The 130,996-nt window shown below is 52.0% G+C and overlaps 1 protein-coding gene across 2 annotated transcripts; it reads left to right on the top strand.

Moving 5' to 3' along the window:
* Window positions 1–12,064: 12,064 nt before the first annotated feature.
* MDGA1 (MAM domain containing glycosylphosphatidylinositol anchor 1) lies at window positions 12,065–74,193 on the top strand. Of its 2 annotated transcripts, XM_069562616.1 has the most exons (17): window positions 12,065–13,365; window positions 46,311–46,450; window positions 50,751–50,925; window positions 52,311–52,507; window positions 53,260–53,392; window positions 53,598–53,867; window positions 56,291–56,620; window positions 59,599–59,895; window positions 60,926–61,210; window positions 62,820–62,971; window positions 63,976–64,153; window positions 64,407–64,430; window positions 65,415–65,567; window positions 67,511–67,645; window positions 72,557–72,687; window positions 72,859–72,967; window positions 73,845–74,193. In XM_069562616.1, exons 1-17 carry the CDS (start codon window positions 13,299–13,301, stop codon window positions 73,934–73,936), a joined length of 2,868 nt encoding a protein of 955 aa, XP_069418717.1. In that variant the 5' UTR covers window positions 12,065–13,298; the 3' UTR covers window positions 73,937–74,193. The 2 variants fall into 2 exon arrangements, with proteins under 2 accessions (XP_069418717.1, XP_069418718.1); XM_069562617.1 differs by lacking the exon at window positions 64,407–64,430.
* Window positions 74,194–130,996: the final 56,803 nt, after the last annotated feature.

The following is a 130,996-nucleotide window of genomic DNA, read 5'->3' as shown; positions in this document are numbered from 1 at the left end:
GTGTGCATTCAGCTGTGAGCTCGTGTGAGCTGGTTCCAGGACATGATTGCTGATTCACGACTATGTTCCAGAGATGTTGACATGAGCTAGTGCCTGGCACACAGTAGGCCCTCGGTGCATGTTTGAAAGAATGAATGAATCGCTGGATACATAAATAAATAAATGGATGAAGAGTTGGATGAGTGGGTGGATGGGAATCAGGTTGCTTGGGCAGCAGTGACTCACGGTGGCTTTGGCCGGGGGAGGTGAGAAGAGAGAAGAGGTTGCTCTGTGCTGGGCAGGGCTGCTGGCGGCCAGCACCAGGCAAATCCGAAGTACCCCAGTTCCCCATCTGAAGGGACCTCCTGCCTCCCCCCGCCCCACCAGGCCTCCCCCAGTGCTGAAGCGGCTTTGCTTTCTCTCATAAATAACCCATAATGCCGTTGAACATGGTTTTCTTGTTGGGGCTTTTGTTCTTCAACCATGACAAAAGCCACACTAATGAGTTACTGGAAAACCCAAGCCCTGCCAGAGAGGCTGGGTGAGCACAGAGGGGGAGGTGTGGATCCGCCAGCCCAGGAGGCTGAGCAATTCCCTGAAGAGAGCTTGCCAGCTCTCGAGAGGGGCCTTAAAAAGTCCTGATGGTTCATATGTGTCCAGGGCTTTACACAGACCAACCATCTCAAGGAATCCTTCTCTGTGAGCCACTGGGCAGGTGTCATTAACATCCCCAAGCTCCCAGCTGTTTCCACCAAAGGGCTTTGGTACCCACTGTTCCCTGTGCCTGGAACACCCTTGTGGCCGGATATCCCCCTCTGTTCACTCAGGTCCTTGATCTGAACATTACCTCCACAGAGGGGCTGTCCCTGACTACCCTGTCCAAAAAGACACCTCTCCTTGTTCTCCATTCCCTTGTGCCATTTGAATTTTGTTTTGCTAGCATCAATCATAATCTCATGTCTCAGACTGGATGGCAGAAGGCAGATCCCAAGATAAGGATCTGAGGGCAAGTAGTATTCAGTGACTCCAGGAAACACCCATGGGAGGATGGGGACGTGATCCAGGGGAGGGAAGACAGCCAATGAAAGCTGCAGTGATTATTAGCTGTGGGGATCTGTGCCCCAACCCCGATGGGGAACTCTGGGAGCCAATGTAGGACACACACCTCGGAGACATTCTGCCCGAAGGGTGAGGGAGCCGGGGTGTTTATGCACCAGCCCGGTGAGTCACTGGCCGAGGGCTGCTCCCGGGGAGCTGAGAGTCTCTGGTTCTTCTGGCTGCTATGGAGGCAGGCACGAAGGCCTTGGGCAAAGGCAATTAGGAGTCGGCCTGAGGGCAGTGAAGTTGGTACAGTAAGATATGGGCTGAGCACCCACAGGCTCTTCCAGACCTGATATGACATAACAATGTTATGTTGTCTTCCCCGCTAAATGAAAGGGAGGGACTTTGTTATGTTCACAGGTACAACCTCTGTGCCTGGAACACTGTCTGGTGATCATGACAACGTTGTTGAATAAATGGATGCCCATTTTACTGATAAAGATGATGAGGCTCAGAGGTGTAAAGGACTGTGGCCACATTGGATCGTCCACAACAGGAAGTATTTACTGAGCACCCACTTTGGGTCTAGTTTCTGGGCTTCCCCCTAGTCATGTCCTCTCCCAGCCTGGGTCCCAGTGAAGGGGAGGTGTGACTTCCTGGACTCCATTCCACATCCCTGGCACATGAATGCTCCTCTGTTCTCAGTCTGACCTGGCGGGGACAAGTCTGAGAAGCCTTCAGTTGAAGTTCAGATACAGCCAGGATCTATACTGAAATGTTATTTTGTTTCCCCATTTTGCTTGGAATAATGACTGACATTTCTACCTCCTTCATCCCAAGAAAGGATCCAAGGTAGGCACGGAGTCCAGGCTTTCTTGCCTCCGGGAGCTTTGGGTTTTGTTATCAATGCAGCAGGGACACCCCCACCCAGTTAGGGTAGGAGGTGGAAGTCTCTTGAGGGGGAGTGAAGAGAGAGTGGACTAGATAAGGGATGAGGAAAAAGCGAGTGACTAGGAGGGAGAAGGGCCTCTCAGCCCAGGAAGGAACAAAAATCTGGGGACTTTTGTTCGGGGCCTTGTGTCCCTCTGGCCTGCAGTGCCAGATGGGGATATTTGTGCAGGCTGGATGATAAGTGTGGAGGCCCTGAGGGTCTCCAGGGTCCACTGTGGTCACTTAGAGGGCTGCTATGGAGACCTCTCAGAGCACGTCTAGGGCAGCCAGCCGGCTGAGGCCTGGCCTAGGGTTCAGGAGCCAAGGCAACAAGAGTCAATTACCATGGCAACCACAAGGCCTGAGGCCCCTTCCTTGGGTCCTGGATTCTTCTATGACCTTGGAGACTCCCCTCAAACATAACTAAAGCAGATTTTTCAACACTCCGGCAATTGGAGGCTTGGGAGCTGAATTTATTTGACTTGAAAAAATAAAGCGATATGACATTTATTGTGTGTGGATGTTGCTGAGTAAATTCAAACCCACTCCAGTGCAGAGGGACCTGTGGGCCTGTGGACGAAGGCGACTGAGCTGAGAGGCACACCACCAGCCTCCAGTCTGTAAGTGGATCTGGCCAGGCAAAGCCAACCCCTGGGTCAGGCCTCCCAACTGCTTGGAGGGCACTGGAGACCATGGGGGAAACACTGGAGGAGCTTAATTTTTTAAAAAGTATATGAAAGTCACATTTGCTTATTTCTGATTATAAAAATAAATATACTGCTTGCAGAGATATAGGGATAATAGAAGCATACAAAGACAGACATGAAAATCACTCATAATCTCATCACCTACAATAATCATTAAAATGAACTATCTGTTCTTCTCATCTTCAGTCTGTATAACAGCTTTTACATCATTGAGACCATATTAGTATTATTTATCTAATTTATATTCTATGTATAGAATATAGATAGGCGGCAAAGGTCCCTGAACTCTGAATGGTAAGCAAATGGAAAACACAAACAGACACTCACGCGTCAACCTGCACAGACAGTGGAACACAGAGCAGGGGGCAGAATGCTGAAAAGTAATAAGTCCCCAGTCTGCTGCTAAACAGCATCATGACCCTGAAGAAGCCACCTTACCCTCTCATGCCTCAGTGTCTTAATCTGTAAAATGGGGTTGATGAAACCTCATCTAACTACCTCCCAGTATTTTGGAAAGCATCATATGTGAAAGTCCTCTGTCAACTGTAGTGGTGCCATTAGGCCATGATAAAAGAACCAGGAGCTCTAGCTTTTGGCATTAAATTTTCTGTGTGACTGTGAATCAATTCCTTTGTTTCTCTGGTTCTTAGTTACCTACTTAGTCAAATGAAGGACTGGACTAGGATTCCTAATAATAAAACTAATAATTTTTAGAATGCTCGCTATGTGTTAGGCACAGTATGGAGCACTTCATATGCATTTTCTTGTTTAATCCCCCTAATTTAGCAGTCCTATGAATTTGGCACTATTCTTATCACCATTTTTTGGATGCAGAGAGGTTAAGCAACCTCCCCACATTTGCTCAGACAGTAAGCAGTAGATATGGGGTGAAATTGGACTCCTGAGCATTGCTGTCAACGAAGCTGCTACCTCGATAGAAGAGTTCTGTATCTGCATTGGCCAGAACGGTAGCCACTGGCTCTGTGGGACTGTTGCGCACTTGACACTTGGCTAGTGTGACTGAGAAACTGAATCTGAAGTCTGACTTTATTTAAACTCAAATACTAGTATACATTGGCTATGTATTTGGCCAGCAGAGCTCTATTATGTCAGCTTTTGGTCCCTCTTCTTTGTAAGAGGGAGCATCAAGTAGTGGAGAAGAGCATAGCCTCTACAGTCTCTGGACCAAATTCTCTGACTGGAAAACCAGCTTTGCCACTTTTTAGCTGTGTGACCTTGGGGGAGTTATTGAACCTCTCTGTTCCTCAAATCCCCCTAAAACTGGGCGGATGTGAGGGCAAATAGCCTTTAGGCTGAGCATTTCACGGCTATGCTACTGTCTACATACTCCTTCAGAGAAGTCCTGGGTTAAAGGATGAAAACAAGAGTGAGGTGGGGCTAGACTGGCTTCAAAGGGTTGAGTGGGAGCCCCCCTTGGGGTCTTCTTTCCACGCTCCCTCAGGGGCCAGATGCGTCTCCTGAAGGCCCCCCGGGACGGTGGGAGTGCGGGTTCCCCGAGGAGAGCCAGAGTTAATCGAAGAGGCAGCGAGTCCCCCGGGCTCATCGTGTGTTTGGAACAAGGAGCGTGTGGGGACCAGTCCTGGGACCCCTCCCATCCTCTAGCGCATCGGAGTGGCGTGGGGCGGGGGTGGTGGCTAAGCCTGGCGTGCTGGGGGTCAGAAGGGCTGGGGGCTGGGGTGGGATGGGAAGAGAAGGACGGGGAGCGGGGGACGGGGGGCTGAAGTACAGAGTGGATGACATCAGCTTGTCCTGGGGACGGGTCAGAGCAGATGGAGCTGCGAAGGGGCCACCACGTCGCACGCTGGGGGCGGGGGGTGGGCGCCGTTCCTGCCGTATTCTATGTGAATGGCGCCCCCTGGAGTTTATGCCACACAGCGATCCTGTCTGTGTGGGGGCCTGTAATCGTCCGGTTTCCTGCTCCCCGCCCCCCGGCCCCAGTCTCCCCTACCACTTTGCAGGGCTCACAGAGAGGTGATGGTTAAAGGAGAAAGAATTTTGCTGGAGAACTTAAAACTACAAGGGACCTGGAAGAATCGCGGGTCCAGTCCCCAGGCCCAGCCTTGGCCCCCTCTCCTCCAAGTTCCATTCACCCCTCTTCTCCCTTTCCTCCTTCCCCTCACATCCCGGCCTGTCTTTTCAAGCTTGAGAACATTTGATCCTGCTTCGAGAAAAAGCTGTCCTGGAGAAGGTGAGAAAGAACCAGCTCAGTGAAATTTGACACGCCTTACACTGGCGCCCTGGGGACAAAGGACAGAGAGCCACCCCCAGCCTGGCAGACCTTCCCACCCTCCTTTCAGGAAACTCACCTGACCAACACCTCCTCCCCTAGAGGGCACCCCAGAGTGAGGCAGCAGTGGAGGGTCTCGGCACCTGCCACTTGTGTACGCAGTGATTTTCCCAGAATGCTCTGTCCCTCACTTGCCTACTTCCCTTCCCCAAGAATTTGCTTCCCCTCAGCCTCTGCATAACTCAGACATTTCTTCTTATATATTTGCTGTTTGTCTGGCTCACTTGGGTCTCCCTTATCCTGGAGACTCAGGTCTTGTCCAGGGCTTACTTTTGTTCTGGGCAGTCAGGGTAACCAGAACTAGTTCATTGTGTTTGTCTAGTTTTGGCTGCACGGAGCCTTCGTTGCTGTGTGTGGGCTTCTCTCTAGTTGCAGCGACCGGTGGCTGCTCTCCAGTTGGGGTGCGTGGACTTATTGTGGTGGCTTCTCTTGTTGCGGGACACAGGCTCCAGAGTGCGCCGGCTTCACACTGTGAAGCGGTAACTGTGGCCCCGTGGCATGTGGAATCTTCCAGGACCAGGAATGGAACCCACGTCCCCTGCATTGGCAGGTGGATTCTTAACCACTGGACCACCGGGGAAGTCCTCAGTTCATTTTAATGAGCACACGAATGGCTGCCATCTGCTCAGTCCTGCACTGGGTGCTGTGAGCGATTCACACAGTATGAGGATAGCCCATCCTGCCTTGGAGCTCACAGCACACGTGCCACTCTAAGCCTAGGGTAGGGGGTGACATCCATGAGACCCGAGTGCCGGACGGGGCCTTCCAGGGAGGAGCTGGTCTCCAGGTCCTCTGCAGCTGCCGGAGCCAGGTGTGTCTCCCTAAGGCCAGCGGAGTCAGGCAGGGATGGGACCTGGTCCCCAGAGAGGCTGGGTTTTCCTCCCGGGGGGTATTGACTTCTGCATGCCAGCTTCACAGTCTCATCTTCAAACGGGCCTGGTTCCCAGGAGCCCAGAGAGACATTTCTGTTGGGAGAAACACCCAAATAAAGCACCAAGCTGCTTCCTTTGCTCTGGGTTGAAACTCGGAAGGCTGCAGGCAACCAGGTTTAGACGCATGAAACAATCTTGCAGTAGAGCCAAGAAGTCAGAGTAACCACGCCCAAGCTGTCCTTGTTCCCCGTCCCATTAACACTTACCCTCTGTGGGTTCTTTATTGCTGTCAACAGTTATCTGTTGCTGCTTCTTTTTTATACCAGAATCTATGAACCTGTAGTAGCAGTCTCCACACTGCCTGTGAGGGGCCTGAGGGCAGGGCTGTGTCTCCCTCCAGACTGGGGCTCCCTAAGGTGGGGCTGTATCTCCCCTCAGACTGAGGCTCCCTGAGGCGGGGCTGTATCTCCCCTCAGACTGAGGCTCCCTGAGGCGGAGCTGTGTCTCCCCCCAGACTGGGGCTCCCTGAGGGCAGGGCTGTGTCTCCCCTCAGACTGGGGCTCCCTGAGGCAGGGCTGTGTCCCCCCCTCAGACTGGGGCTCCCTGAGGCAGGGCTGTGTCTCTCCTCAGTCTGGGGCTCCCTGAGGCAGGGGTGTGTCTCCCCTCAGACTAGGGCTCCCTGAGGGTCTTTTCTTGTTGGACATCTCCACCAGGATGCTCAGTATGATGTAGGCACAATGCCTAACTTAATACATATGTATTCAATTAATGAATATTCAAGAGAACCTGGCTTTTCCACCCCATTCACCTGCTTCCCAGTCCCAGCAGCCAGCTGGGGAAGCAGAGTTGGGTAAATCAGTGCTCCTTACACCTCCTCAGAGTGGGAAGATCATGTGTTTTCAAACCAAATTACTTTTGATCCACTGAACTGTCAGCTCAAAAAAGTTAAACAAAAATGTCCCCTGTTCTAACGTTAGTGTGGACATAAGGAGCTTGGGACAACCCAGGCGACCCTCAATTGGGAAATGGTAGCATCCAGGTCTCAGACACAGCTCACAAGGCTCTAGAGTCGGGGCACATCAGCTCATCGTGGAAATGAGAGAGGGACGCTCTCACAGTGGGGCAAGGTGCAGTCATGAGACAGTGGCCAGAAAGAAGGGAAGAGACTCCTGTCTCTTTTGCACCTCCCCACCCCATCATTCTAGGGCTGGTATTTTAGTAACACACTGTTAAGCCAGTCAGTGAATGGCTCTTTGCCTCAGTTTTCACGTCTGTAAAATGGAGGGGGCCACATGTCTTAACTCACCTCACATTTTAAGGACCAAGAAGGAGAGTGGATGTAGAATTTCTTGGACAATTAAAATACGAGGGCACCCTTCGAGAGGGTTTTCAAGTAATTTACAAGAGAATATGAATAAATTAGCCTTGCAAAAGCGATCACGGTTCCCAGTCGCACAGTCTAGCCTCATCAATTTTCATTGACCGGTTCATATGGCAAGCATTTATTGAGCACCCACTAAGTGCCAGGCACAGTGCCAGGTGCTAGGGATGCTGTGGAACCACTCCCCTTCAATTAATTCCTCATGTAGAGCCAGAGCAAGTCTGATACACTACATTCAAATCCTGCCCCTCCTTTGTTCATAACTCTGCTATAGCTCCCATCTTGCTTAGACTAAAATCCAACATCCTGCAGTGAATGCAGAACTAGAATGATCTGTCCCCTTAAACCTCTCTGATCTCACTCCTGCTACTCTCCCCTCACATACTCAGCTCCAACCAAATCCTCCCTGTCACCACAAGGCCTTTGCACTTTCCCCCCCTACCCCCCTGCAATGCCCTTCTGTCAGACACTGGCACAGCTTGATCCCTCTCCCCTTTAAGGTCCTCAGATGTCAGTGGGGTCTTCTGCGGACACTCACTAACATTTCAGCTTTCACATTTCCGACTCCTCCTCCTAGCTTTAGTATCTCCCTTACTATCTAAGTACTATCGGGACTTTCCTGGCAGTCCGGTGGTTAAGACTTCGCCTTCCATTGGTGTGCAGGCTTGATCCCTGGTTGTGGAGAAACCAAAACACGAAACAGAAGCAATGCTGTAACAGATTCAATGAAGACTTAAAAAATGGCCCACATCAAAAAAATCTTTAAAAATTAGAATAAATACTATTGACCGACTATATCGTCTGTCCCTTCACCAGAATGTTACTTCCAGGAGAACAGGGGTTCTTGCCTGTGTTGTTCACGTTGAATCTGTAGTGCCTAGGGTAGTGCCTGCCACACAGCAAGAACCCATTAAATATATCTTACATGAATGAACATGTGGACAGTAGACAGGGTCCCTGCTCTGAATCCTGCATTCCAGAGCAGAGAGCCTGCTGGGGGTCTGGGGGAGGGGAGTAGAGAGGTCTACAGGACCTGGTGGGTGACCAAAGTCTCTATGGTCCTTCCTTTCCAAGGGTGTCATTGCAGGATTGCAATAGTACTAGTCTCGAGCAGCACGATTTATAACAGGAGTTAACTGCTTACTAATTAGCAGCTGGAACCATTAATTGGCTATTTGTTAGAGCCGGAATTAATAAACTGGTCTTTCAGCAGGGTCATAACTCTCCTCGTTCCTCACCCCTCCCAGCCAGCCCTCTCCTACCTGACCAGAAAGTGGCTTGCCCCTAAGATTGAATCAATACCTCCCGTTGCACGATTTTCCAAGACGGTTTCCCTTGCAAGGTGATGATGCTCTCTCCCTGCAAAAACTCTTGTGCTGTCTCTCCCACTTTTTTCTTCCAGGCTCTGACTTGCTAGAAGCGAATGTTCGAATGATCAAGAGGCAGGAGGAGATGGGGGAAATTTCTAGTAATGCACTCTCACAACAAAAGCCCGAAGTGGCGCTGCTTGAGGGAGGTCTGGGGCTCCTGGTTGTCCGGCCTCTCACTCACACCCTCAGTCAGCAGCTACTTAGTCTTCCTGGAGCCCACAGGCTGGGCTTTCTCTAGGGCAAAATGATGGAGTTTTTCTTAGCATGTCATGAGTGGAACCCAAGAGTTGGCAGTGAGTGTTGACCACCAGGCCCCCAGGTGGCTTCAGTCTCAACTTGTGCCCAGTGGCCTCCTTCACTGTTGAGCTAGACCAGTGGTCTAGCTTTCATGCCCCACCCCCAAGCACCCAATCTGGGGTTCAGCAGAATTATTCTCTATTCCAGAAGAGAATAGGAACACTTCTTGTGAAAATATTTACTAAATACCTAGGAAAGAGCAAGCCTGAAGAGTCCACTTCAGCCACTTAGTAGCTGCGTCAATCACTAAATCTCTCTATGCTATTCTACGAGAATGACAGTCCTGTCTCACGTAGTTGTTGTGAGGATTAAACAGTTAATGCACATGAAGGGCTTAGAACTGTCCTTGGCATGTGGTGTCAGCCATTACTATTATTAAGCGTTTATCTCAACCGCTCTGTGAAATATGGATCCTACTCACTTTACAGCTGGGGAAACTAAGGCCTAGAGAGGTTAGGACTGGCGCTCAGGACCCATGGCTCCCAAGCTAACTGTTCCTTTCCTTATCCTGTTTGCTTCTCATTGTCAGGCCCAGGGCTTTGTCAGAGGCAGCAAAGAGGGGCACACCTAGGGGAGGAGATGACTGAATTTATAGGCACAGACAAGCAGGCTGTCAAGATATTTACACTGCATACAATTAGCTGCTGAGTATTCACAATGGATTAGCTACAGCAAATGTTCAATCTCAGCCGGGGTAGAATTTGATCCTCTGCTCTCCCCTCCTTTTTGTCCCTGCCCCGTCATGAGTCTTCTCTCTCCTCCAGGCCAGGGTAGGTGTTCAGAGACAGTAAACTCAAGAGATGGTTAGCTGAGTCAGTGGAGTTCCTTGTCCACCAATAATACATCCCAAAGCCAAAAAGGAGCAATGGGGGAGCCTGGTGGGCTGCCGTCTATGGGGTCGCACAGAGTCGGACACGACTGAAGTGACTTAGCAGCAGCAGCAACTGAAAAATAGTAAAGCAGTTTCCCATGACATGGACAAGTGCCCATTCAACTTAAAATAGGCAAAGCCAAGGAGGGCAGGAATCACTGTGATCACTCCTTGAGAGCTTCCTGGAGGAGGTGATGATTTTCAAATAATGGGAAGAGGATGATAATAAAAGAAGGTACTTATCATGGCACCCTCAGTTGGTACCACTTCCTATCAGACTGGTGGGGAAGGTGGGTGGGAAGATACAGAACCTGATAACTCTGTATGTCTGTGGGGGCAGAAAATGGATTTTTCTCTTTGGTTGGGGATGGAGGGGAATAGATAAGATAGCGGCACTGAGGGTATCCTAGGTCGGTGGTCTGTGGTCTATGATGGGAATCATTCACTGGTTCATTTAACAGATCTTCAGCTGGCATCTGCTGGGTGCCCAGCGCTAAGTGGGTCTGGTTTCCCTTATTCAGCCATAGACCCACAGGAAAGCAAGGAGAGGAAAAAAGGAGAGGAGGAAGGAGACTCAGTCAAGTGGAGGTGGGGTGCAGAATAAGATTCTTCTGATGAAAGATTATGAAAAAGAATATATGTATAACGGAATCAGTTTGCTGTCCAGTAGAAATTAACACAACACTGTAAATCAATTATATTTCAATAAAATGGGGGGGGGGGCGGGGAGAGATTCTTCCGATGGTCTCAGACTTCCTGAGATGGACAGAAGGAAACGCGGAGGTGGGCACAGCCGCCCCTCCCTTCCTAGGCTGCCTGTAATTTCCCCAGAGGCCTGAGTCCTGCCGTCACACCCCTGAAGTCAGGGGCAGGTACTCCAGTGAGAGGCAGGAGAGGAGGGACCCAGCAGGAAATGGGTCTGGTAAAGGGGGTGACTTATCCTTTATTTCAAAATTTTGTTTTAATTTACATGCTGAAAAATTAAGACTTTTATATGTTCTTTCAGTTTTGACAAATGCGTCGAGTCGTTTTAAACTCGATTATTAAACAGGTCCGGGGAGTGGCGGGGGGTGCGGGGGGAAAGGTTTGTAATCTCGCCTCTTGCTAGTTGCGGTTTTCCGCGCTCCCACGGGTTGCCCTAACACAATCCTTGCGCACACGCCGAGATAAATAACGGCGACAGGTGGAGCAGGTGAGATTAGCCAGACCCGGGGAGGGGAAAGCGATCGGAGTGCGGGGGAGGCCGCCCGCCTCGCTTGCTCGCCTTTGCCTCTCCCTGCCCGCGTTTGGGAGGCGCGCTCTCCCCACCCCTGCTCCCGGAGGGCGGGTTTGAGGTAGTGGAGTTCGGGAGCGCGGGGACCACGTAGCGGGAGCCGGCCCCTGGCTAGGCTGCCGGAAGAGAGGGCGCGCCTGGGGCGCTTGGGGGCGCCTGAGGTCCTGAGCGGAGGCAGGACGGGGAGAAGGACAAGCTGCGGAGAACGGGGGTAGCCTGGGGGAATTTCAGCTGCGGGGTCCTGCGGACAGACCTGTTGGCAACCTGTGGGCCGCGCGCGGCGAGGGCTGGAGCTCTGATCGCGCCCTCTTCGCCCCGGGGCTCAGCCAGCGGCTCCCGCGGCGGCCCCCGCGCCGGACGCGGGGAGAGGCAGCGGCTGCCTGGAAAGGGGCGGGGCTCGGCCGGGGGCGGAGGGACTCCAGGGCCACGCAGACAGCCCTGCAGACCCACACAGCGGGCGACCGGCTCGCACGCCTGCAGGACCCCGAGAGCCGCTGGCGCCCCGGTTCTTCCCCTTCGACCCCCGCTTCGGTCCCGCCCCCCAAAAGTGCAAAACATTTTACAAAGTGTGCCGTGCCCCGCGGGCTAGGTTAGAGTCCCGGGGGCGAACGGCCGTGCTTGCCCGGCGAGTGGACTGGGGTCCGTGCACCCGGCTCGAGCGGTGGGTCTGGGTGTGCGAGGGCAGGCGGAGAGCGAGCGCGAGCGCGCCGCAGAGCCCGCGCCGAAACCCGCGGCCCCTCGCCACTGTCCTCGGGATAGAGGGATCCATTTCTGCTTTCTGACATTTTCCTGCTGGGGGGATGGGGGGCGGAGAGAGGGAGAGGAGGGGGGAAGGGCAGAAAGGGGTGGGGGGAGAGAGAGGGAGAGAGAGGGAGAGAGGCAGAAAGGCAGTCAGCTTCCCCCAGCCCTGTTTTGTTTTCTCTAATTGGTCCTGGGGGAGGCGAGGAAATTGGACAGAGGCTGGGCCCGGAGAGCTGGGCTGCCTTTAATTGGCTCCTTTTTTTAACTGGAGGGGAATCAAACAGGAGAGCGAGCGACAAAGGGTGGGAGAGCGAGAGACCGAACGAGGAGCCGCGAGGAGGAGGGAGGAGGGGAGGGGGAGGAGGGAGGAGGTGGGGGCAGGCCGGGGGAGGCGAGGGGGGGGGCGCGGAATGAAAAGCTCGGGGTGGGGGGGAAAGCAGCACAGCGAAGCCCAAGTTGCCGAGCTAGGCGAGAGCTCCCACGGCCCGGAGCCCCGCGGCCGCCGCGCCCGGGAGCCCGGCTCGGCCCGGCCCCGCCTGCTTTGGGCCCCCGCCGGCAGAGGCCGCCGGGCGGGGGCGGGGACGACTAACTTGGGGCGCGGCGCAGCCCCGCTCTCCAGAGAGCTCCGACCCCGGGAGCGCCGCCGCCGCGACCAGACGGCGGGAGCGGAGCGCGGCGAGCGGAGGCGGCGAGCGGCTCCAGCGCCGCAGCCCCGGCCTCTGCGAGAGCGCGAGTATTTTTCAAACGACTCAAACTTTCCTTCTTTCTCCGCGTTCTGGGGCCTCTCTTGGATGGAATTGTTCTCCTGATTCCCGCGGGGCGCTGGGGCGCGATTCCTCCCCGGGGTTCCTCCGCGGCTCGGCTAACTTCGCGGACCCGGGGACCAGTGGCTCTCGCCCCTCGGCGGAGCCCAGCCCGCGCTTCTCCCCGGCTCTGGAGGCCCAGAGTCGGGGCTTTTCGCCTCCGAGAGGACGCCTAGCCCGGCCCCCTTGGATCGGGCCATTGAGCCCCCAGCACCGGCCGCAGAGCTGGAGACAGCGGATTAACGCGAGCCGAGCCCGGGCCTCCCCGCCCCCGCTCCACGGAGGGGCGTCCCCTGGGCGGGGAAACGGCAAGTTTGCCAGTCGTCGGTGGCCTGTTGGATCCAAAAGCCTCCGCCTCCGCGGAGGGGTCCCTGGAACCCAGAACCCCGAGCGGACAGCCCTGGGGACCCGGAGAGGCTCGGCGGCCGGGCTCCTTGGGCCGGGGCGCTGGCTGCGGCGCCGGGCGCGCCGAGGCACCCGGGGCCAGGCCAGCGCCCCCTGCGTCCCCACGCGGGCAGCGGCCCCGCCGGAGGAGAAACCCGCATCGCTGCCGCCGCCGCCGCCGCCGCCGCCGCCTCCTCAGTCTCCTGATCGCCGCCGCCGCCCCCACCGTCGCCTCTCGGAGAAGGGGAAGACGCAAGGGGCACCGAGGGGCCCCGGCGGATGCGCCCCCCACTGCCTCTCGGGCTGCGCCGCCTCGCGGGGATGAAGCACGGGCCGTGAAGATGGAGGTGACCTGCCTTCTACTTCTGGCGCTGCTCCCCTTCCACTGCCGGGGACAAGGAGTCTACGGTAAGAGCCCGCGTCCCGCTGTAAGCCCGCTCAGCCCCGCGCGGAAACTTTGCAAGAGGCGCGAAGTGCGCGCTGCGCGGGTTTGATGGGTACCCTGGCTCGGACTCTGGAGTGGATGCCCGGGTCCCCGCCCTTTTCCAGAGCGCGAGGAAATAGAGCTAGCTGCTTCAGCGCACGGAGGCAGGTCGTAGGGTCTGGCGTTAAGCCGGGGATGCCAGGGGGAGGTAGTATCCACTTTCCCAAACCTTGCCTGGGGCGGGAATGAATCGGAAGCCTTGAGAGCATCCAGTTGGCCCGGGAGACCCTGACAGACCGCACACTGGGGACTGAGAAAGCGACTTGCACCGAAATCTTGTCCCACCCTAACTCGGCCTCTGGAGTGGAAGCCAAGCGCTGCACGATCTGGAGTTGCGCGCGGCTGGCGGGTGAGCTGGCTGCCAGCTCCGCGGCCCAGCGGCGGGCTCGCCTTCCCAGCTCTCTCGCTGGGCTTCGCTTCTTGACAGCCCAAGCGGATGCAGGCATCCCCTAGATCCGGCTCCCACGACGCCAGGATCCCTTCTCGGACCTCTCCTGAGCCGGCTAGTTCTTCCTGTCCTCGGTTCTCAGCTAGAAAACCCCAGCTCCACCTTCCTTCTCCCTGCGCGCACACAGACATTCAGCCACGGTCCCCGGGAAAGCAAACACGGCACGCGCCCGTCAGGTGACGTGTCCAAACTCTGCCTCCTGCCCACGCAGCTTTCCTCCCGCGTCCGCACGCCTGGCTCTCAGGCGCCAAGGGAACTTTGGCTACCCCCTTCTTCCTTCTCTCTCATGGGTTTTTTGGGGGAAAGATCCTGCGAGCCGGCGGCATCATCCATTCAGGGTCACAAGGGCTCATCCCTCCCAGGAACCCCCCGTCTGAGTTCTAGCAGCCGGTAATGCCCTGACCCACAGCACAAAAAGTCTCTGGGGCCCGGTGGCCCTTGCCGTGCCTTCTCTTGACTGCAGGGTGGTCTGTGTGGGTCAGTTTTTTAATGCGGTGTAGCTGGAGTGGGGGCGATTCTCTTTCCTTAGGGTGGACGACCTGAGTATTCACCTCTAAATCAGGAGAGGGTTTGAGCTGTTCTGGGGAGGGGGTGGGAGCTGAGGTATTGTCCCCTCAGTTGCCGTCCTCAAGTGCAGATGCTAAAAGCCTCTTTCTGGGGATGCCTGGCAAGAGGGAGGGGTGTCCTGGGGGGGGGGTGGTATCTGTGAGATGACATCTTCCTGGCCCTACACAGCTAGCTAGCTTGGGTTTAATTCCCCGGGGAGGCTAGCTCAGGCATCTGGCCAAACTCTGCTTCTTAATTAGTTTGTGTCTCTTACTGCCTGGCCCTTTACATAGCCCAGAAAGGGAAAGAAGGGAGAGGAATGCAGCAGGGACTGAGAGAGGCTGGGCTGTGGAGAGGAGCCCACTGAGCGGGTTCCAGAGGACTCGGCCTCCCGGGGGCAGGGGAAGATATCCCGGTGTACTGAGCGGGTCCTGTTTCTTTTTTTCTCCTCGAGATTTCCCTACAGCTTCACTGCCTCCTTAAGAGGTGACCTCAGGAGGGACCAGCCAAGGCCTCTGCCTTCTCACCACACCCAGGGGCTCTGGAGAGCGATGGGGAGCCCTCTGCCTCTGCTGCTGCCTCTGCTGCTCTTCCCTCTCCGTGCCCTTGGGCAGATCTGGCAGGTTCATCTCCTGGCCATCCGTCTCCTACATCCCTTCTAGCTTCTTGATCCTTCTCCAGGGCTGCATGAGACCCATCTCGAAGAGGCTCTCATGAGCCTAGCCTGGAAACCCCAGCCACGAGGGCAAGGGGAGGGGCGGTGGTCTCTGTGGACCCTCACTCATAGGACTCTGGGGCCAGGATTTAGCCATTGCCTTATAAGTCCCCCTTTCATTGTATTTTCTCCACTCCCTCGTGTGCCTGGGTTGTAGCTGCTCTCAGAGCAAATCAAGGTGGGCTTGGTGTACTGGGGCCAACCTGGAGCTCTTGGGTGACATTCTTTCCACTTGCCCTTTGAGAGTCTACCTCCAAGGAAGTCTGGGACCTCTGGGGAATTGCAGGGTGGATAGCCTTAATCGGGGTGGATGGAGAGAATGGAAGATCTCGTGTGAGGAGAAGGATGGCAAGAGGCTATGATGCTGGAAATTTGGCCAGCTCTAGCAGAAGGGACAGCTACTCTATCACTGGGTCTGGGTTAAGAAACAGTATGGAGAGCTAGTTCTTCTGTGCCCCGCCCCCCACTCCAAAGCAGGTGAGAAAAGAGTAAGAGTGTGGGGGTGAGAGATGGTCACTCATGCCCATCCATCACTGTATGTTGGCACCCAGCGTGGTGCCTGGCACGGACAAATATTTGTTGCATGAATGAAGGGCCATTGCTGGGAGGAAGTTGAGGAAATACTTCCTGAAATTCTTTCTCCCCTAGAAGTCTGTCCAGGATGGTTTTCAGCAGGGTAGTGGGGGCTCTTTGAGAGTCTCTGCTTAGGGCGAGTCATGGAGTCCTAGGCTGGCAGCCAGAGGGCACCTTAGCTGCCGTGGCCATGAGCGGGGAGGCAGAAGCTTTTACTCAAGGCACGAAAGATGAAAGTGTGCCTGGGCAAGGGAGTCCCTGCATCTTCACAGCCTGTGTGGCTAAGGGAGTGGCAGATTAATATGGAAGCTAAACTGAGAAGAGGGAGGAAGAACAGGACGTGGAGGGTAAAGCCATCAGGATCTTGCCTGGACCGTGGCTCTCTGCTGAGGCTGGTAGGAAGAAGGTGCCTGGAGCTCTATGCCCGGCTTCCCTCTGAGTGTCCACTTGTTGGCTCTGAGGCCCGCTGTCCACAATAGGCTTGGGGAGGTGCCTTCAGTCTGGTCAGGTGGCTTTGCTCTTGGGAGCACAGATGCTATGGCAGCTGAGTCCTGGAGCAGATGGTCCATTTGGAGCTGGTCTCCTCTTCCCTTCTGCCTCCCAATCTCCTGGGCCAGTTTGTTGTGCTCCGGGGTGGATCTTGTAATCTGCTTTCTGGCATGCCAGAGGGAGGTGGGCTGGCCACAGAGACCTCGTCTTGGGGCAAAGATAGTAGCCAGGTGATAGAGGAGAAGTGTCCTGTGTGTGGTTAGCATCAGAGAACACCCTCTCCTCCACCCTGGCTTCCTCTCTTTCTCCCATAGCCGCTGGACTTCCAGCCAGCAGCAGGTCAGTGGGACTCCTCTGCCTTTCAAAAACACAACAAACCCCTGGATTATTTAATATGCAGGAGTGGGAATTGACATTATCCTTAAGACAGGTTGTTTGCAACTTACTGGTGGAAGTCAAAATATTTCACTAAAGGTGTCATCAGAAACTACTATCCTATGCTAATTTTTGTGGGAACATGAAGACAGATGTTGAATAATTTGACAAGAGCAACATAGCTTACAGAATTATCACCAAGTCAGGTTTTTTCCCCCTCCTCTGAGGGGTGCGGAAAGGGAAGTTGAGGAGGTGTGTCTCCCAGTGCCATCTTCTGGGTGTTGATCTGGGTGTGGGGACCCTTGGGAGTTGGCACTGATATTTCTACCCCATGCCTTGAAACTGGCTGCCTGCTGGTGAAGGAAGTCATAGCATATGAAAACTCTGGCCTCCCAGGACAAGCAGAAGGCTTGGGGTTTTCTAAGTATCCTTGAGAAGGTCCCTGCCTCTTGTCCCTTCTTCCTTCTCAGTTATCGAAACTACACGAGGGAGAAAGAGGACCTTGTGTTCACAAATCCAGGCTGTTTCGTTTGCTTTGTCAGCATTATCTGCACCCTCACCTCCCACCTTCCAAGTTTAAGTTGGCCCCTCAACTAGTCTGAGGGCTCCCAGGCCTCATTTCAGGCAGGAGAGTCCCCCCTTCAGGTCAAGATCCACATGACGTCCCACCCTATGCTGCAGGCTGCAGATCTGTGCTTCCTGCCTGGAAGGGGGCTCTGGGAAATGAGGGTGGTTTAGAGAGGAGGAGTTTGTTTATTAGCCGGGAAAGCACCTCTTCCAGGGGCTGGCTGCGGACATGCTGAGAGCCTCCTTGTAATTGGCCAGACCTGACTGTGAGCTGCTGGGGCCAGGGTGGCAAAGCCTCATTTAGAGCCTGGTATTAGCTCTGCTTTGCTGGAACATGGAGGGACGGGGCGGGGGGCTCCACAGGGAGAATGGAGGGAGCTAATCACAGCCGCCAAGGCCAGCAAATGAATGATGCAGGAAATCAATACCTGGGGGCGGGAGTGGAAATCCGGGCAGTGGTAGCAGCCACTGCTTCTCCCCAGCTGCCCAGGAGGCACGAGCAGGACTGGGAGGAGTGAGACAGCCAGGAGTGTGAGGCCCTTCTCTCCCCCACATCCTCCCCCATCCCCACCCCGCTCCCTTCTGTCTTCCTCTCCCCTACTCTTACCTGTTATCTCCTGGTGGCTGGGTTCACAGAGGTTGGGCCAGGAGATGCCCCATCAGGCAAAAACACGGAACCTAGGAAACAGGACCTTGGGTCGCTCAGTCCTGGATGAGCCCTCCCCGACTCTGACCTGCCTCTGGACTCTGGGGCCTGATGAGGGCTCAGGTGCCTGTGGACCCTGCCCTGTGCCACTGGCACTGCTGCTCCAGATGTGGCCAGCAGGGGGAGGGCTTGGCCATCACATTGCTTCTTGCCTTTCCTGGGCTCCCTTGGCCTCAAGCCTCCCAGTAGGATGAGAGTTGTTCTAATTACTTAGCCTCCGTAGGGCCTTCTGAAGCTCCAGACTCCCCCCATTAGCTCCCGTGTTCCCACCCTAGCATCCAGGGCATTTGCCTTTGGTCAGAGCCACACTTCCGACACCCTAGGTTGGAGGAGAGCTTCCTGGTGGGGTTTGGCTGGGTTGGTTCCTGACCCTTGGGGCTGTGTGCAGAACAGGGGCTCATGCTCTGGCAGAGCTGCCTCTTTGAGAACCTGGGTATGGCCCCTCTTCTGCATCTTCCTCCCCACAGTCAGAAGACCCTGCTGGCCACTGGTACTGGGTGTTAAAGGGCCCCTTTTGCATTTAGATGATACGGGAGGCAAGAGCAATGCCTAACTCAAAGGAATGAACCTTTTTTTCTTAATGCAATCTCCCTTTTCACACGCCTATGAGTAACCTGTGTTTTCTGCAAAAACAATCAGAAAACATAAAAGTATATGGAAGAAAGCAAAACTCACTTGACATCTTGCACTGCATTCGATGATGATTCTTTCAGGCACCTTCTTGTACAGAGAGGACTGCACTTTTTTTTTGTTTTTTCATTTAGCCTCATCAGGTCTTCGTCGTGGCGCGTGGGATCTTTTGTTGTGGTGCGTGTGCTCAGTAGTTGCAGCGTTTGAGCTTAGTTGCTTCACGGCATGTGGGATCTTAGTTTCCTGGCCAGGGATGGAACCCGTGTCCCCTGCATTGCAAGGCAGATTCTTAACCACTAGCCTACCAGGGAAGTCCTAGGAGTGAATATTTTAGGGAGAATTGTTGGTTATAACAACAACATCTTATAGGTGTGTAAACGCCACATGCATTAACAAGCATTTTCACACCTCTGTCTGCTTTGGTTCCATAACATTCTGAGAGGTCAGAACGGTGGGTCCTATGGTCCCCATTTAATAGATGACGAAACCAAGGTTGTAAGAGTGTGAGGATTTGCTCAAGGTCACACAGCTGGTAGGAAGTGGCCTGGAGACTGGATCCCAGTGGGCCTTCTGATTTGGAAGTAGGGAAACATGGTGTCTGTCTCCTGTGTGCTCACTCAGTCATGTCCAACTCTTTGTGACCCTGTGGACTGTAGCCTGCCAGGGTTCTCTGTCCATGGGGTTCCCGAGTAAGAACACTGGAGTGGGTTGCCATGCACTCCTCCAGGGGATCTTCCCCACCCAGGGATCGAAACTGCATCTCTTATGTCTCTCTCATCCATCAGCAGGTGGATTCTTAACCACTAGTGCCACCTCGAATGCCTGGTGTGCCTCTCACTATCCATTAAATTACTGAGTACCGCCCTGATTAAGGCCCTGTTCTGAGCATTGACAGGGCTACTGAGATAAATAAGATGCAGGCTCTGCCCTCAAAGAGAAGGAGAGAGGAATCACATACAAGACGGTGGTTCCTGGGAGATCTTGATAAATGCCGTGTGGCAAGGGCAGATAAAGGGCTGTGGGAATTCCAAGGGGGAGGAAATTACTTCCAAAGCCTTTTAGAGGAGGGGATATTTGAACTGGCCTTGACAAATAGAAGTAAGGAGCAAGAAGGGCATCCCTGGTGGATGGCTTATTATGGCAAAGGCAAGGAGGATGTGTATGTGTTGGTGGGGCGGGAGGGAGTAGTGAGTCGTTCATTTGGGCTGGAACGTAGGTTGAAAAGGAGTCAGGGCAGTGGGAGTTGGAGCAGTAAAAGAAAAGCAATAAAAATTGCTACCATTAACTTCCCAAGATGAGATCAGGAATATGTATTGTCTTCTTTAATCCTTATCACAATCCCTTAAGGGAGAGTCATTCATCGGCCCATTTTATCAAAGAGTAAACTGAGGGCTCAGAAGGGTGAATTTACTTGTCCAAGTGGCAGAGGTGGGCTTGAACCCAGATTTGCTGATTATAAGGCCTGTGCCTAGAGGCAGTAGGCTGGACTCTTGGGTTTGGGGGATAGTATTGGGAGAGTCTTGAGCAGGTGAATGGGTTGATATGATCCCGGGAGCTCATATTAGGCTGGGTAGTCCTGTAGCTGTGTGTTTTGAGCAGGCTGTGGTTAAGAGGAGGAAGACTGGTCAGGAGATCTGGCAGTTGTTTGGCAGGGTTGTAGTGAGAGCTTGATCCAGGGTGGTGGCTATGAGAATGGACAGGAAGGAGTCAGTATAAGAACTGCTGCCAATCGACACACATTTGAGTTTGGCTCTGTGTGGAGCACCTGTGAATTTGGTAAGAAACACGCTCTTGTTCTCCTAGAGTTTGTTCAAGTTGAAGGGAGACAGGCAGTAAAGAAGTCAGTGAATAAGTATATAATGCATTCTCTGGTGATGAGTTCTACACAAAAAGGCAAAGCAGCCAAGTTCAAGTTCATATACATTAGTTAAGAGTAGGGGTGCTACCAGAGTGGGTCTCCCCTCCCCAAGCAGAGAGTAGGGGTGCTACCAGAGTGGGTCTCCCCTCCCTGAGCAGAGACCTGAACATGCCTGAGGAAGGAAGTCCCACAGACATCTGCAGGAAGTGTGATCCAGGCAGGAGAATAGCCAGTGCAAGGGCCCTGGGGTAGAAACATGCCTGGACTGTTTAGTAACAATGGGGAGTCCAGTATGGCTGCAGTGGAGTGAGCCATGGGGAGTAGGAGGTGGGATTAGAGAGTTAATGGGGCCAGGTTGTTTGCAGCCAGGAAGGCTATAGAAGGTCTTTGGGCTTTATTCTCAGAGAAGTGGGAGCCTTGGGAGGATTTTGAACAAAGGAGGGGCATGAATTGACACCTTTTTAATAGAATCTCTCTGGCCACCATGGAGAGACTAGACTGTAGGAGGTTGGGGATGGGGGTGCGGGACGGATCCAGTAGAGACTGTTATAAAGGCGAGAAGTGAGACTGTCCAGTCGCTAGGTCCTGACAGTGTTTCAGCGCTCAGACAAGGGATAGGAGCTGTTTGGAGTTCGGAAGCTTGGCGCACAATGGCAGTGAGATAGAACAAAGACCACAGGAAGTCAGACAGGTTTGGCACAGTGGAGTAAAGTAGTTCAGCATCCGGACTTCTGGTAAGGAACCCGGGTTTGAACCAGCTGCGAGAGTCCGAGAAATTACATCTGCTTTTAAAGCTGTGGCTTCACTGCTTGTCAGATGGGTTTGTGATAAGCGTGCAATGAGCCATACCTGGGAAGCCCTGAGCACTGTGCCGGGCACTTAGCAAGTCCTCTGTGAATAGTTTTTGGTTTTTTTTTCAAGTCTTTATTGAACTTGTCACAATATTGGTTCTGTTTTACGTTTTGATGTTTTGGCCCAGAGGCATGTGGGATCTTAGCTTCCTTCCCGCACCCCCTGCGCTGGAGGGTGAAGTCTTAACCACTGGGCTCCCAGGGAAGTCCCCTGAGTGAATGGCTTTATCCGAATGGCAGTGCTGGTGCAGTTTTGAACTTCGTGCGGCTCTGGCACTGGGAAGTCTGGGAGAGATGAGGATGGAGCAGGTGGACGTGGGTGGGGGGTGCTCAGGAGGGAGACATCTGTTCTGAGAGATGGACTCGCATATCTGGACTTATGTCCACACAACAATGTGGGCTGAGACCACGAGGTGGGATGAAATTGCCAAGGAAGCGTCCAGCAGAAACTAACCCAACGCTGTACAGCAACTACGCTCCAGTAAACATTTTCTAAAGAATGGCCAACAAAGGATAGACTGAGAGGAGGCTGGGCTGAGACCAGTGCCCTGGAGGGCGGGGGAGGAGACGGTGGAGACAGACCAGGTGGCCCCAGGGAGCTAGGAGACTCCAGAGAGGACGGGGATCAGAAAGCCAGGGAAGGGATGGAGTCCAGGGGAGAAAGGGCCATCTGAGATGGGAGAGGAGCTGGAGCAGGGCCATCTGGGGACTGGGAGGTTGATGGGGAGGTGGCTGCAGCATAGAGTGGGTCTTCAAGGGTCAGTGGGAGGCCCCTGGGGATTTCTGATTCGGTGGGTCCGAGGCTGAGCAGAGACAATGCATTTCCAACAAACTCCTGGGGGATGCCGGTGCAGCTGGCCCAGGGGTTGCTCTTTGAGCAGCGAGAGTAGGCAGAAAAGAGGATTGGACTCAGATGGGACCACTTGGGTTGGCAGGCCAGGAGGGCAGCTCACTGAGGGCCCCTAACCCGGGAGTCTTGCCTCTCTGAGCTCAGCTTCCTTATCTGGAAGGCTGGTTCAGGCACGCCCACTTCTTGGGATTGCGGAGGAGCTGAGAGGGATAGCACTTTGTAAACTCTGAGGCGCACTATGAGGACTCTGTTTCACGAGAGCAGAGGGCTGGCGGGCAGATGGCAGGGAGCCCCGGGTATAGGTGGTGTACGGAAGCAGGAGGTGCGGGCCACAGGCCAGGGAGGGCTGGAACCCCAGTTTCCCTCGCCAAGCCGGGCCTTCCGCCCGTGAGAAGCTGGAGCTGCAGTGGAAGGGGGAGGTGACCTCTGGGGGGGAAGGGTGACGTGTGTGGGCCTGGAGTTGCTGCTGGGCTGGCCTCAGAGGTTCCACCCCAGGCTCTTCTTGGTTCCTTTCCAGTCCCAGAAACTCAGCCGAGATTGACTTTGATGATCTGGAGGGTTGGAAGCTGTGCAGAGAAATGGTTCTCAGCCCGGGCAGCCTGTCAGAACCACCTGGAGAGCTTTTTCAACAACAGATGCCTGGCTCCGCCCCCAGACCTCCTGAATCAGAAACTCCGCAGGTGGTATCAAGGCAGCTGTGGTCGGAAGAGCCCTCCAGTTGATTCCTGGGCACAGCTGGTGTAGGCAGCGCATCTGAATGAGTCAGGCCCAAGCAGATGCCTTCTTCCCTTGGGTTTTCTGAGGGCATCTCTGCGTTTTCCAGGTCACCGTCCAAGCTTTGTTTTTGCCATGATCATCTGGACACTTGGGTCTAAAAAAAAAAAAAATACAACCCTCACTATTTTTTAAATGATAAATCAGGGGACTTCCTAGTTTTGTGGTTCTAACTGGAGCATCTAGGTTAGGAGCCTAGGAGACTGGATTCTCTTGCCCTTCTTCTAGCCAGGGGTTTTGCAGTCTCGAACCTAGAGACCCTAAGAAACTGCTCTAGGAATATCATTTTCAGTGATTTTCAATAGGCAAATTATGTTACCTTTTGGAAATGTGGCCTTTTTGTTCATTCTCTTCTCATTTTAATTTAGAGAAAATGAAAATTTCAGAGCTGGACCACATTGCAGCAGTTCGGTGTAAAGCAAGCAGATATTGAATGAGTATCTGCTGAGTATCTGGAGGGGCAGTCAGTGCTGTGGCTGCAGAGGTGAAGGCCACCTGCCCCCAGGAGCTTGCAGTGCAGCAGGAGAATGGAGTCTTTCCCAGCGTCCTCACCTTACAGTTAGAAAAGCTGAGGCTCAGTTCAAGGGACTTGCCAAGGCCCAGCAGTTAGCAGGTCGTGGAGTCAGGATTTGAACTCAAGGCTGCCCAATGCCAAGTCTCATGCTTGGCTGAGTGTGACCTTCCTGAGGGCGAGAACTGACCGTTGTTTTGTTCCCCAGCTTGTGCTGTGGGTGATGGGATGCTGAGGAGGACCCTCAGTCCTATGTTGTTGTTGAGTCACTCAGTCATATCTGACTCTTTGCAGCCCCGTGGACTCAAACTCATGTCCATTGAGTCGGTGATGCCATCCAGCCATCTCATTCTCTGTCGTCCCCGTCTCCTCCTGCCCTCAATCTTTCCCAACATCAGGGTCTTTTCCACTGAGTCAGCTCTTCCCATCCGGCGGCCAAAGTATTGGAACTTCAGTTTCAGCAGCAGTCCTTCCAATGAATATTCAGGATTGATTTCCTTTAGGATTGACTAGTTTGATCTCCTTGCAGTCCAAGGGACTCTCCAGGGTCTTCTCTTGTCCTATACCAGTTAGGAATCGCATTCAGAAGACTTCCCTGGCGGTCCAGTGGTTAAGAGTCTGCCCTTCCAGTACAAGAGGCGCGGGTTTGATACCTGGTTGGAGAACTAAGATCCCACATGCCGTGCTGGGAGGCCAAAAAAAAAAAAAAAGGAGTCACATTTTGTTGCCAGAACCAAAGAACTGACTACAGAGTCTCAAACAAATTAAAGTGACTTTCTTAAGTCTAGAAGTAGGCTATGCACGACTGTGCTGGTGGCTCCTTGCTCCCTAGAGATCCAGGTCCCTTTCATCTTGCTCTTCTGATCTCCTTATAGTGGTGCTTCTCAAACCTCCTGCATATTAGAATTATCTGGGAGTGTTAACAAAAAAAAAGCGTTTAGGTCATATATCAAATAAATCAGAATGTCTGGGAGTGAGAACCAGGAATCAGCATTAAAAAAAAAAAATCCCCAGGTGATTCTGATGCGCCAGCAAAGTTCAGGAACCTTTGCCTTAGAGCATTTTGCCTCAAAGTCGCCAAAGCGCTGCTGGGGCTCAGCCATCATGACACATTGCGGACAGGAAGAAGGAAGGAACACTTACAAGGGTGAGTCATTTACCCAGTCAGAAAAGTTGAGTCAGCTTTTCCAGGAGCCCCCTCCCAATGATGTCTGCTTACATCTTACTGGCCCTTCTTAGATGAGGGAGGTTGAGAAATACAGCCTTTTAGATGGATTCTCACCTAAGAAAACGTCAGGGTTTATTTAGATAGAAGGGAAGAATGAAAGCTGGGTAGGTAATGAGCAGTCTTTACCACAAATCCCCACCTCGGGATCAGCTGGTGTTTCTTGAAATGAGCAGATTTAGATGGATGTGAACAGCTGTTCCTCTCCCCACCTCCCTGGACCCTGCCAGCCTAGTTCAGGTGGGTGGGTGGGTGGGTGGGGGGCTCTGGCTGCTCCAAGGACGCCCAGAGGAACCTTAGAGAAGACGAAGCCAGGGCAAGGAAGAGGCTTGCTAGCGCCCCCCGCCCGACTTTCCTATGAGGCCCAGCTGCCCATCTGCTAGAGCTCGTTTCCTCCTCCTCCCAACACACTGTTCATTCATTTATCCTTCTGTGAGGCTGTTCATTTCCCCTGGTTGGTACCTCTCTCCTCTAGCAGGTGGTTCCTCAGTCTCAGCTGCAGGAGAGCTCTGTGGACCCTTCTTATTCGAGGAGGCAAGAAACCGAGGGACTCTTCCCGAGGCCATGATCTACCCCATCTTTCTGCCCCTCAGTAGGCCCCACACCCACATGAGCCCGGGCCACCCCACTGCTGTTTGCTCAATGTCCGGTCCTTTGTAGGAAAGTTCTTCCGATTGTCTAACCTTATTTCAACTTGCTGTAGTATAACATCTTATCAGAAAGTTTCAGGTGACTGCCTTGGTGGTCCAGTGCCTTGGGAGTCCACGCTCCTGAGGCAGGGGGCCTGGGTTCGACTCCTGGGTAGGGAACTAGATCCCACATGCCACAATTAAAGATCGAGCACAGTCAAATAAATAAATGTGAAAGATTCAGGAGCTGAGGTCTTTGAGCTGAGCTTGAATATCTCCTTGGCTCTGAGACTTTCCCTCTGTAATTCTTAAGAAACTCTAAATGAAGGCACTTCTCCCACCTCTGAGAGGGACATCGGGAGGGTAGAGGTGAGGAGGGAGTTCGATTCTGGTGGCTTCCTCTACCTGGGTTTGGCTCTGGTGTTCCAGTAAAATGCAGGGGGCCTTTGATCCCCTGGAGAAGGGAACGGCAACCCACTCCAGTATTCTGGCCTGGAGAATTCCATGGACTGTATAGCCCATGGGGTGGCAAAGAGTTGGACACGACTGAGTGACTTTGACTTGGGGAGGCCAGTTTATCTCCAGCAAAATACAGAAGCTCACAAGGCAAGCTGAAGGTCTGTGCTGTCACAAGACCTGGCTTTACTTGCCTTCCTGGAATAAGGCCACACAGTAGACACAGAGAAGGCCAGCTTGAGGGTGTGGCAAGAGCTCAGCTGCCAGCCGGTGGCCTTAAGTGACCCAGAGGCACTGGAATGTCAAAGATTCAGTGCAGGAAGAGACTGAGGCCAGAGGAGGTGAGGTCAAGGTCACACAGCAATTAGGTGCCAAGACTGAAGTTAGAAGTCACGTCCAGGGACTTTCCAGCTGGGTCTTTCTCGTTCTCTATTATTCTGCAGGCTCAGGAAAAGCCAGGACATGACGGCATGGCATTTATAAGCCCAGTTCATACCCACATCTCTGATAAAGCTCCCCTCATCCCTGTAAACTGCATGTCTTATTCCTGGGCCTCACTGCCTTGGGACTACAGGATCTGGGGCTCACCCTGAGTCCAGGCCTCCTGGTTAGGTGTTAGAATCCTTTAATGAGGTGCCAGGAAGGCCCTGCTCCTTGTGGGTGGAGGAGGCAGTCATCTTGTGGGTGGAGGTAGATGAACTGGAGGTTGCTACCAGTCTCCACCAGGCCCCACATCTCTGTCACATGGCCTGAGTTCCATCTTAAAGCCATTATTCATGTTAGCTGATGGAAACACAGCCACTGTTTCCAGAAGGTTGTCCTGGGAGTACCAAGCATCTTTCAAGCCTTTTCCAGTGATCCAGGTTGGTTGATCACATGAGCTGGATCTTGAAGCGCTGGGATTCAGGAAAGGAGGTTTCCAAGGAAGAGACAGGTGAGGTAAGGGAGCGTGGTAGGGTATTTGGTGTGTGTTTGTATGTGTGTCTTAAGCAACATGAGAGCCCCAGGTACAGTCCATGTGAGAGGTTTAATAGTGGACACCTTGATGGTCATAACTGGTTTGGATTCATTGTCTTAGCTTGAGTTCCCCAGAAGCGATCCTGAGACAAGGAGCCAAGTGCGGGTGGTTTATTTGGAAGATGAGCCCGGGAAGCTCTGATGGAGGAATGGGGATGAGAGACAGGGACATAAAGCAACCAATGGAAGCTGCGTTGTCAAGCCAGTCACCACCGTGTCCCTTTGGGGCCCTCTGGGACACTGTGTAAAACATACTTAAGAGGCATCCCACCATGGGGATGTGGGAGCTGGGGCCTGAATACACTAATTCCCATCTGTTGTTGGGAGGGCTGCCCCAGGGAGTGTTAATTTCCTGGTACTCGGCCCACTGCACATGCACACGCTGGCAGCGTGAGCTCTAGTGAAGCTCACACTGAGAGAAGCAGTGCTAGCTGTTGTGCGTTGCAATGGTGAGGGGAGGGAATACGGGAGAAGAGGGGATATGGGTGACAGAGGACGAGATGGTTGGGTGGCATCACCAACTCGATGGACATGAGTTTGAGCAAACTCTGGGAGATGGTGAAGAATAGGGAAGCCTGGTGTGCTGCAGTGCATGGGGGTAGCAAAGAGTCGGACATGACTGAGCAACTGGACAACAACAATTGGCAGGGGGCACCTACAACCTGTACTACCTCCTGGCTGAGCCATCAGTCTTGCTTTTTCAGATCCAGCCTGCTTTGCTGAACTCTTTGTTCTTAGAACTTGTCTTCTGTATGAATCATCTCCGAGTCCAGTCTGAAAACTCTCTCCTGTGGCCATGAGCTCCGTGAGCTGCTCATTTGCTTCCTAGGATCCTGGGAACAGAACCTCCAGCACGTCAATTTCTCCAAGACCTTCCTGATAGAATCCAGACTCTCCCTGAAGGATTGAGGGGACCCTATAGTGAGGGAGGGCAGGGCGGAGGGTCACTGGGCACCAACTCAAGAGTCTATAGGCCCTTTGGGCATGCTACCAGAGGCATGACCATTAGCTTCCCATCTGCTGAATTCAAGACTAAGAAAGAGATAGGAATGATCTCTGAGACTAGAAGACTGCCTCTTCTTTCTGCAGGCAGGATTCTGTGTGGGTTAGAAGGCTGATTGCATTCTGTCTACTCCCCTCTCCAGGCATCATACCTTCTCCCGTGGGCCAGGCTCACCTGCTTCCCTGGATGTCCTGGGGCCTATGGGGCAGGATCAGAACAACACCTCTGTCCTATTGTGAATTTCCCTCTGTCTTTCATTACCAGCGGGAACCTGCGATTAACTAATTAATTAATCAGATGTTTACTGAGCACCTCCTGTGTGCTAGACACTGTTCTAGGTGCTAAGAACACAACACAAAGCGATGATCTAGAATCACAGCCTTGTGGAATCAGAGCCAAGAAGAAACTTAGAACATATGTCATCGTTTGTCAGAAAAGAAACTTGAGGCTGAGAGAGGGCAAGAGAAGTTCTCAAATCACACAGCAAACAGACAGCCCAGCTTGAGAAATTGTGGAAAGCCAGAGGTAACGGACGTAGAGATCACCTAGCTGAACTGGTCAGTTTTTAGAGATTGAAGCCAGTGGTCAGAGGTGAAAGGTCACTCCAAGTTCTGCCTGCCAGTGAATGCAGCCTTCTCTCCCATTCTATCTCCCAAGTCAGGTCTGGGCTCTAGGCTACTGAGAGGAGTATGTGTGTGCCTGTCATGGCTTCTCATGCCAAGGGCAGCAGGCAGGAGACACAAGAGACTTTCCCCACCTCCTTCTGGAGCATTCAGAGGCTGCAGCAAGCCCTCCCCTCCCCTCCTGCCTTTCCCCAGCTCCCTGTATAGCTGTGGCCCCTGGCGTTGCCCACTGGCACAGTGGCCTTGGGCGATGCTGGGAGAGCTCAGCACTGAGGGATGCCCTAAAGTGCTGGAAGCACTGCCACGCTGTCTGGCTCATTGCCTCCCTCACTTTCTCGGGAGCTGAGGGAGCAGGGGCTGTGGGGCTGTCTAGGCGAGGGTGGGTTGCACCCCCTAGTCTCTTCCCGCTCATTCATTGGAGCTGGGACCAGTGAAGGCAGTGGCTTCTTTGGGCTCCCCCTGCAGAATTATAGAGCCAGGCTGAGGGGTGAAAGGAGTGATTGATGGGGAGCTGTGGTTGCTGGTAGAGATCAGTGTGTGTGTCTGTCTGTCCGTCTGTCTGTCTGTCTGTATGTGGAAAACCATTGTCAGGAGATAAAATGCTCGCACTGGAAACTTCAACAGGAGCTGGAATGCACTCCCCAAGTCCTCTCGCCTCTGGGCATGTACACTTCATCAGTGTTTTTCATGAATATATAAATATACGTGGACACGCATGTGCTGAAGGTGTGCATATGTGTGGCGATACACACAAGAACATGGGTTTATGTGCAGGGAGTCCTGTATGTATGTGTGTGGAGGGCACTGCAGACCTCTTTGGGGGATTCTCTGGATCCGCCTTCATCCCACTGTTCCCCCACCCCCGGCGGCCCCTGGTTGTCCTTGCCTTGACTCCTAGGGCCGTCAGCCCAGCGCTCTGTCTGGCCTGCATTATAACTGCCTGCTACCTCTTCTAGGAGGCCTGGAGTGGGGGTAGGGACAGGCCGAGGCTGGCCTGAAGCTCCTGGCTAATTTTCCCGGCCTCCATCGATCCAGCAGCTTCTCCTGAGTCTATTAGCAGTCGGCGAGTGAAAATATCCCCCATCGCAAGCCCTGACCTGAGACAGGGAGGAATCCATAGCAATTTGTTCAAACAGAGGGAAGCATTTCCCTCTGATTTGTATTTCAATTTATTCCAAGCAGGGGTGGGGGGGTCAGGGTGGGGGTGGGGTGAGCCCTGGCATGGTGGCCAGAGTTGGGCCCCCAGGCTGTCCCCCTTGGCACCCCTGTGCCAGCTGGGGTGGCAGCTGGTACTCCCCATGGTTCCTGGGGGTGGGGGCTGCAGAGGGGAGGGTGGGGCCCAGCAAGGGGGACGGGAAGAGAGACCCGCCAGCCTTCCCAGCAGGCCCTCCTCGGCTGGAGAGCTCAGTTGTGGATTCGATTTTCACAAAATACAAAGCCGCCAGCTTGGAGCCTCTCTCCCAGGCACTGGGGCCTCTGCCAGGCGTGCGCTCACCCGTTGTGCCTGTGCCAGGGTGGGGGCTGGGCTGGGCGCATGGACCCAGTGGCCCCAGCTGGGTTGAGTGGCGGAGGGTGGGGTGGGGACTTTTATTCTCCTAAAGCCCTCCCCAGCCATCCTGCTAGGAACAGAACTGCTCAGGCTTGGAAGGGAGCTGGCACCTTGGAGAGTTCCCTGGCAGGGCGGAGAGCCCCTCACTGCGGGAGCCCTGAGCAGTGCTCACGTTTCATTCCTGGACTGAGCAGACCGGAGCTCACAGGTGTCCCAACCTAGGAAGTCTCTTTTGAGCACCTGTGATAACAATAGCTCTGGCTGACATTTATTAAGTACCAGCTGCTTGCTGGGCACCGGCAAGCACCCAGTTTTTGCAGGGTCCCAGCTTCCTCCTGGCCCTCATTCTCCTCAATCTTCTGCCACGACCCTCACCTGTCCCTGCTGACTGTTTTCAGTTTCTCCTGGGAACGTCTCCTTTCCTCCTGAGGGTGGCCCTAATGCCTGATGTCTCTGCAGCTCCCCCCGCCTGGCCCCTGCCGACCAGCTTTTCCATGGGACTCCACAAACCAGCTAGCTCCCTTTCTTCTGGGTCACTTTCTTTGGCTGCACCTTGCCTTCTCATCCCCGCCAAGGTCCAGGCCTCTGCAGAGGTGGCTCCATGGCAACCAGAGAGGAGGATTCTGGGAAGGGTCAGCCAAATGGTCCTGCAGTTCCCCGCCTCCCCCGCCAACCCCTACCCTCTACCGTCTCTTTCCCTCATTCCTCAGTGCCCCAGGGAGGAGAGTAAGTGGAGAAGTTCTTCACACCGAGGTGTCAGTGACTGGCAGCTCTGAGGTCAGCTGTCTCACATGACTCGCCAGGCTCCCTGACACCACCAAGGTCTAATTTCAGAAGTATGCAACTAAATATATCAAAGTCGATGAATAATCATCTCGCTCACTCAGGTGGGAGTGTAGGGACGCAGTGTGGCCTGAAGGCTTATAGCAGAGGGTTCTGCAGTAGAACTGGGTTCAAGTCCAGCCTCAGCCACTCACTGGCTGTGCAGTCTTGGGCACAGCAGTTATACACGGCGCCTCAGTTCTCCCCCCCCCCCCCCCCCCCCCCCCCCCCCCCGTGCACAAGCCAACGAGGATAATAGCATGCACCTCAGGGGGCTGCAGTGAAGAGCAAATGGGGAAAGGTGTGGCAAGCCATTCTGAGCCCAGTGCCTGAGGAGGCCCTGCTAAGTGAGTGACTTGCAGCGTCCCAGCCTGCTCAGGCCTGCTTGGTGAGTCACGGATCTGCCACCAGGGAGGGGACACGTGAGGCTCTACATACAGGCACGTACACAGCACTGGGGGAAAGAGGGAGCGGGACCCTGACCCTGGAGAAAGGGTGGCAGGATTCCAGCCCTCCTCCCATCTCCCTCTTGGGGATGTTGACAGCAAGGATGTTCTCTCTGAGCTACTTTGTGCCTTGGGAGACAGCTGTGTTTTGTACCTTTACCACCACCCACATGGCTGCCCATTCCAGACCTCGCTTTCCTCCTAAGAGGCAGCTTCCCCCTCCCCCTGTTCTTAGCCCCTGCTGCTGCTAAGCGCTTCAGTCATGTCTGACTCTGTGCAACCCCATAGACGGCAGCCCACCAGGCTCCGCTGTCCCTGGGATTCTCCAGGCAAGAATGCTGGAGTGGGTTGCCATTTCCTTCTCCAATGCATGAAAGTGAAAAGTCAAAGTGAAGTCGCTCAGTCGTGTCCAACTCTTTGCAACCCCATGGACCGCAGCCTACCAGGCTCCTCTGTCCATGGGATTTTCCAGGCAAGAGTACTGGAGTGGGGTGCCATTGCCTTTTCCAGTCCTTAGCCCCTGCTGCTGCTGCTGCTAAGTTGCTTCAGTCGTGTCCGACTCTGTGCGACCCCATAGATGGCAGCCCACTAGGCTCCCCCGTCCCTGGGATTCTCCAGGCAAGAACACTGGAGTGGGTTGCCATTTCCTTCTCCAATGCATGAAAGTGAAAAGCAAAAGTGAAGTCGCTCAGTCATGTCCAACTAGTAGTGACTCCATGGACTGCAGCCTACCAGGCTCCTCTGTCCATGGGATTTTCCAGGCAAGATTACTAGAGTGGGGTGCCATTGCCTTCTCCAATGCATGAAAGTGAAAAGTGAAAAGTGAAAGTGAAGTCGCTCAGTCGTGTCCGACTCTTAGTGACCCCATGGACTGCAGCCTTCCAGGCTCCTCCGTCCATTGGATTTTCCAGGCAAGAGAACTGGAGTGGGTTGCCATTGCCTTCTCCGGTCCTTAGCCCCTAGGAGCCTGCTAATGGCAATGACTTTTCTGTTCCTGGCTGTGATTGAACTTTAGGCCAATTGGCCTCCCCCATCCACAGGTCCTTTTTCCCCCCAACCGACTGGGTTTCAAGTCATTTACAAGTTGTTCAGAGGCTCAGCATTATAATCAGATCCTGCGGTGCATGCCACTTATGTGGTTTCTAAAATTTTAGCCAAAAAAGGAGAGAAACCCTTCCATGATGGAAGAAAAAATAATCAGAATACTTAAGCGTGTGTGTGTGGGGGGGAGGTATTATATTTCTTGATTTATAAATATACCTGATGTAAAGAAAATATGTTCCCAAACTTTATGCTTCTGGAATTGACTCCTGAAAAAAAAACAACACCAAGATTATTCATCCCATTGTTAAAGCAGGAATTTAACCTGCTTTCCCTCCCAGGGATGTTGTCCTTTGAAAGGGACACAAGAGAATGAACAGGGACTGATCTGCCAGTGTTGACGGGTCATATGAAGAACCCACAAAGCAGGGAAGGGGGCCGAGAGTGATGGCGGTGGGGGCAGGAATGCTGTCTTAAAAAGCGTGGTCAGGGTAGACCTCGCTCATAAAAGAGCTGAAGGAAGTGATGGAGTAGCTCTGGAAATCTAGGGAACAGCAGTCTAGTAACAGAGCTGCAAGTGCAAAGGTCGTTGAGGCAGAAGTGGGCTTGGTCTGCTGGAAGAACAGCAAAGAGCAGTGTGACTGCAGTAGTGGGCAGTAAGATACAGGGGTGGGTGGGAGCAGGCATGGGGCATAGCAGGCTACTGAAAAAGCTGTGGCTCTGACGTGAAGTGAGATGGGAGTCATGGTCGGGTTTGAGCAGAGGAGAGATGGGATCAGACTTAGTATAAAGAGATCTCTCTGGCTGCTTGTGGAGAACAGACTGTACCAGGCAAGGAAGGAAGCAGTGTCAACCTCTTTGTTACAAAAATCCAGGCAGGGGATGGTGGTGGTGGCTCAGTCCAGTTTGGTATTTCAGGGGTTGGGTTCAGCATCAGTTCTGAAGATTGAGCTGGTGGCTTGGAAGTAGGGTGTGGGAGGAGAGAAGTCAGGGATGACTCCCAGGTTTCTTTCTTTTTTTAAACTTTATATATATATATATATATTTTAAATTTACTTATTTGGCTGTGCTGGGTATTATTTGCAGCAGGCAGGATCTTCAATCTTCACTGTGGCACGTGGGATCTAGCTCCTGACCAGCAATCAAACTGGGGCCCCCTCCATTGGGAGCTTAGAGTCTTAGCCACTGGACCACCACGGTAGCCCTGAGTCTCAGGTTTCTGGTTGATGGTGTGTTTTCAAGATGGGGGTGAGAATTGGCCCCCAGGCCTTGGGGTTGCTGAGTGGCACTAAGTGCTGTCCCCCTGATGTCATTGGATGTGGAGAGAGGCATAAAGTTAATCAGGCCCTTACATCTCTGCTCCTTGGTTTCTAAGCCTTCAGAGCTAATCCTCCTCCCTCCTCCTGAGCTGGGGTGAAGATCAAGCCCAGAGGAGCTTTGCAAGGGCTGTATGAAGAGGTTTCAAGCTGTCAGGTTGTGACACCCGTAATTTCACTCCAAAGCCAGGTAGGATGATGCCCAGGAACCCACAGTGGCCTGGCGTGGGGGTGGGGGCTCAGAGTGCTAGCCCCAGCAGAGTGGAGGTGATAAGCTCTCCAGAAACACTGTCTTTCCCTCCCCCTCCCCTGCCCTCCTGTCCTGGGGTCTAACGCCCCACCTGCTCTCAAACTGCAAGATTGATTTTGCTTTCAGGGTTGTTACTGTTATTATTATCCACTTAAACAACTTCATAGGAAAAGAAAAGGAATCCAATGACTATCAAACATGAGCCATTCATTCTAAATTCCCTGCCCATACCTGTCAATATATTTTTACATAGCAGTAAACAGCGGTCCACTCTGCACTCTTGATGACTTTATCTCCTGCACACGTCTCCTGGTATTGACTGAGCCCTCAGGCCTGTCAGCTTAATGGCCGCAGGGCACCCCCTGCATCGATGTGCTGGAGTTTGGTCGCTGTTTCTCCAGTGCTGGGCATTTGGGCGGATGCCAATTTCTTCTTCTTCTAAAGAGCTCTGCCGTGAATATCCTTATGTGAGTTACTTTTTCCTTTTAAATTATTTCCTTGGGGCCTATTCCCCAAAGTGAGATTGTCTAGTAGGTCATAAGATAGGAACAGTTTTATGATTCTCCTTTTGCACTGCCAGGCTGTGTTACAAAAAGTTTGAGCTGGGCTTGTGCAGAGGCCAGCCATAGTGGATTTTATCATTTTAATTTATTTTCACCGGTGTCGTAGGTGCATTATGGCCTGCTTCTTTGGGTCTTTTCAATACCTAATAATAATAAGACCTGATCTGCACAGAACTTTACAGTTCACATGGCACTTGCTGGTATGTCGTCTCACTTAATAAGACACGATGTGTCTAATAGTATTGGCTTCTGTTTTATATGGTGAATTGGGGGGTTTAGTCATGCCAAGTGCTGGAGTGGAGCTTTCAGTCTGTCCTTGCAGGTTGGGTTGGAAAGAACTCATGCCCACTCGCCACCATCCCGTCCTTTCTGAGCATCCAGGGCCTCAGATGCCAACTTCAGCCCCCGTTCACTGCCTCAAGCCCCCTTGTCTCCCTCAGCTCCCACAGCCAGGCTTTTTGGGTCAGAGGGGGCTTTGGGGGTTCTTTGCTTTAGCAGAGCTGCTGCTCCCTCCACACCCTGACCCAGGGGTGGCCCAGGCTCTGCATTCTGGTTTGGGAGCCTGGACCTGGCAGTGCGTCTCTGGTCCCACCCAGGATGTGCTGGTCCAGGATGTGTCCCTAGTGCTGGTCATAGGAATGCTGGAGGCCTGGTGACTGAGCCTCGGGCTCCAATGAACAGGGTCCCGCAGGGGCCTGTCAGGCTCCACGACTGAAGCTGCAGCTCTCAGACTAGGGGGACCTTCTGATGCTGGACACACTCCGAGGTATGAGTATACAGGCTTAGTTTCTCTCTGGCATGTAGAACCTTCCCAGACCAGGGATCGAACCCACGTCCTCTGCATTGGCAGGCGGATTCTTAACCCCGTGCCACCAGGAAAGTCCTCAGTCCACACTGATATTCTGGTCTGTCAGGATTATGGCTCTTGGCATCCCCCCAAAGTAGGCCTTTTCATTCAGTTTTACATTTTCCTCTTGCAGGCCCTTGGAACAGGGTCCCAGGCCCTATGATCAAATGGAAAGGGAGCTGAAATTTATTGAGCAGTTACTAGATACCAGTGGTTATACTCTGTGTCCACATTGTCTTGTTTAATCCTCCCAACCTAGAAGTTACTTCTGCCAGAGCTGAGATATAGTATTATCCCCATTTTGCAGATGAAGGGACTGAGGCTTCGAGAAGTTAAATAATTTGCCCAAGGCTGTCTGTGGACAGCCCCTCAGACTTGCATTTACAGCCTCGGCTCAAGCAACGCCTGACTTGTAGCAACGCCTGACTTGTAGCGACGCCTTTCTGCCCTCTCTTCCCCAAGTGTCCTGCCTACACTGGTTAGAATTGCCCTGTGTGCTGTGCCCTGTTAACTCTCTTCAGTTGTGTCCAGATCTGTGTGACCCCATGGACTGTAGCCCACCAGGCTCTTCTGTCCTTGGGATTTCCCAGGCAACAATACTGGAGTATGTTGCCAAGCCCTCCTCCAGGGGATCTTCCTGAGCCAGGGAGTGAACCCACATCTCTTACATCTCCTGCACTGGCAGGCGGGTTCTTTACCAGTAGCACCACCTGGGAAGCCCAGAACTGCCCTAGGGCACCTCGTTGTTGAGAATTGATCTCCCTCCCCACAGAGAGAATGTCTTTTTATAGTTCCCCCAGGGGACCTCAGAGCCTCGCTTAGAGGGCTTTCCCAGTGGCCTGTCCTGACATTCCAGAGTTCGTTAGTCTTGTGCAGACTAGACTTCCACTGATACTCAGTGAAGATTCTGAGCAGAGCCCGGCACTCTCAAAACCTGTGTGCCTTCTGATGAAGCCAGGATGTAGGTGCAGTGGTGCCAAACCTTCCAAGGGATGGGGGTGTGGCTGGACTGCCCACCACTTTCAGCAGAGGAGGGTTGTCAGGAGTGCCAGGCTTTGCCAGAGGCAGCAAGCTCTGCAGACAGCATCAGGTCTTGAAAATAGAACCAGGCCTTATGCATCATAGCGGACTCTGCAAGCCATACCAGGCCCTGCCTCTGACTGTGAGAGCAGCGCTTGTCTTCACGCTCCGTCGTGGTGATAGGCTGGCAGCCTGTGCCCTGATCTTTCAGCTGTGGCTGCTTTCCACGCTCAGTGACAGTGCTCTTGGACCCGGAGGTCAGAGATATGTACAGTTGGGTTGGGGAGGGATTTTTGCAGTCAACGGGGAGGTCAGCTGAACGTGGATTTGGTTTTGATAAGCAAAAAAGCCCAGTTGCTGAGAGCAGACTTTAATAGAGTCTGTAGCAAGGGGAAGGCAGAGGTTCTTCGGGGAGGGAACCGTGCCTGATTGGTTCAGCATCCCAGAGCTGAGGGCAGGACAATAGGTGCTCAGGAAATGTTACAGAAGGGATCCAGGAATCAATGCAGATGAACGGCGATGTGTGTGTGTTTGAAGGGTTGGGAGGTCAGGGAGCAAGAAGGAAGATGGAGAGGAAAGCATCCTGGACTGATGTCTAATGCCCTGGGGGAGTGACCAGCAGTGGATAGGGTCGGGGAGATGATGCTTCCCTTCAAGATGACAGGCACTAAGGTGAGGCCAGAGGAGATGGTACTGCTTCAAACTGGTTTTCCCAGCATGGAATTGTAGCCTCCCCAGACCCCAGCACTCCTGAGAAACCAGCTGGCCTGCCCCCAGGCCCGTGGCCCAGAGGCCAGGCTTTGGCCAGCTCTGCATACAGGTCTGTGCAGAGGGCAGGGTGAACCCTCACTGGGGAGTGCACAGAGCACAAGGTTAATTTCCCCGAGAGGTCCTTGTTCGATGGCCTGTGGTCCACGGGAGAGGTGCGTGGCATCATGTAGCATCACAAGGCCCAGGCGGCACCAGCCAAGTGCCTACCCTGAGAGCCTCATTTCAGACCCCGGCCGCCATTCTCTGAGCAGCTAATTAAAAGGGAAAAGCCTGTTAATATTTCAGCACTGTTAACTCTGCTAAATTATTAAGTGTCCATTTGCATTATGTACAAAAAGGGATCGATAAACATGTGGGTACCAGGAGCTGGGAGGATGAGGGAAGAAGAGTTTCTAAGGATGCGCCCTGGGACAAGCCCAACCAGTGACGTGGAGACTCTGTCCTACGCCTGGAGACTCGGTCCTCAGCTCTGTGTCAGGCACTTAGAAACTGGAGATGCGGAGGGCTTAGCACAAATGTCAGAGAGTCAGATGGACTCCAAACCAGCAGGGTGCCCTTGGGCAAGTTACTTGCCCTTGCTAAGCCTCAGCTTCCTCATCTGATTAGTGGGAACAATAATAGGCTTGCTATGAGCAGTAAACAATAGATATAAAACACTAAGTACAGCGCTGGCCCAGAGTAACTTATTATGTGTATGTTATGATGTTATTGTTATATGATGGTGATGGGGGGACACCTGAGACATAACCCCAGCCCACAGCAGTCCTTCCCTCCATGCTCCCTGTCGGCCTCTCAGCAGGCTTTTATCGCAGCTCTTCTTGACTATCCACTTCCCCAGTTCAGGATCTGGGTGTTGTAGCTCTCACCAGCACCCAGCTCAGCACCTCACACTTATGAGGGTTTGTTGAGTGACGACCTGATAGAAGGCAGGACCAGAGCACAGATTCTATTTCCGTATTGCCTGGCCTGGAACACTTGGTGATGCTTTTAAGAAGTGGTTAGGGTGCTGGTACTTGGCCTGCCATCCAGTAACTGGGGCAGATGGAATCAGCTTCAGGTGGGGAAGTCTGTGGCCCCCACTTCTTTTCTCTCCTTTCTCCTTGTCCTCCCCTCACTCTGCTCTGTTTGGAAGTTTCCTTCAGCCTGCAGACACACTCCCCATGAAAATCAGGAGTGGGGAGCAGGACACCAGCTCCCACTCGGTCATGATTAACCTTTTAAAATTTAGGATCGGCAAGTTCATTTGTGTATATATATATATATTTTTTCAGATTCCGCATTTAAGGGATGTCATATGATATTTTTCCTTCTCTGACTTACTCCACTCAGTAGAAAATGAACTTCTGGTTGCCGGGGGGAAAGGGATAGTTAGGGACTTTGAGAAGATCATGTACACACTGCTATATTTAAAATGGGTAAATGTTTTCTATTTACACAGAGACCTATTGTGTAGCACATGGAACCCTGCTCAACATTATGTGCCAGCCTGCATGGGAGGGGGGTTTGGGGGAGAATGGATACATGTATATGTGTGGCTGAGTCCCTTCACTATTCACCTGAAACTGTTAACACAACACTGTTAATCGGCTATACCCCAATACAAAAATAAAAAGTTTAAAGTTTGGGAAAAATGCTGTTGCTGCTGCTGCTAAGTCGCTTCAGTCGTGTCCGACTCTGTGCGACCCCAGAGATGGCAGCCCACCAGGCTCCCCTGTCCCCGGGATTCCCCAGGCAAGAACACTGGAGTGGGTTGCCATTTCCTTCTCCAGTGCATGAAAGTGAAAAGTGAAAGTGAAGTCTCTCAGTCGTGTCCGACTCCTAGCAACTCCATGGGCTGCAGCCTACCAGGCTCTTCCATCCATGGGATTTTCCAGGCAAGAGTACTGGAGTGGGTTGCCATTGCCTTCTCTGAAGAATAAATAAATAAACTTTAGGATGAAGAGGAAAGCTGAAGGAAAGCGACGGATGGGGCTTTTAATCAAGGAGTTTCATTTCCACTGCTGTCTGTCAGCCTTGTTTGGCCCCCCATCCTACTGTTGACTCCTCCTGCACTTGGCCAGCATTTGCACCCCCCCACCCCACCCCACCCCACCCCCGAACCCCTTGGCTAACATCCAGGGAGAAAATCCTCCCATGGGGGATGGGGATCTTTGATGAAATTCCCCTTCCAGGTTGCAGTGAGAATTCTCTTCAGGAGCCCAGGGGGCAAGCTGGAATTTGCCTTAAAATGAGTGCTTGAGAGCTGGTGGCTTCCTCGCTGGGCCTCCTGGTGCTGGCAGTCCCTACCGCACCGGGGACTCGGGGTGTATGCTTTTGGAGGAAGGAAGGAGTGAGCTAGGAGCACCTGCCAGGGACTTGCCATTTCTGCTCAGCAGCCCTCCTTAGCACGTGGCCCCATCGGTGACAGCCCTCATGCTACTTGGCTCTTCTCAGCCAAGGGCCTGGGGAGGGGAATGTTCCTTGACTCCGTAGCCATTGTACTCTGTGAAGAAAGGGCTTTATGGTCAAATGGAAAGCACTGGAATAAACCAAGTTATGTGGATGTGTTTGCATGCGTGCCTGCGTGCTCAGTCACTTCAGTTGGGTCCGATTTGGCGACCCTGTGGACTGTAGCCCACCAGCCTCCTCTGTCCATGGGATTCTCCAGGCAAGAATACTGGAGTGGGTTGTTACGCCCTCCTCTGGGGGATCTTCCAGACTCAGGAATCAAACCCGTGTCTCCTGCAGCTCCTGCGTTGCAGGCAGGTTCTTTACACTGAGCCACTGTGTTTATTGCAGGCCTTTTCAGAGCCTTTAAGAGTATGCTCTTTTGTGCTGCGACTCAGAGGGAGAGAGAAGGTACAACATCCTTATCTGGCGATGGGCTCTGTGAGCCTTGTGTGGCACCCAGGTTAGGAGACACTGTTTTTTCTTTTCCTGGGGGGATTTGTTGATAAAGCTTAGAAAAGTGAAATATTATAGCAAAAGTCTCCTGGACCAAAAGTGGGGAAATAGTTCCAAAATCCTGTCCTAGTTTCTATCCACCAAAGTGGCACCAGAGAGAAGCAAATCCAGCAGTACCTCTGAAATTCCCAGGGAATTTGTTACAAATATGGACTCTGAAGAGTCAGGCTGGTGGTTCTGCACAGGGCCTGGGAATCTGCATTGCAAAGGGCTCGCCACCAGTCCCCTACAGGGTGACACAGGGGAGGGGGCAGGGAGTCCATGGAGGGCAGAGAACTGAATTCCATGCTAGCAGACAGAAAGCCTGGGTTTGAGCCCCAGCTCTGCTAGTACCTGTAACCCTGAGTGGAAAGAGCGCTCCCTTCTCCAGGCCTCCGTCTCTTTCGCTACCAAAGGAGGCTAAATAGGACTTTAGAAATAATGCCCTTTCTGGCTCTTAGAAATAAGGCCAGGAGCCTGCAAATATACAGTGGACCCCAGGAATGTATCAGGCCTCACCATCTGCAGTAGATAAGACAGCATCCTTTCATGCAAAGCCCTTGCAGGCCCTGGGGAGATGGTGTTTTGAGAGGAGTGCAGATCACGTACAGAATAATAACACTGGCTGGCGTGCTTGGGGGCTTACTGTGAACCAAACAGTTTTAAACACTTCACCTACATTTACTTACTTATTCCTTCCCACAACAACCCCATTTTACAAATGAGAAAACTAAGGCTTGGATAACTTGCTGAAAGTCTTACCTTTCTGAAAGTTGAGTGTATAAAAGGGCTCCATCCCGCCCCTCTGGTTTTCTGACCCCTCTAAAGTCCCTCACAGCCCTCAGTATGAATTTGGAACAAATTCGTGAGATATCCCTAACGGTTTAGTGTCTGCTTCGAGTCCCTCCACCCCTGGGATATGACGTGGGCCACAGAGGCTGGTCTCCCATCCCCATCTCTTGGTCCTGTTTAATCATCTCAAGAGCTGTCACTTCTTGGCAGAACATATACTGTTTGGGATTTCCCTGGTGGTCCAGTGGCTAAGGCTCTGCACTCCCAGTGCAGGGGCCCCAGGTTTGATCCCTGGTCAGGCAACTAGAAGTCACATGCCGCTACCAAGAGTTCACATGCTCCAACTAAAGATCCCGGATGCCACAGCAAGGATCGAAGATCCCAAGTGCTGCGGCTAAGACCAGTTGCACTCAAAAAAAAAAAAAAGAGAGAGAGAAACACATACTGTTTGGCCAGGTGTTTTACATACATTGTATTTAAGCCTCACACCAGCCCTGGGAGAAGGCATTATTGTTTGCATCTCTTGCTCCTGAGACTGAGGCTCAGAGAGGTGAAGTAACTTGCCCGGTGTCACCCAGCTAGAGGGCAGCAGAGCCAGAAATGAGCCCCAGATTGTCTGCTCTTTCCATGTCTCTCCAGCAGACCCCTCCTCCGCCCAGTTTCTTTGGTCACGACCCCCGCCCCCCCGCCCCCCACTTCAGGGTCATCCTAGCAATAACCACACTCTGAAACCATCCTGTTCACTTCTGTTTCCTTCTTTGCCGTCCGTCTCCCCAAGAGTGCTCTTTCAGAGCTGGTCCTCGTTTGCTTTTTGTGACAGTCTCTTGAGTATCCAGCGCTGCGGCCGGCTGGGAGCATTTGCCGTTCGAGAGACTGAATGAGGGGATTATGTCACAGTGCCTCTTGACTCAGGCCCCGGCCTGGCTGCCTTTGGAATGAGAAGATGCTGTTTGCTGGCAGTGCCTCCCGGGCGTGTGTGGAGCAAGAGGCTGAGACTCAGTGGGACACAACCCCTTTTGGGGGGATTGTAACTTGGTGGGGTCTCTGTTGGTTTAGGGTCAGACACATAGTTCTAGCCATCCTGTGGGTAAGTGGAGTTGGGGAGGCTGGCTCATGTTAATGAAACAGTGGGGGTGATGAGCAAATTGGAATGCCTAGGCCAAGGGGGCCTACGTACGTGTGCATGTGCTAAGTCGCTTCAGCCGTGTCCTGTGCTTTGTGACCCCATAGACTATAGCCCGCCAAGCTCCTCTGCCCATGGGATTCTCCAGGCAAGAATACTGGGGTGGGTTGTCATTTCCTCCTCCAGGAGATCTTCCCACCCAGGGATGGAACCCGTGTCTCTGACGTCTCCTGCATTGGCATTTGATTCTTTACCACTAGCACCACCAGGGAAGCCCAAAGGGCCCTGGGTGCCTTGCAACTAGCCAGCATTTGCTCCAGAAGGAACATCTACCCTGGGAAGAAGTCGGTCATGGGAAGCAGCTCGTCAAGAAGGACTTGGAATAAAGGGAGAGGGTGATTGAGGAAACTGGATAACCTCAGTGCACAGTGTCATCAAAGGGAGGTGGGTGGATGCTTTCTTTATCTAATAAAAGTGATATAGTAGAATCTTAAGCAAATACCTTGGTGCCTTTTCACATGTGCATCCACCCTTATAACAACCACTCAGATTAGGACTATGAATATTCCCATCTCATTAGATGGGATCCCATCTCCTCCCCAGAAAGCTTCTCTTGTACCTTCTTAGTAAATAATCCCTCACCTCCACCCAAGGGCAACCACGGCTTAGACCTCTGTTACTATAAGACTGGTTTTTTTTCAAGTTCTGAATTTCAAATATATGAAACCGTACAGTGTTTCCTCTTTTATGTCTGAGTTCTTTTCACTCAAATTGTGCTGTGAGATTCAACAGCATTGTTGTGTCTATCCATAGTTCTTTTTTTCACTTCTGTGTAATATTCCATTGTATGAATATGTGAGAATTAATTTACCCTTGTTGCTCTTGATGGACATGGGGATTGTTTCTTGTTTTTAGTTGTAATGAATAAACCTGTTGTGAATATTCTTGGACCTATTGTTTGGTTGTCATAGGCACGAATTTCTACTGGGTACATACCCAGAAATGGGATTACTGTGTCCTGGGGTACATACTTGTTTAACCTGAGTTGTGTTTGTTCCGTTGCTCTGTTGTGTCTGACTCGTTGCAACAGCATGTATGGCAGCACGCCAGGCTTCCCTGTCCTTCACCATCTCCCAAAGTTTGCTCAAACTCATGTCACTTAGCTGGTGATGCCATCCAACCATCTCATCCTCTCTCGCCCCCTTCTCCTCTTACCCTCAGTCTTTCCCAGCATCAGGGTCTTTTCCAATGAGTTGGCTCTTTGTATCAGGTGGCCAAAGTATTGGAGCTTCAGCTTCCACAGCAGTCTTTAGCCTGTGCAAGGGCTGCCAAAATCTCTTCCAAAGAGGTTCTACCATTTGAGAGTTGGATAGTCTTAGTGGTTAATATCATTAAAGGAAGTTGGGTAATCTTAGTGATGTCATCATCCATGATGCCAGCTCATAGCCCCATGGCCAGTGAGGAAGCGAACCTGTCAGGTAGTCAGAAGCCTTGTGTCTGCGGGTCAGGCCCCATCTTTCCCAGCTTGTGCTGTCCAGGCCCTGAGAAAGTTCAGCTCTCTAACTCACTTTCAGAATTCCTTATCAGTCACCAAAGCATCTGTCATTACAACACAGCCTGGCTATGGGCAAGCCATGCTGTCCAAAATTACAGTTTATCTTCCACTGTGGCCTGTTAAATCAATGTCTTCCTTGTTGAGAGGCACCCCGGGCCTCTTGCAGACATCCAGGCAGCCTCTGGTCTTACCAGCAACTGGCACACGCATCATACATTGGTGGGTTGTTTCCTGATGAGATTGCCTGAGGACCTTGGCCGCAGATGGCTATCTCTTCTAATGCATTTCCATTTCAGGGGGCGACAGTTTCAGACTTGTTCCCCAGATTCCAGGGTGCACCTTGCACAGGGACTGCATGCTATTGATAAAATTCATAGAAAGTATGAGTTGAAAAAAGATGTCAGAAGTTATCTAGCACACTCACCTCCTACAGGTGGGGAAACTGAGGTCCTTGAGGTCTGACTTGCCCCAGGCCACACAGCTTGTCTCCTGACCACTAGCCTAGGTTCATTGCTCCAGGGCAGCCAGACTGGACACTCAGACTCTAGGTTGGTGGCAGCTGCCACTGTTTGCAGAACCTGCTGCTGTTTGCAGAGACTCTTGTGGTTAAACCCAACCTACGTCACTCCCAATGGTTGTGCACCTGCCCCCCGCCCCCACCCTCCGCTAGCTTCTTGACCTATGGCCAGGCTGCCTCTGTGGACCTATCTCTGTCATTAGTTCATGACTGTCCTGTCACTGTTGGTTGGAGAGACTCTGTTAATTAAAGTACAACTTGTAACAACAGTAAGAACACATCAGAGTTCCACTAAGCACTTCTCATTTATCCTGTGTCATCATCACTCCTGAGGGCTTCCCAGCTGAAGCTAATGGTAAAGAGCCTAGCTGCCAGTGCAGGAGATGTAAGAGATGTGGGTTTGATCCCTGGGTCAGGAAGATCCCCTGGAGGAGGGCTTGGCAACCCATTCCAGTATTCTTGCCTGGAGAATCCCATGGGCAGAGGAGCCTGGCTGCAGTCCATAGCGTCGCAAAGAGTCGGACGTGACTGAGGCGACTTAGCATGCACGTATCATCACTTCCACCCTTGTAAGTTGTCAGGGTTGGTAGCATTCTCTCATCTAAGAGATGAGAAAGTGAAGGTCCAGAGGTCACTAGTGTTTTACCCTGGGTAATATGGAATATTAGACTGCCCTGTCAACCTGCAGGAAGACCCCTATTCCTTGAGGACTGGTTCAAAAGCCTCCTCTTCCACAGTCTTCTGTGATTCTTCCTCCAGCAGTGATGTCTCTCTCCCCTGACCTCCTAGGGCTTTCTTTACCTCTTTCACAATGCTTAGCACCTTCACCACGGAATATTCCTATACATTCATTCATTCAGTGTTCACTGAGTACCTGCTGTATTCAACGCTGGGGATACCAATGTAAGCTCATGGTTGGGTAGGCAGAAAGATGAGAATCCTGAGTTTGATAGTCACACAGACTGATGCTTTGTTGCTGTGCTGGAAAAGTGATGGATGCCGAAGTGGGGAGGATGTAAGTCAATCATGGAATGCTTGCTGGAGGACGTTACACATTGTATGAACAGGTTTTATCTCCCTGCACCTCTTTAGGGCAAGGACTCAAGTTTTCACCCTTTGTGTCCCTCGTACCCTGGATCGGCTCTCCTACCTCCACCTCGTCCACCCTTATCTGTGAACAGACATGTTTGAACTTGAGGTCTTGCCCTCTTTCCCAGAGCCCAAGTACTGGTGGGCTGGGGGCTGGTTTGCTTTCAGGACAGTGGGATTAAGACACCAAAGGAAGGCTGCGAACTTCTCTGGTTGCATCATTTTCCCTTTGGTCCCCCAGCCATATCTGAGCTTGGTCCCCCAGCCCTGGCCAGACCCCAGCCCCCAGGCACTGTGAGAGGGTCAAGGAGGGCATGTAGTCTTAGGAGAATTTCCAGGTCCCCTGGTGAAGACTTCTGTCCCTTGGAGGGGAGGCTGGCACAGGTTCCGTGAGCAATGAGGGAACGGTAACAGGCCTTTGGGTGAGGTGAGTGATGTGTGGTGTGTGGGGCTGGGGGATATCTTGGTCAGGTTCACTAAAAGTTGAGCCTGGAGTGGTTGGTGGGAGTGAGTTCAGGCAAGTGATTTGCTGAGAAAATGCCCCAGGACAAGCTGAAAGGGGACGAGGGAAACAGCTGGGTGACAATGTGGTTTAGTTGACTTAGTCTCAGCCAGTTCCCGGGGTGGGGGCAGAAGGGCTCTGGAGCGTGAACGGAACCATAGTCACCTCACTTAAGGCAACACGGCTGAGCCTTTGCATCGTGTCCATCAGGTCACTGGTGTGTGTATGTGCGTGGATGGTACCAATGGGCAAGGGATGACCTCCTAGGCATGTTTGGTCCAGGCAGTGCTCACTGTCTGAAGGCAATTCCTTGGGGCAGGTGAGCTCTGCGTGCCTCGCAGCTGACACCAAAGCTGGGAATGGAGGCACCTGCCAGATGTGGAGAGCAGCCTCCACGACTGGGGTCTAAGACATGATGCTCATTGAGTGATAACCAATTTGCACAGATTACCAAACCTCCTCACAATCCTTGGCTCATCGAAAAGCACCTCTCTCTCTCTCTCTTTTAAAAAATATTTTTATTTATTTTTTGACTGTGCCGGGCCTTAGTGCAGCACACGGGATCTTCCATCTTCGTTGCAGCATGTGGACTCTTAGCTGCGGCCTGAGGGATCAAACCCCAGTCCCCTGCATTGGGAGCATGGAGTCTTAGCCACTGGACCACCAGGGAGGCCCCAAAGAGCACAGATCTCTTGCAAGAGCAGTGGGGTGGGAAGGAGTTGCCCCTTTCCTGAGTCCTTGACCCTTCTGGTTCTGGCCTAGGGGCCCCAGGAGGAGCTCAACGGGATGAGGCCTCTGAGGGATATGCTGGGGAGTTCTGGGTGTCACACTCAGGAGGGAGCCTTAGACCTCCTCTGGCCTCCGAGCCTCCTGTCTCAACCTCCCCGTCTCCCGCCAGCTCCAGCCCAGGCTCAGATCGTGCACGCGGGCCAGGCGTGTGTGGTGAAGGAGGACAACATCAGCGAGCGCGTCTACACCATCCGGGAGGGGGACACCCTCGTGCTGCAGTGCCTTGTCACTGGGCACCCTCGGCCCCAGGTAAGCCCCCGCCCTGGCCTGTGGGTGTCCCCCTGCCCTCGCCTGCTCACTCCCCGCCCCACTCCAGGATCAGAAGAGGCAGTGGGGCCTGCGACTGGAGGCAGATGGTAGCAGGCCAGCAGAAGACAGGAGCCTGGGGCTGGGGAAATGGCTGGAAAATAGACTCTGTGGGGAAGGGCTAGACTGTGGGCTTATTCGCCTGGAAACACTGACAACTGAATGTCAGCTCCATTGCACTCCATGCCCTGTGCCTGCTGAGCGAACACTCCTGCAGATACACCTTCAGCCACTGTGAAGTCAGACCATGAGCCAAGCGCTGTGCTAGGTGCTTTCTCCAGTGTTTCCTCCTTGAAGCCTCACAGCCAGGCTGAGGAAGGCATTAGGGCCTCCATTGTGAGCTGAGGAAATCGAGGATCAGAGAGGTTGGGTAAACTCCCAAGGTCACCCAGCACTTGTGAGGGCAGAAGCAGAATTTGAATCCAGAACCAGCGTTCTCTATGGCTTAGCACACTTCCTCTTTCGGTTGGGGGACCCAGGAGTTACCAACAACATATAACACAATTGCAAACAAACAACAACAAGCAAACAAAAAAAAACACATAACCACTACTTCAGGAGGTTTCCAGTATGCAAACCCCACAGAAGATGGGTATCTGGAAAAGCCAGGTGTGAATTTTGTCCCAGACCCACTGTATGTTTCAGGCAGGAAGTGTTGGCTGGTTATCACAGAGCTGGCAGGAAGAGGTAGGAGGATGGGCTGAAGGGACGGGTGGAATTTGCTGGTGAGCTACTGTGACCTTTAAAAGCAGCAGAAAAGGTTTTGGTTGGCTCCTAGGAAGCACAGTGATTGCAAAGTTCTTTTTTGGAGGGGGGATAATATTGGAAACAGGGACAGCTTTAGTAGGTTTGACCTTAAGACAAGCAGATGGACAAGAAACGCCCAAAGGTTTTAGTCTGAAACTGCAATCATCACTGCTTGCTCCTTCTTAAGGATTTGTTTGGAAGTGAAAACAATGCTGCCAGTCTTCAGGATGCTTCCTGTCTAGGTGTGACTTTAGGGGTGGTCCTCTCTAAAGCCTAACCCTAAGAGAGAGAAGGCAATGGCACCTGACTCCAGTACTCTTGCCTGGAAAATCCCATGGATGGAGGAGCCTGGTAGGCTGCAGTCCATGGGGTCACGAAGAGTCGGACAGGACTGAGCGACTTCCCTTTCACTTTTCACTTTTGTGCATTGGAGAAGGAAATGGCAACCCACTCCAGTGTTCTTGTCTGGAGAATCCCAGGGACGGGGGAGCCTGGTGGGCTGCTGTCTGTGGAGTCTCACAGAGTCGGACACGACTGAAGCGACTTAGCAGCAGCAGCAGCAAACTCTCCCTAAGGCTGCACTGACCACCTGTGGGTGTCCCCCCTGTGCATCACATGTAAGAGTCATTCATGGGTATGACTGTGTGTCCATACACCTGTGTTATATTCCTGTTTATAGTTTCATTGTTCTTCCTGCTACCTAGGTTCAATCCCTTGGGCTCATATTTGACTCAGCCCCATATCAGTCTCCACCTGCAGCCAGGCTCTGAGGCCTATCTTTTTATGTCTCTTGCATGGATCTCCTTCTATTCCTCATTACCCATTGAGGTCAGACCTTCTGTCCTGTCCCTTGGCCTATGGCAGTAGACTCTGACTGGCCTCCCATTCTCCCATCCCCTCTCCCAATCCATTCCTGCACCCTGTTCGCAGAGTCATCACCCTCAGACCTGCTAGCTACATCGTATCACTCCCCTGCCCACATGGATCCCCATTACCTACCAGACCCAGTTCAGGCTCCTAGGGGTGGAATGGAAGATCTCCCACAGCCCAGCCCCCACCTACCTGTCCTGTCTGATCTCCCACCGCCATCCTCCTCACACCCTGTCTTCAGTAAACCTGTCCAGAAATACCCTGTTCACTCTTGCTGTAGCCACTGCTCATCTTCTCTCTTTTTTTGACTACACCATGTGGCTTATGGGATCTTAGTTCCCTGACCAGAGATCCAACCTGTGCCCCTGTACTGGAAGCATGGAGTCTTAACCACTAGGCTACCAGGGAAGCCCCTGGCCGCCACTCTTTACCTCTTCTGAAATGCCTTCCAGTGCTTTTTTTGCTCATTTCCTTGCAATAAATATTGAGCACCTGCTATGTGCCAAGTATTATGATGGGTCCTGAGGCTACAGCTGCAGTTCCCACCGCCATGAAGCATCCACATTCTCGGGGTGGAGCAAGTACCATCCATCTCATGACCTGCTCTGTGGTCTCATCGGGGAATGAGTGCGCCTGAATTCCCTACTCCCAGCTAACAGCAAGAGAGAGGGGATGTCTATGGCCAAAAGGAAGAAGAACTCTACAGCAACGACAGTGAGCAAAAGCTGAAGAACCTGGTCCTTGGAGGGACTTAACCACATACTCACTTCAGAGACAATAGTATTAATACACACGTGGGTGGTATGAGCTGAGGGCCACAGGCTCATCTATGACTAGAGCTGGAGCTGGACCCTCTACCTAAAACTGGAAGCTTAATACGAGTGATACCACCTATGAATGGGGACCAGATCTCTGCCCCACAGCCCAGAGTCACAGCAGGGAGCAGACTTTTGCTTCAGGTGTGGGTGCAAGCAGAGTCCCCTTTGAGGGAATAACCCTAATCCAGTCTGTGTCTTGCACTATCCAAGTGGTAAGGAAACCTTAAGCTGCGAAACATAAAAACTGGTTTGATTAAAAAAAAAACCAAAAAACTGGTTTGAACCTCTGTGTCTTGCACTATCCAAGTGGTAAGGAAACCTTAAGCTGCGAAACATATAAAAACTGGTTTGATTAAAAAAAACAAAACAAAAAACTGGTTTGAACCTGTGAATCCATGTATCTTGGGTGTAGGCAGCCACATAGTTACACCCCAGACGGGCATGTCAGGGCCCAAGTGGGACTTTTGAGGTAATTCCTACTGAATACAAGCCCATGGGGGTGAAATCTTAAAACACAGTGCTGGGAGAGCCAGTCCATAGACCCCCAAATAATTGAACAACTCACATCTGGGAAAACAGAGATCATAGAGCAATCTGGAGGGAATCCTTAAAATAAACATGTTTAAAATGTTTAAAGAGATAATGGAAGGAATAGAATCCACAAGGCAGGAGATTATAAAACCTGATCAGTTAAGGATATGGAAAAAAGCAAACAGAAATCCTAGAAGTAAAAAATGATGCAGTCTTTAGAAAAATTTGGCCTCAAAGCCGTAGAAGTAGCTAAAGAAGAAACTGGTGAATTGGACGATAGGTCCAGACAATGCAGTCTGGAGAAGACAGAGGGATGCCAAGTGTGAAAAGGAAGTTGGGAGAATGAGAAGCTATAACATAAATCAAGGCATTCTAGAAGGACTAGAGAAAACTTAGAGGCGGCAATCTTTAAAGAGATAGAGGCTGAGAGTTTTGTAGAACTCAAGAATGCTATAAATTCTTTGATGGATAAACCAGGCCCTAAGCAGTTTGTAAACAAACCCCATCTAGGTAAATCATGAAATGTCAAGTACAAAAAGAAAAAAGTCTTTTTCATGGTCTTGTTCTTTCTCCCAAACACCCTCTGATCAACGCCTGAATGGCCTGAAGCTGCTGTAGCCCTCCCAAAGTTTTGTAACCCCTGGGTCTATCAGAGTAGAGTGCGGGTGGTGAGATGAGAGTCTCAGAGACACCATCACTCCTGCCAAATTCTGCTGGTCACACCGAACATTCCTGGTACAAAGTGGGAGGGAACTACAGAAAGGTGTGACCATCGGGAGGTAGAGACCACTGAGGGCCATCCATGGTAGAGGCTGGCTACCACATGGACCTCTTTCATACAGGAGAAGTCTGAAACTGGGAGATGAGTAAACTACCCATGCCACTAAGCTAAAAAAAATGGGATAACAAAAATTTAATCAAAGTCTTACTCTTCCAGGCACTAACTACATACTCCTTTAGTTTTCCCAATAAGCCCAGGAAGGTAGTAATATTTCCATTTTAGAGACGCAGAAAGGAAGGCAGGAGAGGTTGGGTAACTTGTCCACAAATCGATTCTCTTAACAGCTGCCCATTCTGCCTTTATACAGACCTCCTCCCTCCGCTCCTAGATTGCCCAGGCTCTTCACTGAGAGGTCCCACCTCCAGTGTGCGTTTCTTCCAGGCTGTTTGCGTTAGCTTCCCAGGCCTGCGTATAGCCCGCGTGCACTTGAGAAAAGAACGGGAGTGGGCGGGGAGCGCGGCGCCGGGTCCGATTGTGTCCTGCCTGGCTGGCCCAGGTGCGTTGGACTAAGACAGCTGGGAGCGCTTCGGACAAGTTCCAGGAGACCTCGGTGTTCAATGAGACGCTTCGCATCGAGCGCATTGCGCGCACGCAGGGTGGCCGCTACTACTGCAAGGCTGAGAACGGCGTGGGCGTACCCGCCATCAAGTCCATCCGGGTGGACGTGCAGTGTGAGTCGGGTCTCCTCTCAGTACCCAGGGTCGGGGCCTGCTCCTGGGGGCTCAGGCTGGGAAGAAGGAGTGGGGAGGAGGGTGGAGACGTGGCAGTTCCATGGAAAACAATGGTAGAGACTCTCTGCCGGGTTAGAGAAGGGCATCTTTGATGTTCCTTCGATTTGCACTACCCTGACGCATTCCCAGAGAAGGCAATGGCACCCCACTCCAGTACTCTTGCCTGGAAAAATCCCATGGATGGAGGAGCCTGGTAGGCTGCAGTCCATGGGGTCACTAAGAGTCTGACATGACTGAGCGACTTCACTTTGACTTTTCACTTTCATGCATTGGAGAAGGAAATGGCACCCCACTCCAGTGTTCTTGCCTGGAGAATCCCAGGGATGGGGGAGCCTGGTGGGCTGCCGTCTATAGGGCCGCACAGAGTCAGATACGACTGAAGTGACTTAGCAGCAGCAGCAGCAGACCTATTCCCATCATAATCAAATATGAACCTTGGACCATCCCTGTAAAGTGGTCAGGGAGGCCAGGAGAGGTTGGATTATACCCATTCCACAGATGAAGAAACTGAGACCAAAGGCTTGTGACTTGCTCACTGCCTAGGTCTCTTGACTATGGTCCAGTGCCCTTCCCACCACACCTCATATCTCTGCTTTTGTCCCAGGGCAGCTCTAAAACTTCCCTACCCCAACATTTGCAGGACCAGGCACCCCTCAGTCCTTGCTGCTGGCTGAATGAGAAGCCTCCAATCCCTGCCTGCCCTCCATGGATTTCCCCTTGACCCCAGGAGGCTATCTGCCTGCTTACCACCCACCTCTGTGCCCGTTCAGGCTGACTAGGTACCCAGAAGCTATGGGGCCAGGCCCAATGGTCTATCTGCCACCATCTTAGTACCTACAATCAACCTACCTATTAAATACACCCCCTGCCCCCCAGATGGGACCTGATAGAGTGGTGAGCAATAGAACCCCAGGCCCTCTCTTTTATCCCCTATCAGCCACCCAGGAGTCTGCCAAGCTTTGGGGCCAAGGGTCATTTCTCAAGTTATTGCAGCGGGAAGGAGCTGGCAGGCATGGCCTGATTTCCAGTCTCAGCTGATTCCTCCATCCCGTGATAGGAGGGTGAAGACAGACAGTCCCCCCACCCCCGCCGCCCCCCAGTGCAGGTCCCTGGGGAGGGATAGCTGAAAAGCCTCCAAGTCCAGTCCCCTATCTCTGACGGGTTGGTCAAACATGCAGGGCTGGCAGAGCATGTGGTTCTCTGGAAGCATCCCATGAGGGTGGCTTAACTTTCCCTGAGGGCTGCCAGGGGCTCAAGGCAACCCCCCACCCCCCGCAACCTAGGGGTCACGCAGCGCTGACTCCACCGGGACTGTGCCCTTGCAGACCTGGACGAGCCCGTGCTGACGGTGCACCAGACAGTGAGCGATGTCCGAGGCAACTTCTACCAGGAGAAGACGGTGTTCCTGCGCTGTACAGTCAGCTCCAACCCGCCGGCCCGCTTCATCTGGAAGCGGGGCTCCGACACCCTGTCTCACAGCCAGGACAACGGGGTTGACATCTACGAGCCCCTCTACACCCAGGTCAGGATGGGCGGCAGCTGGCCTGCTCTCCTCATGGCTTACCCCACACTCTTCCTTCTGGACCCCACAAAGGAGGGGTGCAGAGGGGGCTGAGGTCTCACCACCTGGAACTCTAGGGACTGCCCTGACTCCAACAATTTTCTTCTGACATCAGAAGCAAGCATTCTGATTGGGCTTCAGACAGCCTGGGGAAGACAGAACCAAGACAGAAAGGTCAGGGAGCAGTGATGACAGGAGAGCCCTTTAAGAACATCGCCAATTAGGAAAGCATTCTTGGGGGGCAGACAAGTCACCCCCACCTGTCGCTGGCTGGCAGGGCCTTGGGAACCCATGGCAGGCACAGGAGGGGTTGGGATAAAGATGACTCACTCCCCAAGGGTCTCCTGCCATCCCAGGAGATGGTGATGAAGCCGTCCTTCAGGGGAGAGCTTTCAGAGGCAGCTGTCCTAGCTGTCAAGACTCCACACGTGGCCATGGCCTGCAGGGCCAGCCCTGTATTTGTATGGATTGTGAGACAGAGTGGGATTCTGCCTTACCCTTCCATTTCCTCAAATGGGGAAACTGAGGCCGGGTCCTGGCCATTGTGTACCAGGACACCCTCGGACCCATGCAAGCTCAGGGTATGGGGAATGTGGCATCGAGTCCAGGCTCAGTCCTGAATAGGAATTTGCTTTAGCCTCTGGTGCTTGGTGAATATGTGTGAGAGCCCTCGAGACCCAAGCAGGCCCCTCACCCTAGTGGTCGCTGCCCAGGGGGAGACCAAGGTCCTGAAGCTGAAGAACCTGCGGCCCCAGGACTATGCCAGCTACAGCTGCCAGGTATCTGTACGCAACGTGTGTGGCATCCCGGACAAGGCTGTCAGCTTCCGGCTCACCAACACCACGGGTACAGACCCCCCCCCGCCCCGCCCCTTGCCCGCCTGTGCTGTGTCCTCAACCAGGACTCTAGGCACATCACCACGAGTCTGTGCCCTCCTCCCTCCTGCCTGCTCCCTCCTCCCCCGCACCCCCGGAGGCCTTCTCTCCTTGCCTCTGCTCCCTCACATCTAGCTCTGCCTCAGTCGCCTGAGACCCCACTCTTGTCCTCCCAGCACCACCAGCCCTGAAGCTGTCTGTGAACGAAACTCTGGTGGTGAACCCTGGGGAGAATGTGACGGTACAGTGCCTGCTGACCGGTGGTGATCCCCTCCCCCAACTGCAGTGGTCCCATGGGCCAGGCCTGCTGCCCCTGGGTGCCCTGGCCCAGGGTGGCACCCTCAGCATCCCTTCAGTGCAGGCCCGAGACTCTGGCTACTACAACTGCACAGCTACCAACAATGTGGGCAACCCTGCCAAGAAGACTGTCAACCTCCTGGTGCGATGTACGTGGCTTTGGGGGTGGGGGGGCATGGGGGAGGGAACTTGGGAAGCAGACGGGGTTCCTGTTGCTCAGGAACTGGAAGGGGAAAGGGGCCTGTCTTCTTTTCCTTGGTAGGAGGGAGAGGCTGAGGAAGAAGGTTCCAGGCACTTTAGTTTCCCTGCAATTCAGGTGTCTGCCAGCAGATGGCAGGACTAAAATTTGTATAAAGTTTTTTTTTTTTTTTAACTTTTTAGTGAAAGTGAAGTCGCTCAGTCGTGTCCGACTCTTTGAGACCCCATGGACTAGTAGCCTACCAGGCTCCTCCCTCCATGGGATTCTCCAAGCAAGAGTACTGGAGTGGGTTGCCATTTCCTTCTCCAGGGGATCTTCCTGACCCAGGGATCAAACCCAGGTCTCCCGCATTCCAGGCAGACGCTTTAACCTCTGAGCCACATTGGGGTATAGCCAATTAACAATATGAGGTATAGAGTTTTATTTACAGCTTACAATCTACATTTTCAAATATAACCTCAGCAAGCCAAGATGTGGGAAGGGCTGGTATTGATCACTTTGAATTTTTTTAGATTGGGAAACTGAGGCTGCCTGAGGCTAAATTTGGACATTCTAGTCTCTAACAGAGAAGGCAGTGGCACCCTACTCCAGTACTCTTGCCTGGACAATCCCATGGACGGAGGAGCCCAGTAGGCTGCAGTCCATGGGGTCGCTAAGAGTTGGACACTACTGAGTGACTTCACTTTGACTTTTCACTTTCAAGCACTGGAGAAGGAAATGGCAACCCACTCCAGTGTTCTTGCCTGGAGAATCCCAGGCACAGAGGAGCCTGGTAGGAGGCCATCTATGGGGTCGCAGAGAGACGGACACTACTGAAGCGACTTAGCAGTCTCTAACAGAAATTTCCTGACTTCCTCCCTGTACAACGGTTTCTACAAGATTAATAGAATCAAAGTGAAAATAAAACACATTTGCACATGCTTCCTATGTAAATCTTTATTAGCAAAGCATTTCAGTAAGTATGAAGATAATTACTAAATGTAAAAATGATTAAAACTTGGAGCACAATCTAAAGAAGTACAGATACTTTCCTAACTAGATTTCAGCCTCAGTAATGATCATTAGCTGCTTGATAAGATCTTGATTTTACTGCTTTGCTATAAGGAGAAACCTTTAAATTCTTCTGCTTGTACAGCTTTAGGTTACTGTTTTAAAATTTATTTTTAAAGATTTTTTTTAAAAGATCCAGACTTGTTTCCAGCTTTTTAGCATTTGAAAGTAAAATACAGCTTTTGTCAAATTCAATTGAGAATCTTCTGATGAGATGAACACTCTTCTTCGTTCATCTCTCCCTGACCAGTCTCTCCCTGATTCTCCTCACAGAAAAGAAGCTGGCACTCTATGACTTTTTACTTAATTCTGATTAAGTAGTGAGAAAGATAATAGTCAAACTGTGGTTATCTAATGACTACTTTTCCCTTTGATGGTACTTTTCCCATCAGAAGATTGTTTTTCTCCACCTGATTCCATTTGACCTTTAAAACCTGGCTTGATAAGATTGCGATTTACATCAAATACTTGTGGTCACCTCTTGGGGTGAAATGCAGCCTGTTTCACTCAGCCCAGTTCTGATTTATAGCTGCTACAGAGTCCTTTCCAATGAGCACCTAATATTAAGCATGCTATCTCTTGGCATACATTAAACAATATTCAGATTTCTAAAAGAAGCCAGACCATTTTCTTTCTAAACTCTGTATTTTTATGTAATTGCACGTAAGATGATTGTATTAGTCTTTTTTTTTTAATGACACAAACTGTTGCAAATAACTAAATAGCATAAAAGGGCAAGTTAGAAGTCTCCCCTCAGTCCCCTTCAGTCCCACTCAGTATAACCAGTATTACATTCTAGTGCTTTCTTCCAAAATTTGAATTTTGTATATTCCAGGTTTAAAACAACAAAAAATATAAAGCAGCACAGTAGCTAACAACATAGGCTCTGAGTGTGAATTCAAGGTTGGCTATTTACTTCTTTGAGCAAGTGGATTAAACTGTCTGAGCCTCAGTTCTCTCCTTTGTAAAACAGGGACAATAAAATGCCTCCCTCACAGATTGTGGGGTGGGCTAAATGAAGAAATACATTTTAGGTGCTTAGAACAGGGCCTTCCATAGTGTATGGTCAACCGTGGCTGTATTGATTACTAGAACTGACTTTTCTACAGCCAGCTTTTTTTGAACTTTTGGAAACACATCTGAGCAAGCAGAACAATTTCCAAGCAGAAAACGTGATGGTTCCTCCTGGGAATGGGGTTGTAGACCCCGACCTCCAGGAAGGCCAGCTGGAAGCGAGGAGCCGCATCTGGATGGCGGTGGTGAGACAGGGAACCCTGGCTTTGGGCCAGCCCCAGCCACCCTTCCCTTCCCTTCCACCCATAGCCATGAAGAATGCCACATTCCAGATCACCCCAGATGTGATCAAAGAGAGCGAGAACATACAGCTGGGCCAGGATCTGAAGGTGTCGTGCCACGTGGACGCAGTGCCCCAGGAGAAGGTGACCTACCAGTGGTTCAAGAACGGCAAGCCAGCACGCATGTCTAAGAGGCTGCTGGTGACTCGCAATGACCCCGAGTTGCCTGCGGTCACCAGCAGCCTAGAGCTCATTGACCTGCACTTCAGTGACTACGGCACCTACCTGTGCGTGGCTTCCTTCCCAGGGGCACCTGTGCCCGACCTGAGTGTCGAGGTCAACATCTCCTCTGAGACAGGTGGGCAGCTGGAGGTGGGGCAACAGGGAGGATGGAAGGGGCTGGAGAGCCCCACAGAGGGGAGGGGGCAGCAGCTTGAGAAAGGGAGGCCACAGTGAGGAGGACACCATCTGTTCATGCCGCATGCATCGTATGCACATATATGCATTATATGCCAGGCACTGTGCCAGGCACTGCAGGGAAGTGGTAGGCAAAACAGGTTCTGCCCTCACTGGACTTACTAGCAAATGTGTTTCAGATTATCCCACACATAGAGATATCACTGCAAACTGTGATGCATGAGAGTCAGGAAAGGGTTTCCTAAGATAGCTTTGATCTAGATCTGAGGGAGGGGCAGGATTTTAGTAGGCACAAGAGAGCAAGAGAGGTAGAAGAGAAAAGCAGGCCAAGGAATCAGCATGTGCAAAGGCACTGAGGCAGGAAAGTCCATGAACCATTTGGAGCCCTGAAAGGAGAGTGTGGCTGGGAGAATGGAGTCAGATGAGAGTGGAGAGGTTGGCAGGGGCCAGATTTTGCAGAGAATTTGGGTCTTTATACCAATGATAAAAAAAAATGATAATGAAATAATAGCCAACATTTAGTGAGTGTTCACTGTATGTTCTGATGATTTTGTATTTATCTCATTCACGTTCAAGATTTATTATGTGGGGTAGATGGTTCATCTTCAGGTTTTAGAGATGAAGAAACTTAGGCTCAGAGAGTTTCACACATCAGCAGGTGGTGGAGCTGGGATTCAAACCCAGGCAGCCTGACTTCAGATCTTGCTCTCGGCCACCCCTGAAAGGTTTACACTTGGAAAAAGAGTTTGGAGGGAGTGACTCTGAACAAAGTCTCTGGAATTTCATCTCCAGCCCCCACTACCTTGCACTGAGTTGCTGGCTGACTTTGGCTAAACCTCTTTGACTCTCTGGGCCTCAGTCTCTCGTCTATGAGACACTGGACCAGATGGCCTTGGAGGCCCTTCCCATGCTGATACCTGAACAGGGAGGAGCCAGGTGAAGCTGGAGGCATCAGGAAAGGCTTCCAGAAGGAGATAGACCTGAGCTGGGCTTGGGAGTGAACTAGGCTCCATGGATTCCACAAATCCATTTCTTAAATCCTGAGCCATGTCCTGAGTGAGGAGCTGGGGAACCGAGCCATGAACACCACAGCCCCATTCTCAGAGCTCACTGCCTAGCCAGGGAGATAGGCCTGTTGTGGAGGGGTCAGGCAAGGTGCAGGAAAAGGAAGAACAAACCTTAGATAAGACTCAGGAGCTAAACGTGGGGCCTGCAGAGCATCCTGGGGACATGAGAGAAGGACCAGGCTGCCTGGGGTCATCAGGGGAGACGACTTCTTAGAGGAGCCAAGTTCCATGTGAGCATTTGCTAGGTGTAGGGAACAAGCCCAGGAGAGGAGGGACAGGGAGCCCCCAAGGTATATGAGACTTGCTGTATCCAGGAAGTATGTTCCTTACAAGTGGATCCCACAGCTGGGACTCAGGATGGGAAAGGGAAGATGAAGCTGAGGGTTGAGAGAGGTAAGAGCCTTGTTTCAGAGCCAAGGGGTTTGAGTTTTAAACTCAACAGTTTGAGGACAGTATGGCCTCAAAAAGGGGGTACAGCCCTTTAGCTTGTGGGGCATAACAGGGTTGGGAGCTGGGATATTTTAGAAACGGAAATCAATGAGGGTACAGGGCCATTTCCTTCGTTTGGCTTATAAGCTTGATGCCTAGGGGATGGAAGCTTTTAAAGAACCTACAGAAATGGAGTAGAATTGGAAAAATAAATTAATTGGCTCCAAAATACAAAAAGAAAACTACAGAATTAAAGTCAATAAATGTATAAATGTTTATAGAGCATAAATTATGCCAACTAGATAACTGGACCTCAACTTGCTTTGTAGAGTTATTTACAATTTATATTTAATGAAGACATTTTAACTTGTTTGATGTGATATGAGATGGGACCCATGGAAGTCTTTTTAATTGGAGTATAATTGTTTTACAATGTTGTGTTAGTTTCTGCTGCACAGCAAAGTGAACACACAGTGTATACACAGGTATATGTATACAAATATCCTCTCTCTGGAAGTCTTTAAAGACTCTTCATTTGGGCAGCGTGTTGAGTTGGATTAGGTTTGGCTGTGAATGACAGAAAAAGTCTAAATAATAGTGGCTTTAAATGAGCTATATATGTATTTCTTCTTCTTGTAAAAGTGAGCAGTCCAGGCTGGAATAGTAGCTCTGCTCCATCAAGTCCTCAGAGCCCCAGGCTCCATCTCATCTTGCTATTCTGTTCTCCTTAGCATGTGCCACCTCTTCCACAATGGCAGTGCCAGCTGCAGCCATCAGTCTGCATTCCAGCCTGCAGGAAGGAGGAAGAGAGGCACAGCCTCTCCCTTAAAGACCCCACCGCCTTGGCCAGAATTTAGTCACATGACCACAGCCAGCCATAAGGCAGGCTGGGAAGTAGTCTTCATTCTGGCTGTGTGCCCTGCAAAAGCCCAGATAGTCTATCACTTTGGAAGGAAGGGTGAGGATGCTGGGGGACCGACTATGGATCTGTGATAACACTCCAGAAAGAGAAGATGGAAGCTTTCACTAGAGCAGGGCGGGTGGGCTGGAGAGAGGGGATTAAGGGAGAAGCTATTCAGCAGAACTATTTAAAAAGTGGAACCCCCCCACCCCCCAAATAAATGAATAAAAAATGGAATCCCCCAAACTTGGTAATGCTGGGGTTAGGAGATAAAAGGAATCGGCCTGGACGACTTCAGTACTCTTTCTGAGTTGGGAGACCTTGAGAGGCCCAGGAAGTGGAGAGGGTTTGGGGGAAGGGAGTTCTACTTTGGAGAAACTGCAGGGTCTGTAGGTGCTCTGGGATGGGACAGGGAGGTTCGAACGTAGCGGGAGGGAAGCAGACGCCCCAGAGCAGAGGTCTGGGTTGGGGTGGGGTCGGGGGAAGCTCTAACCTGGTTCCTATCTCTCCCCGGCCCCACAGTGCCGCCCACCATCAGCGTGCCCAAGGGCAGGGCCGTGGTGACTGTGCGCGAGGGCTCGCCAGCTGAGCTGCAGTGTGAAGTGCGGGGCAAGCCTCGGCCGCCTGTGCTGTGGTCCCGCGTGGACAAGGAGGCCGCGTTGCTGCCATCGGGGCTGCCCCTGGAGGAGACCCCTGACGGGAAGCTGCGGCTGGAGCGCGTGAGCCGCGACATGAGTGGGACCTACCGCTGCCAGACCGCTCGCTATAATGGTTTCAACGTGCGCCCGCGCGAGGCCCAGGTGCAGCTGAACGTCCAGTGTGAGTCCCACCGCCCCACCCAGACTACCGTCCGAGCTGTCCCTCCCGGTCTCCTTCACCCCCACCCTCCACGTCCGACCAAACCCCTCCGCCTACTGCTGGTACCCCAACCCCTCCTTGACCCCCGTGCTGTAGGACATGGAGGCCCATGACCCTTGCGGCACTTGTACCCCATCTTCATTCCCGGGGACACAGTGAGCAAAGAACTGATTTTGACAAGGGGAAATGAGAGTTTGAAGGAAGAAGGACCTTCAAGGGAACACACTGCCTCAGTGTGATGATGGGAGTTGACCTGCGCTGTGTGCTTAGTCGCTCAGTCGTGTCCAACTCTTTGCGACCCCATGGACTGTAGCCCGCCAGGCTCCTCTGTCCATAGGGATTCTCCAGGCAGGAATACTGGAGTGGGTTGCCACACCCTCCTCCAGGGGATCTTCCCAACCCAGGGATGGAAGCCAGGTCTCCTGTATTGAAGGCGGATTCTTTATTCTCCGAGCCACCAGGGAAGCCCTAGAGTTAACCTGCCATGTGTCAAGCACTGTTCTGAGTATCTTAATGCACTAACTCATCTAGTCCTTCACAGCTCTCTGTATAGATTCCATTATTCACCCATTTTTACAAATAGGGAAACTGGGTCACACAGACATTAAGATACTTTCCTAAGATCTCACAGCTGTTTAGAGGCAGAGCTGGGCTTTGAACCTAAGCCATCTTGCTCCGGGGATCATGCTCTAAACCCTGACGTTGTGTTGCTTTTCATCAAACGGGGTGAGGGGACCATTTGAGGCACGAATAGAGGCCCCGTCTGGGAAGCTCGGCTGGAAGTTATGGCAGGGAGTAGTAGGCATCTGCAGGTCGGGAGGTGTGGCTGTTGGGTACGCTGTGCGTGTCCGCCCTGAGACCCTTCCAGGCTGGGGGTGGGGGGGTGGGGAGGGCGCGGGCGTAGGGGTGAATGCGTCGCCTCCCCGTGGGGCAGCTCCTCAGATCTTACCCGGTGGGGAGAGGCCCCGCTGACCGCCGCCCCCGCCCCCAGTCCCACCGGAGGTGGAGCCCGGCTCCCAGGACGTGCGCCAGGCGCTGGGCCGGCCGGTGCTCCTGCGCTGCTCGCTGCTTCGAGGCAGCCCCCAGCGCATCGCCTCGGCTGTGTGGCGCTTCAAGGGGCAGCTGCTGCCTCCGCCGCCCGCCGTCCCCGTCGCCGCCGAAGCCCCCGACCACTCCGAGCTACGCCTGGACGCCGTCACCCGCGAGAGCAGTGGCAGCTACGAGTGCAGCGTCTCCAACGACGTGGGCTCGGCCGCCTGCCTCTTCCAGGTCTCGGGTGAGCGTCCCGGCGGCCCCGCCCACCTGGACCCAGACTCCGCCCACCTGGGGTCTAGACCCCGCCTACCTCCAGCCCCGCCCACACTGACTTGGAGCCCCGCCCCTTCCGCCCACGTGCACCCGGTTTGTGCACCGGGTTTAGGCCCCGCGCCTTGCCAGGACCCACCCATGCCTGGTGTAGCCTTCGCGCAGGCCTCTCGGATCTAACAGGGACCTCTTCTCGCAGCCTTCCCCACTCCGCACGTCCATGCTAGCCTTCCCGTTTCAAGGCCCATTCAGACCTGGCCTCTGACAGCCCCATCCCTTCTCAAGCCTTCACCAGGCCTAGGCTTCGTGCCTCCAGAGCCCTTGGGTACTAGCCCTTGCCGGTTCTCACCACGCTCACGCCCAGCCTGTATGAGGCATACGCTTCACCCCTTCCAGCTCTCTGCTTACGCTTGTTCGGGTAGCAGGCAGCGCGGTCTTTCCAGCTGGGTCCACAATTAGGTTTAGACTCACCCACTCAAGCCCTGGGTACCACCCCATCTCAGCCATCACTCTTCAAGGCCCTCTTCCTTTGTCCTTGGCCCCCAAAGCTGCATATAGGGAATCTGTTCCGGACTGCAGGCCTGGTGTGAGGGGCCTGAGCCGTAGCTTGGGGGGAATGGAGAAGACGTGCCCCCCTCGACAGCTTCCCTGGAACATGGAGGGTGGCGCTGGGCCAGCCAGCACACAGTTCCTGAACTGTCACTCTAGATGTTCCAGCCTCCGGCGCCCAGAAATCCCTTTCAGTCCTATGTCTTCAAGTCATTGGAGAGGGCACTTTGAGGCTGCAGCTGGGCAGAAAGGGGTGGGGGTCATGGTGAGAGCAGAGGGTAAAGGAAGGGAGCTGATAGGATTGCCGAATCACCCCATCTCCACCTCCTGTGGGAAAGCCAGCTCCCTGCCAGAAGCAGCGCCCCGAGGAGAGCCCGGATGTTCCTGTCCCCGATTTTACCGCACCCTGGTTCTCCCCACAGCCCCTTACTGGCCTGGTATCCCTTTAGCTCTTTTCTGGATCTCCTCACCCAACAGTGGGGGCTAGGACCGCAGGTCACCGGCCCCCTCCCCAGTCCTTCCCCACCCCGCCCAGCCCTGCCAGCCAGAGGCCCCTGTGACATCTCCCACCTCCCTCCCCCTCTCTCCTGTTCTCCCACACTTTCCTTGTCTCCCCACCTCTTGGTCTCTATCTCTCTTGCCTTCCTTCTGCCTCAAAATCTTTGACCCTTCTTGGCGTCTTCTCCCCATTGCTCGTCCCCTGTGTCTTCTCTAACATCTCTTCTCTGTGTCTCTGCATATCTCTTTTCTGGCCTTTCCTTGGCCTTTCCACTCCATCCTCACCGACACCACCTCTTGGATTCCCAACCTCCCTTTCCTCCTTCTGCAACCTTCCCTCCCGCCCTCATTCTCCCCAATCTCCTCTTCTCCCACCGCCTCCTCTCCTCACAATATTCCTTGTTTTTGTCTCCCCCCATCCTGCTCTCTGTTACACCCATCCTCTCCTGACTCCCTCTCCCATACCTCCTCTCTCTGTGTCTCTCCCCAACCCCACCCTTCATGGCCCCGTGCCCCGCTCCCCACCCTCTCAGCCAAAGCCTACAGCCCGGAGTTTTACTTCGACACCCCCAACCCCACCCGCAGCCACAAGCTGTCCAAGAACTACTCCTACGTGCTGCAGTGGACCCAGAGGGAGCCTGATGCTGTCGACCCCGTGCTCAACTACAGACTCAGTGTCCGCCAGGTGGGCCAAGGGGGACAGGAGCCCAGGTGCAGGCTGGCCCTGGGAGTGCTTGTCAAGCCAGGGGAAGGGGTTGAAGACACATTGACCCTCTTATAGAAGGCTCTTCTGAGCCAGAGCCACAGTGTTCTGGACACAGCAGCAGGAGCTGGGAGGCTCTAGGGACCTATCCCCACTGAACCCGTGCTGTGCGCACAGCCCTGGGAATTAGGCAGGAGTCTGCTGGGTTCATGTAGGGGAAGGGAGCAGAGCCGTTTCTGCTCACAAAACACAGAGTCTGCTCTTACATCAGAAGCTTAAAGTAGGAGCTTAAGTCTCACCTGCAGGGTCTCTAGGATGCAGGGCCAGAGCCACCCTGCTGGTCTCGTTCCATGTGGTTCTACCCAGCTAAGGGGGAGTTGGGTGGAGGGTAAGAGTGTGACCCCGGGGCAGACTGCCTAAGCTAAACATCAGTTCTGTTTTAATTTGAGCAGCCTATATCTGTTTGGCCTCAGTTTCTTCCCTTGTGAAATGGGGTTAGTTATAATATTCCACCTGATAGGGCTGTTATCTTGAGGATTAAACAAGTTAAAAATCACATCGTATTTGGAGCAGTGCCTAGCACACATTTGTTGTTCAATACTTGTTCATGTGTGTGCTCAGTTGTGTCTGACTCCTGCGACCCCATGGACTGTGGCCCACCAGGCTCCTCTGTCCATGGGATTCTCCAGGCAAGAATACTGGAGTGGGTTGCCATTTCTTCCTCCCGACCCAGGGATTGAACATCTCTTATATCTCCTGCATTGGCAGGTGCATTCTTTACCATTGCCCCAGCACAGCCCGGGAGGGGGGCCATGGAAGGGGCGATTGCTCTGTCTTACAGATGAGGAAACTGAGGGCCTGGCTTCCTAGTCCTTTGCTCTTTCTGCCTCTCAAATGCTGCCCCTGCAAAGTCACACCAGGGTCTGGGCAGGTGCTCAGGTGGAGGGCATGGCTTGTTGGGCATCTGGGACTCCCTGTATCTACAGTTGAATCAGCACAACGCCCTGGTGAAGGCCATCCCGGTGCGGCATGTGGAGAAGGGGCAGCTGCTGGAGTACATCCTGACCGACCTCCGAGTGCCCCACAGCTACGAGGTCCGCCTCACGCCCTACACCACTTTTGGGGCTGGAGATATGGCCTCCCGCATCATCCACTACACGGAGCGTAGGTGGTGGTGGCGGCGGTGGCGGTGGGATAGGTGGGCCCATCTCATGCTCAGGGGACCCCTCCATATTTCCCGCATGGTTCCTGAGCTTGGGGTTCCCCAATCTGCAGTGTCCTACTCTGTTACTACAGGCCAGGTGCCTCTGGCCCCCAGTCCTGCTCTGGGGACCCTGTTTCCTGGTCCTAAGCCCAGGCACCCTCTGCACAGCCCTACACCTTGGTTCTGACTTGGTTTTCCTGCTTGCTTTCTCAGCCATCAGCTCTCCCAATTTGTCAGGTGAGATACCCCTGCCTACTTCTCCTTCCTTTAGGGTCACAAAGGTTCCCCAGTGGGGGGAAGGGACCCCCAAGAGATACCCAGAGAGAAAATAGCGTGGAGGCTCGCCATTGGCCGGAGAAGCAGGAGGGAGCAGGGCTGGGTTTGGAGATATTTGCATCCGGGATTTATTTTGGGGCTTAAAGGCTTGAAGGGAGGGTGGAGTCAAGCGGACATCTCTAACTCAGGGTCCTTTGTCCTCACTCAGCACTGTTCACTGTCCCCAGAAGAAAAATGGAAAGATCAGGTTAATCCACCTTCTCTGTTCCCTGGGGCAGGGGTCCTTAATCTGAGATCCATGAACTGACTGCCCCCCCAAATGATCAGGGTGGGCCCATGAAACTGCAACCAGGAAGGGCCTACAAGTATTTCTTTATTTTCCCTGACTTCTCACAGAAATTTAACATCCCCTTCAATGATGCATGTAGGAATATGGTCACCTGATTCACTTTGTCACCAGTGGAAATCCAGTGTTCTTACACCACTTAAAAGTTATTGCAGCCATCTGTAAATGTCATTTCCATTCATTAGTATTTCAAAACTACCGTACTTAGACCTAACACTAGATCTGATGATTTAGTTAGAGAAGCCCACTTATTATTATATCCAGCATTTGTTTTTTGATGATTGTATTTCAGCATAATATGATTTCCTTTGTAACCCTATGCTTTTCATTTTATGCACCTAAATAATCTGCAGTGGGGCCCTTAACTTTATTAGACGTCAGAAGGGTTTGTGGCACCAAAAAGGTTAAGAAGTCCTGATCCAGGAACAGATGTGTCAGGGGCCCTGTTGCCTGGTTTCTGGAGCCTTGGGATCCTGGGTCCACTACTTGGATGTTTGGGAGTTGCCTCGGGGGTGACCAGGAAGTTAAAACTGGATGAGGGGACCCGAGCAGGCTGACCCTCTTTGTCTCACTCCCTCCCCACCCTGCCCTGACTGCAGACAACACCTGCCACTTTGAGGATGAGAAGATCTGTGGCTACACCCAGGACCTGACAGACAATTTTGACTGGACCCGGCAGAATGCCCTCACCCAGAACCCCAAGCGCTCCCCCAACACTGGTCCCCCCACTGACATAAGTGGCACCCCTGAGGGTGAGGAGATGGCCTGCTGTTCGGAATGGAGAACTGCTTCAGGGAGAGGTCTAGCGGTGGGGAGCCCTGGTCTGAGGGGAGACACAGCCCTGCCTCAGGGAGCCCCACTCTGAGGAGAGACACTGCCCTGCCCTCAGGGAGCCCCAGTCTGAGGGGAGACACAGCCCCTCCTCAGGGAGCCCCAGTCTGAGGGGAGACACAGCCCCTCCTCAGGGAGCCCCAGTCTGAGGGGAGACACAGCCTGTCCTCAGGGAGCCCCAGTCTGAGGGGAGCCCCAGTCTGAGGGGAGACACAGCCCCTCCTCAGGGAGCCCCAGTCTGAGGGGAGCCCCAGTCTTAGGGGAGACACAGCCCTGCCTCAGGGAGCCCCAGTCTGAGGGGAGCCCCAGTCTGAGGGGAGACACAGCCCTGCCTCAGGGAACCCCAGTCTGAGGGGAGACACAGCCCCTCCTCAGGGAGCCCCAGTCTGAGGGGAGCCCCAGTCTTAGGGGAGACACAGCCCTGCCTCAGGGAGCCCCAGTCTGAGGGGAGCCCCAGTCTGAGGGGAGACACAGCCCTGCCTCAGGGAACCCCAGTCTGAGGGGAGACACAGCCCCTCCTCAGGGAGCCCCAGTCTGAGGGGAGACACAGCCCCTCCTCAGGGAGCCCCAGTCTGAGGGGAGACACAGCCCCTCCTCAGGGAGCCCCAGTCTGAGGGGAGCCCCAGTCTGAGGGGAGACACAGCCCCTCCTCAGGGAGCCCCAGTCTGAGGGGAGACACAGCCCCTCCTCAGGGAGCCCCAGTCTGAGGGGAGACACAGCCTGTCCTCAGGGAGCCCCAGTCTGAGGGGAGCCCCAGTCTGAGGGGAGACACAGCCCCTCCTCAGGGAGCCCCAGTCTGAGGGGAGCCCCAGTCTGAGGGGAGACACAGCCCTGCCTCAGGGAGCCCCAGTCTGAGGGGAGCCCCAGTCTGAGGGGAGACACAGCCCTGCCTCAGGGAACCCCAGTCTGAGGGGAGACACAGCCCCACCTCAGGGAGCCCCAGTCTGAGGGGAGACACAGCCTGTCCTCAGGGAGCCCCAGTCTGAGGGGAGCCCCAGTCTGAGGGGAGACACAGCCCTGCCTCAGGGAACCCCAGTCTGAGGGGAGACACAGCCCCTCCTCAGGGAGCCCCAGTCTGAGGGGAGACACAGCCTGTCCTCAGGGAGCCCCAGTCTGAGGGGAGCCCCAGTCTGAGGGGAGACACAGCCCTGCCTCAGGGAGCCCCAGTCTGAGGAGAGACACAGCCCCTCCTCAGGGAGCCCCAGTCTGAGGGGAGCCCCAGTCTGAGGGGAGACACAGCCTGTCCTCAGGGAGCCCCAGTCTGAGGGGAGCCCCAGTCTGAGGGGAGACACAGCCCTGCCTCAGGGAGCCCCAGTCTGAGAAGAGACACAGCCCCTCCTCAGGGAGCCCCAGTCTGAGGGGAGACACAGCCTGTCCTCAGGGAGCCCCAGTCTGAGGGGAGACACAGCCCCTCCTCAGGGAGCCCCATTCTGAGGGGAGACACAGCCTGTCCTCAGGGAGCCCCAGTCTGAGGGGAGCCCCAGTCTGAGGGGAGACACAGCCCTGCCTCAGGGAACCCCAGTCTGAGGGGAACCCCAGTCTGAGGGGAGACACAGCCCTGCCTCAGGGAGCCCCAGTCTGAGGGGAGCCCCAGTCTGAGGGGAGACACAGCCCTCCCCTCAGGAAGCCCCAGTCTGAGGGGAGACACAGTCCTGACTTGCTAGAGGATTGGGAAGAAGAGAAGCTGCCGCAGAGCTAAGAACTCACAAGTCCTGGCCCAGACTCCTGTGTTGTGCTGAGGCAGGGGGTGGTGTGAGGCACCTGGGATTCGGATAGCTGATACAAGGGCAGAAAAGGAGTCAGGTGGAAAGAGGGCTGGGAAGGCTGAGGAGGAGAGTGTTGGTACATCTCCACTTCTCTGCAGGCTACTACATGTTCATTGAGACATCAAGGCCGCGGGAGCTGGGGGACCGCGCGAGGTTGGTGAGTCCCCTGTACAACGCCAGCGCCAAGTTCTACTGTGTCTCCTTCTTCTATCACATGTATGGAAAGCACATCGGTGAGTCGAAGGACCAGTGAACCTGCCCGAGTGAGTGCTGCTGCTGGGAGGGGCCAGGGGTCCACAGGAAGCTGGGGACTGGTCTGCTTAAGGCCTGGGCTTCCCAACTCGGCCAGATCACAGGGAGTGTGATTGTAGAGCGTGTGAGCAGAATCTGGGCAAGAGGAAGGTCCAGAGAGCCAGCTTGTCTGAGGTCTTGAGATAATCAAGTCTTCCTGAGTCTGCAAAGAAAATGGCTTCAGCAGGATGAGGTGGAAGTCTTAGAGGGGATGGAGAAGTCAGCTAAGAGGCTGCATATATTGACTTTCTGGATGCTCTGCATCTGTGGTCTCATTAACAGTCACAGCCACTGAATGAGTGAGGTGTTACCATATAAACCAGAGAGGTTAAGCATATGCCCAAGATCACACAGCAGCCCAATTCTGCTGACTCTCCCAAGCCCTAAACACAGGGTTGGAAGGGAGCTGATTTGTGAGCAATGAGAGGAAGTCCTACTTCCTATACACAACCGTGAACCCAAGGGGTGTGCCCGTTGGGAAGAGACAGCTCTGGTAGGAGCATCACATTAGTCAGTGAACTTGTCAGTTCAGCCGTCACCTCCAGACGTCCTGCTCTGTGCCTGGCTTCAGGTGCTTCAGAGAGCAGGATGGACAGGTTCCTCATCCACTTGGCACCTGCAGTCAAGTGGGAGAGACAGACATGAAATAACTCATTGCACTAGGGAGAATTTAGCGACCACTGTGATGTGTCTGCAGTGGCAGGATGGGGGTCAACACAGCTGATAACAGGGAGACTTGACTGACGCTGGGGACCTGAGTATGGAAGACTGCTGAGGAAGTGACAATTTTAATTTTAATTTTGTTTGTTTACATATTTATGAAAAAGGAAATGTCTTTGCACAAGTCAGAGGGTACAAAAGGTACATGATGAGAGCCCCCTTCCCATCCCAGTCCTCCTGCCACCCAGAGCGCCTCTCCAGAGGCAATCAAGGTACTAGATTTGGGGGGGGGGCAGCACACTTCCAGAAATGCTTAATGTGTATAGAAGCCAGTACACATATATCCTCTTTCCCCGCATTTTATGTACAGTGTTCTGTGCCTTGCTTTTCCCTCAAAACTGTACCTCTTGACGATCATGCCCTAAGAGGTCGCAGAAATCTTCACTGTTCTTCTTGGCTGCACAGCAGAGGAAGTGACTTTAACCAAGTGCAGACCTAAAGGCTCACTGTGAAGTGTCACAGCTGGAGCAATGGGTCAGGCTAAACTGATGAACCAGAATGAGGTGGGGATGGGACCTTCTGCAGCCGCTGGAGCCCTCCAGGCTGTCTACATAGGCCAGTTCACTCGTGGCTGGGTCTGGACTTCGTGAGAAGCTTCCTGTGAGATAGGTGGGGGTGGGGATGAGCGGGACCACACTGTCCAGCTAGTACTCTGGGCAGTTCAAACCAATCCTGCTTTGCCCCAGCCTTTCCCACTTTTAGCGCTAGAAGTCCCACATCCCAGGCAAACCAGGACAGGTGGTCATTTTGTCCTCAGTTCAGGAGGAGCATGGGGAACCCAGCTGGCAAGAAGAGCATGTTGGATACAGGAAGGCCCTGGGAGATTTAAGCTTTAAGAGCTGGGGTACCTGGGAGCAGAGAAAGCCCTGAGGGAGCTGTCTGTTTTCCAGAGCTTGCTAGGTGTCCCCCAGTAGGTGGGACAAACACCAATCATTGAAAACTTCTGGGAGGCAGACCTGAATTCCACCTGAGGAAGATGCTATAATCATCAGATCTGCCCAGCAAAGGAGTCTGCTATTCTGTCCCCGGGTAGGAGGAGAGTCTAGCAGGGGTGCTGTGGAGGGGACCCCTGTGCTGGGTAATATTACTCCCCTGCTCAGCCTTCTTCCCTCACTGTCTTCTCCAGGCCTCCCAGACCTGGCCCACCCCTGCCTGCTTCTCTGATCTCATTTTCTGCTGCTCTCCCATGACTCCACTCAGCTCAAGCACGCTGATCTCCTTGCTTTTCTTCATATATTTGAGGCAGGTTCCTTCATGCCTTAGAGGCCTTTGCTTGTGATGTTTTCCCTGACCTGGAATGTTCTCCCCCCACCTCATTCAGGTCTCCTTGGAGAGGTCCCTGACAGCCCCACGTAAAACACTTTTCCATCCCTTTCCTGCATTATAGTCTTTATTGTGCTTTCTACCCAAAGAGCATAAGCTCCAGGAGGCAGGGTTCTTTGTCTTATTCATGGATGTGTCCCTGGTGTCTAGAACAGAGCCTGCTCAATTAGGTGAATGAGTGAATAAAAGGGAGGTAGTGGAGCCTGGACTTGATGACCCCTGAGGTAACTTCTAACTCTGAGATGCTATGAAAGTCCCTTTTCAATCCTGATGACAGTCATTGAGCATTCAAATACTGAGAGCAGGTAGCAGCTTGATGAGGGCTTTCCCTGTGGAGTCAAATGAGAGAAGATGAGAATCCCAGTAACTACCACTCCACAGAGCGGGGAGTGCTCTGGGCAAGGGGAGCTACAGTTTAAGGTCTCAGAATTTACAACTGGCACAGAGGGCTCCCAGCTCCAACCTGGGAAGACTTCCTGGAAGAGGTGGTGTTTCAGAGAGACCTTGAAGCACAAAAGGGATTTGGTCAGGGGAACATAGTAGGGGAGGGCATCTCAAGCAGTGGGAACAGACCCTGGCCAAACCCAGGGTCTGCAAAGCTGGACTATGTCCAGGCTGCAGCTTGTAGCTCAGTTCAGCTCCGGAGGTGACAAAGAAGAACATAGTGAGCAGGTGCCCTTAGGGCTCTGGCTGACCCTGGGAAAGGCTGTCAGGAAGAGGGGAGATCTTGGAGCTGGTGGAATGACCAGAGAAGGGGGAAGAACTTCAGTTTTGGTTTGAGCAGTGAAAAGGTGGGTTTTCCCATTTGAGTCCTTGGAACAGGGTGGTGGAGGAGGAAGGAAAGGTTTGACGATTAAGGTTAGACCCTGGGGATTTGGGGATTGGGATAGGAGAAAAATCTCCAAGAAGGGGGAAGAGAGGGAGGTCCCCTTGGGGGCTGGTGAGAAGCCCAAAAGGCACTGCGGCTTGGGCCCTGCCTCTGCCAGTGTGGCTCCTCCCGGCCCTCTGGGTGCTGGCTGCAGCCCTCTGAGGGCCCCGTCTGCTGGCAAGGGTCCTCACAGGCCTGGGATCTTTGGAGTGTTCCTCCCCCAGGCCCAGGCCTGCTGCTGGGGAAGGGTGGGCATTTCCTGCTGTCCTGGTCCTTCCCCTCCCCACCCCTCTCACCCTACCTGGCAGCTCCTGGCACCAGCTGTCCCCAGACCTTGTATCTCTCTGGCTCTCCTTGGTCCAAGCCAACTCCTTTGCTCTCAGGCAGGTAACATTTGGTGGCCCTCTCCCACCGGGGGTCTGTCTATCTGGTGTCACAGATGGTGTGGCATTGTCTGTGGGCAGTGCCATGAAAATGCCAGGCACCAGGTGCCACCTAAGATTGATTCCCCTTCCCTCTGAGCCAGGTCTTCATGTCACAGGGGGCTCGAGATAGGCTGGCAGCGCCAGTGAAGGGGCACGCCCTTGCCTGGGTGCTCCTTGCCAAGGCTGGATCCACTCCTCCTTTTTCCATTGCCTGTCAGCACCTCTACAATCCCAGGCCCCTGTGTCTGTGGGCAGAGGGGCTCAGCAACCCCTAGGTTAATACTTTCAAAATTTCACATTTTACCACAGCTATGTAGTACATACACTAATATTTTTCTGTAAGTCACCTCCTTTTTCTTAGCTTTGTCCTAAGCGTCAATACTAGAGAAGCTGTGGATTTGAAGGGCTCACTTTATTCACCTCTTAAAACATAAGTATTACATTTTTATTGAGGTATAATTGACATTATATTAGTTCCAGATGTACAACATAATGATTTGGCATTTGTGTATATTGCAAAATAATTGCTACAGTAAGTCTAGTTAATATCCATCACCAGAGTTTTTTTTTCCTTATGATAAGAACTTTTAAGATCTACTCTCTTGGCAACTTTCAAATGTGCAATACAGTATTAGTAACTGTATGGTGACTACAGTCACCATTACATTATATCCCCAGGACTTATTTTATAATTGGAAGTTCAACCTTTTTTAGTTTCTTCACCCATTTCACCCACCCACCACCCTTCAAGTGTTAAATTTTTAAACTTGGTTCCTGGACCTTCAGGGGATTCACTGGTGGTGCTAGTGGTAAAGAACCCGCCTGCCAATCCAGGAGACATAAGAGACGTGGGTTCAATTGCTGTGTTGGGAAGATCCTCTGGAGAAGGTAATGGCAACCCACTCCAGTATTCTTCTTGCCTGGAGAATCCCCACAGACAGAGGAGCCTGGCGGGCTACAGTCCATGGGGTTGCAAAGAGTCAGACATGACTGAAGCGACTCAGCATAGCATAATGACTGGTATCTACCATTATGTGGACAGAGGAGTCGTTGGGGTTGCAAAGAATCAGGGACAACTGAAGCAACTTAGCACACACTTACCTCCAGAAATTGCAGTAGCATTGTGTGCCACCGAGTGTGTGCACTGCATGCTTTGGGAATCTTGCTTTGTGTTCAGACTTGGGCCCCAGTGTCCTAGGACAACTCTGCTGCCTAGAGGAGGACGGGTGGGGGTGTGTGTGGGTGTGTTCCAGGGTTGGGGGGCGTTACTGATTAGGAAGGAAGGAAAGACATGAAAGAAACTTTGCAAATTGTCCTGGTGAACGGAAGCCCTGCTGCTGTGCTCTTTCCCACGCTGAGGTCCCCTCTGGGATGACAGGATGCTGGCCAGTCTGCAGTGGGGAGAAGGTCCCGTCCAGTGGGGGCAGTGCTGTGAGCCCTGGTAGGGAGTCGAAGGTGGTGAATGGGGAAAGCAGGGAGTGGCCCCTCACAGCCGCCTCTCCTCATGCCCGACACAGGCTCCCTCAACCTCCTGGTGCGGTCCCGGAACAAAGGGGCCCTGGACACGCACGCCTGGTCCCTCAGCGGCAATAAGGGCAACGTGTGGCAGCAGGCGCATGTGCCCATCAACCCGAGCGGGCCCTTCCAGGTGAGTCGCCTGGGCCCGCCTCTGCTTATAGCTCTCCCAGCCTGGGGCGGGCTCCCCAGGAGCTGAAGAGGGAAGCATGCAGGGATAGGGGGACCTTCCTGGGAGACGGAGGGTAAAGGCTGGGAGCAGAATCTCCCTCACCACGCTCCCTGCTCTCTGATCCCACCCCAGATTATTTTTGAGGGTGTCCGAGGCTCAGGCTACCTGGGGGATATCGCCATAGATGACGTCACCCTGAAGAAGGGGGAGTGTCCCAGGAAGCAGATGGATCCCAATAAAGGTGCAGGGCAGAAAGTGGGTGGGGGGGGGTGCCTGTGTCAGGGGAGGTGGTGTTGATGTCTGAATTGGGGTTCCCAGTGGCAAGGTGATGGGGTGCATGTGTTGGTAGCTGTGGAAACAGGTGCTGGTGTGTTTGGTACCCACCTTGGGCCCCACCCTGGTTCAGGCTGTGGGCTGCATGGACAGTGAGACGACCAGACCCTCCTGTGAACTAAGCATACGGTAGCAGCATCTGTGTCTGGGAACATCTCTCTGTATGTATATGTGTGTGTCCAAGTGTGAGCCTGTACCCCTTCCCACACTGGGGGCCGGGTGTTTGCAATAATGCCAGTTCGAGGTTACCAAGAAATTACTACGTATCAGGCAAGGTACAGACACCTGTATATGTATGATCTCATTCATTCCTCACCACAGTCCTCCAGAGTGGCTCTTCCACTCATTTCATTTTATTTTTACTTTATTTATTTTCATCATTCCCCATATTTTTTCTTTTTTTTTTTTTTTAGCCACACCACAAGGCATGTGGGATCCCTAGCTTCCCAACCAGGGATCGAACCCCTGCCTCCTGCAGTGGAAGTGTGGAGTCTGATCTGCTGGGTGACCAGGAAATTTCCCTGTTAGACTCATTTTATAGATGAGGAAGCTGAGGTTCCTGAGGTCGAATGAATTGCTCTGTGTCTTCCTTAGTGAGCCACGGGCCAGGATTTGGACCCAGCAGGCAGAGTTAACCCCCACCTCACGTCCTGCGAGTGTGTCTGTGTGCACAGAGTGGGGGCAGGGGAACGACCCTTGCGTGGCCTGCCCACCCGCCCGCTCCTCCCTGGCCCTGCCGAGCTGACCAGAGCCCCGGCCTGTGTCCCTTCTCTCTTCCGTCACAGTGGTGGTGATGCCGGGCAGTGGAGCCCCCCGCCAGCCCCTCCCACAGCTCTGGGGGCCTGTGGCCACCTTCCTCTTGGCGTTGCAGAGATGATGAGAGCTGCGTGGCCCGCCTCCCCCGCCCCCCCGGCACACCAAAGTGTCCGCATCGTACCAAAGACTGACCCCATGCCAGCCGGGGTGCCCAGGGGCAGGGCCGCCCGCCAGGGAGGGGGCCGGCGTCGGCCGCGAGGAGGAGCGGAGAACAAGGACAAAGGCCCAGCACTGAGGCCCCGGAGACGGTTGTTCGACACACACACACCCCCACACTCACACACACAGAGATATATTAAAGCACAAGTTTCTATCCAAGCTGCCAGCACCTTCTTTACTGCAGAGCCAGGGGACTCGCCTGAATGGCGCCCGCCCCCCAGGGATCTCGGCGCCACGTGGTCCTTGTCGGGGCTGCAGCCGCGGTGTGTCTCTGCCCTTCCCCTGGCCCCGACTCCAGGCTCAGCTCAGCCCAGTGGCTTCCCCAGCAGGAGCCAGAAGGGGAGCGGGCATAGGAGCTGTGCCCTGGGCGGGACTCTGGAACTCCCTGGGACAGAGGAGGCCGGGGTCGGAGGGGCCCCGAGGAACTCTGTGAGTTGTGTGGACGACACGCAAGATGAGGCACTGGCTGCATGGAACCCTGTTCCCAGAGTGAAGGCCAGACGCTGGAGAGCCCAGGTCCCCCCCAGCGCCTGGCCCGTTCACTCCTGATGTGTCATATCCACGCCCCCCCCCCATTGTACCCACTTTGAAGGGAGCCGGTACAGAGTCTTGGGCCTGGGCAGTCTGAGGACTGACCCCTCCCTTCCTTCCCCTCCCGCTGCACCCCCACCCCACAAGCAGCTGGCTTCCTGAGAGCACAGCCCCCGACCCTGGTCATGGGCCTAACCTCAGCCTCCCCCCGCCAGCCCCCGCTGCATCCCCAGAAGCCAGGGGAGGGGTGGTGGCCAAGCCATTTTCTGGGCTGAGGTTTGACTTTGAGAGGAGCAGAGAAGTTCTGCCTTTATGATTTCATGCCCGCATGTCGGGTGCTGATTTAGGGGTAGAGTGAATCTTCTCTGTTTCTTATATCCCTGCCATGAAGGAGTGCTCTGGGCTGGGTGTGTTGGGGGCTGCCCTGTCCTCCTCCACCACAAAGCAGGATCTGGCTGTCTCTTCCTTCTCCACCCAGGGTCAGTGAAGGAGCGGGGTTTGTCGATGGCCTGAGGGGACAGTTGCTGGTCACCATATTCCCTGGGAGCTGAGGCTCATGCCCCCAAACTGAAAAGAGGCTCCATGCCCTTGGTCTTGAGTTGGGGGGCTGAGATGGGCATGAGGGGACCTAGATCTCCCCCTCACCGTCACCCCTGAGCCCGCATCCCAGCTGTCCGTGGGACAGAGGAGGCCCAGCCCTTTCCAGGGTGGATTGTTACGCGTGTGTGCGTGTGTGTGCACACGTGAGCACGTGTGGACCCACCTGCTGTCTGTGTGTCACTGTGGTGGGCACATCTCTGGCAGGAGTGTGTGCAGATATACATCTATGGGTGCAGTTATCTGTATGTGAGGCGAGGTCTCACCCCACTCTGTGAGTGCCTGTGGATGTCAGCACGTCTGTCTTTGTGAACGAATGTTCCTGGAGCGTTGGCCAAGTATGCCACTTTATCCCTATTGTGTAGTCCTGAGCGCCCTGCCGCCGCCTGAAGTTCTGCCTTTTATCCCCGATGGGAGATGAAGCTTACAGATGACCCTGTGGAAATGAAGGCCACTTTGGTGGAGGAGTCACGGGGCTCCTCTCGGAGCATTTGGTGGGAACAGCTGCAGATGAGAGGCAGCAGTGCAGTGCCAGGAGGCAGGCAGGAAACCAAAGCAAACGTGCCCATCTCCTCTCTGCCAGGCCTGAGTTATCATCATCACCAACAGCGGGTGGGTGGCCAGGCCAGGGCTGGAGCAGGGCCTCCTGATACCCGGCCAGCACGGCTGCCTGCCTGGCCCCGCCAAGGCCTGTCTTAGATGAGTGTCTCCAGGTTCCCAGAGCGTGCTTGCATCGCGTCTCTGGGTGTTGTTTAATGGTCCCATCTGTGCAGGGTCTGCTGCCCCAACTAGACTGTGAGCTCCTCCTCTGAGCCTGCCAGCCCTCCCCTGACCCATCCCCACCTCATACCCAGCACAAGTGGGCCTGTTATGAAATCTCTCAGCTTTGCCCAGCGGGATGGATTATGGAAATCAGTGGTTCCCGGCCTGGCTGCAGAATAGCGTCATCAGAGGGTCTTTTAGGAATCGCCAGTGCTCAGGGTCCCCTCCAGAGGTGCCAGTTTAATTGGACTGGAGTGCAGCCTGGCATCAGGAATGTTTCAGAGCTCCTCAGGAGAACCCCAGAGTGGGAACCACCGACCTGTCACCTGCCAGGTGCCTCCTCTGTGCCCTGGCCGGGGTGGGTGCCAAACATTCGGAGCACTTCCTCCTCGGGGTTCCATGCCACCCCGTGGCTGCAGCCCTCGGATGACTTTTGAAGACATCTGTCCCCGGCTCTGATTGCTCCATGATGGGGAGCTGGTCTCCCTCACCTCCACATCTGTAGAGCTGAATACAGAAAAGGGACTTGCTGTATGTCAGCTGAGCTGAGCCTCCCACTCATGGCCCCCGAGTTCAGGTCTGTCTGGAGAGAGGGGACATCTGGGTCACACGGACAGAGAGTGCAGCGGGGGCAAGAAATGGGGAGCCGCAGAGGGAGGTCGAGGTGGACCATGGGCACCCTGACTGGAGGGTGGCTTGACCTGGGCTCACAGAGCGCCCCGGGGGCCGCTGAGGTCCTTGGTCCTCGCATGTCTGCGGGTCCCAGCAGATCTGTAGGGGATGTGGGTGTTCGTGTGTGCTGACGTGAGCAGTGTGTGATGTGTGCGCCGAGGGGTGTGCTAGCCTCTGTGCATGTGCGTGTGTGTGCGTACATGTGAGGGTCTGCCAGGAATGAATGTCGGTGCGTGTCCCTGGGGAACTTGTGAGTCAGCGCCTCTGTGTCAGCGTCACCTGTGGCACGTGTGTCTTTGTGTGCCAGTGAGTGTCAGCATCTGTGTGTTGGTAGGTGGCCCATGAGGACCCCCAGCCTAGGGGAGACCAGACTGGCTGGATCCAGTGCATCTCCCCAGTGGCAGTCTCGCCCTCTGGGTCAGGGTGGCTGAGGTATTTTGTGGCCTTAAAATGGGGAGTCCAGGATCTGTCCTCAGGGTGTTGGGGTCCTTGACCCCTGTCCCCTCCAGGTTGGTGTCTGGGGGACTGAGGGACTCCTGGGGCCAGGTGCAGTCTGGGTGGGAGAGAGGGAGTCTCAGCTTGGCTGGCCTGCCCTTGGGACCACAGACGGCCTCCTGGGGCGCGGAGCTAAGCCTGCTGACCAAGCCCCGTCCTGCTGGGACACGCCGTCCGCCCCTGCTCTCTCTGGGACGCCCTGACTGCTCTTTCTTATTCACTTTCCCTTCTCTCTGTGCTCAGCGAAAGCCCCCGGCTCAGGCCGTCGGTGCTGGGAAGGGCCTCAGGGGTCCAAACTCCTCACGGGGCAAATGAGAGTGAAGCCCAGGGCAGGTGGGGAGGACTTGGCCCAGCTCACACAGCCAGCTGAGGTGGAGCCAGCCTTGGAAGCCAGGCACCGCAGCCCTGGGGCTGTCACACCTGTGGCTGCTGCCCTGCCAGGCAGCCAGGAGGAGCTTGGTCAGACAGCCCTGTCTCTGGGTGCTGCCACAGATGTTACAGCTGTTACTGGGCCCTGCACTGGGAGAGGGACTGCCTCCCTGCCCTAATTCTGGTCTCACATCCCAGGCCACAGCCTCTCCTGCCCCAGGTCAGGCCTGGGTGCCACATGGAGGCTGCCACCACCCCTGCCCACACTGGGTATAGCTGCTGCCTGCCCCCCCCCACCCGCCAGGCTCCCACATAAAGGGGCTCTGTCTCCCTTCCCTTCTGTCTTCACATGACCCTGGGCTGGGAATGAAAGTCCGTGTGTCCAGGTATCCTCATCCTGTTGACTTTCCCCCTAAGGATCAGGGGAGCCTGGGGGAGCAGGGATAATCCTTGTGTTTTCTTTGGACAGCTCAAGGGGGAGAGGGGGTACTTCCAGGGTCTGTCTTCAGGAATGGGATGGCCGAGCCTGCCCTGGAGAGTTGCCACTTGTTGAGTTTCTGGGTTCAGGGAAGCCCTCCTCAATTCCAAAGGCAGGCTCGTACCCCCTTTCTGTTGTCTCAGTGCTGCTGTGTGTACCCCTACGAGAGGATGTGTATGTGTGTGAGAGGGTGTGTAAGAGTGTGTGTATATGTGAGGTTGTGTGTTGGGGCAGAAGGATCCCACTTTTCCTGGGGATCCCTTGACCCTTAGAGCTGGAAGGGACCTTAGGAGCCACTTAATCCAGTGCCCCCACTGAACAGGTGAGAGAGCTGAGGTCCAGAAAGATGGCCCTTGCCCCCTCCACCCCCTCTCCTCCTGTCTCATGCCTTCATTTCCAAGGGGCCCCCCTGGGAATGCTGTGCCTCCTGGCACGCCACCCCCCAGCCACCCACATAATCACCATCTCAGTCCAACTCTGCTGGCCCTTCTGCCCTGGTGGCCTCTGAGCATCCTTCCTGCCCCAGGGCAGGCAGCTCACCCAGGCCTTTATCCCCAACCCAGGAGAAAGCGCAGGGGAAGGAGGGGACTGCCCCAGCCCTGAGGCCTCAAAGACTCAGGAGAAAGCCAGCCCCTCCGTGCCCAGGCCCACCCCCACCACTACGGTAAAAGCACAACTGGAGACCCTCTTTCACGGGTGCAACGGATCGGGGTTGTTTCAGTCACACGACCCCATCCTCACCCCTTTGCCTTGCTCTCTGTCTCCACCCCAGCCTCTGCCCCCATTTTGTTCCCGTTCACCCCATGCCCCTCCACCCCCAAATGTAACCTCTAGTTGCGGACGCGGTTGTTTCAATCAATAAAGCTGCAGTGTTCTAGCATCTGGGATCAGGCTGTGTGTGTTGGTGGTGGGTGAGCCAGGCCTGGAGCAGGTGTGGATGGGAGGCCAGGGATCCCGCTCAGGCCCCTTCTTCTCTTTGGCATCTGATTTCATGGACCCTGCTCTGTGGTCTGGACAGTGGGGGCCTGCTCCTTGGTCTCTAGCCCAGTTAACTCGGGTGCCCTTGTTCACTAATTCCTTCCACAAATGCTAGCTAAATGCTACCTTTGTGGGAGCTCCTATTTAGTGGGGGAGACGGACAATAAGCTCATAATTAAATACACTGGAAAATGTATCCTTATGAACACAATTAGGGCTGTGACGGGAACTGGTGCTGTGAAAAAAAGGTAAGAGGGGGTGTTATTTGGGTTAGAGCTTCAGAGAAGACTTCTCTGGAGAAGAGACACTTAGAAGACACCTAAAGAAGGATAGGAGTTTGCATCTGGAGGCAGAGGGGATCTTCCAAGGAGAGGAAACAGAATATGCACAGACCAGGAGGGGTGAGAAAACTTAGAAGACTCAGAACTTGCCTGGTGGTCCAGTGGTTGAGAGTCCTCCTGCCAGTTCAGGGGACACAGATTTGATCCCTGGTCTGGAAACTAAGATCCACATGCTGCAAGGCAACTAAGCCTGCGAGCCACAACTACTGCAGCCTGTGTGCTCTGTAACAAGAGAAGACACCACAGTGAGAAATCCGACCATCGCGAGGAAGAGTGGCCTCCGCTCGCTGCAACTAGAGAAAGCCTGCGCTCAGCAACAAAGACCCAGCACAGCCAAAAGAAAAACCCCCAGACTTAGAAGGGTCAAGGAAAGGGAAAGAAGCCAAAGAAAGAGAAATAAACTTGCCCCACTACCTGTACCAACGCTGCCCTTTCCCTTGCCTGGCACCCAACCCCACCACCCCTCCTATAGGCTCCTCCTCCCCCACCCCCAATCTCTGTGTCCTGTCCTGCCCCAAAGCCCCGCTCTGTACTCTATCTGGGATTGCCTCCCTTATTCACCACCAGTTAACTGCCTCATCCCTCAAATAATTTTGTGCCAACCTTCCTTTTTTGGGGGCTTTCCTTGTGGCTCAGCTGGTAAAAAATCCGTCTGCAATGTGGGAGACCTGGGTTCGATTCCTAGGTTGGGAAGATCCCCTGGAGAAGGGAAAGGCTACCCACTCTGGTATTCGGGCCTGGAGAAGGGAAAGGCTACCCACTCTGGTATTCGGGCCTGGAGAATTCCAAGGACGGTATAGTACATAGGGTTGCAAAGAGTCAGACACACCAAGCGACTTTCACTTCACTTCCTTTTTTTCCAGACCCCTCAGAATCCTAAAAATCTTATGCCTTCCTTGAGAGAAACAGGCTTGCCAAGATCACGGGGGCAGGCAGGGACAAGGAGAATTCACTCTTCTGTGAAGGTTTGTGAAGTGACCCCAAATCAAGGGCACATGCGTCATGAGATGACATACTAGAAGATAAAGCAAATGGCAGGAAGAGAGGTGGTCATGCTGCTCGGTAGTAACAGGCAGACAGAACAGAGAGATTCATTTCCATGTTTCAGATGGGGAAACTGAGGCTCAGAAAAGTGACAAGATGGTGGGCTCCATGCCCCAGCCTTATCAGCTTACACCTTGGGTAACTTCTTGCTGCCATACCTGGGATTACTCTTCCAGAGCTTGGAGGCCAGCACTGCTTGGGGTTGGCTCATTAGGTACAAAGAGAGACTCGCTGAAGCCCATTCACGTTCAGGAGCATTACTGTGAGACTCTGTAGCAAACGGGACAGACACGCTCAGAAAGCTGAACACAAGAGCTGTTGGTGGGGTGGATTTCTTCAACCAGATGGGTATTCTGGATTCACGGTAGTTTTGGGAGATTATATACTCCTCACCTGGCACGGTAAGTGAAATTGAAAGTGACATTGTTAGACACTCAGTGTGACCCCATGGACTGTAGCCTACCAGACTCTGTCCAAGAGATCCTCCAGGCAAGAATACTGGAGTGGATTGCCATTCCCTTCTCTAGGGGATCTTCCCCACCCAGGGATCAAACCTGGGTCTCCTGCATCGCAGGCAGATTCTTTACTATCAGAGCCACCGAGGAATGCCTGCAAATCCTTTGTTATCCCACCTACTGGGAAGGTGACCCCAACTCCCTTCCCCTCAAATCTGGATTGGCCTTAGTGACTTGTGTCGCCCATAGAACGTGCCACTCTGAGTTGAAGATGCCTTGCAGCATCAGCTCAGGCCTCCTGGAATGTTCTCTCTGGGAGCCCTGAACCGCCTTGTAGGACACCCAGCTCTCCCAAGACTGACACCCTGGAGGGACTGAGTGAGGGGCACCAGTTGACCATCTCAGACCAGTTGAGACATCCAGCCATCTCCTGCAAAGCACTCGGCGTGAGAGTGAAGTTGCCTTGGACCCTCCAGACCAGCCCATCCACGAATTGAATACCTCTGTCGATGCCACAGTGGACAGAAGAATATGGCCCAGCCCCAGCTTACCTGAGTTCCTGACCCACGGAGTCATGGGGTAGAATAAAATAAAATAACTGTTGTTTTAAGACTCTGAGGCTAGGGGTGGTTTGTTAGAACAGAAATCGAAAACCACCCTGGCATGGCTCTGCCACTTCCCAGCATCTGCATCTTTTTACCCACACGGCTCTGTCCTGACTCATAGTGTCGACTCCTTCATGACTACCGCTTTGCAGGCATCGTGACCTCTCCAGCTCACCGCCTTCCAGGGACAGCTCCCAGCCTTCACGGACTCAGCTTCTCTACAGAAAGAGCCCACTGGACTGGCTCCTTATTTTGTGCCCAGTTGTACTTACCTCACTGGACAACCTGCTGATTGGTTGCCCTTGGGTGAAGTGCACCCCTGATCTAATCAGCTGGATTGGAGGAAGGGGCCATGAATATTAAAAAACGTGGCCACTTGGGGGCCATGGTGGACCCACTTCAGAGGGCAGGGAGCTGGCAGGCACCATGAGCATACTTTCCTGGCTCTTCCCTCTTTCACTTCTCCTCTAAGGACAGCCTGTTCCCAGGGGCACACTTATGAAGCAAGAACACAGCTATGAAGCGTGTGCACCATGAAGTTGACCCCATCCAAGTGCAGATCTCAATGCAAATTGCACAAGCGGGTCAGGTAACTGAGATAACAACAGATAACCCAGGAACAGAGTCTTATGTTACCCACTTCCAGTGACTCAGATATTTCTCTTCTTAAGTGTTTGTTTACTTGGCTGCACCCACCAGGTCTTAGCATGAGGGATCTTAGTTTCCTGACCAGGGATCGAACCCCGACCCCCTGCAATTGGAAGCATGGAGTCTTGTCACTGGACCACCAGGGAAGTCCCTGAGATATTTTTATTTTCCTGTTTGCAGATGAGAAAACTGAGGCTCATAAAGATGCTGTGGTTACCCAAACTCATATCGTTCACAAAGGGGAAGAACCTGGAGATGAATCTAGACTTTTTGCTTTGGGTGCAGTGTTTGTTCATGTCAGCCAGACCCTCTCCTTCTCTTCCTCCCCTTTGGGATCACTCTGCTTTCTCTCAGCTCATCCCCAGGAACTGGGAGAAGCATGGCCCTTTTCCTGTGTGGCCCTCCACTTCATATGGAAATTGTCCCTGGGCCTGATTTTCTATTTCTAGCTGCCTGACCTTTTTGCATATGTCCTTTGTGGAAAGCTACTATAACACCTTTTAAGAAAGAGGTTGGGTATAAATAAGTCCAAGAAAAAAGTCGAAACCCTTCTCCTTGAATTCACCACAACCCCAGTTGGAGGCATGCTTCTTGAACTGCCTGCTCCCAAATCCATCTTCCTTGAGTACATAGCCCCATCAGACCCGGAAGGGGTCCCTGCTCTGAGCTCAGTTTGGCAGGACCCCCCCTCCCCCAGTGAAAAATCCTACAACTGGATCCATTACCCTGTCTCTCTAGTACTTTTGGTCTTTAAAAAAATTTGTTTTGCTTTTGGCTGCATTGCATGGCATATAGGATCCTAGTTCCCCAACCAGGGATGGAACCCACTCTTCCTGCATTGGAGGTGTGGAGTCTTGAACCATGGACTGACAGGGAAGTCCTTCTTTAAACATGTTTTGAGTTTCCCGTTTCTCTCCGGCCTCATGAGGCCAGTCAAAGTTCAGCCGAATGGATTCAGCACTTTGTAGGGCCCTGTTCTGTCTACACATGCTGTGCTAAGTAGAGACCCACTCTCAGCAACTGCCCCCCACCAGGACACCCACCAATTCACTCTCTACTGCAAGGCGGTGAGAAGTAGAGTAAATGATGAGTCAGAGAGGCTGAAAGTGCCCAATGTCCCCACAGCGGGAGTTGCTGCTGCCATTTAGAGATGTCTGTAATATATTGTTGAGAGAGAAAGGCAGATCAGAAAAGAGCATGCCTATTGCTCTGGCATTTTTTATTGAAAAATATATGTGTGTATTTGTGTGGGTGTGTGCATTTTTTTCAAGTCCTGAAGAATATTCACTGGGTTATCTGTTGTTATCTCAGTGGTGAAATTTCAGATGCTTCTGACTTGTATCTTTAGACTTTTCTGTTATTGTCTGAATACTTTTACATGAACATGTATTATTTTTAATAGCCAAGAAAAAAAAAATCTATTTTCTCGAGAAAAGAAAAGCCAGACGTCATCAAGGACTATAGATTAGAAATAAAGGTCACTTTCTATTCTTAGCACTATTTTTATAACTATACATCACAAAGATGGGGAAAGGGCTTTGAACTTAGGCCTTAAAAATCTTTTTCCTGCTGATTTATTCAAATGAAAACACTCAGACAGTTGGGAGGAAAGGGAGAAGAATTGGTCTGCGCTGATTTGGAGTGAGGAGGTGGGATGTTAAGCTGAGTTTTGACTAAGAGAAATCCCAAGGAGAAAGGATAACACTCCTTGCAGCAACAAACACTAACATTTGAGGTGTGCCCAAGCCCCGTGCATGTGTGAGTGTGTACACGTGTGCATAGGGCTGGCACACGGGTGAGTGCATGTGTGTGTCCTGTTTCGGACGCTGTGGCATTGGCAGCTCCCGTTCAGCGCTGGCATCCCCCTCTCTCTCATGAATGCAGGGCCATGTACTGAGCCCTCACTCTAGCCAAGGTGAGTGTGTGGGCAAACACACCCCACTGGGAGGGAAGTGGGGGGGCCAGCCTGTAGGAAACAGGCAAGAACTGCCTTTGGTCTCTTGGCAGGCTCCTTTCTGACCCCGACAGCAGAAACCTCCTTGGAAACTCTCACTTGACTGGAATCATCCAGGCCTCTGCTGACATTTGCCTCAAGACTAGGGTGGGAGAAGGGGTCCTGATTCCACGAGGGAGGGAGAAAGAGGGGTGGAGGGGACGTGGAGAGAGACAGAGCCCAGGGAGTGGAAAGAGCCCCGGGAGGAGGGACAGGGATGCTGGGCCCCAGTTCTGGCTTGTGACCTCCAATAAGGTAGCCCCATCTGGGCCTCCATTTCCCTGTAAATTGGGGGACAGAATGGCGGGGTTTGAGTTCGAACAGTCTTCCAGCTCTGGGATTGAAGGAAGTGAGGGGGGTGTGGTGTTCCTGAGCAATGCAGGGAAAAGAGTCTCCTCCACAGGGGTTAATGGGAACACAGAGACAGAGTCCTCTTTAGGGTGGGACTGAGCATCTGTCTGTCACTGTCTCCCTCCCCAACACTGGGGACCCCCTTAGCCAGGCCCACCCTCAGTCTCTGAGCTGGGCCCCATCTCCCCAGGAGGCAGGCAGGAGTCTTTGCGGGCACTGAGCAGGCAGGCGGCGGGCTCCGTGCTCAGGGCTGGGCCGCCTACTGAGCGCCAGTGGCGTGGCTGGAGGTGAGCGGGACCCACCGTGTCTGGCCGAGTGAGCCCTGAAGCAGGGGGTCTTCTCAGGGTGGGGTGGACATCAGGATCGCTGCAGGGCTGAGCCACAGGCAGAAGAGGAAAGAGGAACGCCCCTCAGGGAGGACGGCTCCAGAGCGGGAGGGGGCTGCAGGTGGACCCTGGAGGGTTGCGAGGGTGGCAGCTACTAAGATGGGGGGAAGGAAATCCTCCCCCAGTGGCTCCCCAGCGATATCAGAAAAGCCCTCTCCAGCCCAAGCTCTCTGCTCTAGTGGCAGAGGCAGCCTAGTGAACCAGAAGTTCTCCAGGAGGCCGTTGGCCAGCCCTGGACATCCTATCCTGGAATGAGGGTGCAAGCGGGTGGGAGGCAGGGCCTGACTGGGTCTCAGAGATGTTCCTTCACCTCTTAACCCTGGGTCCAGAAATGGGGACGAGAGGGAGGAGGAGCAGGCTGGAGTGAAAATTCCCGATTTCCTGTCCCCCTAAGACGGGAATCTGAGGCCCTTTCCTTTGTCTAAAGGGCTTCCCCCAGTGGCTCAGTGGTCAAGAATCTGCCTGCAGTGCAGGAGCCGCAGGAGACACGGGTTCGATCCCTGGCTCAGGAAGATCCCCTGGAGGAGGGCATGGCAACCCACTCCAGTATTCTTGCCTGGAGAATCCCATGGACAGAGGAGCCTGGCGGGCTACTGTCCACAGGGTCACAGAGAGTCGGACACGACTGAAGTAACTTAGCATGCACGCAGCATTTGTCTAAAACTTGAAAAACAGAGAAGGTTCCGGATGGGTCAGTCCCCCATCCCCGCCTCCACACACACACACACACACACAAAGAGGCTGCTGGAGACTCTGGCGGGAGGCGGGCGCAGCGTCCTGGTGACTTCCGGCCTGAGAAGTAGTGACGGTGGGGTTGGGGCGGGAGTCCTGGTCTCCGTCCCTGGGTCCAGACCCCCAGTCTCCGAGGAAGCGGAGCCCCCTCCTCTGTGGGCCTGAAGCGCACCCTGCCTTCAGGGCCTGCTCGGCACAGGGCCACACCTCTAGAGGCCTCCGTGCATCGCTCCCCTTGCCTCACTCTCACCTGCCAGTCACCATGGGAACAGCCTCCAGGGCTGGCAGAGGTGTCTGCTGCTTCCAGACCTGAGCAGGGCCTTGGCTGTGAGAGCCGAGTCAGTGTGGGGATTTCAGCACTACAGAGAATCTCAGATCACCCCCACCATGGCTAGCCAGAGTCATCCCTCCAATATCCCTTCAGTCCTGCTTGAGCTGTTCTAGTGACCAGGAGCTCAGCACTTTGCAGGCACGGCACTCCCTCTTGGCCAGCTATTGTCCCCTCGGCATCTTGTGTGATGGTGAGGGGAGGCCGTGGCAGGATGGAGGTGAGGGCTTGCTTCTCCACGCCAACATTTCAGAGTGAGCTGGGGAAGCCCAGTCTGTCTGCCTTGAGTCGCTCCTTGGAGGCTGTGGCTCTGCCTTGAGAAATGGTGTAATGCACTTGGGACGGGCTGAGCCTGGGATCCTGGCGTCTGGGTTCTCTTCTGGGCTCTGCCATGCACTTTTTTTCAGTTCCTGTCTCTGAGCCTCAACCTTCCCACCTGTAAAATGGAAGGAGTTTGGACTGAGTGATTTCCTTATTCTCCTAGATCTCTGGCTTCCAGTGTTCATTTGCTATTAGGGCAAAGAATTGGGGAAGGCAAAGGCAACCCACTCCAGTACTCTTGCCTGGAAAATCCCATGGACAGAGGAGCCTGGTAGGCTGCAGTCCATGGGGTCGCTAAGAGTCGGACACGACTGAACAACTTCACTTTGACTTTTCACTTTCATGCATTGGAGAAGGAAATGGCAACCCACTCCAGTGTTCTTGCCTGGAGAATTCCGGGGACGGGGGAGCCTGGTGGGCTGCCGTCTATGGGGTCACACAGAGGTGGACATGACTGAAGCAACTTAGCAGCAGCAGCAGCAGGGTAAAGAACTGGGCTTTCCTGGTGGCTCAGCAGTGAAGAATCTGCCTGTAATGCAAGAAATGCAGGTCCAGTCCCTGGGTGGGGAAGATACTTTGAAGAAAGAAATGGCAACCAACTCTAGTATTCTTGCCTGGAAAATCCCATGGACAGAGGAGCCTGGTAGACTACAGTCCATGGGGTCACAAAGAGTTGGATACAACTTAGTGACTAAACAACACCAAAGAACTGGGTGTGAGAAATCATCACTAATAGCCCAAATCAGTGATTATTTGTATCTCTGGGTTGGCAGAGGATGGATTCCTCACATTTAATCTGAGGGCCACAGCCCACAGCCCAGACCTGGTGCCATTATCTGTCCCCCAGGCTCTGTCCAGGTTCTTCTCCAGGCCAGGGTGTATTGCTCTTTCTGCCCTGTTGTCCTATGGGTCATCTGCCCAGCTACCAGGTTTCCTGTCCACTCTGGGCTCATCCAGTCAATTCTGAGCCTACTTTTCTCTCCACCTGCTCTGCCTCCAGAAACTCTGACCTGCTTGTTGCCTCTAAGCCCCTGGAGAATTTCCATTCCTTTCCCTCCATTGTCTGCTTCTCCCTGCTTAGATTCTGACCCTGGAGGACATAGTAGCATTTTTCACTATCAGTATTTTTTCATTTATTCATTCATTCACCTACTTAGTCACTGTGGCAGATGGGAGGCACAGACATTGCTGGTTACTGATGCTGTGTGCATGTTAAGTCGCTTCAGTCATGTCCAGCTCTTTACGACTCTATGGACTGTAGCCTGCCAGGCTCCTCTGTCCATGGGGATTCTCCAGGCAAGAATATGGAGTGGGTTGCCATGCCTTCTTCCAGGGGATCTTCTTGACCCAGGGATTGAACCCATGTCTCCTGCGTCTCTTGCATTGGCAGGCGCATTCTTTACCACTGCACTATCTGGGAAGCCCCAGAGATGCCACAGTCTCTCCCTTTATTCTTTTGCCCACCTCCCATCACAGAGTTTGAAAAACCAAGGTACTCATTTCTCAGCCTCCCTTGCAGCTAGCTGGCTTATTGACACAAATATGACCAATAAGATAAAAACGGAAGTCCACTGGGAGCTGTTGGGAAAGGTTTTCCTCCCTACTGTAAGAAGGAAACTTGGGAGAATAATCCTATCTTACCACCCTGGCCCTTTCCCTGCTTCCTGCTCATGGGCATGATTGTGTGGAGTCATGATGCCTGGAACAGTGGCAGCCATATGGTCACCACGAGGCAACAGGTGGAAGGATAAAACCCAACACTTTGACGAGGGTGGAGTGGAAAGGTAGAATGAACCTGGGGTCTTTAATTATTGTTTGAGCTGTTGAGTTATTCATGAAACTACTCTTTCATACTTCTTGTTAAATAAACAATTATTATAACGGTTAAAGCTTTATAAATAAGAAACCACTATTATTATTATTTTGCTGTCACCATGAAGTGAAGTGAAAGTCGCTCAGTCGTGTCTGACTCTCTGCAACCCCACGGACTGCATAATCCATGGAATTTTCCAGCCCAGAATACTGGAGTGGGTAGCCTATCCCTTCTCCAGCAGATCTTCCTGACCCAGGAATTGAACCAGGGTCTCCTGCATCCCAGGTGGATTCTTTACCAACTGAGCTATGAGGGAAGCCCAACAACAATTTAGACATTCATTCAGCTGGTCATTTACTTACTCATGAATTCACTCATGCATGTATTCACCTTTTTGCTGAATTAATTAGGATAGTGGATGTTCTAACAGAGACCCCACATTACAATGGCTACATTAAATAGGAATTTATTTCTCTCACACATAATAGTCTGAGTGTAAGTAGTCAAGGGCTGGGGTGGCGGCTCTGAGAATTCATGGACCCAGGTTCCTTCTAGCTTGTTGCTTCACCAGCCCTGGGGTATTCTCTTGTCCACATGCTCCAAGATGTCCCCACCGCATCACATCTCAGCTTGAGGGAAGGGAGAAAGGCAAGAGTCTCTGGTTCTTTCTTTTAAAGTTCTCTCTGGAAGTTAACATACCTCACATTTTTGTTCACATCTCTTTGGCCAGAACTAGCTACAAAGTTCTGGCCATTCCTAACCAGAAAGGAGACTGGGAAATGCATGCAGATCAGGAAGCAACACTTAGAACCCTCTATGGAACAACTGATTTGTTCAGATCAAAAAAGGAGTACGACAGGGCTGTCTGCTGTCACTCTGTTTGTTTAACCTATACACTGCGCACATCATGAGAAATGCTGGGCTGGATGAGTTACAAGCTGCAATCAAGATAGACGGGAGAAACATCAGCAACCTCAGATATGTGGATGGTACCACTGTAATGGCAGAAAGTGAAGAGGAACTGAAGAGCCTCTTGATGAGCGTGAAAGAGGAGAGTGAAAGAGCCACCTTAAGAGTAAACATGTAAAAAACTAAGATCGTGGCATTCAGCCCCGTTGCTGCTAAGTCACTTCAGTCATGTTTGACTCTGTGCGACCCCATAAACGGCAGCCCACTAGGCTCCCCCGTCCCTAGGATTCTCTAGGCAAGAATACTGGAGTGGGTTACCATTTCCTTCTCCAATGTATAAAAGCGAAAAGTCAAAGTGAAGTTGCTCAGTCGTGTCTGACTCTTAGCGACCCCATGGATTGCAGCCTACCAGGCTCCTCCGTCCATGGGATTTTCCAGGCAAGCGTACTGAAGTGGCATGCCATTGCCTTCTCCCCGGCCCCATTACTACATGGCAAATAGAAGGGGAAAAGGTGGAAATAGTGACAGATTTCCTCTTCCTGGGCTCCAAAATCACTGCAGACAGTGACAGCAGCCATGAAATTATAAAATGATTGCTTCTTGGCAGGAAAGCGATGGCAAACCTAGACAGTGTGTTGAAAGGCAGAGACATTACTCTGCTGACAAAGCTTCACACATATAGTCAAGGCTATGGTCTTCCCAGTGGCCACACAGGTTCTTGAGAGTTGGACTGCAAAGAAGACAGAATGCCAAAGAATTGATGCTTTCAAACTGTGGTGCTGGAGAAAACTCCTGAAAGTCCCTTGGACAGCAAGGAGATCAAACCAGTCAATCTTCAGGGAGATCAGCCCTGGACATTCACTGGAAGGAGTGAAGCTGAAGCTGAAATTTCCATCTGATGTGATGAGATGACTCATTGAAAAGTCCCTGAAGCTGGGAAAGATTGAGGGCAGAAGGAGAAGAGGGCGTCACAGAATAAGATGGCTGGATAGCATCACCAATGCAATGAACATGAACTTGGGCAAACTACGGAAGATGGTGAGGGACAGGGAGCCCTGGCATGCTGCCGTCCATGGGGTCGCAAAGAGTCACATGACTGGGCAACTGAACAACAAGCTACAAAGTTCTGGCCATTCCTAACCGCAAAGGAGACTGGGACATGCATGCTGTATTCTAGGTTGCTGTGTGTCTAGCAATAAATTATAATTCTTGTTTTACTGTGAAAGAAAGTGAGAACAGATGTTGGTGGGCAATTGGCAGTCCTATTGATTTTTTCATTCATTCATTCATTCACTCATTCATTCATCAAACATGTATAAACACATACTTTGTAGAAAGCACTGTGCTGTGTGCCAAGGCCCCAGATCTCAGGATCTAGTAGAAGAATTAGGCAAGTCTAGACATTCGCCATCCAACAGACTTCTGTGTGCACCTGCCCTGCCCAGACATGCGTCTGAACCAAAAGGCAAGGAGCACCAATGGCATCTCATTTGGGGGCCACGTGTTGGTCCACCTGCCCTCGTGTGGGCTACCCCTCCTGAGCCCAGGCATATGGGACGAAGGAAGGGAGGACAGTGACGATGGCAAATGAGAGCATGTCCCTTAGAACAGATCTGTGCTTAGAAAAATCCTCCTGAGATTCTAATGAGAATCCTGCCTGCTGAAACTTGTGCTCTCTCTTTGTTCTTGGGTGTGACAGGCATCAGTACTGGCATCTCCCTGGGGTCCTCTCCTGATGCCTCTGAAGACAGACTGTCAGTCTCCCACCCTTGGGGCAGCGAGGTGACTCACCTCCTTTGGAAAGCAGAGACTCTGTGTGCACGGCCCACGCTCTGTGCTTGGCCCTCCTGGGTGCCACAGGACTTTGGTAAATGGATGAAGAATCAGGGATGTGTGCTAGATCGTATTTTCCAAAATTGACTTCAGCGATACTTCTTCCAGAACCTGACCACACCTCATTAAAAGTGAATCTATTGTCTCTCGTCTTCAAATAGGGCAGATTGTGACTGCCTCTGCCAAGAGAATGCAACACAGCTCTGTCTGGGTCTGTCTGTCTGCCCCTCTCATTCTGTCTGTCTCTTAATACTCTCTCTGGGAACTCATCTCCACACTGGGAGAAAGCACAGCGCAGGCAGAGACCCCATATCGGTGTCCTGGACAGCAGCCCCAGGTGAGGTCCCAGCTGAGAGCCACTCAGTCACCCTGAGTGAGTGAGTGGGTTTCAGATCGCTTCACCACCATCCTTCAAGCCACCCTGCCTGAAGTGCCGGGTGCAGTGAGGTGATCCGTCCTCACAAACCCTGCCCAAATCGAAGATGCACAAGCATCATTGTTTTAAGCCACCAAGTTTTAGAGAGGTTTGTTATGCAGCAATAGATAACCATATTTCGTTGTTGCTGTTGTTCTGTCACTAAGTTTTGTCCAACTGTTTTGTGACCCCATGGACTGTAGCCCTCCAGGCTTTTCTGTTCATGGGATTTCCCAGGTAAGAATACTGGAATAGTCGGCCATTTCCTTCTCCAGGGGATCATCCCAACCCAGGGATTGAACCCGCATCTCCTGCTTTGCAGGCGGATTCTTTCCTGATGAGCCACCCACAAATGCTTTGCACCTCCTCTGATCAAGAGTTGGAGACTACTTCCCCCACCCTTGAATCTGGGCTGGCTTTGCCCAGTAGAACACAGCAGAAGTCATGGGCAATGACCAAGCCTAGGCCTCAAGGGCCTTGCACATTCTCTTCTCACTTCTTGCTGTGCTAAAATGCCATGAGAAGTAGCTGGGCTAACCTGCTAGATGCTGGAGACAAGGCCAAGCTGATGGGCAGCACCAACTTCAAGACATGTGGAAGTGAGTTCACCTGAAAGCCTTCTGTCCCAGTCGGACCACTGACTGTAGCCACGTGAGCAATCCCTGGCAAGAACCCATCCCAGACTGCTGACCCCCAGATTGACAGTAAATTTTCTTGTTTTAAGCCCTTGATTGTGTTACATACCCATTCAGTTCAGTTCGGTTCAGTTGCTCAGTCGTGTCCGACTCTTTGCGACCCCATGAACCACAGCACGCCAGGCCTCCCTGTCCATCACCAATTTCTGGAGTCCACCCAAACCCATGTCCTTTGAGTAGGTGATGCCATCCAACCATCTCATCCTCTGTTGTCCCCTTCTCCTCCTGCCCTCAATCTTTCCCAGAGTCAAGGTCTTCTCAAATGAGTCAGCTCTTTGCATCAGGTGGCCAAAGTATTGGAGTTTCAGCTTCAACATCATTCCTTCCAATGAACACCCAGGACTGATCTCCTTTAGAATGACCTGGTTGGATCTCCTTGCAGTCCAAGGGACTCTCAAGAATCTTTTCCAACACCGCAGTTCAAAAGCATCAATTCTTTGGCGCTCAGCTTTCTTCACAGTCCACTCTCACATCCATACATGACTACTGGAAAAACCATAGCCTTGACTAGATGGACCTTTGTTGACATATTAAAAAGCAAATTCTCTGCTTTTTAATATGCTGTCTAGGTTGGTCATAACTTTCCTTCCAAGGAGAAAGCATCTTTTCATTTCATGGCTTTAATCACCATCTGTAGTGATTTTGGAGCCCAAAAAACACAGTCAGCCACTGTTTCCCCATCTATTTGACATGAAGTGATGGGACCGGATACCATGATCTTCGTTTTCTGAATGTTGAGCTTTAAGCCAACTTTTTCACTCTCCTCTTTCACTTTCATCAAGAGGCTTTTTAGTTCCTTTTCACTCTCTGCCATAAGGGTGGTGTCATCTGCATATCTGAGGTTATTGATATTTCTCCCGGCAATCTTGATTCCAGCTTGTGCTTCATTCAGCCCAGAGTTTCTCATGATGTACTCTGCATAGAAGTTAAATAAGCAGGGTGACAATATATAGCCTTGACGTACTCCTTTTCCAATTTGGGACCAGTCTATTGTTCCATGTCCAGTTCTAACTGTTGCTTCCTGACCTGCATACAGGTTTCTCAAGAGGCAGGTCAGGTGGTCTAATATCTACATCCCTGAAGATACCTGATAATATCACTTTCCTGTTTCCGAATGAACCTATGAACTGAGAGGTATTTTGAGAGCCCAGTGCTGTACCAGGTGTGGCACAGGTGAGATAGGTGAGATTGTTGGCCCCAGGAACTGATTGCCTGGTGGAATTGCAGGGAAAATGAAGTCTCACTGGAGTTAGATTGCTAGCTGACAACTCAAACCATTCTGCCCCAGTCATGGTGAGGGGATGGTAGCCCAGCAGCACAGGGGCTGCTTAGTTGCCAATTGCTCTCAACCTCCCTTGCATCCGTGAACCATGGGACTAAGCTCTCTTCATGGGACACCGGAGGAAGTGACTGAGGTCACCAGACTAAAAGCCTATAGGACAGCTGGGCTGCTTTTCACCCCGAGGGGTTTGAAGGAGCCAGGGTCTCCACGTCCCTTTTGGAGAAGAGCTTCTTACCACTCTGACACTCAAACTGCACCAAGGAAGCTATGATTCTCCTATTTGCATTTTGGGTTCTCTCTTGTAGGAGTTCAGTTTTTAAATCTTTTATTCAACCAGCTTCTGCTGCAAGGTGGCCTGCAGTGGCCCAGGTCTAAAGACTTGGAACTGGACGTTGGGAGAAAGTGGGCATTGTTTATTCTTAATAGACTGTAAGCTTCATGAGGGCAAGGTGTTTGTTCTTTTGGTTCAGACTTATTTCTCCAATCCAGTGCTGGGAAGGGAGTATGACTCAAAGGTAGATGCTCAAGAAGTATTTGTTGAACAGGTCAGTAATCCTGGGAAAAATAGCATTTCCACATCCGAGGACGGTGCTTATGTCTCCTCTTCAGATGGGGGCTCCCGGAGGGCATGACTGTGACTTCCCCTCAGACCGGGGCTTGCCAAGGACAGCTCTGTTTCTAACTTTAGACTGGGGCTCCCTGAGGGCAGAACTGTGTCTCTCCACAGACTCAGGCTCCCTGAAAGCAGGGCTGCGTCTCCCCCTGGATGGGGGCTTCTCAAGGATAGGTCCGTGTCTCTTCTCAGACTGAAAGAGAGTGAAAGTGTGAGTCTCTGAGTCGTGTCCGACCCTTTGTGACCCCATGGGGTTCTCCAGGCAAGTGTACTAGAGTGGGTTGCCATGCCCTCCTCCGGGGATCTTCCCGACCCAGGGATTGAACACGGGCCTCCTACATTGCAGGCAGATTCTTTACCCTCTGGGCCAACAGGACTGTGTCTCCACTCACACTGAGGCTTCCTGAAAGCAGGGCTAGGTCCCCCTTCAAACTGATGCTCCCTAGCTGGCTGTGTCTTCACTCACACTGGGGCTCCCCAAGGCAGGGCTGTGTCTGCTCTCAGACTGGGGCTCCCCAAGGACCTGAATGTGTGTGTCTGTTCTGACTGGGGCTCTTGAGAGCTGGGCTACGTCTGCCTGTCAGACTACGGGTCCCTGAGGGCTCACAGGGACTTCTTGGGCAGGGATGCTTTTCTCCCTCTGACTGGACTCCTGGCTGCAGACCTGGGTCTCCTGTCAGATCAGGTCTCCCTGAAAGCAGGGCTGTGTGTCCCTTCAAACTGGGGCTGCCTGAGTCAGGGCTGTGTCCCCTACCCTGTCTGAAACTCCCTGAGGGCAGGGTTCTATCTCTCCTTCATACTGGGGCTTTCTGAGGGTTGGGCTGTAACCCCCCAGCTCTAGACTGGGTCTTTTCTGAGGCAAGGCTGTCTCCTCCTGCTCAGCTCCTTTAATCTGGAATCCCCTGAGGGCAGGTCTCCTGGTCCCTTGATTTTCTCAGGGCCAGAGCAGTGCCTGGCTTCTGATACCAAGGCAGGCAGGAATATTTGGTGTTCCTCTTCTGCTCCCAGCCTCCTCTAATTTGGGCAGTGACTATAGCAGGGGCTGCAGATGGCATCCAATGATGGCAGAGGGTGGTTAAGCACCCTTGGAATGAAGCTTAGCCTCATTACAGCTTGTTTGAGAGAAGAGCCAATTAGGAAGGCAATTTTCCTTAAGCAGTCTGGAGAACGGAGTGAAACGATACCAGACAGGAAAACAGCAGGCTCACCTAGGCTGGCTCCATGGAGGCCCCTGCCCACCCCCCTCACCTCCAAGGAGCCCCCCAGCCACATGGATGTGGCCAGTGGGTAGAGAGGAACAGTGAAGCCCCACTTGAGGTCAAGGTTCCATAATTCTACATGTCCAGCTCCTCCCCCAGGCTGCTCTCCACCAACTTAACATCTCAAGGGAATAAATAAACACCCCCAGCTTCTGAGCTTCATGCTCATGGCATTGGGAAATTTTTCTTGATCCCTAATCAGCCTTCTTTGGGGCTGCAGTTTCTTTCTGTTATATCCTTTGTGAGGAAGGAAAACAGGAAGCATTCTCAGGAGAGGCTCGGAGGCCCTCTCGCCTCCCCGTCTTCATTCACAAAGTCCCGTCTCTTTTGTTCTCCGGCAGATTCAGGGGCGATGGTTTCCCGGGAGTTCTGTGTTGGCCGGGACTGCATGGGGAACAAACTAAAGAAACCCAGCTTAAATGACCGAACTAAGGGTGGGGGGAAGGAGGGGCTGGGGGACTTAGGAGAAGGATTCAGAATACCTTTCATAATCAAAGGAAGGGCGGGAGGAGCAGGCAGGAGAGCCTTGGGAACAGCTGCATGCCAGGACTCAAACGCTCACACCGCTCACACCGCACTCTCTCATTCCTCTCTGGTTTCTACCCGCCTGCCTGAATTCACTTAGATCCTCTACCTGGGAGGCACTGTGGCTTTCTCTCTTTTTGTCTCCTAGCATCTCCGTCAGGGAGGAAGGGACCCTCTCCCGGCTTCCATTTGAAGAATTCCCGGGGAGAACTCCAACTGGCCCAGCTTCGGCTCACTCCTCACCTGGTCATCTATGGCCAGTGGTGGGGGATGGTGCATAACACACTCCCTCTACTAGGATCCCAGAGCTGGACAAGTTGGGTGTGTCCCCTAGAAGATGGGGAAGGAATGCCAATCCCAGGAGAGGGGAGGGGCCTGGGAAGACCATAAAAGAGTACTCAATTATGGGGGCACAGCTGTCTCCTTCCCTCACAGTGTGGCAACCTGTCAAATAGTTTATCTGTCTCCTTCATTGAAACCAGCATAAAATAAATTCCTATGATTACCACTCATGGTACGAAGATGAGGAAACCAAGGCTCAGTAAAGCTAAATAACTTGTCCCAGCTCACACATGGCTGCTAAGTGAGAGAGCCATAACTTGAACCTCAAACTCTGGGTGGCACAGATCTGGGAGGAAGGCGAATTCAGTCTATATGATGAGCTGAAGTTGGACATGTGAAATAGAACTCCTAATATCAGGCAGATTGTGCCACATGTCAGCAGGGTTTACATAGAGCTGAAGGGAGCGATTCCAGGGGGCAGAGTTGAGCAGCCTCCAGCAATCAGGACACACTCCCCAGTGCTGTGCTGTGCTCAGGCACTCAGTCATGTCCGACTCTCTTGCAACCCCATGGACGGTAGCCCTTCAGGCTCCTCTGTTCATGGGATTTTCCAGGCAAGAGTACTGGGGTGCGTTGGGATTTTTCCTCCTTCGCGGGACCTCCTGACCCAGGGGTGGAACCTGCCCCAGGCTTCCCAACTTGTCCAGCTCTGGGATCCTAGTAGAGGGAGTGTATTATGCACCATCCCCCACCACTGGCCATAGATGACCAGGTGAGGAGTGAGCCCAGAGGAGGTGTCATTTGCAAGCGTAGTGGGGTGGTTTGGGCTGCTCCAGAGAGAGGAAACAGGCAAAGAGCCACAGGTGCTGGCAGTTGGGAGTCGAGTGGTGCCCATCCTTGTGGCAGCGCACGCATTAGACTTGGGAGTAACCCCTTTAACTAGCTGAGCCACACTGGAGGCGCAGCGCCGAGCACACAGTAGGCGCTCGACAAGGGGTGGTAACTATTACCCAGCTTAGGTGCTGACCACACTGCCAGGATTCCTGTGTCAGCCTGATGATCGACGGAGGCTGTGAGAGAGAACATTCTCGACTACTGAGCACCTACTGTGTGCTGTGCACTTTACCACATTCTGCAGAAGGTCACTCCCGAGAGCAGGGATTTTGCATGTTTGTTCTGTATGTGTTTTGTATGTGTCCTGTGCACAGTAGGGCTCACTGTATATCTGATGAATCTGCAAAGTAGGCCTCATAACCCTCATTTTACAAATGGAGAAACTGAGGCTCAGAGAATTAAAGGGAACTTGTCCAAGGTCATGTGGCTAGAAAATGAAGGTTCTGTTGATTTCCCAGAGCTATTTTTTTTTTTTCGGTGAGCAACCCCAGCTGCCTCCTTGGGAAGAAGTGGTTTCCAGGTAGAGAAGGTGGGGTTGGGGTCCTGCCTCCCCCGTCAGACTCTCTGATAAGAGGTGTGTTTCACTCTCCCTCTGCCCTTGCTGGGCCCTGCTCAGAGTTTAAGCTCTTCAGACCTGGATGAGCGGCAGAGGAAAGAGGGGACTGGCAGAGGCTTGAATGGTCTGGCGCCTGGGGGTGTACCAGCTGCTGCCTGGGGAGTCTGGGGGAGGCGGCCTTAGCAGCAGTGCTGCCTGCTAATTAGGACACGGTTTTTATGACTCACTACTCCAAGATGTCATTTTCTAGGCTTGGGGTTGGGGGTGGGAGTGGAGAAGGCACACACGCAGTTGTTTTTAATTACATTTGGTTTGCTAATTTCTGATAGAAAATAAATATTTACCAGGAGCCATATTTCTTCATTTCACGCCGGCTGACTTCTGAGTTTATCGGGAGCCCAAACTGGCACCTCCAGCTCACCTCCTGCCCCCACCCCCCGCCTCCCACTGGAGTCACACACTCAGGCTCCAGCTCCAGCTCTGAAGATGGCCCGGGAAGGGGGAAGGTTGGGAGGAGATGGAGAGATGGGAGGAGATGGAGAGATGGAGGGGATGGAGAGATGGGAGGGGATGGAGAGATGGAGGAGATGGAGTGATGGAGGGGATGGAGAGATGGAGGGGATGGAGAGATGAGAGGGGATGGAGAGATGGAGGGGATGGAGAGATGGAGGGGATGGAGAGATGGAGGGGATGGAGAGATGGAGGGGATGGAGAGATGGAGGGGATGGAGAGATGGAGGGGATGGAGAGATGGAGGGGATGGAGTGGAGGGAAGAGATGGAGAGGTTGGAGGAGACAGAGAGGCGGGGGCGAGGGTGGGTTGTAGGGGAGGCCCTGCTTCCGTGTGCGGCAGATCCACTATTAGATGTGGACAGAGGGGAAGGGGTCCTGAGGACGGGTGCCCCTCACTCCTGTAGCACAGTGGCTGGAGCAGGGGCAGGGGGTCTGGAGGCGGCTGGCCCCAGCCAGGAACTTGCCCTCTCTTTCCACCTGTCAGGATGATCTTTAAGGGCACTTCTGGCTCCCACATCCTAACAGGTGATGATGGATCTCTCCAAGGACTGGCCTTGGAGGGCTCTTTTGAGAGATGGGAATGCCAGAGAGCTTTGAGAGGTCATTCTGTCCATTCTTCAGCCTCCAGATGGGCCCTGGGCTTGGAAGTTTGGAGCGAGGGATTGAAGAAGAGGAAGGGGAGAAGGGAAAAGCTGCGGGAAGAGAGGAAGAAAGTCAGGGTGAATTCCCCTAGTAGGGAGATAAGTGGTGCCCACAAAGTAAGGACATCTGCCCTTCTCTCTGTTGAGGGTGAAGGTCTTAGAGTTTACATAAAATTCTGAAGGGGACACATAAAGGGGGGGCCCTCTCTGATGCTGAATATGGGAGAGGAAACTAGAGGCCCCTTAGCTGAAGGCTGAGCTGAGGCAGGGTGGAGAGCTAGAGTAGGGTAGCATCAGCACCATTAGCTTCTGGGGCTGAATAATTCCTTGCTGGGACGTGGGGTGGGGAGGGGACGGTCCTATGCATGTGTCCTGGGTCTCCACCTCCCAGGTGCCAGTGGCCCTGCCCCACCACCCACTGTGACAGTCAAACATGTCTCCAGACATTGGCAAATGTCCCTTGAGGTGTGTATGTGTGCAAAATTGCCCCGATTGAGGAGCACTGTCTAGGAAGCCTGGGGGTGAGGGTGGGGAGAGAGAGGAGCTTCAGGACGATAAAGAGGAGCTCATGGGGACTCAGGGCTGAGAGGTGATGGGGTCCCCTGAGAGATGGGGAAGAGAGAAGGAGATTTGGGGGCTAGAAAGTAGAGAGGCCCCTGCCCCCAGCCCGGTTTCTAAATCCATGTTAAGCCATGATTGTGTTGTTTTTTTCTTTTCCAATTACATTTCAATTTAGCTCAATTACTTTTCCATTATTGTTCAAGCGACTCGGTTTTAATTGAAGCTGCTGGTTCTTATCTCTCTCATTCTCCCACATAGAAGAGGGGGAGGGAGGGGGACGGCTGGGGTTAGAGGAAGCCCAGAGTGGTGGTGTTCTGGGGGGCAGTGGGCATCTTTAGCTGAAGGGCCAAGGCCTTGAGAGGTGGGACACAGCCAGGAGCTCTCTGGGGTACCCCGAGTGCTGCCGGAGGAGAAAGGGAGAGCCGTGATAGTAACAATGATCAAGTACTGGACATTTTTATAGCTAAAACCAATAAGATAACTACTACTATCAAACCCATTTTATAGGTGAGAAAATTAAGGCACAGGGACATTTAAAAATGCCCCGATTCACTTACCTGATAAGTAGCAGCGATGGAGGGCAGCCCAGCCCTTTGCTCCTGAGTTTCGGTGCTTAGCCTCAGGCTCTACTTCTTCTCCCTTGTGGCTGTACCCACTGACGCCCTCTCAGCTCCTGCCCCGTCTCCCTGACCCTCCCTCCTGCCCAAGCTCTGAGGCTTGCTCTAACTCAGTCCCCTCAAGGGTGTTTGACTTTTTGTTGTTGTTCAGTCACTAAGTTAAATCAGTCAGTCCTACAGGAAGTCAACTCTGAATATTCATGGAACATTCATTGGAACATTCATTCAGCATCAGTTGATGTTGAAGCTGAAACTCCAATACTTTGGCCACCTGATGCAAACAGCTGACTCCATTGGGAAAGACTTTGATGATGGGAAAGACTGAGGACAAGAGGAGAAGGAGGCAACAGAGGAAGAGATGATTGGATGGCACCACCAACCCAAAGGACATGAGTTTGAGCAAACTCCGGGAGACAGTGAAGGACAGGGCAGCCTGGCAGGCTGCAGTCCATGGGGTGGCAAAGAGCTGGACATGACTGGGTGGCTGAACAACAGTCACTAAGTTGTATCTGTTTCCATGTCTGTAAACTGAGTATTAATAACACAGGATGTAGGTGGGATAAAGTAAAAGAGATAGAATGCATGGAGTAAAAGGCTTAAGAAGGATAAGGAGTTTTCTCAGGCAACCTTACTGTCAGTCCTGAGCCGCAGGGAGAGCAGGGATCAACCTCCCTGCTTCACAGAGCAAATGAGCCCTAGAAATGCATTCAAATCCTGAAGGAGGTGGAGCAGAGACTGGGACTGGGATCCCCCTCTTAATTTTGACTTTAGCAACCCTGCGGCAACTGAGATGAAATTTGAGTATAAACAACTGTTAGCTTCCTGAGCCTAGGAGGGTGAGGAATTTGGTTTTTTACTCTCCCACCTTCCTGTTCCTCCTGAGAACCCAGAGAATTCACAAAGGGGCTGTCCCTGAAGCCCTGAGGATGGGTAAGAAATGGAGGTGAGAGCAGGCAAGCCCGCCTGTTATTCGATTGCGTATACTCGGCTTTCTCAGGTAAGAGAGATGACTTCCATTAGAAAGAATAGAATATTAGACTGAAAGTGACTTTAAATGGTTTTCCTCAAAGAGCAAAAACTCTGGAAGTGTGTGGTTCCAAGGCTGGTCAATCACTGGGCTCTTCGCAGATTCCTCTGCTCTACCACCTTCAACGTGTTCACAATACCCACCCGACGGGCACAAGATGGCGGCTAGGGCACCACATCAGCTTTCCAAGACAGCATCCTGAGCTGCAGGAAAGGAGGGAGAAGAAGGAGACTCTCCTCTTTAACCTCTCTTTCCTCAGTAAGAAAAGCCATTCCCAGAAGCCGTCCCACACATTTCCTCTGCGTCTCATTGGTTACAGAACTGAGTCACGCACACAGTTGTCTCACGCTGCAAGGGAGTATGGGAAACTCAGCCTCTAGTACATTTCCCCAGGAGCCCCGGCCTCCTGGAAGCTCCTCCTACTTGGGCCGTGGCAGACCTTGACCTCTGTGCTCCTCATCTGGAGCCTCCCCTAAACCAAAGCCCAGTGAGGAGAGTCTACAAAGAACCTCAGGATAAGCAGTGTTGGTGCCTACCTCTCTGGTTATGAGACTTCATCTCCAAATTAGCTCGGTATTTCCCACTGTCTTTTCATCTTTTTGGAAGCATTCAAGTTTGGTTCTTAAAATATACTTTCCCCAGTGCTTTTTGCTGTTTTTAAAAGGAAGCTTGATCTAAAAGACCTAGCAAGTCGTTGCCTGGAACAGGAACTGCAGTGTCTCACAAAGAGGAGTGGGCTGTCACACTTGGCTTAGACTAGTGACTCACCCTCAAGCCTGAGCACACTGCTGAGCCCCAGGAGAACTGGGGTCTTCTGAGAGAAGGAGAAGGGGGAGTGGTTGGCGTGTGGGTCATCCACAGCCCACACCACAGCAGTGATAATTATTGTTGAAATCCCAGGGGCAGGGCCCAGGAGACACAGACACAGCTTGCCTGGGAGATACATCTTTTCCCCATACTTTGAGATTTATTGACATTTTCCTCCAACAAGTATTTTATTTTTTAGTTTGAGACAACCACAAACTCACAGAAGGGTTGGAAGTATGTTACAAAGAGCTATTTGTTTACCGAATCATTTGAGAATAAGTTGCAGACCTGCTGTCCAACCACTTCCAAATGCATTAGTATGGCCTATATACAACAGCGTTCTCCTGCAGTGCCGCAACACAGCCATCAAAACCAGGAAATTAAAATTGATACATTACTACCTTCTGAGCCTGACACTCTGCTCAGGTTTTGACAACTGTCCCTCTAATATGTTTTGTAGCAAAGACCGCAGCTTCTTGCTATAAAGAGTCATGTACTGTGTTTAGTTCTCATGTTTCTGTCAGGTGAATTTTCCTTCCCTCCAAAACCATTCTTTTAGTTTTCCTTGACTTTTATAGCCTCAACATGTTTAAAGATTACAGGCCAGTTATTTTCTGCAATGTCCCTCAGGTTCCATGTGTTTCCTCATAATCAGTTTCAAGCTATGTATCTTTAAAAAATAAAAATCGAAGAAGTGATTGTGCGCTCTTCTTATTGCATCCTAACAGCCTTCAATGTGTCATTTCTGATGGCGCTCACTGCCAATGAGCGGTTTTTGAACATATGTATATAAATCATGTTTTGGATTTCTCGGCGTCCTGTAACTGCTGTCTGAACCATCACTGATAAAGCAAACCGAGGGCCAAGACTACCCCTGTGCCAAATTGCCTGTTTGGGGCAATTCAGGGAAGAAAGCAATCAGGGAGAGCTTCAAGGAAGAGATTACCTATGGCCTCCAAGAATAGGGAGGATTTGGCAGGGACGGAAGGAAAGCACTCCAAGGTACATGCAAAGCCTCAGAGATAAGGGAAGTAAGGCATGTGGGCCAGAGACAATGTTATGTACTCCACAAAGCAATGCCATTTCTCTCTTGGGTACTCAGAAGGACTATATTTCCCAGACTCCCTTGCAGTACAGTTGGCCCATGTGACTGAGCTCTGGACAACAGAATACCGATGAAGCCAATGAGCACTGTTTCTAGGCTTCCCATAAATCTTTCTGCTTGGTCCTTTATACTCTCTCCTCCTCTTGCATGATAACCACGCAGACTGCGACTTGAGGATGGTGATGTTACCGGATGACAGAGCCTGGCTCCCTGAATGTGTGGGACAGAACTCCGCTCCTCTCCCATCACATTGTGACATGAGTGGGAAGTAACCTTGGTTATGGTAACCCACCGAGACTTGGGGGTTATTTATTACAGCAGCTGTTGTACCTTGAGCAAGACGGTTGTGTGATGGAGACCTCAAGTAAACCAGTAAGTACAATAAGCACGTGTGAAGACTATGAGACAAGATGAGTCCAGTTACTAGTAGGACCTTGAATGGCGGGCTAATGAATTTGGAATTCTTTTCAGTAGAAAATAGGAAGCCACTTAAAGTTTATGAGTTGGGGAAAGACTTGAGAAAAGTAGTACTTAAAGAAGAGGAAGTTTCTAGAATAGCTTAGCTTGCAATGAAAGAAGCAGGAAGGGCGTTTAAAGGTTCTTGTGGTCATCCAGGTAAGGGGGAGTGTTAAATAGGATTTAGATCCAATTGACAGCAAACTCCAAATAATAGTGACTAAATCAAAGTGAATATTTATTTTTCTCAGACAAAAGATGTCGGGGTGGATCAGTCCAGGGCTGAGCCCCAGGCCCTCTATCTCTTGCTCTGTCATCTTTAGCAGATGTGCCAATTCTGTTCACGTACTCACCATGTGATTTCCTGGTGGCTCAGATGGTAAAGCGTCTGCCTATGATGCAGGAGACCTGGGTTCAATTCCTGGGTGGGGAAGATCCCCTGGAGAAAGAAATGGCAACTCACTCCAGTACTCTTGCCTGGAAAATCCCATGGACGGAGGAGCCTGGTGGGCTACAGTCCACGGGGTCGCAAAGAGTCGGACACGACTGAGCGGCTTCCCTTTCTTTCTTTCTTTCTTTCTTTCTCTCTTTCTGTGCCATGGAATGAGATGGCTGCTTGAATACCAGCAGTGAGTCATATCCACTTTCCAGTCAACAGGAAGAAGAAAGGGACAAGGAAGGGGTGCCCCCTCCCTTTGAGGACACTCCATAAAGCTACATGTATCGATTCTATTTACGTATTCACCATGTGTAGCTGCCAACGAGACTGGAAAATTTGGCCTTTATTCTACGTGACCCCAGTGCCCAACTAAAATTGGGAATATGGGCAGAGTGGATTTGGGATAATTAACAGTCTTTGCATGGGGGGGGGAGGTGGTGCCTAAGCCCCAGGGATGGTGCTGAGATTGGGGAAGCAAAGGGAAGACCAAGAATACTGAACAGCTGAAACAAATAGTCCTCAGTTCAAATCCTGGGTTCTCCATTTTACTTGTTAAGTGATTTAGTTAAGTATGTCTCTTAACCTACTTGTGCATGCTAAGTCACTTCAGTCCTGTATGACTCTGTGACCCCATGGACTGTAGCCCACCAGGCTCCTCTGTCCATGGGATTCTCCAGGCAAGAATACTGGGGTGGGTTGCCATTTCCTTCTCCAGGGGATCTTCCCAGTCCAGGGATCTAACCAATGTCTCTTACATCTCCTGCACTGGCAGGGAGATTTTTTACCACTAGCACCAAAAAGATCTTAATGACCCAGATAACCACAATGGTGTGATCACTCACCTTGAGCCAGACATCTTGGAGTGCAAAGTCAAGTGGGCCTTAGGAAGCATCATTCTGAACAAACCTAGTGGAGGTGATGGAACTCCAGCTGAGCTATTTCAAATCCTAAAAGATGATGCTGTGAAAGTGCTGCACTCCATATGCCAGCAAATTTGGAAAACTCAGCAGTGGCCACAGGACTGGAAAAGGTCAGTTTTCATTCCAATCCCGAAGAAAAGCAATGCCAAAGAATACTCAAACTACCACACAATTGTACTCATTTCACATGTTAGCGAGGTAATGCTCAAAATTCTCCAAGCCAGGCTTCAATAGTACATGAACAGAGAACTTACAGATGTTCAAACTGGACTTACAAAAGGCAGAGGAACCAGAAACCAAATTGCCAATATCCAATGAATCAAAGACAAAGCAAGAAAATTCCAGAAAATGTTTTGGAATCTACTTCTGCTTCATTGATTATGCTAAAGCCTTTGACTGTGGGGATCACAAAAAACTGTGGAAAATTCTTCAAAAGATGGAAATACCAGACCATCTTTCCTGCCTCCTTAGAATCCTGTGTGCAGGTCAAGAAGCAACAGTTAGAGCCAGACATGGAACAATGGACTGGTTCAAAACTGGGAAAGGAGTACAACAAGGCTGTATATTGTCACCCTCTTATTTAACTTCTATGCAAAGTACATCATGTGAAATGCCAGGCTGGATGAAGCACAAGCTGGAGTCAAAATTTCCAGGAGAAATATCAATAACCTCAGATATGCAAATACTACCACCCTTATGGCAGAAAGCAAAGAGGAACTAAAGAGCCTCTTGATGAAGGTGAAAGAGGAAAGTGAAAAGCCTGGCTTAAAACTCAACATTCAATAAACTAAGATCATTGCATCTGGTCCCATCACTTCATGGCAAATAGATGGGGAAACAATGGAAACAGTGACAAACTTTATTTTCTTGGGCTTCAAAGTCACTGCAGATAGTGACTGCAGCCATGAAATTAAAGATGCTTGCTCCTTGGAAGGAAAACTATGACAAACCTAGACAGTGTATTAAAAAGCAGAGACATTACTTTGCTGACAAAAGTCGGTCTAGTCAAAACCAGTAGTCATGTATGGGTGTGAGAGTTGGACCATAAAGAAGGCTGAGCACTGAAGAACTGATGCTTTTGAAATGCGGTGTTGGAGAAGACTCTTGAGAGTCCCTTGGACTCCAAGGAAACCAAACCAGTCAATCCTAAAGGAAATCAACCTTAAATATTCACTGGAAGGACTGATGCTGAAGCTCCAATACTTTGGCCATCTGATGCGAAGAATCGACTCATTAGAAAAGACCCTGATGCTGGGAAAGGTTGTATAGGCAGGAGGAGAAGGGGTTGACAAAGGACCAGATGGTTGGATGGCATCACTGACTCAATGGACATGAGTTTGAGCAAGCTCTGGGAGATGGTGAAGGACAGGGAAGCCCGGCGTGCTGCAGTCCATGGGGTCTCAAAGAGCTGGACATGACTGAGTGAACAGCAGCAACAAGCACCACCTGGAAAGCCCAAGTCTTTAGTTAAAAAGAATGATACAACCTCCCCCATTGGGAAATTGAATGAGATGTAAAATGTAAAATGTATGGCACATTGAGGATGCCCAACAAATGGTAAACTAATTTAGCCCCTGAGAGGCAAGAAAGGGGACCAGGGGGAAAGATCGTAACATTATTCATTCATTCATTTACACAACCACTGATCATCTCTTTATTGACATGCTAGGCACAGTGCTGGACTGTGGAGATAAACAGAGAACAAGGCCCTGGCCCTTCTGAAGGAGTTCTCCAGCCATAACGACAGACAGGTAAACAGGTGGTTAAATCATGATGGAGTGGAAAGCCCTGCCTCACAGGCTCAGCCAGGTTTACAGCTTTGTCTTCCTCCTCCCCAGGAGAGTGGCAGGAGCTCTCCAAGGTCCTGGCTTGGGTCCACCACTCCTGCCGTGTGGGCCCTGCCAGCCATCAGTCAGGGAGAGTCGTTAGCAGGGGGAGAATTCTCCTCTTCTGTCTGAAAGTGAGGAAAACTTGCACTTTGAGCACACAGGAAAAGGTTAGGAAGGGCCTGAGTGGGGGCTAGGAGAGAGCCGGGTGCTTGCAGCAGACTGTGCCTTGGGTTGTCCAGGGATATAGATTGGGTAGAGGTAACACAGTTCTTAGAGGTAAACAGGCAAAATGATTGCTATTGTGATGGGCTTGTCTGATGGTAGAATTTCAGACATCAGGCAAGGAGATGAGTTTTCCCTTTTATAAAAATAAGAATTTGGGTGCTAGTTCTGAGGAGATGGAGTAAGCATATCCCAATCTTGTCTCCCACTGCCTAAAACGATAAAGCTTGGTCATGGAGCAGGTATCAGAGGATCCAAAAAATAAATGGTGATAGGTGGATTAAGTAAGAATTAGAAGTTTCACCTGTCTGATAATGCCCATCCTAGATTTAAAAGCAGCCTGAAACTCAGAAGTGCTCATTGGGTGTGGACAGAAAGAGATCCCAAGAGAAGCTTCTATTTCTGGACCAGGGAGTGGGAAAGGGGGCCCCATATGGGTTACCAAGAGCAGGAGACATCCCATGATGCTTTTATGTCACCCCTTTTTTTTTCTGGCCACAGCCCCCAGGCAACACTGTGGTGGCAGGAGTGACGGTTACCCACTGATGGAGATTTAGTCAGCAGAGTAGGTGTCCCTCTCTGAGCTTATCCCTCACCAGAGTAGCTGTGATCCCAAGAGCATAGGGCAGACCCGCTCCCCCCACCCCAGATTTCTGTCTGTAACTCTGGGAAGGGAGGCTGCAGGGATTTGAAAGTGTCAGGTGGATCATGGAGAAGAGGGAGGAATTCCATAACAGTATGTATGAATTCCAGGCCTCACTTCTGGGCTGTGTGTGTTTGGATCTGATCCTAAACAGTTTATCCAGGCTTTGAGAACTGAGCTAACATTGCAGGTCACCACCTAGACTTCAGACTGGCCACACATGGGACTGTCCCTCAAAGCACTGCAAACATTTAAAAAACTAAACTGATATTGGAACCACAACATACAGGAGGCGGAACAGAACTGAACTTGCAGCCTAAACTTAACTTGGTTGATTACCTGCTAACAATAAAAGCCCCCGACACACTTCTTAGGATTTAAGTAAGACCCAGAATATCTAGGATAAAAAAACAAAATTGCTTGGCATGTTAAGAACAAAGAAAATCTTAACTCACAAGGAGAGAGAAAAGCAACAAATGTCAATCCCAAGATGACACAGATGTTGGATTATCAGAAAAAGATTTTAAAGCAGCTCCAACAAGTTAGTGTGAACACTCTTGAAACAGAAAGTTAGAAAGACTCAGCAAAGAAACAGAAGATATAAAGAAGAATAACCAAACAGAAATTTTAGAACTAAAAAAAAAAAAACTGAATTGAAAATTCACTGAATGGGTCCAATACAGTATGAAAACGACAGAGGAAAGAATGAATGAACTTGGGTGATAGTTATGTAATTTGAACATCAGACAGAAAAAAGACTTGGAATAAAAGATGAACAGAATTTCAGGGATCTGTCTCTGGGGTCGCACGGAGTTGGACACGACTGAAGTGACAGCAGCAGCAGCAGTGGTGGGACAATAACAAGAGCTGAACATTTGCATTAACAAATTTTTAGGAGTTGAATTCAAGGTATGTTTTCTGACCATAGTGAATTAAACTAAAAATCAATAACTGAAAGGTAACTGAAATATCTCCAAACACTTTGAAATTAGCATACTTCTAAGTAACTCATGAATCAAAGAGGAAATCTTAGAGAGAGAATATTTTGAGCTGCGTGAAAGTGAAAAATACCAAAATGTGTAGTATCAGTTGAAGAAATGCTTGGAGAAAAAGTTATTATTTTATATATTTTTATGTATTTATTAAATACTTATATTAATAAAGAAGAAAGGTCTCAAAACCAATAATCTCAGCTTTTTTCTAAAGAAACTGAGGTGGAGTGGGAAAGTACAAAATAAACTCAAAGTAAGCAGAAAGAGTAAATAAAAAAGATCAGAACAGAAATCAATGAAATTGAAACCAGGAAGAAAATAGAAAAGAATCAATTAAACTAAAACCCAATACTTTTAAAAGATCACTAAAATTGATAAACCTATAGCTAGACTGACAAAGAAAAAAGAGAAAAGACACAAGTTACCAATATCAGAAATGAAAGAGGGAATGTCACTACCCACCTCACAGACATTAAAAAGAAAATACTGCAAACATCTCTATGTCCTGAAGTTTAACAACCTTAGTGAAAGGTCAGCAAATCAAGGCCCATGGATCAAATCTGTCTCACCATCTATTTTTGTAACTGAAGTTTTCTTGGAACATGGTTCTACTGCTCTGAATATTACCCCCCTCCCCATTCATGTCTACTTAGAAACTCAGACTGTGACCTTATTTGGAACTAGGGGTTTTACAAACGTAGTTAGTTAAGACGAGGTCTTACTGGATGAGGATGGGCCCTAAAGCAAACATGACTGATGTCTTCATCAGAAGAGGAGCAAAAAATCTGAATACAGAGATACAGAGGACACCGAGGGAAGAAGGCCAGGTGAAGACTGAATTTAAGAGGGGAGTTATGCTGCCACAGAGATTCTTCTGGGGCTGAAGAAGCATGGGAGGATTCTTCCCTAGAGTCTTTAGAGCGAGCATAGCCCAGCTAACACTTTGATTTTGGACTTCTAACCTCCCAAACTGTGAGAGAATAAATTTCTGTTGTTTTGAGCATCCCCAGGAAATGCTAAAATACAATTAATTATGTAGACTTAATCATTCACTCTGTCTGCAGTGAAAAAGATGCAGGTTCTATCCCAGGCTTGGGAAGATCCCTTAGGGAAGGAAATGGCAACCCACTCCAGTATTTTTGCCTAGAGAATGCCATGGACAGAGGAGCCTGATGGGTTACAGTCCATGGGGTTGCAAAGACTTGGATACGACTGAGTGACTACACTTTCGCTTTCAGGAAACCAATACCACAGCATGCTCATTCATTTATATTGTCTATGGGTTTCCCAGGTGGTGCTAGTGGTAAAGAACTCACCTCCTAGTGCAGGAGACGTAAGACTTGGGTTTGATCCCTGGGTCAGGAATATCCGCTGGAGGAGGACATGGCCACCCACTCCAGTATTCTTGCCTAGAGAATCCCATGGACAGAGAAGCCTGGTGGGCTACAGTCCACAGGGTCGCAAAGAATCAGACACGACTGAAGCGACTTAGCCAGCATGGTTGCTTTTACACTATAACAACAGAGTTGAATAATTGTGACAGAGTCTGTGGCCCAACGGCCAACATTTTCTATCTACCCCTTTACAGAAAAACTTTGATGACCTTATATGTAGATGAAATAAATCAAGTCCTTAAAAGTCACTATCAAAATGTACCCAATAAAAATAACCAAAATAATCCCATACCTATTAAAGAAATGGATTTGCAGTTTAAAAACCTCCAAAAAATCTCCTGGCCTGGATGATTTCTCTAGTGAATTCTAACAGACATTTAAAGAAGAAGTAACACCAATTCTACACAGTCCCTGCCAGAAAACAGAGAAGGGAAAACTCCCCAGTTCATTTTACAAGGTAAGCATTACCCTGTGCACAAGCCAGATGAAGAAGAAAACTACAGACCAATATCCCTCATGAACATAGAAGCGAAAATCTTAAACAAGATACTAAAAAATTGAATGCAGCAATATGTATATTATGAAGAATACCCCATGACCCAGCGGAGTTTATTCCAAGAACGACAAACTGATTCTACATTCAAAAATTGTTCGATGTAATCCATCATATTAACAGACCAAAGTAGAAAATCCACATGATCATTTCCAACTGAGATAATAGATGTATGTGGTTTTAAGCTGCTAAGTTTTGTGATAATTTTATACTCAGAAATAGATAATTAATATTAGCAACACAGTTAATACTAATATTAGCAGCTCATCTATCCCCCCTTTATTTCTTCCCCTACCCATCTCATTCTCCAAGAGAAAATATTTTGGTAACCTCAGACTAAGGTCCGTCTAGTCAAGGCTATGGCTTTTCCAGTAGTCATGTATGGATGTGAGAGTTGGACTGTGAAGAAGGCTGAGCGCCGAAGAATTGATGCGTTTGAACTGTGGTGTTGGAGAAGACTCTTGAGAGTCCCTTGGACTGAAAGGAGATCCAACCAGTCCATTCTAAAGGAGATCAGCTCTGGGATTTCTTTGGAAGGAATGATGCTAAAGCTGAAACTCCAGTACTTTGGCCACCTCATGCGGAGAGTTGACTCATTGGAAAAGACTCTGATGTTGGGAGGGATTGGGGGCAGGAGGAGAAGGGGACGACAGAGGATGAGATGGCTGGATGGCACTGACTCGATGGACATGAGTCTGAGTGAATTCCAGGAGTTGGTGATGGACAGGGAGGCCTGGCGTTCTGCGATTCATGGGGTCGCAAAGAGTTGGACACGACTGAGCGACTGAACTGAACTGAACTGAGGGAACCACTAACCTGAGTGTGTTATCTGTCTTGGGTTTTTAAAAATATCAGTACTTTTACTTAAATGTATACATGTCCAAGGAGAAGGAAATGGCAACCCACTCCAGTGTTCTTGCCTGGAGAATCCCAGGGACGGCGGAGCTGGGTGGGCTGCCATCTATGGGATCGCACAGAGTCAGACACGACTGAAGCGACTTAGCAGCAGCAGCAGCATACATGTCCAAACTATACATGGTATATTTTAATGTTTTCATATATAAATGGTATCACATTGGGTGCAGTTCTTCTGTTAAGTACTCTTCTCTTAATATTGTGCTATGATATCCATCCATGCTCTGTGTGTAGATCTTATTCATTCACCTGTTATTCTTATAGTATTCTGCTGCAGGATTATGCCACAGTTTACCCATTCTTCTGTTCACGGACATTTAATTTGTACCCCCAGCTTTTTTTTTTTTTTTGCTTTTTCCGCTGTTGTTGTGAACCTCCTGGTATATGTCTCTCTGTGTGTATTTCTCTAGTGGGCGGGGGGTGGGGGGAAGCTTGGTCTAATCCCTTGGTGTTAAGGCTTCTCCCAGAGCTCATAATGAAGTGGTCACAATCCCAGTGTATGACGAGTGTGCATGTTTGTGAGGGTCTGGGACAAAGAGTCACACTGCAACAATAGACGACAATGACTGGAAGATATTGAGCCTCATCTCTGTACCTGAACCACTCACTTGAAGTATTTAAAGAGGCATAAAATGTCTCTTTCAAGAGGATTTAGATGCTATTTATCACACTTCCTGAGAACCTCTGATACTCTCTCGACTCCTGCCTTGCCTGCGTAACTTCTTCCTTGCTCACTTTCCCCATCCTGACCCTGCAACTTTTGTCAAGAGCTCAAGAGCAGGGGTTAGGGGCAGGTGCGGAAGGGAAAGAGAGCCGCATGCCCAATTTCTGCCATGATGAGGGGCTGGGAGCTGCCAGTGAGACAGACAGAATGAAGAAAGGGCACCAAGTGGGAGAGAAAAAGGAGAGGCAGAAACAGAGGGACACGGCATGGAGGTGAGGGAAGACTCCCTCTTCCTCCACAGAGCTCAGCTTCTGTCTGGACCAGCTTCACCCAAAGTGTATGTGAGCATCATGGGTTCCCTGAGATGCCACAACACGTGCACACTCACAACATACACTCACCCAGATAAGCAAGCATACACACCATGCACGCACAACAAGCACACACACCATGCACACAGATACGTATCGAAACCCGTGTACAACACATACCCCCGTGTACACAGCAAAACATACATGCATGTACTGATACGCAAAAAACGCCTACGAATATCTCGTGTGTGCACACACTCTCTCTCTCTCTCTCTCTCTCTCTCTCTCTCTCGGTTAAATAATACCAAGAAATGTTCTATCCCCTAACCCTCTCGCATAGATTCCCAGTGCACATCAGAATATCAAGGGCTTCAGGAACTTGGACGTGAGATAAATCCCACTTTCTCCTGAGTAGGACCCTTCATTTGTTTCTTGTCATTTACTTCCTAATTGTGACTTTTGTATTGCCATTTTTTTTCAACATAGAAATGGTTTGTGTTTTTTAATTAGGAAAATAATGAATGCCCAATTGCAAAAAAAAAAATTGATAAATCATTAGAGCAAACACAGAGTAGAAAGTACAGAGGGGGAACTATATTTTAGTATCTATCTTTCCAGTATTTTTCTCATAAACATGCACATGCTTTCCTCTTTTTCATACATTTTTATATCTTTTTAAATTTTATAATATACATTAAAATCTCTAAACGATTACATGGCATTCCACATTATATGTTGTGGCAGATTGTATTTACCAAAGATGGCTGGAACACTATCTCTCATCTCAGAAGCTCACTTTGATAAATGGAGTCTGAGTTCTGTCCCCTGGAACCTGGGCCAACTTTTGTGACTGCCTTGAGTACTCAACACTCTAAGGTTAGTCAAAAACATTTCCACCTTGTGCTTTTGGAATTCTGGCTTTCAGAACCAGCCACAGTGCTATCAGGAAGTCCATGAAGAGGTTCCTGAGAGAAGCAGAGGCCCCAGGGCTACAGTCTCAGCTGAACTCTTGCTTGGCAGTCAGGACCAACTTGCCAGCCAGGTGAAGAAGTCACTTTGAAGTGACTCATCCAGCCTTAACCGAGTTGTCCCAGCTGGTGCCACATAGAACACATGTCTGCCTGGCTAAGCCCGGCCCAGATAGCAGATATGTGGGAAAATAACTGATTATTGCTGTCTTAAGCCACTAACTTTTGGGGTAATTAATTACCCAGCAACAGATAACTGTAACATGGGTATATCATACTTCTTGTATGCATCGCACTATAGATGCATATTTAAGTTGTTATCGATGTCCAGCTTTCTTCATTCTGTCCTGTCTCCTGATTGGCTGCAGCCCCTTCTTCTTTTTTTTTAAATTCATTTATTTTTATTTGTTTATTTGACTGTCCCAGGTCATAGTTGCGGGACGCGGGATCTTCCCTCTTCATTGCAGCGTATGGGATCTAATTCCCCGACCAGGGGTCAAACTGAGCCCCCTGCATTGGGAGTGTGGAGTCTGATGTGCAAAGTCTGAGAGTGCAAAGTCATACGCTGGACCACCGGTGAAGTCCCTGCAGCCCAAGGGACCCAGTACTGGGTCGGATGCATGCACAGGGACTCAGGGTGTGCTCACTACAGGGGCTGGTGAACGGAAATGGAGGATCTCATGAGGTTCTTCCCAGTCCTCTGCTCCTGGACTGCAGCCTGCTGTCTGCTCCTGCTAGAGTTCCTCTCTCACTGCACTTAGCACGGGCCACCACGGGTCCCTGGGAAGGACAGGCAAGCATAACACAGGGGGACAAAGGGGGCCTGGGGGGGTGATAGAGAGTGGTTTTCCTCCAAGGCAGCAGAAACAAAGCTGACAGCCCACAGACTTCCTCTGGAGCCTGATCTCCTGGAGAGAGCTGAGGGCTGAGTGGTGCAGAGCCAGGCTGGTAGTGCAGAGGCTGCAGCTGTGGGCAAGGATGCCCGTAGACCTGCTGAGGGGTCTTCCCTCCTCAAAGACAGTGACCCTCTCCTTACAAACACACCCTGCTGTCACAGGAAGGCGGGGGCACTCTGAGCTGGCTGGGGGGTGGGCAGCGCCTCTGGCTATTCTGGGTCTTCTGGCGGCCAGGCAAAAGGGCTCTCGGTCTGCACTGAACTGCTAAAGCGGGAGGTGGGCCGGGAGTGGCTGGTGGAGAACCTGACCTCAGGAAAGGCAGAGTGTGAGTATCTGGGAGGGGCAGCAGGGTCCCCAAAACACAGCCACCCTGGGCGAAACACCTGCCTCTAGAATCTTGGGAATTGGAGGAATCTCTCTGCCACTCCAGAACCATGCCCCATGCCTGGGTTCAGACCGCTGTTCCTTCTCAGTTTAGGGCCTTTCCCCACCCCAAATAAGAGTTCTCTGAAGCCAGATGGAGAAGTCTGGGTGCTTTCTTCATTATAATCTCTAAAGCCAGCTCCCAGGGACTGCTATCAGCAGAGCTGGGAGGGACCTTGAGATTACAGGGGAGCTTCCCTGGTGGCTCAGACAATAAAGAATTCGCTTACAATGCAGGAGACCCAGGTTCCATCCCTGGGTTGGGAAGATCTCCTGGAGGAGGGCACAGCAACCCACTCTAATATTCTTGCCTGGAGAATTCCATGGAGAGAGGAGCCTGGAGGGCTACAATCCATGGTGTTTTAGTGACTAACACTTTCACTTTTTTTTTTTTTCCCAAGACTAGAGAATCCAGGGCTTTGCCTGTTTGAATGTGCACAGGAATCACTTGGGACCCTATAAAATGCAGGTGCTGACCCAGTTAGCCTGGGGTGAGGCCCGTGGTTCTGTGTTTCTAACCAGCCCTACATGATGTTGGTGCTGCCCTCAGTGAGCCACGCTTTGAGGAACAAGGCTTTAAGCCACTGCTTCAAGTTCAGGAACCCAGGGAGGCCAATATATGGTCTCAAGGCCACACACAGAATTAGAACATGCACCCCACTTTACCCCCAACTCTGCACAGCCCAGGACAGGTACAACACTCCTTTTCAGCCACCCCCACCAAGGGAGAAGGCCGGGAGCCCCCACTGTTAGGGGCAACACGCTGACTACAACCGTCGCCTTGACCAGGCACCGTCGTAATCATCTGTGTGAGTTGTTTTACGACAGGAGATCCTAGTAAGGAATGCAGAACTAACAAGCCACCACCAACTGGAAGAATTTGGGAAAGGTCAAAAGGAGAGGCCACGTGTCCTTCCCTGTCCCAGAATCCTTGCTGGCATCCATTTTCCCTGAGCAACGTGTGTGCGCCACCAGGAAGGACCCTGAGTTAGAGCGATTGGCTAGGGAAGACCCAGAAACTAATCCCATCACCGTAAAACCCTAGACTACTAACAGAGCAGTTCTCCTGGGTTCCCTTGCCCTCCTGCTCTGCACTCAGGCACCCCTTTCCCAATAAAGTCTCTTCCTCTGTTCAGCACACGTGTCTCCTCAGACAACTCATTTCTGAGGGTTAGACAAGGGCCCACTCTCAGGTCCTGGAAGGGGTCCCCCTGCCTGCAATACCACTATGGCTAAGCTGGGGACGCAGACACTTGCTGGTAGGGGTGGGGCAGGCCAACAGGGAGAGCTGTTGGGGCTGAGAAGCCCTTTCTACCTCCAGAACAGGAGAGGCAATCTTTCTGCACACAGAACACCGTTCCTGGGGCACCTGGTCTGAAGCAGAGAGGAGGTGAAAGAGCCTAGAGGTGCCCTATCAGCACCTGCAAGCCCTGTCCTCTCCCAGGGCCAGCCCACTGCTGTGCACACGTACACACACTCATATAGTCACGTCACTCAGTGGCCCCCTTCTTGATGAGGGGCCATCTCCCATCATTCGCTCTTGACCTAGCCGCCCCGTGCGTGTGTGCTAATTCACGTCAGTCGTGTCCGACTCTTTTCAACCCCGTGGACTGTAGCTGCCAGGCCCCACTGTCCACAGGGTTCTCCAGGCAAGAATACTGGAGTGGGTTGCCACTTCCTTCTCCAGAGGATCTTCCCGAGCCAGGGATCAAACCTGGGTCTCTATGTCTCCCACATTGGCAGGCGGGTTTTTTCACCAAAAGAGCCCCCTGGGAAGCCCCCTCTAAATGCCCCAGCACAGTCTAAATGCTTGCATAGGAAGAAAATCCTGACCCCAGGGCTGAGGGAGTTTTCCACTCCAAGTGCATGCAGGGTCTACCCAGCCCTGGAGTTGGACTAAGGAGAGAATGTTGAAGAGCCGCCAGTCTGAGTCTGAGTCTGAGTCTGAGTCTGAGGGTGGAGGCACAGCACCTGTCCTCAGGGAGCCCTCAGTCTGAGGGAGAGGAGCTCCCAGGCTGGCTGGTCATCAATCTGCACGAGGGAGAAATTGGAGAGCCTGGGACAGGAGAGATCTCTGGTTCTAGACCTCAGGCCTAGGAGATTACCGTAACGTGTGAGAAGCCACCGACTTCTGCTTCTGCTGGGAATGTGCTGAAGCATCAGGAAAACTGGAGGCAGACGGCAGGAAGGAGTTCCCACTCGTAAGAGATGAAGGCGCCAAGACGGTGGGCTAGGGGCTTCCCAGGTGGCGCTGGTGGTGAAGAAACTGCCTGCCAATGCAGGAGACATAAGAGACGTGGGTTAAATCCCTGGGTCAGGAAGATCCCCTGGAGGAGGAAATGGCAACCCACTCCAGTATTCTTGCCTGGAGAATCCCATAGACAGAAGAGCCTAGTGGGCCACAGTCCATGGCGTCGCAAAGAGTTAGACACGACTGAAGCGACTTAGCAGCAGCAGGATGGTGGGGCTTGGTGCAGAGGGGATCTGCTCAAGCTGCAGGCTCTCTCCCCTGATTGGATGCTTACCCTTGAGGCTCAGTTGCCATCCCACAGGGAGGAAGGGGGAGGGCCGGGTTGCTTTTCAGAACTTCTTTAATCTGAGGAAGCACTATCCTTGGAAATGAAGACGGTCTAGCAAGAACCCCCGGCCAGGTGTCCAGGAAAAGAAGAACTCCCCACCACTCCCCCGAGCACTGCTGCCCTCATCAGTAGCCCCCTAACTCATCATTTCCTCCACCACTAACAGCGCAATGGCCAGAAGTCTGGGCTACCACCAGGAGGCCTGGGTTCAAGTCCTAGCTCTGCTGGTTTGCTGTGTGATCCCAGGCAAATAGGCAAACTTCTCTGAGCCACATCCATCACAGAGGGAAGAGAGCCTTGCACCAGGGATTGTTGTAGGGTAAAATGCAATGGTTTCAGTGAAAGCAGCTGGTAGGTTGTAAATCATTGCATAAGCATGATGGCCTATTACTACAGTTAATTGCTATCATGTACCTTACTGGGGTGGCAGCATCTTGAATCTCCTGTCAAGGGTGATGTGAGGTTGCAGAGTCCAAGGCAGGAACGTGGGCCTTAATGTATGGGATCCTCTTAAGAGCCAAGGCTCATCTTCAGAAGGAAGCCAGTTAGGACCCCCTGAGCCCCGTCCCCAAAGATTTACAAAGCCTGGCCAGGAGGAGGTTGGGGCCTGTGGAAGCCACGTTGCTCTATTCAGCCCCGTCCCCTAGGCTCCGGGAGCTGACAGCCCAGAACACTAAGCATTAGCTGGTCACGGTTCCTCTTTCTAAAAAAAACACAACTCTATTAAAATAACAGCGTGATTTAGTTAATTATTCTCCATAGTAAGTAGGTAACTGTCGAAATACAATTCATCCAGCTCCCTGCTGCTTGATTGAGTTTCTTAAAATCCTTCTTTGCTCTTGTCACTGCATCCCCTCCCCTAAGAGTTTTTAGAGGCTCCCAAGTTTGCACAGGATAAAGTCCCGAATCCTAGCTCTGAGATTTTGGGACCTCCACCATCTGGGCCCTCCCTGCAGCCCTGCCTCACTACAGGACTCTACCTTCTGGAAAACTAGACCATCTATTCTTTGTCTTCATTTCTGTCTTCTTCAGCTGAGCCCCTTAAAGAGTCTGGTCAAATCCAGCTTCCTCTGCTAAGCCTTCTTTGAGTGCTTATAGTCCAGAGTTTCTTGAAGGGGGCTCACACCATTGGCCTCAGAATCACATGAAATGTATAGAAGGCAGCGGGTTTTAGATGCTGAGTCATGGGCCCCGCTCTGGGTCTACTGGACCAGACACTATGAAGGAGAGCATGTCTGGGACTTTGCTCACTTAATCACCCCTGCCCTAACCCATCATGCACTACTGCCCCAGCTTTTGGTAGTCACCTGTCCTGCTTGAACCCCTGTAGCCCTTGTCCCGGACCTCTCACTTAATACAGCACTTGCAGGAACATGACGGACTAGACATACTGAAGGGCTTTCTGACTATAAAACACTCAAATCCTCTTTTTTTTTTTTTTAATTTATTTGACTGCCCAGGTCTTAGCTGCAACACATGGGATTTATATTTGTGGCATGCGAACTCTTAGCTGTGGCATGTGGGATCTAGTTCCTTGACCAGGGACTGAACCCCGGGCCCCCTGCACTGGGAGTGTGGAGGCTTAGCCACTGGACCACCAGAGAAGTCTCAAAACACTCAAATCCTTAACAAACCATGTACAATGATGTGGGGCTTGGGAGAAGTCGAGGAAATCTTCAAGACTGCCCCAAGGGAACATGCTGGTATTAGCCCCACAGTAGGGATAACTAAAGGGAAGGCAAGGAAACTGACCAGGCACTTTAAGTAGAGAGTTGAGTTGCAAGAAAAAAAAAAAAGAGAGAGAGAGACTCAGTACTTCAAGCCTGTGTCCCCTGGCTACCAGAAAAAGCTACTGCAAATCCCCTGTCAAGGTAAGTACACCAATTTAGTACCCCCAGGATTCCTACAGATTAGGATTAAGAAAAAAAAAATCTCATGAACAAAGTTCACCAAACACTTATGAAAATGAGCCACCATACCAAGAGCCGGCAGAAACAATAAGCAACAGATATGAATTCCCACGAAGTTCAGATACAAGGGTAATTAGACACGAGTTACAAAATAGTTATGCACAAAGTATTTTAAAATTGCAAATAGAATTGCAAAGACAATCATGCAACAAGTCTAAAAAATGACAAGGCAGATTTCTTTTTTTTTATCTTTTGGCTGCACCACGTGGCATGTGAAATCTTATTACCCAACCAGGGATTGAACCTGTGCTCCCTGCATTGGACCCTCAGAGCCTTAACCACTGGACTCCCAAGGAACTCCGAGGCAGATTTTTTTGAAGGACTGGATTCACCTCATAATAAAACAAACTCAGTAGATGAGTCAAATAGGGGTTTAGATATAGCTGAAGAAAAAATTCGTGAAGCGGGTACTAGAGCTGAAGACAGCATTTTGATTGCACTGCAGCCAGTCAAGGAAATGAAATATGGGAGAGGGGTTGGAAGGTGTGAAAGACTAGTTGGAGTCTCAGAAGAAGAGAGTAGATGGAGAAGAGATTGAAATGCTTAAAGTGATAATGGCTAGTAATTTTCCCATTTTGATTAAAAATGTGGATTCACAGATACGGGAAGTACAGTGAAAAGGAAGATAAAATTTTAAAGCCTCATCTAAACCACCAGGCCAGGCTGCCTGAACTTTTTGGGATAACTGTCCTCCTGAAGATGGCCCTTGGCTATTAAGAGAAACTCATCAAAAGAATATCAAACAGAAAGAAAAAATTTTAAAAGCAGCCAGAGAGCAGACAGACCTCATGTCATGCCACCTTATAATGTCAATTGCTTGCGAATGAGCATGTCCAACCCCTCCTGCCAGATCCAGGCCTCTTAAGGCCCACACCACCATCATCTGTGAGCCCATAATAAGCACTGAGTCTCAGGTTTTCCATTTGCAAAAGATGGAAGGAATTGGCAGTTATGGCGGGAAAGAGTCCTGGCTTTGGAGCTGGGGGGGCCTGGGAGAAAACTCTGGCCCTGCGACTCACCCCCTGTGGTCATTTTTGTTTTCCTGGGGCCAATGCTCATACCTAAGTCTTTTAAAAAAATGAAGAGCAAGATAGCAAAACACCCATGGAAAGAGTCCTATTTTTTGAAAGATTTACTTAAGCACCTGCTCTGTACTCACATACATTCTCTCAGGAGGCCCTTGCAATACCCCGGTAAAGTAGTCATCACCTGGGGAGGGGACGTGCTGGGCCAAAACACAAGAAACCACCCCTCAGCCCATGGTGTGCTTTTGTTGGTCTGTGCAAGGCCCTCCATCTTCATTGTCTTTCCTCTCTTTCATCCCTGACGCCTACTCTCGTCTTCTCCCTGACGCCAGCACACATCCTGGTGTCCTTGATTATACAGGCCTATTCTTGTTAAATATGTAGTGTTGGTTGCCTGAGAATGTGTTTCTAATTTCCACAAATGATATTTTGCTGTGGACCTCAATTCTGTCTCTTTTTTCCCTCTCAACACTGGATGTTTAATATCTATCTCTGTATCTGTCTATACATCTCTGTTGTTCAGTCGCTAAGTCGTGTCTGGCTCTTCACGACCCCATGGACCATAGCACACTAGGCTCCTCTGTCCTCCACTCTCTCCCGGAGTTTGTTGGAATTCACGTCCATTGAGTTGACAATGCTATCTAACCATCTCATCCTCTGACACCCCTTCTCCTTTTGCCTTCAATCTTTCCCAGCCTCAGGGTCTTTTCCAATGAGCCAGCTCTTTGCATCAGGTGGCCAAAGTATTGGAACTTCAGCTTCAGCAACAGTCCTTCCAGTGACTATTCAGGGTTGATTTCCTTTAGGATTGACGGGCTTGATCTCCTTGCAGTCCAACGGACTCTCAAGATCTTCTTCTAGTCTGTACCTTGGGCATGTTGTTTTTTCATTACAGCTTAGCATTCCGTGGTATTCCCGCTTCTGAGGTGAGGCCATCAAGGCTTAGAGAGCCTAGATGACCTTGCCCCAGGGTCATCTGTGAACCTGGGCTTGATTCACAGATTCAGAGGGAGATGCTCACTGCCTCGTCTTGCAGGGTCCGCTGACCTTCCTGCTCAGTGGAAGGGGAAGGTCCCTGGTCAGTCCTCCACTGGCACCTAAAATACCACTCACCCTGGTGCCCGGGTTCTGGGAGGCTCCATCCCTTCTTCTTCTGAACCTCTTCAGTGACTTTCAATTATAGTATTTAATGGAACATATTTAATTAGGTGATATACTTTAATTGATTTAAATAGGTAATACAAGTGCATGTTTCAATATTCAGAAGATATAAGATGGGATACAGTGAAATCTCAGTCTCTGCCACCCACAGCCACTAGGTTCTGCAGGCTGGAAACACCCCCTGCTCCCAGAGATATTTAATCCTTACACAAAAAGATGTTTACATGAGGTTCCTATCCCCTCATTTTTATGCAAATGCTAGCATACTCACTTTTTCTGTTTTTGGCTGCACTACTCAGCTTACGGGATCTTAGTTCCCCGACCAGGGATTGAACCCAGGCCTTTGGCTATGAGAGCACAGAGAGTCCTAACTGCTGGACCATGTACTAGCATACTCTTCCCTAGCATCCTCTTTATACTGTTCTGTGAAGTGAAGTGAAAGTCGCTCAGTCCTGTCCAACTCTTTGCGACCTCATGGACTATAAAGTCCATGAAATTCTCTAGGCCAGAATACTGGAGTGGGTAGCCAGCCTTTCCCTTCTCCAGGGGATCTTCCCAAGCCAGGGATCGAATCCAGGTCTCCCGCATTGCAGGCGGATTCTTTACCAGCTGAGCCACAAGGGAAGCTCATAATCTGGGAAGAGCTCAACATACTTTCCAAGGACAGAAAAAAGCGTATGGATGGGCCTGGAGTCGGTAACTGTCCTGAATGGAGCCCTTCCACCTGACCCAGGGTACAAGGCGCTCTTGTGTAGATGGTCACATAGGGTTTTCCAGCATCCCTGTACAGCAGGTGGGACAGATCATCCAAGGCTTTGCTGCTGGGAGGAGGGGGACCGTGGGGGAGAGGGCTGCTTGCCCTTAATGAGGCAGCTGACACAGCAAAGGCAGGGTCATACTGGTTTACGCCGGCCATGGGGATGCTGAAATGTTCGCTTTATCTGGGGCCTGCAGGAAAGGGCGTTGCTGAAGGGGGAGACATGCACACAGAGGGGCGTGGGGAAGGCAGTTAGCAGACCTCCCAGGGAGGGCCCAGCCCTTTTCTGATGTCCCCCAGAGCACCCCAGTCTGGCCCAGCCCTCCCTCTTCTCGCCTGACCTTCCCCTACCGTTTAACTCCAAAGGCCACTGGAGCTGTCAGATGCCGGAGTGAAAGTAGTTGAGACTCACACAGGGGCCTTGTGCAACCTTCTCCAAATGTCTCCGGTGTCTGCCCGATCTTCTGACTGTATAAAAATGACCTCGCGCCCTAACATCACCTTTCTAACTCTTTACAACAGCCCAGCTTGCCTCTGGAGCTTGACAGCTATATTTTGTTTTGTTATTTTTTAAAAAATATTCTATTTTATTTATTTGGCTGCCACAGCTCTTAGTAGTGGCGGAGCTGGATCTAAGTTCCCTGACCAGGGATCGAACCCAGGCTGCACTGGGAGGGCAGAGTCTTAGCCACTGGGCCACCAAGCATAGGATAGCATGAGCCGATCCTTTATTTTGATATGAGCCCTCTGCCTGGATGAGCTTCCCATCTTCCTTCCTCTTCCACCAGGCAGATGTGTCCCCTCTGTCCTCCACTCCTCACCCAGGCATCACCTCCCTTAAGAAGCCCTCCCTCAGGCTCCCCCTGCCACAGACCCCAGGAACCAGTGCTCACACTCAGTGTGACGGGTTGAATTGTGTCCCTTCAAATTTGCATATTGAAGTCCTAACCACCAGGACCTCAGAATGTGACCTTTTTTTTTTTTTTTTGAAATAGGCTCATTGCAGATACAGTTAAGATGAGATCATCCTGGAATAAGAGGGGCCCCCAATCCAATGTGACTGGTGTTCTTATAAAAAATGCCACATGCAGAGAAAGAGCCGCACACAGAGATGATGTGAACGTACCGTCTGTAAGGAAAGCCAAGGGTTGCCAGCAAACTACCCGAAGCTGGGAGAGAGGCCTGGAACAGACTCTCACAGTCCTCAGAAGTCACCAACCTGCCGACACTTTGATCTCACAGCCTCCGGGTTGGGAGAGAATGGGGATGTGGTGCTGAAGCCACCCAGCCTGTGGCGCTTTGTAACCGCAGCCCTAGGACACTAATGCCCCCACTGAGTTCTCAGCTGTGCAGACCGAGACTAAACTCCTGGCGAGGATGAGTGAGTGCATTCCTGGGATGCTGCAAGGGGCTGCTGGCACCTTCAATCACACTTTGGGAAACTGAGGCTTAAAGCTGGTTAAGGGGGAGAGCCAAGAAACGGACTCAGGCTCCTGAGCCTCTGTGTGTGTGTGTGTGTGTGTGTGTGTGTGTTCAGTCGCTCAATCGTGTCCACCTCTTTACAGCCCCGTGGACTGTAGCCCTCGGGGCTGTCCGTGGAATTCTCCAGGCAAGAATACTGGAGTGGGTTGCCATTTCCTACTCCAAGGGATCTTCCCAACCCAGGGATCAAACCAGCGTCTCCTGCATTGGCAGGCAGGTTCTTTATCCTCCACCTGGGAAGCTCAAGCCTGTATTTTTAACCACCAGCTTATATGCCTTATAGTAGTAGCACTTAATAGTAGTAAAATTGAAGGAAGACCCACAGCACTACTCCAGGCTCGGAATTCAGTGCTGAGGCCTCCCACAGCCCCATGAGGGAAAGAAAAGAAGCCTTCCAGAGCCTCAGGGGGGCTTGCCCAGGCTCCCTGTTGGTGAGAGGCTGGGCCAGGATTTGATGTAGGACCTTTCATCTCCTAGAGACAGTCACATGTCCCAGCCAGGGTGCATATCTGTCTACCGGCCCAGCTGCAGGCCCCCAGCAGGGTGCCGGGCAGACAGCAGGTGCTCCATAAATGCGGTGGAAAGAGTGACCTACACGTGCCTCCAACGCAGAGGCCTCCTTGGGTCTCATAACAACATTTCATATACTGCTCCAGGTATCGACAGAATTCTCATCTCAGCCTGCTAAATGCCTGCCTAATTTTCCACTCTAATGACAGACTCCATTTTACTTAACTGGCCCCTATTGTGTAGCAATTGGATGGCTTCTCATCCTCTCCTAAACTAGGGGGAGGCGTCAGGGACACCCGTGCTGTGTTGGCGGTGGCTTCTGAAGGAGCCGGCCTAGGAAGAGCGTTTCTGTGCCCACAGAAGCAGCAGCAGCTGGCTGGAGAGAGGCTTGGGGACACGCCTGGGCTCAGAAGGTGTCGGCCCGGCCCCAGTCACCCTTGAGTTCTGTCTTCAGTCCCTGCTCACTCCTGCTGACCCCCCTCCAGGGAACAAAGGACAGAGCTCCCCCACAGCCCCTCCCTGTCCTCTCTTATCCTTCTCCGACCCCTCACTCTCTTGTCTTGCCCACCCTTCTCTGAAGCAGAATCCTGGAATTCTTTCCAGAATGTTCACTGAGCACCCACCCGGTGTCCAGCCCTGATCTCAGTGCTGAGGATACAGCCTTGAACACAAGACACAACGTCTCTGCTCTTGAAGCTGACATTCCAGAATGAACTGACGGACTCCAGTCAGAGAAAGGTCAGGTGGGAACATACACCATGGTAACGGGGGAGAGAGGTGATCACTTAAGCAGGGTGGTCCAGGAGGGCCTCTCTGAGGAGATAACCAGGCTCCTCTGTCCATGAGATGCTCCAGGCAAGAATACTGGAGTGGGTTGCCATGCCCTCCTCCAGGGCATCTTCCTGACCCAGGTATTGAACCGGCACCTCCTGCATTGGCAGACAGACTCTTTACCATTGTACCATCCGGGAAGACCTGAGATAAACAGAGATCAGAACAAAGAGAAGGAGCTGACCAGGCAGACACGTGGAGGAAGAACTTTTCAAGCCAAGGGAACAGCAAGTGCGGAAGTCCTGAGGCGGGTGAGTCTGGCGTGCTCCAGAACCGATGCGGAGGCTGGTGCGGCTGCAGTGGATGGGCCACAGTGTTCACGTGGTGGAGGGTTTCTGGGCCTCCCCCTCAGCTCTGGCTTTGGGGCCTGGGGAGATGAAAGGATTTACACAGACACAGGCTTGAACTGGCTTGTCTGAAAAGATCCGAGAGGGGCTGAGGTAGACACGGAGGCAGTAACCCGGGCCAGAGACGATGGCGGCCCCTACCAGGGGGCAGCAGAGGGAAGAAAATGGGGAAGCTGCACAGTCGTGTCTGACTCTTTGCGACCCCATGCAGTTTATAGTCCGCGGGATTCTCCAGGCCAGAACACTGGAGTGGCGAGCCTTTCCCTTCTCCAGGGGATCTTCCCAACCCAGGGACTGAACCCAGGTCTCCTGCACTGCAAGCGGATTCTCTACCAGCTGAGCCGTGTGGTAGCAAAGATGCCCATAGACACAGACACATTCACACACACACAGAATGATTCCAGACCAGTTTTGAAATTAGGGCTGACGTCAGATCTAGTAGGAACTTGAGAGATCATTTCTCAGCCCCATTTAAAAAATGTGCTTATTTGTTTGGCTGTGCCGGGTCTTAATTGCCGCACGTGGGATCGTTAGTTGTGGCATGTGGGATCTGGTTCCATGATCTGATCAGGGGTCAAACCTGGCCCCCTTGCATTGGGAGAGCAGAGTCTTAGCCGCTGGACCACCAGGGAAGCCCCTCCCAGCCCCCTTTAATAGACTAGGTCCAGAGAGGGAGGTGACCTCTCTGTGCCACACACACCCACACACACACACACGATCACACACACACACACACACACACACGATCATTCTAGATCTAGCTTGGAATTAGGACTGACATCAGATCTAGAAGGAACTTCAGAGATCATTGCCCAGCACCATTTTAATAGACTATAAAGCTGAGGTTCAGAGAGGGGAAGGGACTTATCTGTCCCCCACCCACCACCACTGGGAACGCAGATCTGGAATGTGGTCTCGCTCCAACATCTCTCTCCGCCACTCGAGCGTTTGATCGTCTGTCTCCTCCCCGCTTTGTCTCTTTCTGCTCCCAGCCTCTGTCTCCCTATCTCTGCGGATGCCTCCGCATTTATTTCTCCTCCTGTCAGGCCCAATTTGAAACATTAATTAGTGATGAATTAGCAATGTAAATCCCAGCGGTTGCTGTCGCCTGGTGCCCACGGGCTCTTGGAAGGGACCTTGCAAATCTGATCTTGATACCTCTTGCCTCCTCTCCTAGGGCAATTACTTCTCACATCATTTGTCTGTGGAGGCTGTGGCCACCCACCCCCCTCCACCCTCCCAGCCCAGCTGAGGACAACAAGTTCATCTTTGTCAATTAATTATTGAACGGTTTATTTCGCACCGGGAGGTGATAAGAGAAGGGAAAGCCACATGTTGTGAAGTCATCACCGTAATTATACAGATGCTGCTACAGGCCTAGCATCACAGCACTGCAGGGGCCAGTGAGGGCAGCGAGGATAAAGGGGAGAGGCCCGCCAGTGGGCAGGAGGCCTGGCTGTGTGCCCTTGGGACGGCCCCTGGGCCTCTCTGGATTGTGATCAACAGGCACTCCCACACTGGGCTTTCAGAGTCCCATTCCAAATGCGGAGGGGGAGCCAGGGAATTAAGCAGAGTTCTAACCATAGGTGCAGGTCCATGCTTCTTCATCTAGGGCGACCTGAGGGTGGAAGGCTGAGATTATCCTTAGAGTCCTTTCCACCTGGGCTTAGGAGCCCCATAGCATGCTCAAAATATGTTTGCTTGGTGGAGGCATTGGAGGGGGGTTTCTAGAAAAGGACTCTTACAACGGATTGCAAAGCCCAGAGCCTCTGTCTTACCCATGCTGCCCCATTACCTACACCTCATCTCTGACTGCTCTCCCCTTGGCTCACTCCGCTCCAGCCACACGGGTCCTCCTTGCTACTCCTTGCAAATGCCAGGCACATCTCCACCCCAGGGCGATTGCATGCGCTGCTCCTTCTGGCTGCAGGACTCTATCCTCAGAATTTGTTTGGCTCATTCTCACCTTCTGCAGGTCATGAGCAAGCATCGCCCTACAGTAAGACTCTCCCTGAACACCTGATTTAAATATGCACCCCCACCAACCATCCACCCAGACACAAACATTCTCTCATTTCTCTTCCTGCTTTTTTTCCCAGAGTATTTCATCACATTTGACTCATGATGTGTTTTACTTATTTATTTGTTTATTCTCTATCTCTGTCTCTTTGTCAAGTACAAGCTCCACAAGGAGGGCTGGAGTTTTTGTCTGCTTCCTGCCTGTCCCCGACCCCTACCCCCACCACACACACCCACCAATATCTGCTCTGTGTCTGTGGCACTAAAACTCTGCCCAGCACAAAATAATCATTAGCATTATCGATATTCCTTCAATAATGATTAACGAAGAGCTAATGCATGAATGAGTATCTCTGTGGGATGCAGTCTGGATGTGGAGAGGTCAGGGGTCATTTCCTTTTCTGGGAATAGGCTGGCAAGGTCCCTCACGGCACCAGGAATTTAGGAAGATTCTTAGCAGAGATGGGGGGCCCTGGCCAGGGAGGAACGCTGCTGGAAAAGTCATTTTTAAAGCAAGAGTTCCAATGGATTTCATGTCTGTGCACGCCTCGGGGCTGGCATGTTTGATGTTGCCCCTGCATCGGTCACACACAGATTGGTCCCCGGCCCTCCTTCCCGTTCTCCCAAGGGAGGGGACAGGAACAGGAGAAGCTGCAGACACTTTGATTAACTCCCCAGCAAGAGTCCCCACGCCTCTCTCCTTCCCTCCCCAAGGCTGGGATGGGGTGGGGGCAATGCACTGAGGCTGAGACCTGAGGGGCACATCTTCACAGTGTGGGAGAAGGGGGAGCTGGAGTCTTCAAGGGAGGGGGCACTGAGGAGCATCTGGAGGACAAGGGATGGGCTCTGCCCATCAGGGAGAGATGGAGGGGCGGTGTGAGAATACAGAGCAATAGGTAGGGACGGAGGCCAGTTTCTCTTTGGGGCAGAAGGAGATGCAGAGAGAGCCAGGCACAGGAGGGGGCTTCAGGCACTGATAGGGGTGGCAGTGGGCCCTTGGGGGGTCCCTGGCTCTTCCTCCGGGACCCTGTCACCCTCAAGCTCCTCTCCTCCCCATGGAGCTATGCTGCCCTCCCCTCCTGAAACGAAGATGGTGATTTTTTAAAGCCAGTTTTTCCCCAAATCTCTGGAGATGCTGGAGCTGCTGTTTCCATGGAAACCTTCCCCCACCAACCTCCCTGGGAAGGAGGAGCTGGGCAGTGGCCCCCGCCCCCACACCGCCCCTGCTCCAGCCTGCAGGGGAGCCCCAAGCTGAAAATAATCCCCCTCCCCCAGATTTTCCCAGCAGGGGCTCCACTTCTTCACTGAGAGGAAGGCAGGTGGTTCTGTCTCTTGGCTGAGGACTAGATGGGGGGGACACTAAGACCGAGGCCAGAGATAAATGGAGCTACAGGGGGAGGGGGACGGTGTGCGATGCTAGAGCAAGGTCTGCCTTCCTGAAATGACCGTCCAGGAAACCAGACCCCAGGGGCCGCCCAGGAGCAAGACCTTTCGTCCCAGGAAATCCCCAAAGATCCCATTTCTCTCTGGCCCTGAGCTCTCTGCGGACTTTCCCTCCCCAGACCCCAGACCCACCTGAACTCATCAGGGATCACAGTGCAAACTGTAAAAAGCAAACAAACAAAAACCAGTCCAGCTCAAGCGAGGAAGGGATTTGCTGGGAGGACATATCCTAGCTTCTTGAATTGATGAGAAGGCTGGAGAGGCAGGCTCCGAAACCTGGTCAGAAGAAAGAAAGGCTGGTGAAGAAGACACAGCCAGAGTCACGCTCAGGGCAGCCCGCCTCGGGCAGGGGTCGCTGGTGCCTCTGGACGCTGGCCACCTCTGGACGCCCACGTATCTGGACCCTGGCACATTGTGAACAGTTTGTAATGGTCCCACTTCTCCTGATTGTGGGGATGGTGGTGGTGATCACAGGAGTCTATACCTGTGTTACAATTCATAGAACTGTCCACCAAAAAGGTTAGATCAATTACACTACAGGTTAATGTAGAAAATGAAATCCTGGGCAAAAACACCCTCTGGCCCAGATGGCTTGTGTGCCCACAACCCAGCTGCCCAGGCTGGGGAGGGCCTGTCTGCTCCCCTTTGGTTTCCAAAATGGGTCGGGGCTCTGCCTCCCAAGACTCACACACGGGGAGAGTCTGCCAAGAGGTGGGGAGTCTGGGTGCCAAGCAGCCAGCAGATGGCCCATATCCACTTTGCCAGAGAAACATTTGGGTCCTTGGGAGCTTCCTCAGAGGCCCCCACTTCAGTCAGGCCAGTCCCCTCCCAGAAGGAGGGGAGAGAGGAGGTTTCTGATGCAGTGATACACCCCGCAGGCAAATGCCAGAAGACACACACTCAGGCTCCAACACACGCTTCTAAAGCCCGCATGGCTAGTTTGATCAGCAGGTGTGTGTGTGTGTGTTAGCTACTCAGTCGTGTTCAGCTCTTTGCGATCCCGTGGACTGTAGCCTGCCAGGCTCTTCTGTTCCTGGAGTTCTCCAGGCAAGAGTACTGGAGTATTGAATGCTGGGGATTGAATCTGGCTCTCCTGCATGGCAGGAAGATTCTTTACCTTCTGAGCCGCCAGGGAAGCCCATGATCAGCAGGAGACTTTGGTCCTAACTTTCTGCACGATCTTGGATGAGCCCCTTTCCTGTCTGTGCTAAGCCGCCTCCTCTGTAGAGTGGGGGCTTCTCTGTGGGGCTGTCAAGTCCAGCATTCTGAGCAAGGAGGTGGAGAATGAATGTGACTGCACTTAGGAAGCCTGGGTTTCTGGTGTTAGTCTGTCCTGCTTCTGTCCTGGACTACAGAGTGGGGTGGGGAGAATGACCCCACGTCAGGGAGAAACCCCTCGAGGATTCCCCTGAGAAAGAGCACTCTCATGTCAAAGGACGAGGCCCTGGGGACCAGGAGGACACTCTCACTCCAGCTAATAGGAAAGCAACGCTCAGCAGAGCCTGTCCTCAGAGCCGCTGCTCTGGAGCTTCTCTGGGAGCCTGGGTGGGGAGGGGCAAGGCTCAGAGCCTTCCCCAGGCTGGGCCCAAGGGAGACTGTGTCCCCTGAGACCCAGCCCTCAAGGGTAGTGGAGGGTCTTTATTACAGGGAGGGGCTTTATTACGGAGCTTAGGACAACCCCACCCTGGGCTCCACACGCTCTAGCTCTCAGTGTCTCAGGGACTTGAGGAGGGAACCCCCCCAACCTTCCCCTAGAGGTGTTCCCCTGGCCCACAATGAAAGTGAAAGTCACTCAGTCGTGTCCGACTCTTTGTCTATGGGATTCTCCAGGCAAGAATACTGGAATGGATTGCCATTTCCTTCTCCAGGGGATCTTCCCAACCCAGGGATCAAACCTGGATCTCCTGCATTGCAGGCAGATTCTTTACCTTCTGAGCCACCAGGGAAGCCCGCACTAACCTCCACCAATTCCACCTGTGTCTGGGGCTGGAGCCTGCTTTCCGATGGGGAGCATCCCAAAGGCTTGTGGGCAGTGCCCTCCCTGGGAAAATGTAATTCCTGACTGTCCCTGCAGGTACCTTGCCACCCGCCTCTGCCCCACCGGGGCTCTAGGTAAGTGTCTGGGGAGGCTGTAGGCCAGGGGAACAGCCACAAAGTGACTTCGTGCACAAATCTGAGTCCAGACCAGATGGCTCAGCATCTGGATGGAGTAGGCTGGGGGTGGCTTGGGGGTGTGTGCGTGCATGTTGGGCATGGGAGGCACATAATCCAAGTCAGGCCCTCTCTCTTCCCTTCATTGACCCTGGGCCCTGCCCTCTCGCCTCCCCTGCCTCCATCTGGAGCTCTGTTCCCTGGGCTAGGCCCCCAGACAGGGAGGAGGGGAGGGAAGGCAGCAGGACTCTCCAGGGGGCCCCATCCTCTACGGGCAGGAGGTTAGGGGGACGTGCCATGGGGCAGCGCAGGGCTTCTAGGAGCGCGTGCACTAAAAACAGTCTTTTCCACAGCTGTAAAGGTCACACATTGACTTGCCGTGCTGTTGAGCCTGTACAAGAAAGTCGAGGACGATGCGACCAACAGACACAAAGCCGATGGTCAAAGGGGCACCATTTTCTGGCCTGCCTCCCCAGCAACCACAGGGCACAGCCACCTGGCTCCACCAGCTTGGGGAGGGGTTGGGGGTCCAGGCATCTGAATCTCTAGGGTTCAGGGGAATGGAGAGGGGACGAGGGTGAAAATGTCACTGGGAACCATCATTTACGGAAGCCTCTGTGGCCTCTCTGG

Source organism: Ovis canadensis, chromosome 20, assembly GCF_042477335.2.
Source record: "Ovis canadensis isolate MfBH-ARS-UI-01 breed Bighorn chromosome 20, ARS-UI_OviCan_v2, whole genome shotgun sequence".
In the NCBI taxonomy this organism is placed as follows: Eukaryota; Metazoa; Chordata; class Mammalia; order Artiodactyla; family Bovidae; genus Ovis; species Ovis canadensis.
The sequence above is the reverse complement of the archived record's forward strand: the minus strand, read 5'-3'. Positions and strand labels throughout refer to the sequence as shown.

Bases quoted from the DNA above. Each gene is read 5' to 3' on its own strand.
- MDGA1 (XM_069562616.1), top strand. From the start codon at position 13,299: ATGGAGGTGACCTGCCTTCTACTTCTGGCGCTGCTCCCCTTCCACTGC. The intron at 53,393-53,597 runs GTACAGACCCCC...TTGTCCTCCCAG, and splicing joins CCGGCTCACCAACACCACGG to CACCACCAGCCCTGAAGCTG. The intron at 72,688-72,858 runs GTGAGTCGCCTG...ATCCCACCCCAG, and splicing joins ACCCGAGCGGGCCCTTCCAG to ATTATTTTTGAGGGTGTCCG.